Source organism: Engystomops pustulosus, chromosome 10 (assembly GCF_040894005.1).
Source record: "Engystomops pustulosus chromosome 10, aEngPut4.maternal, whole genome shotgun sequence".
Taxonomy (NCBI): domain Eukaryota; kingdom Metazoa; phylum Chordata; class Amphibia; order Anura; family Leptodactylidae; genus Engystomops; species Engystomops pustulosus.
In genome coordinates this window covers 52,798,609-52,942,787 of record NC_092420.1, presented here as the reverse complement: position 1 = coordinate 52,942,787, position 144,179 = coordinate 52,798,609, and the positions used below count along the sequence as shown (strand labels likewise).

The window sequence follows — 144,179 nt, the reverse complement described above, 5'->3', positions numbered from 1 at the left end:
ACCACAGTACTTGTGGTTTCACTTTAGAGATTAATAAGCACTGTATGTTCTGCTCTATGGCGCTTCTCTATGCCTCCTGTTATTGTTACTCACAGAAAATAATTGTTTTCCCATTATTTCAGCTCCCTGTGCAGTCAGAAACATTCAGGTGCAGCACCAATGTGGCAGTGACTATGGAGCTGTGACCTGGGAGGCCGCCCCTGGAGGAATCACATACACAGCTATACTTAGCACTGAAGATGGAGTGAGAAATGTATGCAACACATCCGATAGCAGCTGCATAGTTTATGACTTAAAATGTGGTCAAAAATATTCAGTGGCCGTGGAGACATTTGGCCTAAGTTGTAGAAGCAAAGTAAACGCCACAGAGTATGTAACCACAGGTAATTTCAGTTTATCGTTTTGAAAATTCCACTGACTGGACCATGTTCTGTAGTGTTGAAGCAAGACACCAGTTGGCCCCAATTGTTAACCTTGTACTGTAGCCCCCTATACCAAAACTCTCGCTGCCAACCAAATCACTCACATTATACTTGCGAAAATATATAACGGATATATGTTACACAGACATATACACAGCACCATACTATATATCTACCTCTCCTCATTCATAAAAAAATTATTAAAAATGTCCTGCAGCCTCTCCTCATTCAGGAAACGTCCGACAGCCTCCCCTCACAAATGAAATCTCCAATGCAGCAGCTTTTTCTCATAATTAACATGTTCAGCAGCCGCTTTCCCTAGCAAATGAAATGTTCAGCAGCCTCCAATCACAAATAAAATGTCCAGCAGCCTCTCCTAACTAATGAAATGTCTTGAAGCCTCCCCTCACAAATAAAATGTTTAGCAGCCTCCCCTCACAAATTAAATGTTCAGCAGCCTCTGCTCACAAATTAAATGTTCAGCAGTAGCCTCCCTTTAATAATAAAATGTCAAGCAACAGCCTTCCCTGACAAAGTGTCTGCCAGCCTCCCCTCATTATGGTCTCCGGGTAATAAAGAAAAAGAAAAAATAATCTCATTACTTAGCTCCTGTGCTCCGGCCATCCACGCGGCTTCCTCTTCATTCTCGGGCCTGTGCACTCTTTCTGTGCGCACTGTATGACGTGACACCATGCAGACGCAATAGCAAACAACTAATGATAACGTAGACCCCAGACAGAATATAATTAACATGTTCAGCAGCCGCTTTCCCTAGCAAATGAAATGTTCAGCAGCCTCCAATCACAAATAAAATGTCCAGCAGCCTCTCCTAACTAATGAAATGTCCAGAAGCCTCCCTTCACAAATAAAATGTCCAGCAGCCTCCCCTCACAAATAAAATGTTCAGCAGCCTCTACTCACAAATAAAATGTTCAGCAGTAGCCTCCCCCTTAATAATGAAATGTCAAGCAGAAGCCTTCCCTCACAAAGTGTCTGGCAGCCTACCCTCATTATGGTCTCCAGGTAATAATGAAAAATTAAAAATAATCTTATTACTTACCTCCTGTGCTCCGGTGATCGAGAGCGGTGAGGGGGGTGGGGTGGACAAGCACTTTACCAGACCTACTATATATTGCCAAAAGTTGTTCTGCTGTCTACTGTATGTTCACCCCCAAAAATACAATCTGGAGGTGCAAAACTACATAATTACACTGGTTGCAGACAAACACCGGGCATGTTTACATGACAAGATGCCACTGTTAGTGGTCTATTCTACTATTCTTCTAGTGGAATAACACACCACCATGAGTAATCATATACTAAATGCAGAGCATTACCTTTTCAGAAGAATGTCATTAATGGTAACTTGGACAAAGGCTTTAGCAGTAATGCTGAAGTTTACCTTTGTAATATGGTAACATATGAGAAATTATAGTTACATAAATCATAGTTGCCTTATGTACATTCATTACTATCTATATAGAAGATGTATGTTTTATAAATGAATATGAATGTGTGACATAAAACACCAATACAGAATTATTTTGGATCATGTGCCTAAAAATTCACATGCGGTAATTTCTTACTTTTCCCTTTCTTTAATAGCACCCTGCAAGCCACAGAATGTCACTGCAGACATTGACTGTCAAAGCAATCGTGCGGCTTTATCCTGGAACAAGACCCTTGGGGCTGACAATTATTTAGCAGCTATTATAGGTCCAGTTGTAAATGGTCCTACCTGTGGAACAACATCCACAACCTGTAACATTGATCATTTGGATTGTGGAATCACATATGGCTTTATTGTTACAGCATTCAATGCACAATGTGAAGGTGAAAGCAGCAGTGTCACACAACTAGTTACAGGTAAAAACAACGCAAGTGATCGAGTCTTTCTCTAGTAGATTGTTTTTAGTTATTGCTTAGGTTGCAGGGGGATCTTGGGTTGCATAGTCTGTTAGTAGAGATGAGTGGACTTGATGGTTTGGGTTTGGCCATCCAACCTATATATATTCATAGAATGGCGGCAAATAAATGCTCCTGGCTATGATTGGCCAAGGGGAGTTCCTTGGCTAGGAGCTGGATTGGTTATTGGCTGCTAATCCGGCAATACGTCCAGGTCGGACCGCCAAAAGCAGACATCAAGTCCGCTCATCTATATCTGTTAGAAAAAAAATAGATGAAATCCTTTTTGCACTAAGAATTTTAGTGCTCCAATCTTTTGGATTCCATTGCATTTGGTAGGAATCAATCGGCATGTTATGTTTTGTTCACTGATTAATTTTTGATGGTTTATACTATTTTTATAATGGCCATGTCTGTCTTTTGAAGCTCCATGTGCTCCTGACCATGTTGTGACAGAAATATTTTGTGATTCTGGATCGTTGGTTCTGTCTTGGAATCAGACGTCTGATATTGAAAAATTCACCTCTAACTTAATGGGATCTGATGGTGTCAATAGAACCCTTGAATCCACAGAAGCAAATTGTACCTTCCCTAACCTGCCATGTGGACAAGAATACGCTGCATCTGTGTATGCCACAAACAAATACTGTGATGGTCCGATGAGTAAAAATGTCAGAATCCATACTGGTAAGGCAATATTAAACTTATAAAATAAAGATACAAACAATTCAATACAAATATAGCTAAATACATAATGATGGATGTCATTGAGAGGGAGTTCAAATAAAAATCTGTCACCTTAGGCTCCCATTTAATGGTGATATGACTCCTTTGGTAGGTTGTCATCACAACACTACTATTTGCAGCATACTTAATATTTTGGACCACAACAGCTTAAAAAAAAGGCTTCCTATATTCATTTAGTAGTTTATTGGTCAATGCGTATATAACTGCATAATGTATTATTAGTTTCTACTGTGAAGCCTGGGCGAGCACCCCGCAGCAGTATTGCTTTGATTGCCGGTTCCAATGTGTGGCTGTGACTGTCGGACTTGGACTTTGTTCTGTACCTGTGTCCAGGTGGTGCCAGTCACCTTACCTCCTCTGGTGTCTACTGGATAATGTATTATTAAGCCAAAGGCCAAATGACATTTTCTTTCACTTACATTCTGTCAATTTTAATCTACAGCTCCTTGTGCCCCTGAGAATGTATTTTCTTCCCTGAGCTGCATGGATAACTCAGTTCTTGTTACTTGGGGAGATTCACCCGGAGCTTTTAATTATACCTTATCGATGATCAACTCATATGGAGACCGACACAACTACACCAGTGTGAACACGACACGTAAGGTACAAGATTTGGTATGTGGAGAAAGCTATACGATAGCAGTCACTGCAGAGAATGAGATTTGCAGCAGTAAGGAAAGCACAGTCATTGACCTTCTTACAGGTGAGAGTACATCTTTTTTTCCATAAAGTATAGTGTTTATTGCTATGAACAAAACATTATTATACATATACAATACAATGCAGTACAGTGCTTAACAGAAGCTTTGTATTAAACTAAATTGTTAAGCAGTTTCATCTCCAACCAGAACCTTTTTAAGTACAGAAAACCTTTTCTCTTCCTCATGACTTACAGCGGTCTAAGGAAGTGAGATTGTAGGTACTAGATTGTACAGGTGCTAAAGAACCTGACTTGAAGGAGTATGGGGAACAAAAGGGGCACTCATTTTATTTTATCTGGTTACTAAGCTATTGTCCTTTAAGGACTATGATTAAGGTTAAATTCACACAATTGTTAAGGTAGCCGGGCGGTAGCCGGGCGGGCTTAACGGAGGTGCGCTAGAGAGGACTAGGGGTGACCCCTTCCCTCTCCATAGGAAATACTGCTGTATGGCCGTTCTTACTGCCAAAGATAGAGCATGCTCTATCTTGTGTGCAGGTATGATATGGAAGGAGAAACGGCGCCATAGCCGTCTACGGGGGACGTATATCTGGCCGCAAATTTGCGGCCGTATGTACGTGTCCCCGGAGTTCATGTGTAGGCCCCTAAGGCACCCTTCACACGCCCATGTGAATAAACAGAATCTGTGAGCCACAAGCTGGGTTGAGAGGGTAGTGATGACAGGCGTGCCCACTGCACTGTGTGAGTGTATATTGCATGTCTATGGTTGTCATGAGCTAGCTGACATTTTTGCGGCTAGCTCATGCCCACCATATGTGAGGAAAACCTTACAAAAGTTTCCCTCTGTGTAGATGTGACACCCAACGTCTCCACAGATGAGGCCTATAGCAGCTGATATACAGATAGAATAGAGATGTCTTCTTCCCGATCTGTTCTCTGATCAGCTACTGAAAACAGCTGAGCTATGGAGGTGCAGTGTTTATTCCAATGGATATGTTGCATGAAATATAACACATGCAGCCACAAATGTCTTAATTAAACATGTATTTCTTCACTTTTTCAGTCCCATGTTCTCCAGTGAATTTACAAGCTCACATTTCTTCGGACTTGGTTGTCCTGGCTTGGGAAGAAGCACATGGTGCTGTGAATTATACCACAGAGGTCACAGGCACTGATGGAGAAATATACACTTGTTATACATCCAATACTTCATGTGAAATGAAAGACCTCCTATGTGGTGTTCAGTACACTATGTCAGTCACCGCTATTGGACCACAGTGCAGCAAAGTCAGTGCTAGCTATGAATTTCAAACAGGTGAAGATACATTAATATATTGTTACTATTTAGTATATGTAGAACAAATTACCTAGAATATAGCAAATATCAATTATGTAAACTTCCAAGGCCACTTATAAATTATCAGGTTCACATATTTGTAGCCATTGTCTCTGGGATTTGTATTGGCCGATGTTTGTTCACAATATATTTGGTGACATTTATAATGTGGGCAAAGCTTTTGTTGTACTAAATTTATTTTGTTCCTTATTTCCTCAAAATCATTTTTTCATAGAATTCGTTATGTCACATCAAAACAATTGGTCACACAAGGTGCATTTTCCCACACAATTCACAATACTCATTAACACAAGATTCACAATCAGCATTTTTTCACACAAACTTAATTTTATTAAACGCTAAATTCACAAATGTAAATGTAATGTAATCTGAAAAGATTTTAGGTCCCAGTTCCGTAAAAAATAAAAACTTTCTTTATTAAAACATATTAAAATACATCGACATGACTGTCATTTTGTGAATCACACAAAGCAGATTGTTCACAAAAAATGCAAATCACAAAATGTTTTTTTACACAAAATTCACAAAAGGCACTCTGATAAACAAAATCCACATAATTACATAATGCATATTGTAAAAAAATTTTACATTTGATCAAAGAACTCACATTATACATTTTTGTCACTTAAATAACATAAGATAAATTCACTTTCATACACAGATTTCAAAAAATGAATTTTTTCACATAAAATGTACAAAATGCTTTTTCATGCACAAAATTCACAAAATGCATTCTTCACACAAAAGGAACATTATTCAAAAAAACGCACTTGCTCACACAATTCACAAACTCTAATATCTAAAAAAGGCATTTTGTCACTCAAATGAAGACACAAAATTAACAAAACTCACAAAATGCTTTTTTGTTACATTTTACACTGTTGCATGAAAATCAAAAAGAGCATTTTGTTACTCAAGATTCACATAGTGCCCAAATTAATAAAAACTGATGCAATGTACTTAGTTTTAGTTTGCACTTTCTTTGTGCAAGCTGGGACACATTAGTTATGTTTAATCCAAGTTTATAAAAGGAATTAAAAGAATCCAACATACAAACATAGAATTCTCAAATGTGAATGGTGGTCGAGCAGGACCCCGGCATTATGCATAGAATGAAAATTGGCGTAATATTTTAATACGTGCTCAAAAAATGCTTGTAGAACATGACCTTAGTAAGACTGCTCAAATGATTGGTCGGGGAACAGACAAACCAAAAACAGACAAAAGCTACGTACAGGAGAGACATGAGGGGGTCAGGATGTAGTATTAGTTGTACTGTTTTCACAATGTTACAAATATTTTTATGTTACAAGTATTATGTAATTTTTATGTATTTCATTTCTTTTTTCCTTAAGCTCCATGTCCTCCTCAGAATGTATTATCAGAGCTGAACTGTGATAGTAATTTAGTAAGGATTTCATGGAACATAAGTTCAGGAGCCAACAGTTACCAAGTTAAAACTGTTGGGTCAAATGGTGAAATATCTTTCTGTAACTCTACAAATACACATTGCTACTTCACTAACCTGACATGTGGAACAACATACATCGTTGCCGTAATAGCAAGCAATGAAGCCAGCATTAGCAAGCAAAGTTTACCTGTTGAATTTATAACTGGTGAGTCCTCAGTAGTTTAATACTAACAAATTAGTCCTTGCTGTGTATTGGGATCACATAAATGTTGTTAAGCTGTTCTTTAATAAAACAGAGGGGAAATCAAAGTACTCAAATATGAGTGTTCACTTTCTTATGTATTGAGGTTTATTATGAAATATATCCTTTGAAGCAGTGGTCCCCAACCACCAGGCCACAGCCCAAGGCCAGTCTGTAGAATATCCAGTCCATGGCCACAGCCAAAAAAAAATAATCCTGAAACTCACCCCCCAAAAGCAGCAGCAGATCTCTTCTCTCTAGTGGCTGTACACTGGGCTGAAGCGGGTAGATGTGATAATGTCACATCATCTCCATCACAGAAAGGAGTGAAGACTGCTGCTCTTTTGCAGGAGCAGAGAAACTTAAGTACAGGCGGTCCCCTACTTAAGAACACCTGACTTACATACAACCCCTAGTTACAAACAGACCTCTGGATTTTGGTAATTTACTGTACTTTAGTCCTAGGCTACAATAAACAGCTTTAACAGTTATCACTGGTGTCTGTAATTAAGATTTATTGTTAATCCTGGTTCTTATGACAATCCAACATTTTTAAAATCCAATTGTCACAGAGACCAAAAAAATTTTGACTGGGGTTACAATAGTAAAGTATACGGTTCCGACTTACATACAAACTCAACTTAAGAACAAACCTACAAAACCTATCTTGTATGTAACCCGGGGACTGCCTGTATATGTGTATATTTAATTATATTTAAAGGGAGCTTATGAAGGGGACTACAGTAAAGAAAGATACTATAAATAAGGGACATTATAAGATGGGGCTGCAGTAGAGGGGACATTATGAGACGGGGGCTACGGGAAAGGGTGCGTTTTAAGATGAGGACGACGGGAAAGGGGCCATTATAAGACAGGGGCATCAGGAAAATTGTCATTATAGAGATTGTAGTGAGGTACAGGGTAATTGCCAGCATGCCCATTTCTTTTTCCATGGGGGGTGGGGGGTATCTAACATGGTCCGTGGCAAAAAATATTGTTGCAGCCGGTCGCTTGTTACAAAAACGTTGGGGAACACTGCTTTAATGCGATTTTTCCACTCATGAGTCTCACGAGAACATAACATTCGAGTGCATACTTTGTGCTGGAGATCCCTGTCCTAAAAGTGCCATGAAAATGGATCATTCAGCAACTATTTCTCTTGATTACAAGGCAGTCCATTCTTTAGCAATCGTTAGCAATCAAATACATTTTTACACAGATATTTTGGGATAGTCAAGCATTGATTTCAGTGATTCATTATATAATATATCGGCTTTTTTAGCTACTCACTGTAGTCCACAGACTCTGCTATAATTACCATTGTCTATGGACAGTGGTGTATAAAATAACTATTACATTTGAAGCTTCCTAGATTACTGTGTCATTTTGTACTTGAATGAGGTAGGACTGGTTTTAAGAGGTGGAGAACTTGGCAATCACGCATGACCATTATTTGCTAGGGTTCAGGGAGGTATAACCACCTACATTTAAAATAAACCTCAAACCACATAACATTATTTTGCATTATACAGCTGTAATTTTTGAGTACTAATAGACACTACTAAAATATTCTGTGTGTGCCAGGAATTGTGACTTTATCATGGCATGTATGCCCGAAAACTGGCCAAGCATCATAGATTATCTATATTATATCTATTATATATATTATATCTGTTATAAATTTTTGAATATTTTTTTTCTATCACTCAGTTTATTGAAAGGTATTCATCAAAAATGCAACATACAGACCATATGACAAAATGTTAATGCAAAGTAACCCTTAGCGCTCACAGGAAAAGTGCAAACATATTATTGTATGGTACAAGGCAAAACTGGAGGTTTTCAAGTATTTTTTAAAACAGAAATGGCTGACAGCTCATCTTAAAGGTAGTAATATTTAGAATATTTGGGCGATACATCTTTTATATTGTTATGTTGTTTTCTTTTTTCAGCTCCCTGTGTCCCAGTACAGGAAGCACCCCGACTCAGTTGCTACAATAATTCTGCTATCCTGTCATGGAATCATAGTTCTGGTGCCATTCATTACATTGCCAATGTCACTGGTCCAGGAGAAGACATATATTCCTGTCAGACAGAAGATACTGAATGTATAATCGGTGCATTGAAATGTGGTCAGACCTATAGTGTGACAGTCACTGCAATCAACAACCAATGTAGTGGTCTTCCATCTGCTCCAATTTCCCTTTTGACTGGTAATGCATAATAGCATCTATTTCAATGGTGACTTCTGGCATGAATAATACATTCAATAGCTAATGGATATCCCTTATTACAGCTCCATGCCAACCTCAGAGTGTGGTCTCCAACATCGATTGTTTCAATTCTTCAACTCTTGTCACCTGGGATGAAGCCCCTGGAGCTCTGAGATATGTATCCAGATTGATATCACTTGGCACACAGTATTTTGAGTGTAATACTACTGATACCAAATGTGAAATCACTGGATTAGAATGTGGTAAAAACTACGATGTGACGGTGACAGCAATCAGCAGAGAATGTCAGAGTGACCCCAGCTCGCCGGTTGAACTCTACACAGGTGATGAGCCCTATCCAATTAAAGGGGTATTGTTGACTGGTAGACAGTATAGAAGATATGGTACTTGTTTGAATGCTGCAGTCTCTTCTAATGGTGGGGGTCAGACACCCACTAATATGATATTATAGTTGATTAATATCAAATCTGTAGGTGTCTGACACCTGGTATCTCACCCCGTCAGCTGTTGGATGCAGTGTTCAGATAAATACTGTTGCTTATTTAAAGTCTACCAAGTACAGTGCCATAAATTGTATTGTGACGTTTAGGTAATGCAGCTCAGTCCTTTTCACCTGAAAGGGACTGAACCTACAAGGCGCCACATGAAGCAGAAGCATCACTTACTGTAGTGCTGTGACTGATTCACAAAGATGATGGGACAACGGTGCAAGGTGTAATTATTTATGTATGCTCACCAGCAATAATAACTATAAAACTTGCATTTCAACTTCAAATCTGTTGATTTTATTAAATATTACAATTTAAATATGATAATATATGATGATGATAATAATAATAATAGGAAACCTGCTAATCATAATGATATTAATAACCGTCTTCTCTTTAGCACCTTGTACACCAACTGACCTACAAGCTGAGGTAGACTGTGAGTCGCATTGGACAACTGTGTCCTGGGCTACTGTAGTAGGAGCTGAAAATTATACTGCAATTGTCACTGGGCCTCAGATGGACGAGCATTACTGCAACACACTTGACTCTTCTTGCAACTTCACACACCTATCATGTGGTCTTGGATATGAGGCAACCATTCTTGCAACTGGAAAGATATGCAATAGCACAAGAAGTTCTGCCATTGCATTTCAAACAGGTTTGTGGAGTGTTTTATGGTTATTATGTAATAATTGTACTGCTATTAATTGTTATTATATTTTATTGTTAATGGTGCGGTCACACGCAATGCTAGCACACAGGGGTGATGCATATGTGTTTCCAGAAAAATGTGTGTTTTCATGGATCTGGCCGAGACCCATCCCCGTGTTCTAGCGTTGCGTTGTAAAGCCATGTAGGTAGTATTAATAATATTTTCATTTGGACATTTACTTAAAATATTTTTTATTGTCTAGTTAATCACTGTAAAGAAATTGTATTTAGTAGTAAATGAATCTAAGAGACTTACCTCTCCCTAAACAGTTGAATAAATGTAAGGAGTAAACATCTTCTAACACACATGTTTATATGGAAGGGTGGTTATACAGCCTCCCTTATCTGTATGTAATTGTACTGTAGCTGTCCCCAGTCTACAGACTAAAGATGAACCTGCTAACACTCAGTCAGGGTGTTAATGAAGAGGAACTGTTTCTCTGCCTTTTCGAAAAATAACATATACATTTCTTATAAAGTAATAAAGTTTTAATTAAAAAATAGGTTACAACACACAAAAATGGCCTACCCCTTAAAAAAAAGTGAAAACACACACATTTTGACCTCCATACCCATACCAAACCAGGCTACATTGACATTTTTTAACTATCCATCACACAAAAATTATATGAATCAATAAACTCATGTGTGTATAAATAAAATCTATGCATCTTTTCGCTAAAAATAACAGCCACATCGACAAAAAAATTCCTCCAAAAAAGTATTTCATTATTCAAAGGAAGGTCATTTCCTATTAAAAAAAATGCATTGTACGTGTATTGACCCAGAGAAAAAAGTTATTACATTCTTTAAGTTCGATGATGTATTCAGAAATTTTTTATTTGAAAAAACAACATCAAATTTGTGTTTTTATTTCAATTATACTGCACAGAAAGAGTAAGAAACACCAGTGGGGCATATGAAACCCAAAATAGTGCTATTATAAACTACATTTCTCCCCCCAAAAAACGAGACCCCCTACAGCTACAGTGCCAGAAAAATACGAAAGTTTTAACTTGTAGTAGGATTTCACAAAAAAAAACTGTAAAATGACCTGTACGTGAACATGAAAAATGTGGGGATAAGGGGTTGAATATTTTGGGCTCCAAAGCAAAATCTGCAATGAAACCTCTGCCTGTAACGTGGCCACTTAAAGGGCATATACCAACAGGATGAAGGACTGTATGCAAATGAGTCAGTTTGTTACACTTTAGGCTGTTTAACACAACAGTATTCTTGTCAGTATTTCCATGAAAATGTGTTAAAGTAGAAACAAATTTTAAATGCAGAAGATAAACAAATCTTTGCATTACTTTGCCACATAAATCTTTGCATTGCTTTGCCACATTTTGAGCTGTTAGCCAAGTGGGTGTTACCAATTGCAGTAAGAGTGTGTCCCTGTCTGCACTGATTAGACATTATGGGGCACATTTACTTACCCATCCGGAGGAGTTCACAGAAAGTCCATTGTCTGCCGATAATGTGCTGTGCTGCGATTCACTAAGATCGTGCGCCCGATATCCTGCATGTGTTGCTTCCCCACTCAGGTCTGACAGAGTTCACTTTCTTCTTCCTGGCGCATGTAAGTGCATTGTCTTGCGACACAATTTGAAAGTTAAATCCTGCGCTCAGTCCAAATCAGGATGGAAGCCAGCGCAGCTGCGCCAAAAAACGATTGCGTGCAACACAATCCCAGTGCAAACCCTGTTAAATACCTATCAAAGCTACGCAAATCCAAAAAAACGATAAACAGTCCGACGAAAGTGCGATATACAACCTTTAGTAAATAAGCCCCTATGAGACGCACCCAGAACTGGTAACTTTCGCTAAAATTTTGGTTATTTTTATACAAGGAATAGATTAATGAAGAAATGACAACTCAATGACAGATAAAAAAATGATCTAGAATGTAATAAAGATTACATATATTTTCTAGAACAGGTATGTAAGGACAAATGATAGAGGAAAATGTCTTAATGTAAGCTTGTGATTCATTATTAATTATTTAAATATGCAGCTTTTGGTTAACATGTCAGTTTCTTTTCTTCTGCAGTGCCCTGTCCTGCAAGTAATACAGATGTACAGTATGAATGTGGTGCGACGCATGCGCTGGTGTCCTGGGACGCAGCTCTTGGTGGAATAAATTATACAGCGTCTATCAGCGCAGGGAATGGGGAGATGGTAAACTGCAGCGCAGCAGAAACTAATTGTATTGTTAGCGATTTACATTGTGGACAAGTCTATGCTGTGACTGTGGATTCCATTGGGACAAAATGTAAAAGCAGAACCACATCTTCCAAACTTACTCACACAGGTCAGTTTTGTATCTGTTTTTCTTATTATTCTTTGGCAAATTCTAAAGAACTAAAGAACATTTACACATAGCAGATTCCTTGTACAACCATTAGAATAGGGCAAGGACATAACAAGATGTTTGGGCCCCTGAGGAAAATTTTGTCAGGGGCCCCCTAAACTGTATGCTGTGGTGTGCACATATATAGGCCACCGCAATGTACAGCTACACCTTGATTAAATGTAATTTAATGCCATAACCAGACTCCCTTAGTGACCCCCACATAGCACAATGCCCCCCTTCCCCAAGCAAATGGTTTTGTATATATTAATTTGATAATAATATACTTTCTGTATCAATTTCTCATTAATATTTTAGATATATGCATGCTGTAATTCATAATTTACTCCCAGTGGATAGAAATCAGCCCATAGTATTGTGACAGTTATCAGTGCAGTGTGATATAACAAGCCAGTGTAACACTAGGTGACCATGGAAAGATATGTATTCAAGCAAAAAGTTACAGCTTGCAGAGATCTTGAAAAATAGAAGCAGAAAGTATATCGGAAAACATTTGAACATACAAATAATAAGCATTCATTAGATGAAATTAGACAACCCTTTAATGCTCACACTTTTTTTAATTATTATTTTATTATCGTATTCCATTGTAAGAATTCATTAGGGGGGCCTTCTTACATATCCTTATAACTGGGGGCAGCTACATATTCCACTGTATTAGCAACAATTGCATCCATTCAATAGGTTGGATTATGATGAAATACCATTCATATTCGTTGTGTAGACTCCTACTATATATTAATTCACAAAACAATTAGAGTCATACGCTACACCATTCTATAAAAACTATTCCAAAATGTATTTACACTTCTTAAAACCATCCAGTTTACAAACATAAATAAAATTTTAGCACAATTCCAGACTATTGCACGGTTTGTACAACACAAAATAAACAATAGGGCATAGTTCATACAAAGTATGACTGGCCATATATGGAACCTTCAGGAAACTCCACTATGTCAAACATGTCTCTAAGCTCTATCAAAATGTGTCAATCAAATTTGTCAAGTATCCCATATAGATCACCACAACAGTCATAGTAATGCTCATAATTCTTATCCATGGTTTATGTGTTACCGGCTCCCCAACACACGTTTCCCGTATGGATAACTTCCTCAGGGGGTGTCCAAACCGTGCAATAGTCGTGCTATCATTTTATACTTTATACTTGTAAACTGGATGTTTTAAGAAGTGTTAATAAAATTTGGAATATTTTTTATAGAACAGTGTAGTATATGACTAATTGTTTTGTGAATTAATATTCCACTGTATGCGTAAAGGAAATCTACCATCCAAACCAAGAATGACAAACCGTGGACAGTAAGTCATTACTATTGTATCTTCTTATATTTGTTATCCATGGCCTCCTTCCTTCTACAATCAACTTATTATAAAATTAAATTACTAAAATGATACTATTGAGCCTGAAGGGCTCCTGCAGATTCACAGGATGTAACACTGTGCAAGAGCTACTCCCCTTTTCCACTGTGTGCTGAGACTTACACTACTGAAGGGATATTACATCAAGCAGAGGGAGGGAAGAAGTGCTGCGGCAGCAGGTTGAAGTTGAGACAGTGTTAAAGCCTGTGAAGATATAGGGGTGCTATGGGAAGTCTTACTTACATAATGACAGAAAGAAAGGGAACATATAAAATATAACTTTTACGAGTTAAGTTACGAAAACTTCATATGTTACAAAAACAGTATTTAAATGCACATAAATGTTATGGCTCAATAAAGAACACCACAATTCCAGAACACAATGAACAGTGTTCAAATAGAAATAAGCCCTTTTATTAGGTGCACCTATTAAAACCTCTAGTTAAAACTATACCCATGGGGATACAGACATTTAGGTCCGTTTTTATGATGCCCTGTTTTAGCTGTGTTTAGCGCTGGGATATTTTGTGCACAACCTTAATGTCCCAAAAGTGCACCATAAGATGAAAAAATGAGCATCAGAAATGACACTCACACATTCATGCAGGAGTTGGTAGACTTGCTTTTTGTTGATGCTGGAAAACTAGACATGAAACTAGTGATGGGAAACTAGACGTGCAGGGAAAGTGCTCGGGTTGAAGAGCTGCGCCCAAATTGATTGAGAAAGAAATAGTTGTGAGTGTCAGAAAATTGAGGTTTTTATGTCGCAAACACTTTGTAAATCTGTCATAACAGGCAGAACAGAAGAAACCCTGGGATTGCCTGACAAAAAGCAAACCCCAAACCATTAATAAATCAGTTTTTGGTTCCTCGGGGGTATTGGTAGGGTTTTGTTTGGGAATAAAACACACCAAAAGTCCACATGCACAAAAGTCCACATGCACAAAAGTCCACATGCAGGAACCCCTTTAAGACAGGTGGCCCTGGGCAAACGCCCAGTTTGCCACCCTCTATCGCCAGCCCTGTCAATGGTACATAAAATGGCATACCAACTCAGTGCTGGACAAGAGCCTATGCATTTTATTGTAATATCGGACAAGGGAAAACTGATTGCAATGAATATAAAAAATGTTCTTCTTAATGTCTCCAGCCCCCTGTGTGCCTCAGAATGTCTCGGTCGCTATTGACTGCCTTATGAACAGCGCTGCTATATCATGGGACAGCACTGCAGGAGCTATTAATTATACTGCATTGGTGAAATCATCAGAAGGTGAACTACATACCTGTCATACCACATCTACTAGCTGTGATATCACTGGTCTAAGCTGTGGCGTCACATATACAGCCCGCGTAACTGCATATAACAACCTGTGTCAGGGTGAAAGCAGCACTGAAGTGGAGCTGATCACAGGTATTTTCTGGAACTATTCTGTTACTTTATAGAACAATGTCATTGTGAGCATTGAAAGTACAATACATTAATAAACACATTGGGGGTAATTTATCTTTACTTTTCTGTCTTTTTTTGGCACATTGCAATTTTGGCAACTTTTTGGGGACTTTTGAAATGTGCACTGAAGTCCACCGAACATTTTTTTATCAAATCAGTAAGACACATTTATTTTCCATTCCAGATGTGCTAAATGTCGCAAATGACATTTATCTTTTCAAATTGTCCAAAATTTGCATCATTTTTTGGCGCAAAAAAAAAACTACAGATGAAACCATACTTAAGGAAAACTTAGAAAAGGGAAAGAAGTTGTAACAAATATAGTAATAGAAGAAATCAGATCATGACTAAGGCTGTCTAGGCAGAAACGCATAGATCTTTTCACGTGTAACTTGGGATATCATGTTGTGTATGCCCTATTCAGCTTTTTACTTTGTTTAAATAAAGGAAAATCAATTTTTAACTCCACCGGAACCTGTGCTGGACTAAAGTTTTATCCTTCCTAAGTTGTAACAAATGTTGCAAAAAGAGATCTAAAAAAAAAAACATTTTACATGTGAGAATGATAAATTATCAAAGAAGTAGACGGAAAAAAGCGAGGCAAAAACTAGCCAAAACAAACAGCGATAAGATAAATGACCCCCAATGATTATTTTTAAAAAATGTTCTTATATTTCATAAAGCTGAATAGTTTTAATAACATATTTACCAATGTGAATGTTTCTTAAGTTTTTTTCTGCACCAAGTGGTTCCACTGTCACTTCTAGACTGCATGTACAGTGCTTGTCAATCCATTTAATATTAACTATGTCTGTTACAGCCCCCTGTGCACCAGAACATGTCCATACAGAGACGGACTGTGGAACAAATGCTTTATCCATTTCCTGGGTGCAGAATAATGGCACTGACAACTTCACTTCCATTCTGACAACACAAACTGGAAACCTGACCTGCATATCAGACCAGACAAACTGCACATTCTACAACCTGCCGTGCGGAAGTGAATTCATGGTGAGCGTGTTAGCTTCCAACAGCCGCTGTACTGGACCCAAGAGCACATATGTAAAGGCCCAGACTGGTAAATATACAATCTATGTTACATATATACATTACATTATATTTTGCCATGTTATAAAAAAAAGAATAACAATAATATTAATTACAATAGTAAAAAGTAATATTATTTTAATTAAATTCAATGGTACTATAAACATGAACAGCATTTAATTTCACAATATGAGAATACTGATAGAAACTGCATGACTGACTAGTAAAGAGGGAGAGAGAACCCTGCTAGAAGAATCTTATAATCTGTAGTTGAGAGTTTATAGCAATGTAGTAGTTGACAGTATATGGTATTTGAGAGTGTATAAGGTATGGTATTGGAATCAGGCTTTATTGTTGGTTGTAGGTTTTTCTAAAGGGCTCATGCACCAAAAAACAAATGGGTGGCTGCACTAAATGCAATACATTTTAATGGATCAACTCACACTTCCAGCAAGAAGTAGACTGTGTCCTAGTAAGATTTTTTTAAGACTGTATGTCCAACAGAAATCAAAGGGCCATGAAAAAAAACGAGTGTCGTCCGTGAAAAATGGATTGTTGCTAGAATACACTATTTATTGCAAAACACTACAAGCAGCTACATGAACAAAAGGGGCTCATGCTAGGAAAGTTCCATAGCTAGACAAGAGAAATTGGATCCAATAGATTCAAAAGAAATTCACAATGGAATTCAGGGTTTGGACATCCCCTGAAAATAAGCCTTAACCCATTTTTTGGAGCAAAAAATAATGTCAGACCCGGTCTTATTTTTGGAGGAACAGGTAGCTTTTGAATGTTGTGATTATTGGACTATTGAACTATTGTAACTAGGATTGCATCCTATATGAAAAGCTTAGAGGAAATCAAAGAAGATTAGTTGTGGGAGAATAGAATTGCCACTTTAAAAGACAAATCCTTGCAGTGCCGGATACAATCCCTATTTCCCTTTATAACAGAAAGAAATGATGGTGGTGGTGATTCATCAAGCACTTTATTAGCACACTATAATGTGCATTTTGTGTGTTTTCTATTGGATGTGACCAAAGGAAGATTGGTACATCACAACCAGTGCCTAGGAAGCATAAACCACATTATTTCATGACCCACCCAGAACTGTTGATACTAGGCATAAAAATCGATGGATTTAGAGGGTTCACACCAAATTCTGACCTTGTCTTCTGCTTCTCAAAACATGTTTCTGTGGAACCTAGAACTTTAGCCTTTATAGAGAGATGGCACAGGCAATAATAATAAGTTATATGGTGGTTTATTCACAATACCCTTAGTTTTTCAGAGAGAAAATTTCTTTAAATTTATACTCAAATTCATGTCATCCATGGGCCAGAAATAGTAGAGCAGAAGAGCAGGAATATACCAAATGAGGGCAGAGATCCCTTAGATTTACTATAACCTATGTTACATGGTTGATGTATACTTAAATTTTATTGCATATAATACTACAGTGCGCATCCATTTTTATAAGGAACAAAATTAAAATGGCATGATCCCTTTAAGTGGTGCTTACTCAATTGTGCTTACCTCTCTGTCGGACCTCATGGATACTTTAGGTTACTCAAAGCAAAGTCCATTCCCATTCAAAGGGACCTACAATCATCTGATAAATGTTATATTGGTTTGGGTACTTGGTGCTACGTGGTGTTGCAAATACATTAAAAGTATTGGGTTATTGCATCTACCTGGGTCCCAAAGGAAAAATTTGGGGATGGCAATAGTGAGGAAAAACCAGGCTATGTAATGACATGCTACCAGATTAATATAGCTTGATAAAGATTAAAGTTGATTATTTATTGTGGAATACACGTTCTCTCTTCTTCAGGTCCAATAAATTTGCACAGAAATCCAGAAGAAGCAAAAATTGGTGGACTGGTAAATGGGTTTAGTCTGTGGCATGTTCTAACCTGTGCCTCTCGTCCTTGTGATGGGAACGCTGTGGATATGATGAACATATCAATGGCATTCCTATCTTCAGGACAAGCCACAGACTACTCCTATGTACCAGGTCAACCATTTTTTTCCTCCTTCTGGATTTCTGTGCAAATTTATTGGGCCTGGAGAAGAGAGCGGTTTGCTCTCTATATGCATAGTTCACAATAAAGAAACAACTTTATGAACCTGGTAGTGTCTCATTACATAGCCTGGTTTTTCCTTTTTTTCACTCACATCTGATAAATATGGTATACAGTATACAATTTGTCAGTAGAACATCTCCTGAAGTAAACAATAAATTTATAATGAACCCTCCAATATAAATAGTGTAACCTAGATTATTATGTTGTTGATAAGGGCTAAGTCCAGGCATAAATCTGATCATCATATACTATTACTGGCAGCTTTTTAATAAAAATCATGTGTAACAGGTAAACAAGGCATCACATAAACATCTAAAAGTGGAAGCCCCACCTTTGGGACCCTAGCAATTCAGAGATTGATGTTCCTTGACCCCACATTTGACTGGTGAATTGACCTCTTACTTTGTAGGTGGAAATTGAAGGAAAGACTTTTTGTTCTTCAATATTTAATTTATATAACAATATATATTTGTTTATCATGAAATCCGCAGCACCTTGTATTCCGATCAGTGTAAATACAGACCTGGACTGCATTAGTAGCTCTGCCCTCATTTCATGGAGCAATTCTCAAGGAGCATTAAGTTATATATCATCACTGATCGGATCATCGGGAGAAAGGTTCAACTGCAGCAGTCAGACCACGTCATGTTGGATAAGGAACGTCCCCTGTGGTGGAAAATATACTGTGGCTATGATGGCTCAGAACAACATCTGTAACAATGTAGAACACAATGTCTCTGTGCTGGAATCATGTAAGATACTGCCCATTATATTACTTGGAAATATCTGTGTGGTTCCAATGTAATACTGAAATATGGCATCATTCATTTAATATGTAGTCACAAAAGTATTTTAATTTCTTTTTAGGTCCTTGCGCCCCACAAAATATATCTATATTTTCGCCCTGTAACTCTAATGAGGTGACGTTGCAGTGGTTGGCATCACCAGGGGCTGTGCTGTATAAGGCTGGTGTCCTGTCATCCACTGGTACACATTATATGTGCAACACAACAAACACCACCTGTAACATTGGAGGACTTCAGTGCGGAGAGACGTATAATGTTACTGTCACAGTATTTAATGAACATCTGGATAATGTCAGCCTAGAGGAACAGACATTTAAGACAGGTAAGACAAAAATATTAGATGTGCCCAAACCAATAGAGGGCAATATATGACAAACCCTGACCTATATGTGATTCCTATAATCTGCACTGTATTCAAAGGGAACCTATCACCAGGATAGGAATTTTTCTGCAATGACAGGTTCCCAGAACTCATTACATAATAATTCCAAAGCTGCTTTTATCTAATTTGAGTAATATAGTTTCTATACAATCACTTAGCTGACCTGGCTCCCTGTCAGAATTTAGATCTGAGTCCCGGGGGCAAGGTGGGCAAGGTGCATTTCAAAACTGAACAGCCCTCTGCTCCGGGATGCCTCCTCCCTTCTTCCACAATTCCGACCCTCCCTCTTCCTCCTACAGGCTCTTCTGTCCCTTTGTCAGCTCACCGAAGCTCTCCTTCTCTGCGCACTGAAAAGTGAAGAAGTGCTGCCCTGTCTCTACACTAGTTATTAGACAGTGATGAGGTATACTCCAAAGTTTGTATACTGCTACCTCTTCACTGCCTAGCACAATAGTGATGTTTTGACATGTCTGACATGTATTGACATGAGTAAGGGGGTGGTTCCCCCAAAACATCATGTGATGTGCTCCTCATCACACTGCACCTGCCATGTCTAGTGGAGCTACTCTGCCTGTTTGTGGAGCTACTCTGCTGTCTACTGCTGTGTATGTAAATATAGAATTATCCTTTAAATGCAAGTTTATTATTGAAGTTTCCAGACTGTGATGTAGTGATTCCTGTTGAATACACTTTGTAAAATACTTGGTGTCGTTCTATTTTCTTAGCCCCATGTATTCCTGGTGACCTAAGGGGAGAGCTTCTTTGTGGAAAAAGTACAGCAACTTTACTATGGAATCCGGCACCGGGAGCAGCAACATATTCTGTACTTGTGACCGGGAATAATGGCTGGAGTGCAACATGCATCTCGAGTAACACAACTTGTGATGTCAGTGATCTTCAGTGTGGACAGGTGTATACTGTGACAATCATAGCATCAAATTCACATTGCAACAGCATACCAAGTGTCTTGGATATTTACACAGGTAAAGTAGAGATTTACAGTTTTTAGTATCACTCCCACCTCTTACCAGCATTCACACAAGTATGAAAACGGACGTGTATACCTCTAGCACATGGCCCCATTCAGTTCAAGCCATGAGCAAACCATATTAAAATATAAACATGTCCGATATTCTTATTTATTTCCATTCCGTATACCCAAATAGAAGTCTATGGAAACTTATAAAATACAGCTTGCATATGTGCTGCATACGGTTCGTGTAATACAGCCTAATAGAATATCTATAGAAGGTGCATTGACAAATATTGTTCAATAATGTGCTAAGGGCTGCAGCATCTGCTTGATCAACACAATGATATTGTCACGGCCGTACCCTTCCATCTGGTGCTTTGTCCCTCTGCCCGTACTCACCATTCCAGGCTCCTAAAGCTGCCTAGGTCCCGTCCAGGCCGCATGCCGGCTTCCCCGAGTAGACCGTGCGCTCCCGCTGCTAGGCTCGTCCTGCCTTAAAGGGCCAGCGTCCGCCTGGTGCTGGCTAATACGGCTCAGCCCTTATAATCTGGCACCTCCTTTCACCCCCCGCCGGATCTTCTCCTAGGATCTCCTATGGTTTACATACCAGGCTTCCCTGAGCCGTTCCTGAGAGAAAGCTATCCAGCATTCCCATAAGCTCCTGTGTTCCTGCCTTCAGCGTTCCCATACACTCCTGTGGTCCTCTCTCCATCGTGCCCATATGCTCCTGTGTCTCCAGTGTTCCTCCTGTGTTCCTGTCTCCAGCGTTCCCATACGCTCCTGTGTTCCTGTCTCCAGCGTTCCCATACATTCCTGTGTTCCTGTCTCCAGCGTTCCCATACGCTCCTGTGTTCCTGTCTCCAGCGTTCCCATACATTCCTGTGGTCCTGTCTCCAGTGTTCCCATATGCTCCTGTGTCTCCAGTGTTCCTCCGTGTTCCTGTCTCCAGCGTTCCCATATGCTCCTATGTCTTCAGTCTCCGTGCCTCCTGCTGTACCTTCCAGGATCCCAGTCCAGCGGTTTCTGCAGCGTTCCTACCCTCTTCTGGTGTCTCCAGCATCCCTACGCTACTGTGTCCTGCTTCCTACCTTGACTGCCACCACTGGACTAGTCGGACCTGCGGAACGACCTGGTGGCACCCTGCCACATTAAGTCCATCCTGCTTTGTGGCGGGATCTGGTGACGACCAGGTTCCACTTAGGTCCCGGGTTGCGGCTAGTACCATCAACATCTCCCCCGGTGGTCCAGAGGGTCCACAGACTCTTCCCAAAGAGACTTTTTCCCTTACACACTTGTCCCTACAAGTGCATTCTGTGACAGATATAATTGACCACTATACAGTATGTCAAATAAAACATGTCCATATTTCAGTAAATGTATAGGGTGGGAACGTGTATCATAAATTTGAATCTTAATGCATGTTTTAAATCCTGCCAGTTGCTTCCTGTAGTTGTCTTAGACTCAAGTGAAGGAATTATTGACTTTCAGATGGAGAACTGCAGTTTTTTTCCCTTGCTGCATCTTTTTCTTTTTTTGGGCATCTAGTTTTCCGACCTGTTTTTTGGCGCACAATTAGAGGTACAAAAAGCAGGTCTACAGATTTCTATTTCACCATCATGATTGTGGGGACAGTTATGAACCTTTTTTTCACTATTTCTTAGACCCTCTAGGGTACATTAACCTTAGATAGTCAGATCGTTCCTAGCATATACTGCAATACCACATACAGAAGCCATTCAGCCTTACATCGGTGCCGGGAAGAGGAGCAGTTGATGAGCGCTGCTGACTCCCGCCCCTTCCATAGGAATGCACGGCACTGTATTCCGTCGAAAGATAGGACATGTCCTACCTTACTACGGGCTACAGAAAGGTACGGTGCCGCACATGTGCTGCACCGTACCGCTCCTGTACAGTACTGTGAGGCCCGTATGCTGTATGGTGGATATATATACACTGTATATACATCGACCGTATATATGTCCCCCATACGTTCGTGTGAATGTTACCTAACTCTTAGACAGGATTAGTAAATCAGTCCCATAACCTCTTCTACTATTACTTACCTATCTATGATATGAATATATACTAGGTAACTCCAGAAATCTTAGACTTATCTGCTTATAATTATGCCTTCACTATTTTGATACAGCTACTTTTAGTAGAGTATATAATGAAACTATACCTACTTTTTAGTATTACTATTATAATGTATACTTTTTCTTTTTTTAGCTCCCTGTGTTCCACAAAACGTTAGATCAACCGTTATATGTAGATCTAACACAACAAAAGTGTCATGGGATCTGACACCAGGAGCTTTGAACTATACTGCAACAGCAAGAGGAGGTGATGGAAAAGAACATTCTTGCTCCACTTCAGGCACAACATGTGACATTGAGGACCTAGACTGTGGACAAAATTACCAAGTTATTGTTACTTCATATGGGAAACTATGTAAAACTGAGAGTGAAGCTGCCGAATTCCATACAGGTATGTCTACTTCTATGGCGCCATTACATTTATATAATAAGAGTAAGGGCGCATTCACACGAACTTATTGGGGACCGATATGCGGTTGCACCATTTGCAGCCGCATATCAGTCCCCATTGACGCCTACGGCCCCCGGTCACTGTGCGGTGCGCACAAGTTGTATGACCACACCACAAGCCAGCCGCTGGCTTCTCTATGGAGAGCAGAGGTGTGAGCAGCACTCACTCCTCCTCCTCTCCAGCTCACGGCTTTATGTTCACCCAGGCTACGGCCCTAGCAAACATACGTTGTGTGAGGTACCCTAAGGCCCCTTTCCCACGAATGTATGATTTCTCCAGTCCTGTATTTCTGTACCGTTTGAATTCGTATATATATAAGATGTTTTTCATCTATATGAACGTATATCACTGTATTTGTACCATATCGGTATAAAATACAGAGGGCTGGTAAATGATGAGCAATGCTTCTTGTCTCCATGGATACTGCACATATATACAGCAGCATTCGGTGCACAATCTTATGCAGCACATATGCAACATGTATTTTAAATTTAGATTTCTATGGGGCGTACAGAATGAAAATCTTGGAGAAAAAGGAACATGTGCTATATTTTTTTATGTCTCAGTACAGTAAGGTGGACAATGTGGGCATATTCTTTAAACTTAATTAAAACATTGTTTTTAATGAATAAATTGAATCAATCATTATACAATTGTTGTGGGAAAGCCAGACAAAATAAAGAAAGGTATTTTATCTTTTCTGCCTTCCAATGTTGGCAATATTGCCTATATTTACATTTCAGCCCTTTTTTTGGACCAGAAATGACATGATCGTCCATTGTCTGGTAACATAATCATCCTATGTCTAATTAGGTGCCCCAATACGTGGGGCAATTTGGAATTTAAAATGGACATGTGGAAATGTGGCAATCTTTAAAATTTTCTGTGCTGCCCTAGCTTCCTACAGAAGTGGTGTCAAAATTCACTTTAATGCAATGTTGGCCAGCAATTTGCATATGAACTTGGAACCCTGCACAGTAGCAAGTACAGCGTGACGTACACAGCTTCACCTGGGGCAAATGTGTTGTGTTGAATGTTATAATAGTTTAAGAGAGTTTAAGTCTGGGTCCTACTGGCCCCATGATATCTGATTCAGCCATCCCATTGGCTTTAAAGTATTTATAGTAATAGTAGATTGTACTTTTTTTTTTTTAAGCCACAGCTGGTTGTGGATTCTTAAACTACAGAAAACTAGTGTGATGTAATCTTGTGAAACAGCCTACTTATCGTGTGCAATATATCTGTACCATCTCTAGGTCCGTGTGTGCCTCAGCAACTCCACAACAAGCCTGCATGTGCTTCAGACCTCATTACACTATTGTGGAACGCTGCTTCGGGAGCCGATTATTATACTGGATCATTAATCGACCAAAATGGGACGATACTGACATGTAATACTACAGATCTGACATGTGACATTGGTGGCATCGATTGTGGAAAGACCTATACAGTGACGGCTGCGGCATTCAATGACCAGTGTCACAGTGACAACAGTTCTGCTCTTACAATTTCTACAGGTAACATAATCATTCTTTATTGAAGGTGTAAACACACCACAGCTGATGGCAAAACAATACACTAAAGACAGAGTACCAAAGTAGTACATAAATAGAAGAAACCAAAGAGAATACATCTGGTAGTACCTAATCCTACAGTCACTCTAACACACAATCAAATATAGTAAACCTGCTACTAAATGAACCACAACTACTCACAAAGAAGATTAACCGATTAAGTAAATGGAAGGTTGATTAGACCCCAATACGAGCAAAATGGAACAGAAGATGGGTAAACCTAAAAATATTAATAAACAAATGCACAATAGAGGACAATTAGCCACTGTAAAAATATTAACAATACACAGCGGGATGCAGCAACAACACTGTTCGATGCAACTGACAGCAACCACTTTTATTTTCAATAATAAAACAGCAGCAAAAACAAAGTACAGGCAGCCCCAGGTTTACGTACAAGATAAGGTGTGTAGTTGAATTTGTATGCAAGTCGGAACTGTCCATTTTATAATTGTAAATCCAACCACATTTTTTTTGGTCTCTGTGACAACTGGATTTTAAAAATGTTAGGTTGTCATAAGAATCAGGATTAACAATAAATCTTAGTTACAGACACATTTAATAAGCTTATAGCTGTTTATTGTAGCCTGGGACTAAAGTACAGTAAATTACCAACGTCCAGAGGTCCGTTTGTAACTAGGGGACGTCTGTAAGTTCGGTCTTCTTCAGTAGGGGGCCATCTGGTCACTAACTTTACATTGGGCTCTCCTGACTATAAATAGACTACAATCAAAAATCAAGTAAATGTACCATATACGAATTAACCATAAACTGATCAAACAAGACTCAACTAATCCAATACTGAAAAGATAGCGCAAAGAACGCTATGGATGCCCTCTTGGGTGTGCATACAAAATTTAAACAAACAGAAAAAGAGGATACGACATGCCAAATATGATAGTAAAAAGTGACTTTTATTAAATGCAAAATTCATTAAAATATCGTGTAAAATAGCATCTCAGAAGAGACGTAAAATATGAGGCACAACCAAGTATACTGTCCATACACAATAATATATTAACAGAAAGTGTAAACAACCAGTGTAAACAATGATGAACTGCAATGCAACATGTATACCCTTGACAACATATAGCCTATATAGGCCTGTAATTAAACTCCATAATACAGCATCGTACCTTGGTAAATGGTTACAAAGTTAAACATTGCATGACATGTAATGATTGGACATACTACCTGGCGTGCCTCTAGCCCCCAACGCGCGTTTCAACCCGCCTGGTCTTTCTCAAGGGGACAGGATGACGCTGGGGGACAGGAGGGTACTGGAGGAGGCAGTAGGACAGGGACCACAGGAGGAAGCTGGAGGACAGGAAGCTACAGGAGGAGGCTGGAGGACAGGAGCAACAGGAGGAGGATGAAGGACAGGAGCAACAGGAGGAGGATGGAGGACAGGAGGAGGCCACAGTATGAGGATGATAGAGAACAGGGGCCACACCATGTAACTTTGGGGAGATAAATAAAAGTGCAAAACTAAATGTAAAGGGAGGATAAAATTAAAGAAGGGTTTTATATGTTGCAGAGTTGCATTAGGAAACACGCAGGAGCTCAGGTAACACAGGAACGCAGGAGACACAGGAACGCAGGAGACACAGGAACGCAGGAGACACAGGAACGCAGGCTAATCGCAGTAAAGCTTTCTCTCAGGCTGTGAGGCACAAAGATCCTGCAGGGCTTGCAGGAAGAGGCAGGCTTATATAGATTTGGGCAATATGGCCAGTGCCAATTAATGGCACGCTGGCCCTTTAAATCTTGAGAAGGAGCCGCGCGCGTCCCCGACTGCTAGGGCGTGCGCGCGGCTCCTTCTCAAGATTTAAAGGGCCAGCGCGCCATTAATTGGCACTGGCCATATTGCCCAAATCTATATAAGCCTGCCGCGGAGGGGAGCGAGCCGGGAGCCGGGCCAGGTGAGACGCGCTGGCGGGGGCTGGGCAGCACGGGTGAGCCCGCGACCCGCGATATGGGTCACGGGGCCACCCGTGACGGTACGGAAAAGAAACAGGTATATTACACAATTTTTTATCCTTGTTTGTACTGTTTCATGGTTGAATAATATTGAAACAATAAACTTTTTAGAAGGGCTTATAACAATGGACAAGATGTTACTGAAATATAGGATCTGGTCGTTGGTATCTAAGCTTGTATTCAGTGACAACTTTTTATTTCATTTTAGCTCCATGTATTCCTCCTGATGCTGTGGAATCTGTGACCTGTGAGACTCATACTGTATCTCTATCATGGAATGAGACCCCTGGAGCAACTGCTTACATAGTCACAGTTAGCACAGGGCAGAATGAGACTTCCATTGCAACCCCAAATACCTACTATGCATTTGATGACCTATTATGTGGCATGGAGTATGACATCATCTTGAGCAGTAGTTCAGCCAGTTGCATCAGCAACGGGAATTATTCTGTACATATTAAGACAAGTAAGTACTAACTGATATGAGAAGTCTTCACATTTAAAATCAACAGTGTTAAGTTTTTTTTAAAATTATTTTACTTCTCGTTTCTCTAGTTCCTTGCCCTCCTCAGATTTTAGAAGCCTATGCATCATGTGATAATAATACAGGGTTCATTCAATGGGAGATGAGCCGCAATGCCAGGTCATATACTGCTGTAGTGGAAGGCGTCACCACCTTCTCTTGTAACACAACTAACACTTTCTGTGAAACTCCTGCACTAGAATGTGGACAGAACTACACCGTAACTGTTTGGGCTGAAGATGGAACTTGCACTGGACAGAATAGCACTAAAAGAACATTCAAAACAGGTAAGTAATGTAAAATGGAGTTTACATGTCCTGTTTGAAAGTGTGAACACAAACTTTGGCAAGAAATCTATGTAAGCTGTACTCTGGGCCACAACTAAAGAGTTATTCTGATCCTATGATACAGAAATCTATCCTCTGAGACTTGGGAACACACAAAAGATATAGGGGCTTATTTACTAAGGGTCGCAGATCGCACTTTCGTTGGACTGTTCACGGTTTTCGGAATTTGGGTGGCTTTGACAGTTATTCAACAGGGGTTTGAGATGGGATTGTGGCACACGTGATTGTGCGGCGCTGGCTTTCTTGCGACAGAAATCGGGTCGTGCTGTTGGACGATCCGACTGATTCGGACTGAGCGCGGGATTTAACTTTAAAATTGTGTTACAAGACAATGCACTTACATGCACCAGGAAGAAGAAGGTGAACTCTGTCGGACCTGAGCAGGAAATCGACACATGCAGGATATCGGGCGCATGATCTTAGTGAATCGCGGCGCAGTGCATTATATACGGACAATACACTTTCAGTGAACTTTGCAGACTGGGTAAGTAAATATGCCCCATAGTGTTTAACCCCTTACCGACGTGCGCCTTAATAGTGCGGCGCCCATCGGGTCCCGGTGCTTTGAGAGGGCTCAAGGGCTGAGCCCACTCCATAGCCGGTATGTCTATGCTGCATATTGCAGTAAAGACTTACCGGTAACGTCCGCGATCAAAAAGATGTCATCGGGGAGCAGTGATTTGTCGCCATGACAGCCTCGGGTCTTCCGAAGACCCGAGGCTGTCTCGTTTTAGCCAACTCATTACAATGTGCTAATTATACGAGGATTGATCAGACAACTTAGAGTTAAAGTACCCTAGGGAGTCTGAAAAATAGTCAACAATAAAAATAAGTTTAAAAGAAATGATAATAAAAAAACATAAAAATTCAAATTACCCCCCTTTCCCTAGAACAGATATAAATATAAATGTTAGGATCAGTGGATCCTCTGGACCACCGCGGGAGATGTAACTAGCCAACACCCGGAACTGGAGCCCAGCGGCACCTGGTATTCACCAGAGCCCGCCGCAAAGCGGGTTGGACTTGCTGCGGCAGGATACCACTAGGTCGTTCCCAGGTGTGACTAGCCCACGGTGGCAGCCGAGGTCGAGGTACCTTAGCGGATGACAATCTCGTAGACAGGTCCAGGCACAGGGTCAGGGCAGGCGGCAGAGATGCAACGTCAGGTCCAAGTCCGGGGTCAGCAACGGGAGGTCCAGGCAGGTGGGAACGGGAACACAGGCACACGGAACACAGCAACACGGAGGAACTCAGGTAACACAGGACTCAGGAGCGGGAACACACAGGAATACACAGGAATACACAGGAATATGCAGGAATGCACGGGAACGCAGGAATACTCGCTTGGAAGCTTTCTCTAAGGCTATGAGGCACAAAGATCCGGCAAGGAACACAGGAAGAGGCAAATTCTTAAAGGTGAGGTGTTCAGCCAGTGCACCAATTAGCGGATAGCCGGGAGAGATAAGAGACGCCGGGCAGCAGCGGGGGCACATGTAGGAGCACGGATGCGCCCGCGATCCGTGACAGGGATCGCGGGAGCACCCGTGACAGTACCCTCCCCTCCTTCGGCCTCCCTCTCTTCTTGGGCCTGAGAAAACCTTGGAGCAGGCTCTTGTCCAGGATGTTATCCTCTGGCTCCCAGGATCTCTGCTCAGGACCAAATCCTTTCCAGTCTACCAGAAACAACCGTCTACCTCTCACAGTCTTAGTATCCAGAATCTCTTTCACCTCGAAGACATCGGTGGAATCAGCTTGTGGTATCGGAGGAGGACTAATTTGTCGGTTGAAGCGGTTGAAGATGACTGGCTTAAGGAGAGAAACGTGGAAAGAATTAGGAATGCGCATGCTGGGAGGCAGACGCAACTTGTAAGCCACCGGGTTGATGCGGCCGAGAATTTCAAATGGACCCAAGAACCGAGGTCCCAATTTATAGCTCGGGATCTTCAGCCGAACATACTTGGCGGACAGCCAAACCTTGTCACCAGGAGCTAAAACAGGAAATGGTCGGCGTCTTTTGTCTGCTTGACGCTTGGTCTGGGCTGTAGCTCGGAGCAATGAGGTGTGGACTTGCTCCCAGATGGCTTTCAGATCACGTACCGGGTCCTCCACAGCAGGAACATCTGCAGAGGTAGGTAACGGAAGAGGAGGCCGAGGATGCAGTCCATAGTTAATAAAAAAGGGAGCAGAACCGGCAGAAGTGGAGTCCAGGGAATTGTAAGAGAACTCCGCCCATGGTAGAAGAGATGCCCAGTCGTCCTGACGGGCAGAGACGAAATGGCGGAGATAGCAACCTAAAGTCTGATTCACCCTCTCCACTTGGCCGTTGGTCTGTGGGTGATAGGCAGAAGAGAAGTCCAAGTTCACCTGCAACTGGTTGCACAAAGATCTCCAGAATTTGGACACAAACTGAACTCCTCGATCCGAGACGATGTGCTGAGGGAGACCATGAAGCCGGAAAATATGCTGGAAGAAGAGGCTGGCGAGACGTGGAGCAGAAGGCAAACCTGGTAGAGGGACAAAGTGAGACATCTTCGAAAAGCGGTCAGTCACCACCCAGATAACGGTGTTGCCAGAAGATGGCGGTAGATCCGTAACAAAGTCCATAGCCACATGAGACCATGGGCTGGTAGGCACGGGTAACGGCAACAGAAGACCAGCAGGTTTAAGTCGTGAAGGCTTGTTGCGGGCACAAGAGGCACAGGAACCCACAAAATCCCGAACGTCCTTGACCAAATCAGGCCACCAGTAGAATCGGGAAATTAAGGCCACAGTGCGTTGCACCCCAGGGTGCCCAGCCACACGAGAAGAATGTCCCCAGGTCAGAATCCTCTTTCGGAGACCAGGTCGCACATAAGTCTTGCTGGGAGGCAGCTGCCGGAGGTCCACCGGTGCGGCAAGCACAAGTCTCTCTGGAGGAACAATATGCCTCGGAGCAGAGTCCTCCCCCATAACATCAGAAGCACGGGACAAGGCGTCAGCCTTGATGTTTTTCTCTGCAGGGCGAAAATGGATTCGGAAGTCAAAGCGAGAGAAGAAGAGGGACCACCGGGCTTGACGTGGATTCAAACGCTGAGCCGTCTGAAGGTACTGAAGGTTTTTGTGGTCCGTGAAAATGCTGACTGGAAATCGGGCTCCCTCCAGCAGATGACGCCACTCTTCCAAAGCCAGCTTGATGGCTAGAAGCTCCCGATCTCCAATGGAATAATTTCTCTCTGCGGAGGAGAAGGTTTTGGAGAAGAAACCACAAGTGAGTGTTCGTCCCCTGGGACCCTTCTGGGTAAGGACTGCCCCAGCACCCACGGAGGAGGCATCAACCTCTACCAGGAACGGCTTTTCAGTATCCGGTCGGGTAAGGACTGAAGCGGAGGAAAAAGCAGTTTTTAATTTCGTGAAGGCTTCTTCTGCTGCTGGTGGCCAGACACGGGGATTAGCACCCTTTTTCGTAAGCGCCACCATCGGCGCGACCAAAGATGAGAAGTGTGGGATAAATTGCCTATAATAGTTAGCAAAGCCCAGAAATCTTTGTATAGCTCGCAGTCCCACTGGGCGTGGCCACTGAAGAACTGCAGATAACTTGGCAGGATCCATCTGCAAACCCCTATCAGAAATTATGTAGCCGAGGAATGGAAGGCTCCTTTGATGAAAGTGGCACTTCTCCAGCTTGGCATAGAGGTGGTTTGTCCTGAGGCGGCTGAGAACCTCCCGTACATGAGACTGGTGGGACTCCAGATTGGCAGAATACACAAGGATGTCGTCCAGGTACACCACGACACAACTGTACAATAAGTCCCGGAAAATATCATTTACAAACTCCTGGAAAACGGCTGGCGCATTACAAAGTCCGAAGGGCATAACTAAATATTCAAAATGCCCATCACGGGTGTTAAAGGCGGTCTTCCACTCATCACCCTTCCTGATGCGGATGAGGTTGTAGGCCCCACGTAGATCCAATTTGGAAAAAATTCTTGCACCCCGCAGACGATCAAATAGCTCCGTGATAAGCGGCAGAGGATAGCGGTTCTTAACGGTGACCTTGTTAAGACCGCGATAGTCTATACAGGGGCGGAGAGAGCCATCCTTTTTTGTGACAAAAAAGAAACCAGCGCCAGCTGGCGAGGAGGATTTGCGGATGAAACCTCTTTGCAGATTTTCCTTAACATATTCCGACATAGCGGCTGTCTCAGGAACCGAGAGCGGATACACCCGACCCCGTGGTGGAGAAGATCCAGGCAGCAGATCAATGGGGCAATCATAGGGACGATGTGGAGGAAGGATCTCGGCTTGTTTTTTAGAAAATACGTCTGCAAAGTCCCGGTACGGAGCTGGAAGTCCCTCCAGAGGCTTGGGAGACAAGGTAGCAGTCCTGACAGGAAACGGATGTGGAACCGTCATGCAGCGTGAGGGGCAATCCGGACCCCAACGGAGAATCTCCCCAGAAGACCAGTCCAGAACAGGGGCATGATGCTGCAACCAGGGGAGACCCAGCAGGAGAGTGGAAGTGCACTGTGGCAGCACAAAAAAGGAGAGTCTCTCTTTATGCAATGCACCAACTTGAAGGAGCAGGGGTTCAGTGCGAAACCAGATAGGCACGGAGAGAATCTGGCCACTGACTGAGGCAATGGACAAGGGCTTCTCAAGACGAACCACCGGGAAGTGATGCAGGGCGACCAGTGCAGCATCTACAAAGTTCGCTGTGGAGCCCGAATCCAGGAAAGCAGAAACCTGGACCGGAGTACCGGTGCCAATGCTGAGGAGTACAGGGAGAATCAAGCGTGGAGAAGCTTTATTCACACCTAGGGACGCTTCTCCGGAGAAGCCTAGGTGCTGGCGTTTCCCGGGCGTTGGGGACGTACAGGGCAAGTCCCGACGAAGTGCTGTGGGCTGGCACAATACATGCACAAGTTCTCCTGACGTCGTCTGGAACGCTCTTGTAGAGTGAGCCGGGTTCGGTCAACCTGCATGGGTTCCTCAACAGAAGATTCAGGCGAGACCTGGAGCGGCCTTTGGAAGACTGGCGCCAGGCGAGGAATGCGTCTAACATGGCCTAGGGGATACTCGGAGTGTAGTTCCTCAGCTCGCTCCTTAAACCGAACATCAATTCGAGTGGCCAAGGTGATGAGGTCACTCAGAGTAGATGGAAGATCCCGAGCTGCCAGTGCGTCCTTGACCTGCGCAGAGAGCCCTTTCTTAAATGTAGCGATGAGGGCTGCATCGTTCCAAGCAAGTTCAGAAGCCAGGGTGCGGAATTGAACTGCGTACTCTCCTACCGATGAGTTGCCCTGACGCAAGTTCAACAATGCAGACTCCGCAGAGGAGGCTCGTGCTGGTTCCTCGAAGACTGACCAAAGCGGAGTAGCCCAGGCCAGGGCTTTCCCGGAAAGAAGGCTGAGGACAAATGCCACCTTGGACCGCTCTGTGGCAAATTGCGACGGCATGAGTTCTATGTGCAAGGAGCACTGGGTTATGAAGCCCCTGCACATCTTGGGATCTCCATCATACTTGCCGGGCAAAGAGAGGCGTAGCCTGGGTTCAGCAGCAGGAAGATAAGCCGGGGTAGCAGGGGTCGCAGCGGCCGCTTCAGGAGACTGTTGCTGGTGTTGGGTAGCAAGTAGTTGTTGTAGCATGGCGGTGACTTGCTCTAGCTGATTCCGCTGTGCTGCAATCTGCCGGGACTGGTGGATCACGATGGTGGCGAGATCAGGCTGACTGGGAGAAGGAGCCTCGGCGGGATCCATGGCCGGATCTTACTGTTAGGATCAGTGGATCCTCTGGACCACCGCGGGAGATGTAACTAGCCAACACCCGGAACCGGAGCCCAGCGGCACCTGGTATTCACCAGAGCCCGCCGCAAAGCGGGTTGGACTTGCTGCGGCAGGATACCACTAGGTCGTTCCCAGGTGTGACTAGCCCACGGTGGCAGCCGAGGTCGAGGTACCTTAGCGGATGACAATCTCGTAGACAGGTCCAGGCACAGGGTCAGGGCAGGCGGCAGAGATGCAACGTCAGGTCCAAGTCCGGGGTCAGCAACGGGAGGTCCAGGCAGGTGGGAACGGGAACACAGGCACACGGAACACAGCAACACGGAGGAACTCAGGTAACACAGGACTCAGGAGCGGGAACACACAGGAATACACAGGAATACACAGGAATACACAGGAACGCAGGAATGCACGGGAACGCAGGAATACTCGCTTGGAAGCTTTCTCTAAGGCTATGAGGCACAAAGATCCGGCAAGGAACACAGGAAGAGGCAGATTCTTAAAGGTGAGGTGTTCAGCCAGTGCACCAATTAGCGGTGCGCTGGCCCTTTAAATTTTCGGCCGGAGCCCTAGGAGGCGGGGACGCGCGCGCTCGGCAGTCCGAGGAAGTGCAGGAGCCGGGAGAGGTAAGAGACGCCGGGCAGCAGCGGGGGCACATGTAGGAGCACGGATGCGCCCGCGATCCGTGACAGGGATCGCGGGAGCACCCGTGACAATAAATAAACAGTAAAAATCATAAACACATTAGGTATTGCCGCATCAGATAATGCCCGATCTAAATATAATAAAGTTTTTTCACTGCGTTTAACACCGTAATGGAAAATAGCGCCCGAAGTCGAAAATGGCATTTTTTTGCCATTTTAAAAATATAAAAAATTCAATAAAAAGTGATTAAAAGGTCATACAGTCCTAAAAATAGAAGCATTGAAAACATCATCAAAAGTCGCACAAAATGACACCACCCACAGCTCTGTAAATGAAGTATGAAAAAGTTATTATTGCAGGAAGATGGCAAAATCACAAAAAAAAAAAGTCTCTGTGATCATACCGACCCAAAGAATAACATAGACATGTCATTTGGGGTGCACAGTGAAAGCCGTAAAATCCAAGCCCACAAGAAAACGATGCAAATGTGTTTTTTCACTATTTTCACTACATTTGGATTTTTTTTCCGCTTCCCAGTACACGGCACTGAATATTCAATACCATCACTATGAAGTGAGATTTTTTACGCAGAAAACAAAATGAAATGGAAATGAAAAAACAAAAAGTGGCCAGGTCGTTAAGGGGTTAATACAACTACCACTCATTGCATGCAGATCTCTAAACTAGTATTGAGTTAAATGGTAGCTAATTGTCAGTAAAATGAATTTAATTTGGCCTGCAGCACCCCTGTTTGTAGGGGGAAATCCCATCTCACCCAAGTAAGGCCATTATGGGGATGGTCTTCTGTGGACCACATGGTCAAGCATTATGGAAACTAAGTAGGAGTTAAAGAAACAGTACAACAAAGGGAGCAACACAGGTGCTTTTGGATCCATCATAAGATGTCTTAAAGCATTAAGAGAGAGTGAAGAGGTTTAGGGCCTGGTGGTCTAGGGCAATCAGTCAATTCATTTTAGGATCCTTGCTAGGTTAGGGATATTGATGAAATAAATCTCAATACCTTTTGCCCTGTAGTTTACTGCTCCAGTTTTAAAGGGAATCTGCCACCACTTTTTTAATTAAAAAAGGTACTGACAGGTTCCCATAGAACTCTTATAGCAAAAGGACATCCTTCTTTTAGCAAAAAAATTTTCTTCTTACAAGCTGATAAAATGAACTTTGTTTTTCTACTTGGTAAGTCTACACCTCTTTGAGCTACATCATCCAACCCATCACCACATTTTCACATATACAGCTAGTGACAAGTTCCTATGGAGCCCTATTAACTAACTGACATCCTTCTTTTACCAAACATTTTTTACCGTTACATTCACAAACCCACCTTATGTCATATTCCCTGGAATCAGAGAAAACATATCCTGCTCCACCAGCCACTCCCATCTACTCCTTCCCATGTCCCATGCCTCTTCTTAGCATGTCATGCGACCAGAGTGACATCATCACAGGTCATTTACCCTCCTAAGATTAGCAAACTGTACACCATACATATATCTGATAACATAAAATGACAGCAGCCTCCACGGACCACTACCTCTCCTCATGCAGTGATTTCATGTGATCAGTTGCATACATGATGTAGATGATGCAGATGTAACAGGACCTTAGATAATATCATCCTGGTCACATGACTTTACGTGCCCAATGATGTAACAGAGTTATTGAACAGCACTACAGTTCTCCATTTATTGCGTTTAGTGTTTCAGTGGAACAATAAAGAGGTAATTAAGAGGGTAGCTAATAAAGACTGCAGGGGAATAGACTATAAGGTAGGGTAGTCCAAATTGTGCTTCTAATCTGCCATGTGGCTCAAAAGAAATACAGTATGATAGAAGGTTTAGATAGAAAATTTAGACAGAACTGGAGAACTGGTAATGTACAATGTAATGTTTTTTACTGGTGTGAACATTCTGATACATTAAGTAATTTCCTGTTATTTCCTGTTCAGCAAGAAAGTAAAATAATTTTCCGCTTTTAATTTGTTTCAGTTTAAATTGCTGTTATTAAGTGAGGGATCGCTATGAAAACTTTACTGTACCATAACTGATGTAATGAGCCTGATTTTAAATCCAAAGGGGCCCTGAATTAGTTTTATTCAAATATTTTAATCTTTTACATAACATTTAAGCGTTTTATCCCGATTTTTTTTATTCTAGTACCATGTGTTCCTCAGAATATAAACAACTCAGTAATATGTCAGGATAATGTACTGAGTGTGTTTTGGGACATCAGTCATGGAGCCACTGCATATTCTACTACAGCTGTAGGAAGACTGGGTGATGTTATCACTGCAGACATATCTGAAAACAAATGTGTTTTGTCCCCACTTCAGTGCGGGGAGGTCTACAATGTGACTGTGCTGGCCTCACATGATGAATGTAAAAGTGCACAGAGTGCTACAATAGAAGTCACATCTGGTAAGTGTATGGTCAAAAAGATGATGTTTCATAAAACCTATCCTATTTATCCATCGTGCCAGAAATCTAATATCCATGCCATTTTCTATAATATAAATTCCACCAAGAGCATGACCCTTCTATAGGGATCTAAATTTGCTACTTGTTGTAATAACGATTTAATATCGCTTTCCATCAGAATGCATTAAAGGGAACCTGTCATGAGTTTTTTTTTACCAATAAAACTAATGACAGATTCCTATAGAAGTCTCCATACTGTGCACCATGCTCCACTCAGCAATTGTCCCCTTCAGCTCCCTTACCTCCCCCCAGAGGAGTTCTTTTCAGCCGAATCATGCAAAATCTCCTGTTGGTTGACTCTGCTAAAGAGAATTCCTAAGAGAGGAGGAATGAGGGAGCTAAGGGAGAACCTTTTATTATGTTTAACGGTGAATGATTGATGACAGGTTCCCTTTAACCATTATGCAAACTTCATGCAAAGTACTTGTAATTTCCTTGTTTATACTCTGCTTGCTGGTTTTCAAGGTGAGTTTTCACCTGTTCAGTAATATAAAAGTCACTGTTACTACAAATTTAGTAGGGATTTCACAGTTATCATTCTTAATGACGAATCAAGTTAGTTAGGTGATGTCCTTGCCTTAATTTATTCTATACACCAATGCCTCTATCTTGAACCTATCACTGCACTGGTTGCCTATTCCCTTCAAAATATTATTAAAACGTATCACTCATAAGCCCCTCCACCACTCTTTACATTTTCTCTCTATTTTCTCTGGATGTATTAGTTCTCTGGAATGTATAGAATTAAGGTTCTTTTTAGTTAACTGATATTGATGACCTAATTGTAGGATAGAATTTTAATAACAGATCCAATACCCTGGAGCCCAGTGATTAGCTCATTCAAATCTCTCTGGTGCTGGAATCAACACAGAGAGCGGACCTGGAGAACAGCTTCATTCTCTGGCTGGTAGACAGGTTGGGGAACTGCAGCTCAGTTCATAAAATTGTAAGCTCTTAAAAGTAGGCCTATTATTCCAAGCACTTTAATGTTTTATTATACTGTAATATCTGATTTTTATCTGTATATGAACCCAAAAGTAACCTAACTTTTTACCTAACTTTTACCTTACAGCTCCATGTAGTCCGGCGCACCTTAAAGCAATACCAGACTGTAGTATAAACGGAGCATCAGTCCACTGGGAAGCAAGTGCTGGGGCAGAGTCATATACTGCAGTATTTCAGGGACCTGATGGAAGTGAATTTTCCTGTGTCTCATCAAGCACCTCCTGCTCAGTGTCTGCATTGCAGTGTGGACAGCTGTACAATGTCACAGTCACAGCATTTGATGGCAAATGCCACAGCATCTCCACAAATGCCATAACTGTCAGAACAGGTACTTACTTTACTTTATTTTAATTTACTTTACTAACTGATTTATCAGGGTTGAAATGTGAAATACCTAGGGGTATGTCCTGCTACTGTATACTGACAATTCTGGTAAACTAGAGTGATCCAAAGTGATGTTACCTTGCGGGAACCCCAATTTTATTTTGTATAATAACCTTGAAAGAATGACCTAAACAAAACATACACATAATCTACAGGACCTGAACCCATTCAAAAGCCACCTCTCTGCTTGAACGGAGCCACTAGAGATATCCCATGGTGAGGTGTAATAATGCTATGTATGTACTTATTGTGATTTATTGGTAGCCGTTTCTTTTTTTTTTGCTGTGCCTTTGTGCAGAATATTTATTATATGTCGGCACTACAATTCTGACACACCTTTTTTGTCGCTCAGTTTGGGTACAGCTCACTGCTATAATTGAGTGCCAAAAAAATAGTGCCAAAAATAATGAATGCCTCCTGCTGTATTTAGCCTTCTCTGGTTATACTTTACATTAAAAGTATTGTGTCAAATCTTTGTGGGCTTGTTACTAAGGCTAATTTCACATTTCCTTTCAAACCTCCATTCCTTACCTAGGTTTTAAAAAGTATCGGATCATACTTTATGGTTAGCTTGGCAGGTATCTGTTATCCAAAAAAGTACTGCAGCCACCATCATTTTTTCCATCCATGCATGCATGAATAACAGATACTTGCCTAAGCGGAGCATAATGGATGACATAAAATTTACATTGATGTCAATGGGCTTTTTAATTGGTATGTTAAACCTCTGTTCCTTACTTTCTTTTAACATACTGTAGGTAAGGAACAGAGGTTTGAATGGTAGTGTGAACTAAGCCTTAGCTGCTTCTTTTGATCTATAATATGACTTACATGGGGATTTACAAATGTATCTATTATCCAGTGTCAGTAGACACTGCAAACTAATATTTATCGCTATGGTTAGTTAATGCACAGTTTAACTCATTACAGGCAGTCCTAGGGTTACATACAAGATAGGTTCTTCAGGTTTGTACTTAGGCTGAATTTGTATGTAAGTCGGAACAGCTATATTTTATAATTGTAACTCTAGACAAATGTCCTTAAGTCTCCTGACTTAATTTTTCTCTGTTATCTTGTTGTGGCTGAGTGTAAATGTGGATACACAATTTTAAAAACGTATCTCAAAGGACCCTTTAAAGATAATTACTTTTATTGCTTCTAATTTGTGTTTATTTGATTGCAGAGCCCTGTGTTCCCACTGACATTGAAACCAAGGTAGACTGTTCTTTAACAGACCTCGTAAATGTTACCTGGTCTCCTAGCAGAGGGGCAGAATCCTATTTGGTGATTGCCAATGGCAATAATGGACATACTCTGTCATGTAACACGACTACAAATATGTGTGCTATCGAAGGAGTTCACTGTGGATATTCTTATACAGTGTCTGTTACAGCCTGGGATGCGTATTGCAGCAGTGACAATAGCACTGAAGTTACTTTTGAAACAGGTATCATGTAACATCTAATTTATTGCAATCTTTGTAATAGACATATTTAACCTTAAAAGGGATCTATCACTAAGGTTGGGGCCACTAAACCAGACGCATGTGCTTTTACTGTTCCTCTTACTGCCCCAAAACTAGTATGCTCAATTTAGTGAAAAACGTGTTCATCTGCATAGGTCCAATGAAATGAATGTGCCATCTGTAAAGAAAAAGGATAGTACATGGACGAAAACAATGTCAGTGTGTACTATTTCAATGCATTTTTATTGGTATTTTGTGATTTTTTTTTCGTGTGATTTTAGATATCTAATACTTTAGTGGGGGAAACATACAACATAGGGGCACATTTACTAAGAGTGGTGCACACTGCCCTAATTGCAGTTTTCCTGTGTTGACCAACTTTTTAGTGGTTCACCTTTAACATAGGGCGTGCAACAGACTTTGCATCTTGCTCACGGTCCGACTAAGCCCCGGAACGCACCCTAATTTGTGTCGCATGGAGGCCAGTGCAGCTGCGCCACAAAACAGTCGCGTCCAAGACCTTTGTGGTGCAGATACTTCTTAAATACATGTGCAAGCAGTTTAGTAAATGCCCTTAGTAAATGTGCCCCATAATGCTTAGTTGCACAAAATGTACCATATGGTGCAGTGTTTGTGATATGTTAAAAAGAATTTTGAAGATATTTTCTTACTTCACTGAATTGGGCGAGAGAGAATGCAATTGGGTTAGAACTCTACTTCATATATTCTCAGAATACCTGATGCATTTAGACAAATGAATGCCCGCATGGCTATGGCTGAGCGGGCATATGTCCACCGCGATGGAGAGGAGGAGGGGGTGACCCCTTACCCTCTCTATTGAAATGCATGGTGTAAGGGCCATACTACGGGGAAAGATAGGACATGTGCATGCTGCCAATGCGTCACAAGCTTGCGGCCGTACATCCGTCCCCCATGGGGTCGTGTGAATGTAGCCTTACTGTTCTCTCCTGTTCTCCCTGTTCAACTATTAACTCTATTTAACTAATTATTTTGGTTTGTGCGCAGTTCCTTGCATTCCTGATGTGGTGGAGGTCAACATTGACTGTTTGAGATCTAAAGCCCTAGTGACCTGGAATGAAAACAACATTCACCCAACCTATCATACAGCAGTCGCCATCGATCCCTCTGGCAATGAGCTTTCCTGTGCTGACTTTACCACATCTTGTCAAATCTCTGGCTTGGAGTGTGGATTGGAGTACAGTTTTCAAGTGTATTCTTCTAACCGGCAATGCAAATCATTAAGAACTGTAGCACACAAATCTATGACAGGTCAGTACTCATAAGATATATTTAACAAAAAAATTACAATTAGAAAATAATATACAACAAAAAAATGAAAAACCTGTTCATACTAAGTCAAAACATCACCCTGTTTGCCCATTCTTATATATAAAATATATTACAATGACCGTAACACAATAGGGAACCTATTTTTACGTGATCCTTTGTAATATGAAATAAAGCTAAAAAAAGCTAAAAGTCAAGAAAACATAGAGAATAATTTTCTGGCAAAAATAGGTCTAATTTTAGTTTCTTTATTAGTTTGGCGTTGCATGGTCTTATAATAAATGCATCAAATTAATTTGTTATATTCTTTTGATTACAGCTCCATGTCCACTCCGAGATATAATTACAAATGTTCAATGTGAAAACAACAATGCTTTAGTATCATGGACAGAGAGCAAAGGAGCCTTCTACTACCTGGCCACACTATCTGGAAATGAAACAATCTCAACTTGCAATTCAACTACCACTAACTGCTCATTCCTAAATTTGCAATGTGGACAAATCTACAATATATCAGTAATGGCTGTAAATGACAAGTGTAACAGTGTACTTTCCCCTCTGAGCTCATTTGAAACAGGTTAATATAGATATATTATTTGTATTAAAGGAAACCTACCACTTCTGAAGGTAGGTATGAGATACAAACACCGGGCACCAGCTCAGGGTGAGCTGGTGCCGGTGCTTAGTCTCGTTAGTGTTAAAACCGCGGTATCGCGGTTTTAACACTTTTGAAACTTTCTAGCAGAAACTGCTTCGGCGCTTCGTGTACACGATCGTGCGCGCGCCTACATTGGAAACGCCGCAGGCGTTGCGCGCGCACGGTCGCGCGCAGCGCCGAAGCAGTTTCTGTTAGAAAGTTTCAAAAGTGTTAAAACCGCGATACCGCGGTTTTAACACTAACGAGACTAAGCACCGGCACCAGCTCACCCTGAGCTGGTGCCCGGTGTTTGTATCTCATACCTACCTTCAGAAGTGGTAGGTTTCCTTTAATGGACGTCTGTTAACAGGTTTTAGTAACGTTGTGTGAGGGCAGCACAATATATTGATAACAGTCCTTGATCAACATTTATCAAACACCACAATTCATCCCCACCCCTCCAGCCTCATGGTGTAAATTCTATGGTAGCTCCTGCCTGGTGGGGTGGTAGTTTGGTGGGGTAAAAGACAACAACAGTGCCCCTTTTAATGCATCCCTTCGAAGAACTGTTACCAGCCCAATTGTTCTTGAAGCCTTTTTCCTGCACTACTGCTGTTATTACAACTAATAAAGAGTAAATATTTCTTTATTAACCTTTTTATTGCTTACTGTGATATTAAAATATCACAGTAAGCAATATTTTTGGTCTTCTCCCAAGAACACAACACTAAAGGACGGAAGGGAAAGTCGGCTTTCTCCACCTTGATTACACTCCACATGTTGTATATTTGTCTTCCTACTGATGTCTCTTCCTTATTGTTTTAGTCCTGTCCACCTATTCTGTCTAGTAACAAGTAAATTGTGGCAATGACTACAGCAAACTTACATTGCTGCAGATCTTTGCATCTGGCTACACACATAGGGGTTGTTTCTGATATATTTCATTATAATTTTGGTTCTAAAATATATGTTTTAAGTTGCTTGATTAGGTGAAGTGCACATTTTACTTAGACTTTGAGTATATCTGCCCCTCCTTTTTACCTGAAAAGTAGTTCTCCCGCAGTCAGACACTTTTACTATGCTACTCACAGCCCGGCGAGCATGTCCCCACCTCGTAGGGGCGCGTGTGCCGGCGCTCAAAGATTTTAAGGGCCAGCGCACTGCTAATTGGTGCTGGCCATTTTCAGGAATTGAATAAAAGCCGGCCTCTCCCAGCATTCCCCGCCGAATCTTTGTTCTATATGCCTAAGAGAAAGCTTGTTTTGTTGCCTAGTGCCTGTCTGCTGATTTCCCGTTGTGACCCCGGTTCCGTTCCTGACTCTGTGCTGCCTGTCCTGATCTCCTGCTTTGTTCCTGACGTTGATCCTGTGCTGCCTGTCTTGACCTCCTGCCTGTCCTCGACCACAATTCTGCCTCATTACTTTGTACCACGCCTTGGCCACAACCGCACGCAAAGTTGCGCCTGTAGAGCGACCTGGTGGTACCCTGCCGCAGCTAGTCCATCCCGCTTTGCGGAGGGCTCTGGTGAAAACCAGGTGCCACTTAGACTCTGCTCGTGGTGATACAGAGGATCCACTACCTCAGATCCTCACACAGGATCTACATCAGCTATTAGCTGTCGTATAATCTTCAGTTTAGGGGCAGGAGATAAGGCTAATTCTTTAAGAAACATTCACCTCAAAGGGGTTGTCCAGAATTTTTAAAAAAGATGGCAGAGAGAGTTTTGAAAGCAATAAACATCTTATACTTTGCCCCTGTCACCCATGGCACCGCACGTCACTGCCAGGTCCCTGTTTACGGAGTCCAGCAGTGCTGGAAGAAGTAAGTATAAGAAGTTTATTGTTTTCATAACCCCCAAGCCATATATAGCTTTTTTAAAAATCCGGGACAACCCTTTAATGAATTAGAGGGAGGGGAGATCTAGACCTGCATAGGAAGTGTCAGAGCAATGAATCCACCTCTGCCCCCAGGACCTTTACATTTGCACAATGATTGATGATTTGGTGATAGACACACAATGGTCTTCTGGCGTAGCACGGTTAAGACCTGGCCCTGCTGTACCTGACAACTTGCAGATGGTCTACAGCCTGCAACTGCAGACACTAATGGTGAGTCTGGTAAGCAGCTAGGCAGTTTTTGTTCATTTGGCACCACTACCATCCCTCTAATAGCAATGGCTGAACTTTCTTAGTATCAGTCATCCAGGACTGTGGCTGTGCTGGTCATAGTACAGGATGTCTAACAATCCAGCCTTACAGATGACCCCAAGCTTTAAATGCTGCACAGGTTTACTCGTCTTACCATTGTTACACTATTATTAGGATGATATATTGAATACATGTTGTATTGTTTGCAAATATTGAATTAATTTTAACATACTGATAATATTTGTAGATAAATGGATAATAAAAATATGCAATTTTTTTTCCTGCAGCTCCATGTCAGCCACAAGGTTTGACCATTGATCTTAACTGTAGCAGTCAAACAGTATCGATGTTCTGGGAGGAGAGCAACGGAGCTCGAGATTATAACATATTGATTGAGAGCAGCAATGGCGCAATATTGTCTTATACTACAAATAGTACAGTCTTTAGCTCAGATGTACTAGCTTGCGGTCAGACTTATGGCTTTTCTGTTGTAGCCATTGGTGGAACATGTAACAGCTCGAAGAGTCTTACAGTGTATGAAAACTCAGGTACTAAATTTTCTACTACACAGTTTTTGTTTTTTTTTTACAAATCACTACTTCACTTTAGTTTAAGAATCTATTAATGGTAGTTGGTGACCTAGGATTGCCCTCTGATTACTAGAAATGAATAAATAGCTGACGTATATTACGATGGGCCACATTTATCACTTGTTTTTTCTGTTGTTTTTGCGCCTTTTCGTTTAGGCGCACCGTTTTTGCGCCATTTTTGCGATTAAACGTCAAATTAGCCGCGCAGCAAAAATAACCACCTTTCCCTCATCTATCGTTCAATTCCAGATGTTTTGCTGCGCCTAATGATATTCATCACGTGCGACTTTTGCATTTAGGCGCAAAAACGGGCGCAAAAACACTCCAGCCCGAAGGTGGCGTTATCTGAGAAGTAGCACTGAGCCCCTTTGCAGAAGAGCTCATTTCTAGCAGCAGAGCTCAGCCAGACACTGAAACAGATAATACAGACACTAGAACACATAATAGATACAATTAGATACATTACAGACAGGAGCTGCAGACTATTTACAGTTCATCACCTTCTATTTACAAAATATTCTGCAAAACGCTGAGCTCACAGCAAGAGAGAAGAGAAGTTTGCACAAGTTTGCAGAAGTGTGCAGAATGTTGCAGATACGACATACAAGTGTCCCCCATGTAATTCTGCACAGTGTCTGAGGGGGATACTGTGCAGAATTACAGGGGTGCAGCAGGAGACCAGCACTGGGGGATCCCCTCCAGGAGAAGCCCCTGCTGAGGAGGTCACTGGGTGCTGGGTGTCACACACCTGGGTGCTGCTGTGAGTGTTATCTTCATTCTGGGCTGTGGGAGAAGCAGAGAGGAGCTTGTAGCAGGATGACATGTAAGTGCCCGAATCTAACATTGCGCCTAAACTGCGCCTAAACTGCGCCTAAACTGTGTTAAAGTAAAGTGATTAATAAGAGTCAGGAAATATACTTATCACAGATGGTTGTAGCTTGTGATAAATCTGGCAAAACAGTGCGCCCGAATTTAGGCGCAACTACTACACTTAGGCGCACAAAAGTGATGAATGTGGCCCATAGTGTGTTAAGTATTTTTGATTATTTTTTTGCATGCCAATTTACTTTATAAAACAAATGCATTCTGGCCACCATTTTGAATAATACCGCAAAGTCTACAAACAGCATCACCACACAATTATGCAAAATATTAAAAAAAAGGTTTTACTAAATTGCTTTTAGTAATATAATCAAAGGACTGTAATAAAAGTACTGGATCTATTCATATTGCTGATAGAGGCAATGAACATTCTATAGGCTATTGGAACCTGTCTTCAGGTAAAAGTTACATCCCAATGACAGGTTCCCTTCAAGATCACAAAGGATGATTAAAACCCAAAGTTTAACCTATAAAGTGAGGTAAACTCTATATGGTGGCCATTAAAGTAAAGACGATTACCACTGTCAAAGCACCTCGGTCTATGCGTAAGTGGCCCTGGTTTATCAGGCTTGATTTTGATGGCAGTTTGTAAAATCTGATCCATAGATGGGTATACTGTATATACGTTTATATATAGTTTAGATATATGAGGTTTTCATAGACCAGAAATGGAGTACAGTATATATATATATATATATATATATATATATATATACTTTAGCAACATATATATATATATATATATATATATATATATATATATAGAGAGAGAGAGAGAGAGATAGAGAGAGATAGAGAGAGAGAGAGAGAGAGAGAGAGATATAGATATAGCCCTAGCATGCACCTAAAGTTCTGTGGACATTAAATCTCTTTTCTGACCATTAACTCCTCTTTGTAGCAGCTTTTAAACACAGACACTAATACAGATGTGGTCTGCACTATTGGCATATTTCAGAAATCTGTAGATAAATATGATCTTTGTATTTTTAGAATATTTTAATAGCATGTCTACATGAGTTGTACAAAGCATTGGGCCTCCGTTCACACCGGCGTTCACAGGTTTTGTTCCTCCTTCCATTTCTAAAGCCAGTGTCATTGTTTTCGATATTATAACATACTGTAAAGAAAGGCAACCTTCTGTACACTGAATTCAATTGGGGAACAAAGACTTTCCACTCATCTTCAGATTTTAGTTTCAGAGGTAATAACACCAATACATACATTTACATGTTGGAGTGCCTGCTGTGGTTCCATAGTGCATACAGCTATAATACTGTATTATAATAACTGATTTATTGATTTTTCCAGCTCCATGTGCTCCAAGTGATGTCACTTACACAAGAAACTGCCCAACTTCGATGGCTTCTATTACATGGTCACCAAGTGATGGAGCTACAATGTATCATGTAACTGCTGCTGAAACTGGGGGATCAGAGATATATTGTAATAGCACAAATACCAGCTGTTGGCTACTGGGCTTAAAATGTGGATTGTCATATAATGTAAAAGTAGAAGCTGTAGGACAGATGTGCACTAGTAATACCAGCTCCTTAATGGTTTTAAACACAGGTAAGCCTTTCTATTGGGTTGTTATTTGTGGTAAAGATTTTTCCTTAATAACACATGATCACCTAAAGTTAGAATTTAGACACACTAGAAAGTATTGATTAATAAGATTTTTTTATCTAGGACTTCAAACAGTCCTTACTTCATGTTGTACAGTGACTTTCGAATTAACCGTTAATGCCTGTCCTGGTACCAGGAACTTGAACATAAAACCAAGACACGTCAGTCTCTTAGTGTATGTAAAGATCTTCTCCCTCGTTTAATATCTCAAATGCATAATATCACAGACAGAAGAGTCATCAAAGAGGCGTGAATAGTATACTGCAAAGCTATTGGTCATCAGCACATTCTGGGAAAAAATTAATTAATTGTGCTCAGTTCTCAGGGACCTTGTACACAGATATTGTTTATACTAATTTCCTGAGAAGAAGGAGATAAGCGGACTCCAGAATCATAATATAATCTAGCATCAAGGGCAGACTGGCTTCTCATTAAATGTCAAAGGGAATTAGTTGGCAGGCGAGCAAACAGGTTACATAAAATTAAGTTTGAATCATGACATTAACTTGACAGTGGTCAGGGAACATGGCCGCTGTATCTAAGATGGCGGACAGTCCCTTATTCTGGGATTTCTTAAGTCAAGATGGCGTCCGAAAGCAGTGCGATCTCCTTAACACAACTTACACCAGATTTATTATGTGTATACAGGTGTATGTGTATATTCATGCTGTTTTTAATTAAAAACCTGCATATCCACTGCAGACATTAGAACATCACGTGCCACATTTATCAAGCTGTCTAAGCTACTATGATAAATCTCACGTGCAAAAGCTGTCTGAACCACTGAATTAATTAATCCAAATTATGACTTATTTTTGTTGCAAAGTGATCAATAAATATGAACCACTCTATTTTTTATACTTGTGCTGAGTTCATTGTAACCTCAATACCACCAGTTACTTTTTGCCATACTATCTTACTATTCAAGCCTATGTGTGCTGTCCCAGCCCTTCTTCTGCCGCTTGCTGTGACATCAGAGAGACCACATAGCTGACAGATTGATAAATTAGCTTATATTTATATGATAGTTTAAAAGTTTGCAATGTTGTATGTTTGTTGCAGCCCCTTGCCTACCAAAGAATACTGCGGTACATGTAAACTGCGAAAGCAACTCTGCCATGTTATCATGGGAGGGAAGCCAGGGTGCACAGGACTATGTGGCCGTGGTGAAACATGATGAGAACTTTGTGTACTCCTGTCATACTGAAGGTACCAGCTGCATTGTCCCAGATCTTATTTGCGGAGCATCTTATAACTTTTCCGTGTTGGCTAAGGATATGGAATGCAACAGTTCATATACTACACCCATTGGCTTTGGGGCAGGTAAGTGCTAATTATATTTTGGCTTATAGCAGAGGTTGGAGATGAGCGGCTGGCAGTGCCATACATGTGTGACCTCAAGGTGATGCCACAGCCATTACCTTTATTATATCTCTCAGTCCTTCAGATACATAAAATACATTTAGAGGAATGTATACATGCCACCTATTACACCTTTCTAAAATTTAGTTTTGAAGATAACATTTATTTGTGTGCTGACCTGACAAAACACTGACTAATACAGTAAATATACAGTTATTTGTTACACTTTTGCCTATTTTTGTGCCACAAGAATATACTCGGCTCTTTATTGGCTACGACCTCTGTAAATGGCATTAGTAGTCAGGTCTAGAATCCTACGGGAAGTGGCATGATGAGCTCCACCCATTAAAAATAGAAATATTCTGAATTATCCTATGTATTAAAAGACAATGCTTTAAAAGACAATATTAAACTACAGGTGACCCTCCACCCTATAGTATAAAAAGTTGGCTATACATAGCCAATTTAGACAATGTATATTATGGGACCTGTTTGTGTGTTTCAAAATGGCTGCATACAAATCACTAGCCCCTGAATACACTCTTCATCTTATTGGGCTAAAGGATTGTTGAAGATGTCATGACCATGCTGGAGGAGGCTGCTCATATTTTCATTACATAATTATAGAATAAACAAGGCCCCAAAATGGCCAAAAGGAGGCAACCAGCAGGGACGTACTTGCACTCGGCACTTGAGAAGCTTTGTCTAGGGCTGACACTGTGCAGAAAGAAGTAATAAGTCAATTAGTCTATAAGTTGGGGTACCAGGGTTTGCAGAATTTTAAAATTTCCATTTTTCATTTCTTTTTAATGAATATTTTATAACAGTCCCTTGTTCTCCAAGTGAAGTGGAAACAACAATTTACCGTGGTACTGTGAAGCCTCAGGAAGTAGAGATAACCTGGAATGGGAGTCACTGCGGTTCAGATTACATGGCCACAATCCAAGGACAAATTGGAAGGGATCCAGAATCTGCATTTGTCTTCAATTCCTACTGGACATCATACATGGATTTTTACATCCCTGTGCCATGTAGCTCAATTTACAACATTACAGTAACTGCTCGGAACACAGCAGGACCAAGCCAACCAAGCAACCCCATAATGGGCTACACAGGTCAGTATGGAAAGATACAAAGCTTACATGTCATTGTTTTTGAAAGATCATGTATTGAAAGATCATGTTTATCTTAAGAGGAAATGTATGTCATAGTATATTGACTTATAAAAATAGCTACATAAGGCTGCAGAGTGCACAGGCACACATGAACCCTGGAATCTGAGGGGTTACAGAAGCTTCTTATTCACATATGAAGCCACCACTATAACACACGGACATTTGGGGGAAGGGGAAGCATGTCACAGATTGCAACACCAGTTTCAAGATAAGGTGCATGAGATGGCCAAAAGAGGATGTTTTTTTATACTTTTTACTTTATGATGTCTCAAAAGGCCAAAAAATTGTTGCATTAAAAAATATTAGTAATAAATACAGCAAACACAGGCTGCAGCCTCAAATATCTGTGTCAGTGAATGGCCCATTATTTGTAATGTTCTTGTGCTTTTCTGTAGCTCCTTGCAATCCCCAAGTGAAACCACTTGAAGTTATGGAAGGAAAAATGTTAATTTCGTGGGTAGAGGCACCATATGCAGATGAGTACCGAGTGGTGACGATGGATAACGGAAACACGATTTGCACGACACCAGGACTTTCCTGTCAGGTGCCTTTCACTTCTAGTGCATTTCAGGTCATTGCTGTTAATTCAGCAGGAGAAAGCAGCCCAGGGTATCTTTCAGGTAACATGTCCAAAACTTTATTAATTCTACCATAAAATGTAAGATTTTATTTCTGAACACATAAGATGCATTAGAGCAGTATTATATTTGTATAATGTACATTTTTTATTGTAACAATGTACTATATCTGTGAGCACTTGCCAACAACGTTTATTGGTTTTTAAAAGATCCTTTTTAAGTGCTGGCAAAGTGCAAATATGTATAGTCTGCAAATCTCTCTGTAGCCTCAGTAGCTCGACTATATCTTAACCTATTCCTACTTCTGACTTTTGCATTGCATTACAATGTTCTGAGCCCCAGGTTTGTTTTGGTTTGGATGCATTTAAAAAATCAACAACACATGGCCTGTCTGTGCTGCTCACTCACTCCTCAGCTCTCATCCCCCTCTCCACTGGTCCTGTACAGCTCCTCCCTTGTCTATGTCAACTCCCCAGGCTGTGAGCTCTGTCCTGGTGTGAGTGAAAGAGAAGGAGGGAGGAGTTGTACAGGAACACAAAGGTGGGAACTGAGAGCTGAGGAGTGAGTGAGCAGCATAGGCAAGTCAACAAACCTGGGACTTAGAACAGAATTCTGTCAGGGTGCAAGGTAAGTTAAAACACACAAATATATTGTAATGCACAGGAATGTCAGAAAGGCATCTTTACAATCCTGCTGAATGGGCTTCTGCAACCTGTCTTTAATGAAAATGAGGTCCCTGGTAACAGGTTCCCTTTAAGGTTAATAATCTCCTAATAAGGAGATCAATGTGTTGTGCAGAGGCTTGCGAGTTACCCTGCCTCATGAGCCTGGAAATAACTTGTGACATGGCCCTAAAATGAATTTTTTCTGATATAAATTTAATAATTATAATCAGATGTTAAAACATTTTTCATTTTTTAAAATTTATTTTAAATTATTAATTGATTTTGTAAAAGTAATTTACGGATCCTATATATAAGACTGGCGCTACACTGCATAGTGGCATAATGCATGTCCACACAGCATAATGCTTCAATCAACTTTTCTTCAAAATGTATCAAATCCATACATAAATAGTTTACTAGTTTGTGGATTCCACGGTGATACACAGCATTTATTCACATTGTACTGCATGTGTTACTGGCTCACTGAGACTACACACACAGTCTACATTTACTATGACACCTAACCCTCTTAGTAAAATAGGATTTCTACAAAGAAATGAATAATACCAATGCAGGTGCACAAACCATTAGTATCACACAGCTCTGATTACTCTCTGTGATAATTACGGTTTGTGCACTTACAGTACATCTCCAACACATTACCATGGACAGATTTCTATCCACTTGAAGTAAACATTGAAGCTTTCTATACAAGGAAAGCAAGCAGAGATCTAGAAACCCGTGCAGAATTGATACAGAAAGTATATTGGAAAATTGTATAATTCTTCATTACACAAACAATATCACTTATTTGCTAAAAGTGTTCAACCCCTTGAACAGGCAGCCAGGAAGCAATGCTCTACAACAGTGATGGCGAACCTATGGCACGGGTGCCAGAAGTGGCACTCAGAGCCATTTCTGTGGGCACTCAGACCATTGCTCCAGGACAGAGTTCACCAAATATGACCAAATCCACCAAATCTTCCTGCAGTCCCAGGCAACTTAAGAGATGCTGCTCTCAATACTATTTTAAAGCCACACTTCATTGTCTGTTTGGAAATGCGGGAAAAGTGAGAAGGTGTGGACAGGGCGGCATTATTTTTGGAGGTCCTCCTGCTGGACCCTCTGTTTTTCCTGTACAGAGAGACCCTGGAGAGAAGCTTTAATGAGAGTCTGAATTTACCCTCCTTCTTTCAACTGTATTGGTAATATCAGGGGGCCGATACGATGTAGAAGAACAGGTAGCAATAAGCACTGTGGAGAGTTAATATAGAGGGTGGCTTAGGTGTGTGGTCCGTTGCTGTTCCCTACTGGTGTCTGCATTTCTTTTGTTAGTTCTGGACAAAAGTATTCATGCAATTGTGCACACTCACTTTTGGGCCTTAGACCCATTCAGCTATTCGGATTTACCTTTTAATGTAATCCGGCCAGCTATAATGATGAGATGTTACTGAAAATGTAGGAAAATGTAGGTTTCTAATTTAGTTTTATTATAAAAATCCATAGCTCATATCTTTATCAAATCAAAGTTAATAATGTGTCACCAGGAATGAAGGAGGGGGAATGAGGGAGTCGAGGGAGTCTCACAGTAACTTGCTGAAAAGAAAACATTCTTGAGGGAGAAAGAATGGAGGGAGCTGGGAGACGTAAGCTAAGTAACACAGTGGGGGTCATCGTTTTTCCCTGAATTGCCCCGGGATTTTGGCGCACGCGATCTGATTGTGCGCATTGGCGCCGGCATGCATGAGACGGAAATCGGGGAGGGGGCCTGGCCGTCGGAGAACCCGACGGATTCGGAAAAAACACGGCATTAAAAAAAAAATGTGTCACTTGACACGCGCTTACCTGCACCCAAGATAGGACGGTGAACTTCAGAGCAGCAGCGCCACCTGGTGGACATCGGGCGCACTACCTTAGTGAATCGCTGGAAGACCCGAGTCCTCGGAGGAGAACGCGCCGCTGGATTGCAACAGGACCGGTAAGTAAATCTTCCCTAGTGACTCAATGAAAAGAATCCCTGAGAGAGGATGGAATGAGAAAGACATTTGAGAAGAAATAACACATTTTTATGGATTTTTATAATAAAAACTAAATGGGAAACAGTAAGCAGACTTTTGTTGGAATCTGTCATTAGGTGTAATGGTGAAAACCTGATGACAGGTTCCTGTTAATGATGCCTTGATGTATTTTTTTAAAACTGATGGACTATCCTTAGAACAGGGTTTTTTTATCAGATTTGTGGGTGTCCAAAATCTATGTTCTATAAATTTAGCATTAAGCAAGAAATTGTCAAAAAATACTAATAGCTGTTTTTGTTTGTGTAACAGGTTATAACGGAGTGAGCAGTTCTTAAATCGCAGAAAAATGGCTTCCACTGAAATTTTTTTCTTTACTGCAACTATAAAGGAAATCATTAACCTTTTGTTAATTTACAACTACTTTTGTAAAAGAAAGTTTAAATGTTTAATCCGTAAATGTATAAACAATGAATAAATCTTTTCATTCTTGGCATGGGGTGTACTCTCTTCATGTTAAATATTGAAATAATAAAGTAGATTGGCCAAATAATGACAAGATTTTAGACTAGAAATCTTTTTTTAAACTCAAAAGTTTTATGGCATTCAATAAAACAGGAAATGTGTCTTTTATTGCATCCAAATTAAACCTGTTTGATTTACTAAAAACTATGGTAGCAGAACAGCCATATATATCCATATATAGTGATTGGTGTAGTTAGGGTTCTGAATACTCTTCTAAACCAGCAAATCCATACTTTGTCATGTGCATTTTTTCCATCTAGTGCCCAAATGTTTATCCATATTCAGAAGTGCTTTGTACACTTTTCCTTACTGATTCTAGTAACTTTAATCTATCACCTTACAAGTCCATAACACTGGTGGTCTCAGTTTTTTTTTGAAAACCTAAAAGGGACTTCCAAGTTTTATATAAGAAAGTGACACATGTACTTACTACTGGCTGTCACTCCAGATGATCTGGAGATCTCCTGCTTAGGATGATAGTGTTGACTTGCCATCCAGCATGTGAGTAAAACAGTCAATTCTGGGGTCTTAGAACAACATCATTGAGGGTAGACTATAATGTAGGTGCAAATCAGCCAACTCTAAATATAATCATAAGCAGCGCAGGCAGAGATACCTGTACCTGTGCTCTCTCACACACAGGCATTCTGATTATGTTATTGGGCCCACATGTGTCCTTCACTAAGAGATTGGGCAGAAAAGGAAGTGGCAGCCTTGGCCAAATAATAATTTGTATTAATTTTTTTACCCAGCCTTAGACCTGGAGCTGGGAATGTTGAGCTATACTCGTATAAGTAGGTGCTACACTGCTACATATGGAATATTAAGATGGTGCTGGAACTTCATATCAATGAATAGGATATTGGTGCTGTATAAAAGATTGTGGTGCATATAAATCAGAGGGAAAGTGTATATAATAATTATGGTGGAGGGTTGTGTATCCATTTCATTTAGCAGGACTGTTTATATATATGAAATAAGTGGTGGGTTAGTCTAAAATAATTTATTCAAGTAGTATATATTATAATATAATATATTGAATATAATATAAAGGGCATACAGCTTGGTCAGTTTAGAAGAGTATATACTATTTATGAACACAGTGTGGAACATAGTTGTTATCCAGGGTACACTATCTGTGGGGCACACTATGAAAGAAGTGCTGTAAGGATCTGAAGACAATCTGCAGCTCCTGCCACTGACTGAAACATTAAGTGATTTCGATATATCTTTAAAACAAAGGGGATAAAACACATGATTATGGGCAGGTGCCTGTGTTTGTGGTTTGAGCATTCTTTATCAAAGTGTGAGTGGACTTTACATGCCAATGATGTATAGGACACAAATAATAGACTGCAGATCCATTGTGTGTGTTATGCACACATTTTTGTGCCTGAGGGCCAATAATGAGAGGAAACTTAGTCACAGAAAATGAGGACTAAATATTTTTAAGAAAGGTTTTCTTTGCACTTGCTTTAATGTCACAAGAGACTGATTTGCCTACTAATATCTCCAATACTAATGAGGGCAGTAGCTGGGGTAATAACATTGTAATGGAATCCTTTGGCTGCTTTTGGTGTCAAGAAGTAAAGCGATGAGAGTGGTAAGAGAATGCAATTGACAGGCTGCAGAGGTCCCTCCTTAGTAACAGCGCCATCTTTGTCAAAAACTATAGTCCAGCCTGTATAGTGTACATCCATGGAGGTTGACTAGATGCTTGACTGCTGACCAGTGAGTATTAACATTTTCTGCTTTCTCTCTCTGGCTATGGTATTCTATTGGCATTATTTTCTAACAAAGATCTTTCCTTATCAAGCTGAACGTGAAAGTAAGAGTACTCCTGCTACCGGTGAATATTCACATGTGAAAAGTTGCTGGCTGCGTTTATTTCAAGAAAGAAACGCTGTGCAAGCCCCGCCAGATACATCAAAAGACCGTGACCGGGTGCCGGAACCTCCCTGGAGGCTATGATATGGCCAAAAATTGTGCGCAAATGGGACATGAATCAGAAATCCCGACAAGGCTCATCAGGGGACAGATGGATTTGTCAAAGACACCCTACCAAAATAAGGATACAATATATGCCACATTAGCCTATTTGAGGTGGGGACAGATACTAAACTGTGCTCAGGTAAAAAAAAAAAAGCAATACTCTTACCTTATCCTAATGAGGCATCAAGGGGTCAATTGCGAGCCAGTCGGCATGAAGATGGCTGGGGAAGTGTGTATCAAAACTCCCTGTACCTGCAAGCAGGTTAAATGCGCACCTTGATAGTGGGGTCCCCCCCAAATGTGTCACCCACAAGCGCAGACTCATTGGAGTAGTTGGTCCAAGTTCGGGTGTGGTTGGCCGGACGGGCGCATGCGGAGGACACAGCAGTGTGTGAGTTGAGAATGCGCACCACCACTGGCCAAACCGATGCGAGTGTGTATGCTTCCTCATACATGCGCATTACTATTAGCAAGCCTGCCGCGGCATGGGCGAGAGTCCAAAACCAGGCGGACACAGGTGGCAATGGGGAGGGATCAGATCACGGGAAATGATACATTAAATTGCGATGTGCAATTATTAGCAATGACGCAGATGCCAGGGAAGCATATACAGCGACATAATGTGACCCATGGTATGCCTAATAGCATACCTTGTGTCATAATAACTATAAAGGGGAGGGAATAAGAGGACCTATAGGTCTTAATAGACATGTCAGTTGGCACAGTGCACATAGTGGACAGAGGGACAATCACTCAAATTATGATGTAAATATAGGAAACATATAGAAAAAAGAAGAAGAGGAAGTGATGTAACAATGAATACCCAAAGAGAAGGGTGGAGTTAGAGAAAGCAAGCAAAGCTTAACTGTTCATTGAGACGTATTGGAGCCTCAGTTTTTAGTCAAAATATCCAAAATGTTTCTTTGGTCTCAGAGGTGGCCCCAGTCTCCTCCTCTGTCTGGTGGTTTTAAGAGGTCAATTTCAATAAAGGATAGACCTGTAGTGTTGCTGTTGTGTTCCTCATGTACTTGAAAGAGGCTTGTCACATTTACGTCTGATGTCCCCTAAGTGTTCACCTATTCTGCCACGGGACTAGATCACCCCCAGGGACTTACAATTAATAAAGTGATTGATATTGTACGTGAGTCGTTTAGTGTTACTGGTGAAGTTCCTACAACTTCTTACTACCTTGCAGGCGATACATACACTGCAATGGTAACAACATTTAATGTCGTGACTAAGCCAAGTCTGAACTACCTTAGGTCTTATGAAATGGCTGTGCACTACTCGGTTCCTAATGTTATGACCTCTCCTAAAGGTAATGGTGGGAGTTTCAGTGATAACAGATGTCATTGTGATTTGGGTTGTGACCTTAGTAAGTTGGTTCAATCCACAGCCAGTGCCTGTTTGTACGCGGACCTAAGGATGAAGTCAGGGTATCCCTGAGCCTGGAATCGCTGACGGGGCTCTTTAGTTCGTCTAATGAATTTTCTCAGTGATGAACAGTTTCTTTGTACTCTCAGGTATTGTCCAAATAGTACCTCGTTTGAGGGATGGGGGATGATTAGATTCACGTCTTTAGAGCAAATTGGTTGAGGTGGGTTTTCTAAAGATTGTTGTATCTAATTCTCACTTGGTGTTTTTCTGTATCATAATGTCCAAGAAGGGGATACGGATGTTTGGATTTCATAGGTAAAAGTAATTTATACACTGTTTGAAATGTTCGGTGGTACCTTACCAGGTTAAGAATATAAATCGTCAATATAGCGAGCCCAGAGGCTCGCCATACCGATGTTGCTTGGGCCACCTTCTTCTTCACCAAAGATGCAGCAATGTTCCTACCAGTCCAGGAACAAATTACTGTTTGCGGGTGTGCAAAAACTATCCATCACAGTGCCCCTGAGCTGGTGGTACAGTCTGTCGTCAAATGTGAAGCAGTTGTTTGTAAGTTAAAACCCGAGCAGAACAAGGATAAACTTGTTGTACACTTTACACTTGTTCCCATGAGTGTTGAGATAGAATTCAACTGCTTTGAGGCCCAAATTGTATGGGATAGAGGAGTAGAGGGCCTCAAGGTCAATGCTCGCAAAGTGACCCGACTACTGAGACAATTGGTTATTGCATTATTGCATATTGCAGCAAAGACCCATCGCTATCATCCGCGGTCAGTGCTTGCACAGATCCCGGTGTCAATCTTTTCTCTGCCGCCGGCAAAGTCGCCAGCGGCACTTAAAACATGGCGCCGCATGATCGTCGCACCCCTGAACATCATCGTGGGGTGGTGATCGGTTGCCATGACAGACTTGGGTCTTTGTCATACCCGAGGCTGAATGGTTTATGCAGATTCATTAGTGGCTCATTGTAATGAATCACATGCAAAAACGTCATATACTGCAATATAGTTGTATTGCAGTATATGATAGGAACGATTGGACCATCTAGGGTTAATGTACCCTAGAGGGTCTAAGAAATAGTGAAATGTAAAAAATTTATAAAATATAAAAAAATTCAAATCACCCCCCCTTTCCCTAGAACTGATATAAAACATAATAAACAGTAAAAATCACAAACACATTAGGTATCGCTCTGTCCCAAAATGCCCGATCTATCAAATTATAAACGGTTATAACTTGCAGTGACCTCCATAACTGGAAATGGCACCTAAATGTCCAAAACATGACTTTTACACCTTTTACACATGACATAAAAAATGTAATAAAAAGTGATCGAAATGTCGCACAGTCCTCAAAATGGTAGCAATGAAATTGTTGGCTCATTTCGCAAAAAAATTAGCCCTCACACAGCTCTGTACACCAAAGTATGAAAAAGTTATTAGCGTCAGAAGATGGCAAATGTTTTTTTTCATTTTTTTTGTGCACATTCGTTTAATTTTTGAAAATGTATTAAAACGCATTAAAACCTGTATAAATTTGGTATCACCGCGATCATACAGATCCAAATAATAAAGTAGAGGTGTTATTTGGAGCACAGAGTGAAAGTTGTAAAAACTGAGCCCACAAGAACGTTACGCACATGCAGTTTTTTTCAATTTTTCCACATTTGGAATTTTTCCCAGTACACGGCCTGGAATAATAAATAATATCACGGGAAAGTAAAATTTGTTGGCACAAAATAAGCCTCACACAGGTCTGTATGAAAAAGTTATGGATTTTTAACGGTGGAGAGCGAGAAATGAGCAAAAAAATCCTGCGTCCTTAAGGGGTTAAGTGGATTTGTGCACTTTTGTAGTTTACAGAGCCCATAAATCGTGTCTAGTCTAGGATATTTGGGTTGGAGAAAATCATATTCCTTTAGTAATAAGCTCCGTGAATTCCGCTGCAGAGTAGGTGAACACTAAGGGGACATCGAACATAATCCTAAAACACCCTCACATCGATTTGGCCGGTGGTGGTGCGCATGCACAAGTCGCACACTGTTGTGCGTTAGTTTGAGTCTCTCGGCCGGCATGTCCTCCGCATGTGCACGCCCCGCCAACTACACAATTTGGACCAACTACTCCAATGAGTCAGAGCTCGTGGTTGACACGTTGGGGGGCGGACCCCACTATCACGGCGCACATTTAGCACGCTCACAGCCACCAGTAATCTCAACCCACTGGTTGTTTCAGGTGGCTACTGGATACACACTTCCCTAGCCACCTTCATGCCGCCTTGCACATTTTACCCCTTGATGCCTCATTAGGATAAGGTAAGAGCATTTTTGCTTTTTACCTGAGCACAATTTAGTAACTGTCCCCACCTCGAATAAGCTAATGTGGCATATATTGTATCCTTATTTTGGTAGGGTATCTTTGACAAATCCATCTATCCCCTGATGAGCCCAATAGGAGGAAACAAGCCTTGTCGGCATTATGTCCCCTTTGTGACGCTTTCACTATTGACACAATATGACTAAACCTCTTAGCGGGCTGCAGCCACCGGCCGGGGTTGCTCCGTATTATTGCTGACTTATTCAAAGTGCACTACTTGTAGAAACTCATCTATATACCAATTTCTTGGATGCAGAAACCTCTTTGGACAATTCAGGTGAATAACAGGAATTCGGACTGGACACAATTACCATCTGGAAGTTTTCATGCTCCATCACAGTTAGCACGTTAGCTAGCATTTATATTACTAGGACAGCGCAGGTGTATTCTATATTTTTAATCACCATGACTAAACCTGACTATACCTGCTGAATAGGTCTTCAAAAGGGCCAGATATTGCCGGGTCAGGTTCCGGTTGGGGCTGTGGTTAATTAGGACCATAGCTCCGAAGCTAGGAAATTAGAGCGTGATGCTTTTTAAGGGATTTTTGACCTTTAGCACCAACAAGACCTTAGCCTCCACTGACAAAATCTATCGCTCACCTATTTCTTTTCCATCTATGCACTACATACAGATGTTTAGGTACTTCACCTACAGTACATCTGACAGTTATGTATATTGGCATATCCCCTAGGGCAGTGATGGCGAACTTATAGCACGGGTGCCAGAGGTGGCACTCAGAGTCATTTTTGTGGGCACTCAAACCATCACCCCAGGACAGAGTTCACCAAATAGGACCAAATCCACCAAATCTTCCTGCAGTCCCAGGCACCTTAAGAGACGCTTTAAATATAAAGATATTTTAAAGCAACACTTCATTAGCTGTTTGGAACTGCGGGAAAAGTGAGATGATGTGGACAGGGCTGCATTATCTTTGGAGGTCATCCTGCTGGACTCTTCATTATTCCTCTACAGAGAGACCCTGGACCCTACAATGATATTATTTCAACTGTATCGGTTGCCTCAGGGGGCTAATATGATTAAAAGATGTGGAAGATCAGGTAGCAATAAGTTACTGCATAAAATGCCATGTTGGCACTTTATGGTAAATAAGTGGATTTTGGTTGTGGTTTGGGCACTCTGTCTCCAAAAGGTTCACCATCACTGCCCTAGGGGCAACATAGATGATCCATCTGTGATTCTTGATACATATAAACAACTTACAAGGTGAGCCCTCTAGATAGGTTATCATGTGTTCACTTTTCCATCTTTTAGACTGGTTACCTGTGCAGAAGAATCAAATATACATGCATCAGCAGTACTTCACAACTTCTTGTATTTAGAAGTAAAAGTTATATTTTAAAATTACTATCTGTACTTCTTTTCTCAATATTCCTAAGTGGGGTCTGGCTCAGCAGAGGATTGAGTGACCTCTATGTTGTTTCTTGTGATTCTAAAGAATATTTACCCTAAAGATTCTGCTCTGTAAAATGTGAATATGAGCAAGGAAACTATTTTACCAGAGATTAGTCAAGCAGGAGTTTCACATTAGATGCCCTGTCTTTGGTTCTGAAATACCAAGATCATATTAGGCTTGTGTTTTTCTTTTTTATTTTAACTGGTTCACGGCGGCGGTCGGGTCCCGCTGCATGGAGAGGGCTCACGGGCTCAATGTGCTATCATGTATAAGGAGTCTTATGAATGAGGAGGAAAATCCCTAATCCCTAATCCCATACTGTAGTATGGCAGTATATGATAGGATCAATCAGACAACCTAGGGTTAAAGTACCCTAGGGAGTCTGAAAAATAGTAAAAAGAAAAATAAAAAAAAAGTTAAAAAAATAATGATAAAAACCCCCTAAAAATGCAAATCACCTGCCTTTCCCTAGCACTGACATAAATATAAACAGTAAAAATTATAAACACATTAGGTATCGACGTGTCCGAAAATGCCCGATCAAAATATATTAACGGATTTTCAAAGCATTTAACCCTGTAACGGAAAATAGCGCCCAAAGTCGAAAATGCCACTTTTTTGCCATTTTAAAAAAAAAAATATATATATATAAAATAAAAATCTAAAAAAAAGTGATCAAAAGGTCGTACAGTGCTAAAAATGATATAATTGAAAATATTATCAAAATGGTCGCAAAAAATGACACCACCCACAGCTCCGCACAACAAAATATAAAAAAAGTTATTAGCGCCAGAAGATGGCAAAAAAAAAAAAAAATTGTACAGGAGGTTTTAATTTTTGTAAATGTATAAAAACATAAAACCTATACAAATTTGGTATCCCCGTAATCGTACCAACCCAAAGAATAAAGTAGACCTGTCATTTAGGGCGCTCAGTAAAAGCCGTAAAATCCAAGCCCACAAGAAAATGGCGCAAATGTGGTTTTTCACCATTTCCACTGCATTTGAAATTTTTTTCCCACTGCCCAGTACATGGCATGAAATATTCAATACCATCACTATGAAGTGCAATTTGTTACGCAGAAAACAAGCCATCACAGAGCTCTTTACGTGTAAAAATAATAAAAGTTATAGATTTTTGAAGGTGGGGAGTGAAAAATGGAAATGAAAAACAGGAAAGGGCCCGGTCCTTAACTGGTTAAAATAGGTAAGGGAGTGAGTGAGTGAGGGGAAAGGGCATTTCATACCTTATCTGCTGCAGATGGTGGTTTAATGGGGTCAATTCTGGTGACAGATCATCAAGGAAATCCTTTAACAGTCTTGACCATATAAAGCTGCAAAGCATGTGTCTCTGGAGTGCAGTGTAACACTACTTTGTGTTGTGTCGCAACTTGCCACACACTGGTGCGAAATCTCAATTTATATAATCGTCTCTGCAGGTGTTGCAGACTGTCATGCAGAAAATCCACATTGAATACGAACGGTTTTTGTGTTTTTTTAAAAATGCAGATTTGTGTTATTTATTAATCTTTCCTGTGCAGATTTCCATACTTTTTCTGCATACGTTTTTTTTCTTCCGCCTTCCTCGTTTCAGCTGATCGGACATTTTTTCAAGCAAAAATCTGCATCATGAAGAATTGATTGATTTTCACATGACTGTAGACTTCAACGTAGAAATGAAAACGCCACAATCTTTATTTTATACCACAGATTGAACAACAATTTTTGTGCAGAAAAATGCACCGTACATTACTGCTTCCAAATTACACACAGCTTGTTGCTACTGTATTACACTGTAGATTTTCTGCAACAAAATCTGAGCGTAATCCGCAATGTGTGCAGATAGGCTCTGAGTAACCAACTACCAACTTCTTAAGATACTTTCACTATAGTGCTGGGACTTCACTAGTCTCCACCGGAACATGTACACTCTGGTATTTTAGGAAATGAGGAATGGATGTCCACATGTGTCCATAACTATTGGGGTACCTATTGTTATAGTCTATTGGTTTGCTCTCCTCCTCGCTCTTAGAACATCCCTTATGTACAGAAATACAACTTCAAAACTTAACATTTGTCATTTATGTTTACTATATGAATATAAACTGGACCAAACTGCATTAGTAGCTATGACATTTATAGATAGGAAACGACAGAGGCTCCTACTCACAGGAATTTACAATGTTACCACTATGAAATGTCTTTGTTTGTATATACATCCCATGATCTGTAAAGTGCCGTAGAATATCACGGCACTAAAAGATTATTAGATATGATTGCTATAGACATTCTGAGGTTAAATATGGGTGCTGCTCATCAAATGCCCTTGACTTAGATTTTATAAAGGTGGCTACACTTGCTAATTAAGAGCAGAAAGTATCATTTAGAAATGTGTAGTAAGGCCACATTCACACGGCTGTGTGCTCGCCTGGACTGCATCCTGAGCACAGGACTGGGAAAGGAGGGCGAGTGCTCCTCACCCCACCATATGAAGAAGAGCGGCCACACCGCAAACCTGGCAATATATAGGATATATTTTGCAGTACAGAAACTTGGCCACAATGCAATGTCACGGTGCACTCACGGTATGGTGACCAAGACATAGAAGTCTATAGGGACTCCCAACAGCTATCTGAAGGAGCAAGATCTTAGTGGAGAAATTGTTCCTTCCCATCAATTATGGAAGGGTTACAAGGCTTTTACACACAGTTAGAATGTCATCATCCTAAAGTGAGAAAGGATATTCACAAATAGAATCTTATGTCACTTGAAGGACAGGGTTTTGACCCAAATGTCAGCATTCACCAGTCTAAGAGTTATACTCTCAAACTCTACAGGCCTCAGTTAGGATGTTAAATGTTCAAGTTCAGGACATATGATAAAACAAAGTGTGTTTGGGAGCATTGCCTGCAGAAAGACTCTCTCATAGCAAAAAAATAAATACAAAATTACAAATATAGTAGAACTGAAGTACTGGGCAAGCTGTGTGCTAGCTAATGATGCTGTGGTATCCTTTATGTGCGGCTGTAGTTACCCAATTTTAATACTTTCTTAACCCCTTAAGGACGCAGCCATTTTGCAGGTTAAGGCTCAGCCCGATTTTTTGGATTCTGACCTGCGTCGCTTTATATGGTTATAACTTTTGAACACTGTTACTTATCAAAACGATTCTGAGATTGTTTTTTCCCCACATGTTGTACTTCATTTTAGTGGTAAATTTTGGCTGATAAGTTTTGCGTTTATTTACAAAAAAAAAAGAAAATATGATAAATTTTTTGAAAAATTTGCCATTTTCGAAATTCAAAATCATTGCGTTTCCAGGCAGATAGATTTACCACCTAAATAAGTTGCTGAATAACATTTCCCATTTGTCTACTTTACATTTTCATAATTTTTGATATGTCTGGATAATTTATTTTGACGTCACGCGGCTTACAAAAAGAATATCGCTTTTCCGGATTTTCAGAATTGACTATTTTGGGGATAAATACAGTTTGGAATGAAATTTTACATATTTAGCATCAAAACCCCCGTATATAACCAACCCATTTTCAAATATGCACCCCTCAAGCTATCAGAAACAGCTTTTACGAAGATTGTTAACCCCTTGAGATCTTCATAGTAATTGAATCAAAATGGAGGTGAAATTTAGAATGGTCAAATTGTTCCCTTATACGTTCATTTAGCACTAAAATTTACACATTTCCAAAATATAAAAAGAGAAAACTCACCATACAATTTGTTCTGCAATTTCTCCTGAGTACAAAGACCCCCCACATGTGGCCGTTACTTGTTTTATGGGCGCACAGCGAGACGCAGAAGGGAAGGAGCGCCCTGCAGCTGCCAGGATTTTAGTTTCCTCATTGGCCCTTTTGAAGGCTATAAAATTTTCGCTTTTGCGTTATTGGGGCCATGTGATGCCATTTTTTTTGCGCGATGAGATGCTTTTTCCATTGTTACCATTTTGGGGTTGGTATCACCTATTGTTGAAAATTTAGGAACTTTTTTTGAGGGCAGGAGTAGAAAAGCATCAATTCTGTACTGGATTTTTTACTCTTTTTTTTTGGTGTTCACAGTATAGACTAATAATCATATTATCTTCATTCTATGGGTCGATACGATTACGGGGATACCAGACTTGAATATATTTTCTTACGTTTTACTAAATTTGTCAAACAAAACCCTAATGTGGGGAAAAATCTATCATTTATGTATTGCCGTCTTCCAAGTGGCATAACATTGTTACTTTTTTGGCTACGGAGCTGGTTGATGGCTTGTTTTTTGCGGGACATGTTGTACTTTGCACCAGTATCATGTCGGAGTACACATGGTTTTTTTGATCGCATTTTATAGCATTTTTTGTGGGATTGAATAGCTAAAAATCATAATTTTTGGAAGGTTTATAGCAGTTTTTTTTTACGGCGTTTATCGTGGGGGTTTAATAATGATTTACTTTTATTCTACGGGTTGTTACGGACGCGGTGATACTATATATGTGGGGTTTGTGTTATGATTTAGACTTTTTTTTTTTAGTTATATGTCTCTTTATATGTTTTGGGGGTTTTGGGCATTTTTAGTGATTTATTACTTTATTTTTTTATTGAATAACATTTTTTTTTTTTACTTTTTCACTTTTATACCATGGGACATGAACAAGAAATCCTCTGATTGTGTATTGCAGAGTATTATCAGTGTCAGCCTATGCACTTGCATAGGCTGGCACTGTGCCAGTAAGATGACGTCACAGACGCCATCTTACTGGCAATTCTTGCAGGTAACTCTGGGGTCCAGATCGGACCCCAGAGTTACTATAGCAACGATCGGCGCACCCCGAAAACGGTTCGGGGGGGCCGATCGTGGGGGAAAGACCCCCCAGAGGCATGTTAGATGCCGCGGTCGCGCTGACCGCGGCATTTAACGGGTTAAGCACCCGCGATCGGAGACAACTCCGATCGCGGGTGTTACACTGGGGTGCCGGCTATCAGTCACAGCCGGCACCCCGTCTTTCCCGATGCCTGTTCGGCTCAGATCTTGAGCCAAACCGGCATCAGCTCAGCGTCCAATATATCGGACGCTGAGCGCTAAGTCACTGAGCTCAGCGTCCGATATATCGGACGCTGAGCGGGAAGAGGTTAAACAGCCAGATGTAATCATTAAAGTCAAAAACAATCTACTATGTTTTATTATAAAAATCAGTTCATAGACCTGTGTGCATTTCTTTAAGATATTAACAACTGTCTACCTCTAATAGTATGAATACTTTTTTTTGTATGACAATCATGGGTTAAATGGCAGAAAGCAGGTTATTTCTCAACACCATCAGCAGAGTGAAACAGTGACATCCTGTTTTAAGTGCAAAGTCATAATCTAGAAAGACCCACTGCCTCTGTTCTGCCATGAGAGTTAGGCCCCTTCTACACTATTGAGTGTGATGCGGATCTCCTGGCCGGAACGCTGCTAACTGGAACTGACATGCTGAGTTCAGTTCCGGTTTGCAGCGGTCTGGCTGGGAGATCTGGGAAGCAAGCGTTGCGAGTGTGATGTGATGAACGCGCATCACACTCGCGAGTGTAGAAGGGGGCCTTAGAGTCAGGAACTAACAACATATCAAAATGGTAGAAAACTTCTAATGTATAATAAAATAAAGTCCGCCAAGCAATAAAGAGGATAAGCAATCACATAATAGATCAAAATGTATTTTTTAAAAACTGTTTACAATTAGACAATGACACAAAATTAAATGGTATATTTGCATTCATATCATCTTAGAAAAAAACCCACAAAAAGATAGCCATTCTATCGAAATGTCAGCTAAGCCATGCACGCAGGAGGTAAACCACAACCTCACGAGCATTAGGATGAGAAAAGTGACAAGTTTAATGCCACTTATAAACTGGACCAGCAGGTTTATTGTGCAAGAAAAAAAATTTAAACATAGGGAATTGCCAAGAACAGTCTGTACGTTTAAGGAACACTGAACTGATAAAAACGCAACGGTAGCTGCATGGGAGCAGAGGTTGAGCATATGTAGGGAAGGAAGGAGAACTTTCCAAAATACAGGCGGATCCCAAAAGGCACTTCCCTACATAGAACAAGTGACAAGTAATATTGCAACTCGTTTAGAGAGGGGGAGAAAAAAAAAAAAAAACCAGGCAAGAATGAACCAAGTTAAAAAAACAAAAATACGAGTGCAATAGAACCAGAGGGGGGGAGGGGGGTAAATAAGAAAAAAAAAAAAAAAAGAAAAGAAAAGGATTCAATGTGATCCATTCATTAAAATTTCACAGAGAATCATCTTTGACTCTTTGCTTTTCTTCATTATCAGAGCTGTGGCGATCATGGTCCTTGCTGTCGTGTTCGCGCTTATGGCCTCTGTCTTTGCTCCGACTTCTCTTCCGTGGCCTCTCCCTACTTGAACTACGCTCTCTCTTTCGTGACTTTTCAGAACTGTCTGTCCTCCCACGGCTGCTGCTTCTACTACGTTTGTTTGATTTCTCCTTTTGCCTGTTTGACTTTTCTCTGCTTCGGCTTCTATCACGAGCATTTCTGCTGGGGCTCCTGCTCCTCCTTGATTTTCGTTCTTTGCTCCTACTTCTGCTGTGTCTTCTTTCTTTACGCAATTCTCGATCTTCTCTGTGTCGTCTCTCCTCTCTGTCCTTCCTCTCCTCACTCCTCTTGCGTTCTTTGGAGCGCTCTCTGGGCCTGTCGCTATCCTTTTCCCTGCCGTTGCCTTTTTTGTCATAGTCCCGCTTTCTGCTCCTCTCATTTTCTTTCTCTCTGTCTTTGTCTCTGCGGTCTGTCTTGCGCTCTTTACTCGGACTTCTGGTCCTGTGCCTCTCTCGACTTTTGCTTCCTCTACGCTCATTGCTTCTCGATCTCCGTTTGTCTTTGGATTCGCGTTCTATCCGTTGACGTTCTCGTTCTCTCTCTAGCTCCCTATCAAAACTTGATGTCCCATGATGTTCCCTATGATGGCTTCTGCTCCTGGATCTCCTAGGAGATCTTCGAGGACTTGCGGACCTTTTAGGAGACCTATAAAAATGCATATAAAAAAGAAAAAGTTAGATTATACTTAAAAAATGTATTATTAAAATACAATATGCTTTGATGGATGGTATTAAAAGGCAGCCTTCCAATCATATGCATGAGATCCTTTGTAATAAAAAAAATAATAAAACTGTCAAAAATGGGTTTCCCTAGGTAACTCTCTGAAAACTTTTTTCTTATTACACCAACTGGTCTCAACAATATAGGGCATATTTTACATGAGGCCAGCTTATCACTGGTGGGGAGCAGAGGCACTTACAGCCTTGCTCAGCCACTCAGTGCCCCATTGCTTTTATTATGTCTTATCCTATACTTTGGCAACTTCCCTTTAGTAACATGATATTGGAAACTGCTTCAAAGGATATATAATTACGGAGAGTTCAGCCAGAAGCCATGCCGCAATGATTCATTACATAAAGCAGTTGTGTTAGCCCTTAGCAGTCACCTGGAACGTCTCCTCTCAACATGGCGCTCAACTTCCTCCGTCTCCTCTGCAGTTTCTTTCTTGACCTTTCTTGGTTTGCTTTTGATCTGCTGGTCTATATGTTTTTGCACCGGAACGGGGATCCTTGGAAACAGGGTGGAGAACCACTCCAGCTTAGTAAGGAATGAACGTAACATCTCTCCTATCGTCATTATACAACCACCACCAGCTTTAACATCCAGATCCTGCAATAGAAACAAAACAGACAGAAGAAAAGTCTTGTAAAACGGCTTTTGAAAAATAACGTGTCACAAGCTTTTAAACTTGAGTTCTCTACAAACATCCATAATGTGTTAGTTATCTGAAAAGCACACAGAAGTGTACTACTTGAAAACTAAGCTTTTTGTAGGAGTCTGGTAACATTCCTCCATTATATACAAGAACATGGGCTTTCTACAAGAGAAATAGCTCCACCCAGGCTTTACACAAGCCTTTATAGAGTGTATACATGAATAAAACTAGATTAAGACACATTAATTGTGAATTTCATCATGCATTCTGAGGTGCAGGAAAGTGTTTAGGAGGGTAGACTATGTTAGGCTTTGCCACATAAAATGATCTCCCTCGCTTATTGTATTGGAGCCCTGTGCACATGTAAAGGCGAATCTTAAGGTAAAACTTCTTGCACTCACACACATGCATGTGTTCAGTTTAATTTCGCCCCATACAATTGGTGCAGCACAAAGATCTAGAGGAAAAAAGAGCAGGTTAGCGGAAGTAAATGAGATTTGCCATGTTGTAAACCACAAAGGGGCACGGAAAGCTCTCACTATCGTCCTATCAGAAAGAGAAGAGATCTTCCCAGGCCACTAAATTGAGCCAACTTTGAAAGATCAATCTAAAAAAAATCTGTAAACATACGTCTGCAAAACATTTTAGTGACTATTCTTTTTAAACCAGCACAAGGCCTGATTTTCCCACACTTCTGTGACTGGTCCACAGAAATAGGACATCAAAAGCATATTGGTGGGGTCTGACATCTAGAATTCACATCAGATTTATGTGGCAGCCACAGCTACCGCAGGGTGGACCAAGCACAGCAGCCATTGACATCATTAGGAGTGGATAGAGGAACCAGCTTCTAGCTCCAATGTGTCCTCTAGCACTTCAGCAGCCTTATACTGTGGGGTGTCAGACGCTATCCAATCTACTACTGATGACCAAAAGGTAATCAAAGTGTGGAAAAAATATGCATTTAATGCAGTCAAATCTTAAGTCTTAATGGGCTCCACACTTGAAGGAAATCTGTAAGGAGATTTGACCATGCTAAACTACATAATGTTCTGGAGAGCGGTGTGATCATTACTAATTATATGTTATAGCAGCAGGACAGTGAGAAATGCATTTGTATTTCCGGATTGTGCACTCTCCAGGTGTTCTAGAGAATGAGCTCATGCTGTGCGAGATTGGTCCACAGCTGTTCATCCTCTGCTCTATATGACTGCTGTAGTATTCAACCAGAAGCTTGTAACCTGCTTTTGAGCTCAGAGATTGCACCCACATAAAAAAATCCTGATATTTTCTATAGAAAGGGAAATAGACAAATATTCTAGTGTAGTGGTTCTTAACCTTGTTTGAGGTACCGAACCCACCAGAAGGAGGAAAAGAAAATACCGGACAATTCAGTTTAACATATTCAGGAAAAACTACTGTTCAAGTCCTAGAACAAGACTGTAGTTTTGCAGACATGTAACAGCAGCGGTCCACAAAAAAAATTATAAAAAAAAAATTAACTTCTAAGCACACATGAGAATCGGCTACTTTGGGTTTGCTTTCTGACGTACTTAGAGCAGTAGGGCGAGGTAGACTGTAGAGCAGTTAATACAGGGACCTAAAAGCAGAGTTGTCCAGCTACAATCTTGGAATATAAATGCATTTGGCACAGTCCTGCTGCTACCACAAGAAAGGTATGGTTACACAGATCTCCAGATCCATTACAGCTTTGTATGGTCAAAACAGCCAAAAGACTTAAGCAGGTCAGACATTGGAAGAGGCATGTGCATGGCCATGTCACCGTTGGGAATTTCTAGTGTCCTTTGGTGGCACAGGGTCAGGGACCCAATCATGTATTTATTCAATTACCAACATTTAGAATCACAAAACCATTTTATGCAAGGAAGAAACTACTTCAAAAACCTTTGTCATTCACAACAGCACTGTGACTTTTTAACAGTGATGCAGTGGTTGAGCCATCATGCAGACAAAACTCAAAGGAAATCTGCAATGGCGGCCCCAACAAATTAGCACCACCATGTAGGCACTATGAATGCAGAGACCTTGCTTAAAACATAGTCCAAGAGCAAAGATTCACACAGGACTGATGATACCATAGTGGATCACAGGAAAGAAAATTATTTAAGAGATTTGTACAAATTCCTTGTTTTGGCTATAAAATGTGCATGACTCACTGACCTATCGGTTACCAGGACAATGGAAGCAGATTACAGCCAGGGAATAAAATATGACATCAAATGCTCAAGGTTACGGGAAACAAAATACTGTCAATACCTAAATGGCAAATACAGACAGTAACAATATCCTTTTTCAGCAATGCATGCACAACTCAAAGCTGTACAAATGAAAAGTGAATTACCCTTGCTGACATACCTCTTCGTCATCAAGGAAGTCTTCATACCAGTCCCACAGATCAGTAGGGGGTTGTGTGTACCTAGGATATGATATAACATTAACACATATTATACATAATTTTGGTATTATACACAAAGAATCAGTGTGGGAGAGGGAATGGACGGCACTCACCAGTCTTCAATAAAATCTTCTTACTCTTTATTCGGAGCCTGTAAGAAGCGCCTCCACCTCCCCCCTCCCCTGCACGCATCATTGAGAGTATGCTATTGTGAATAAAGAGTAAGAAGATTTTATTGAAGACTGGTGAGGGCCGTCCATTCCTTCTCCCACCATTATTGTTGTTCAACTGTCTGCCTAGGACCAGAGCACCGCCTATTCGATATATGTGTATTTGTCACCACAAGCAGGACAGTTTACAGGACACTATACTTTGAACATATGTTTGCTGAACAGTTCCCCAGAGAAGACACTAGGTGGTGCTGTTGTTCTTGTTGGATATTTTTATAATATCAAAATCTCTCACATTTCTGGAGCCAATCCATACTATTAAACTCTTGTGGCTCAGACAGGGAGCAATATTTAACCCCTTGAAATAAACCAAAGTAATAGAATGTCAGTGTGCAGAAATGGGTGCACGGAGATGACTGACAGGCTGAGCCTTCTCCAGAGAACAGGCACTGGCAGCATACTTCACCTACACTCATTGTTAGTCTTTTCCATGCTGCCCGCAAAGCCCTAAGCCAAATAATGAAGGGACCCACAGTAAAAGCTGTAAAAACCGAACCCACAAGACAAATGGTGGAAAAGTGTTTTTTTCTCACAGCATTTGGTATCCCCCCAGGATACGGCATGGAAAATTAAATACCATCACTAGAAAGTAGAATTTATTATGCAGAAAAAAAACCCTTATAAAGCTCCATACATGGAAAGGGCCTTATAATCAGTTTTATCAGCACATATGCTAGTTAGGCTGTTCACTGTGACAGGGGCGGTAACCTGGATCTGTCAAATCAACTGTAGAGTCTTGAAGATAAATACATTGGGGACACAACAGTGGGGACTGGAGAAAATTATAACTATGTCAGAATCGGTGAAGTAAACCTGAAGACTGTAATAAAAAAGGCAGTGGAAATGCTAAAAAGCATTCTATTTGTCATGCAACACTGATATTCTGAGAAGCAGTTTAATGGATGAGATGGATGGTAAAAATGTTGTATTAACAAAAAAAAAAAAAAAAACACTTACCTTATGTACATGAAACCAAGTGCTCTAATGTAAGGGGAGTCTGTGTGTGTGATAAGACCCATGACTTGCTTTCTTGTCAACTTCAGGGTGAATAATTTATAAAGGAGACAGAAGGCTGTAGATACAATGCCACCTGTGCCAACACCACGAACCTATCAAGACAATACAAGTTTCTTTAAAATTGAGGGTAGAAAAAAAAATAAAATTATAAAAAGGTTGGACAAAAGGTGAGAAGGTAAGCGGTTGTAATGTCTGCAAGGTTTGCACAAGCTTCTTAAAGGCAGGTTTACCTGACCACAGGCGTGTGAATCAGCTCCATGTCATATCTAACAGACCCAAGAGCCTCTCTTCACTCAAAATAGAATTTCACCCAACAAGGCATACACCTATAAAACTTTATAGCCGATCTGCCTCAATGGAAGACACCAAAATTGAGAAGGCACGTACTTGTACTTACCCCCCCGCACATCCCGGTTTGCCCAGCTGTTTTTCGGCTTCCTTTTTCCCATGGTTCAACATGGTTTACCTAAATTTAAAAAAAAAAAAAAAGGAAATTTGAATTTCTTATTTTGCAAACACATCTTGTGGTATACAGGTAAAGTAACTTTAAAGGAGATGCGCTCTTCATTCTTTTGCAAATTAACAAATGTTATGTAAATTGCATTTACTTTATAAACAGTCAAGTTTCAGTGTCTGTTACACTGTCATAGCTCATAACAGATACAGCTTTGCATGCCAAGTATGTGGGTGACCTGTACAGCCTGAGCTAATCCTGCCGTCATCTTCATAATGGCCAATTCTAACAAGACAGGCAGACCACTGTTTACCCATGGATTGAGAGAGGAAGGGGGAAACAATTCTATATAACATAACCATCAAAGTTACTTAGGATTAAAAAGGCATCTAGACCCTTCTTGAAGCCCTTTGCTGTCCCTGCTATGACCAGCGCCAAAGGCAGGCTATTCCACAGATTGACAGTTCTCATAGTAAAAAAGCCCTGTCGCCTCCGGTGATTAAACCTTTTTTTTCTCGTCTTTTGATTTAACTATGGACCATTAATATATTTATATAATTTAATCATGTCCCCTCTTAGATGTCTATTTCACCGACTAAATAAATCTAGTTCTTTTAATTTTTCCTCTTAACTGAGAACCTCCATACCCCTTATTTTTGTGGCTCTTTGCTGTACCTTCTCCAGTTCCAGAGCAATATTAAAAATAAAAGTATTAAGATTATTTTTCCAAGTATAAAACAACGAGGACCTTCTTTTCTATTGATCCCTAAAACCTTAGTATACCCCATGGAGATTATAAATATCCTAGTGAGTAAATCCACTGCTTGAGACTTCCCTTCTGGGGCAGAAGAATAAGAGTCTCTTCTCTTTGCATTATATAGTGATACACTATGTGGAATAACTGTCCCTATGGATGCAGCAAGTAACTGTTCAGCAGTCAGGAGAAGACCAGCACTAGCCAGGACTGTGCAGCGTCTCTGACAGAGATATGGAAGTGATCTTGCAAACAAAAACTAAAACATTTGTGACCTAAAGCAATAACAGAAGGAATCTCCTAGTACAGTGATGGCTAACCTATGGCACTGGTGCCAGAGGTGGCACTCGGAGCCCTTTCTGTGGGCACTCAGGCCATCACCAGAGATGACTCCAGGTATCTTCCTGCAGTCCCAGACAGCCCAGGACTTGCTGTGCACAGAGGTATTTTAAAGTGACAGCGCTACCTGGGACTTTGTTCTGCTTTATTGGTGTCCTCAGGGGCTGGTATCAATGAAAACTGTGACAGAGAAGGGAGTATAAATCACAAATTAAATTTCTGTGTTGGCACTTTGCGATAAATACGCGGGTCTTTGTTGTAGTTTGGGCACTCGGTCTCTAAAAGGTTTGCCATCACTGTCCTAGTATAATCCATTAAAAATATGACCTGACGAGAAATTAGAGGCAAACAGATGGGTCACATAGTGAATGTTATTTTGAAGTCTATATCACATGGGTGTAATTTGCAGTTAGTCAGCGATTGACACAGATGTACTACTTATTCCACCCACGTCAAGCAGATGACAATGTGTTCTTGAGAACCAGAAAAACAAGCCTTACAATGCAGGAAAATCACCAAAATCAGAGATACACAAGGTCTTGCTTTAACATACAACTAAATATCTGTGTAAATAGGTTGTAATAAATACTATAACATTCCCAAAGCAAATCTATACAGGATATCCTATCAGAAACACTTAACCAGAGGTCAATAGCAACTAAAGAGATGAAGGAATTACTTGGGATGAACAAATTTGGGATCTAGCAAGAGGGATGTTAAAAAAAAGGACCTTATATTCAACTTTATGCTGCTGGCACCAAGCTTGTTGTCCGGTATGATGGAATAATCATCTTTGCAGAGGCTGTTGTGGACTTACAGTATGTCACGAATAAGTGACAAGATGCCAGTTCTTACATTAAAAGATGACTTTTGACTGCCTATCGTGGAGGACATGGATTTATATTTCAGTACTGAAGCTTCTCCAAGTTACTGTTTTGTGGTATGAGCTCCTTGCGTGAACTGCTTACAGCTTCTTCCCCTATGCTCCAAGTAAAAATCTGTAGAAAGCTTCTGGGGCACTGCCCTCCAGGGATGCTACCAAGTACTGTATGCATAGGAAACTAATACATTTATCACTGTAAAGCTCTTTATAATTTCTCTATATAACAGTGTGTGTACACAGAACGTTGTCAATCATCCTGTGCGGGTTTGGTAATCAAGACTTTCAGCCTGGCATAGGGGTCCTGCGCGATTAACTTTCTCAGAATACCTCTTTCAATTTACATAATCCTATATCATAGAACACTGCATCCTTACTTCTATCAAAATGTTGCTCTCAAGAACTACCTGACACTTTAACCAGTTTTCAATGCAGGACTGGAATTCTCACACCGGGGACGATTTATAAATGTGTCACTCATAACACCATTGCAGAGTTAGGCCTATTCTCCACGACCGACTATTATGTGTCCAACTCGCATTAAATGCTTGATCGAATGTATGGCCCGAATGTTCACCAAGCAAAACCCAGCATGTCACTCTGACCAGGGTGCTACGGCCTTGTAGAGACTCTCAGGCCTGTCACAGCAGCCTTCCTATTAACCCCCGCAACAAGGATGAATAGGAAAAATGGCAATAGGTCTATACACCGCAGTACTATATTATATGAGTGAGGGTACTCATCTAAGCAGTAAATAAACAAAAAAAAAAAAAAAAAAATGTACGTTTTCAAAAGTTCTAAACAAATCCAATCACACATAAACAACATGGGTCCAAATAATAAAAACTAATAATACTGATTTTGTGAAGTGAGCATTGTAGTAGTAAACTTTGCAACTGACAGTTAGCTCATTCACACACACACAAAAAAGAAAAATTATGTCATAGCAGCAGCAAATCACAGTTCTGATTAGTGATTGGATAGAACTAGCCCTTTTACTGATAGGAACAGATTGAGAAGGCATTTCTCTATTTCGAAACTTGGCAGCTAGCACTTTTAGATATGAAGATGGGAAACCTTTTATGTACTTTTAAGCACTTTTCTTATGAAGCAGAAATATCATTCAACTATGTTTAAAAGTGCTCCCATGTAAGCGTGAGCTGAAAAAGGTGTAGCTTATAAAAGAAATTCCATCTTCACCACAATTACTGGTTATATCCGTCTGACAGATCAAACCCCCCTTTAGAACTTCACTTTTTGCAGCTCTAACACAAAAACTGGGCTAATTTTATATATACAAATGATGTTTCCATTGTACAAGTCTGTAAGGTTTGGGGAAATTGCATGACAGGGTCCCTACAACCTGATTATAAAGTATTGAATTGATAGCAACACATAGCACCAAGATACATAGAGTTTTGCTGGTAATATGAAGTTGGTATGAACTCATGAATCTGCTAAACAAAGGCTAGGGCAGTGGTTCAGAGGCCAACACATTTGCTCAGTAGTTGTTCCAGAAACAAATCAAACTGAGGCTTAAAAAAAGCGCAATTCTAGAAGTTGCCAAAATAATTTTTTTTGTTCACATTCCGGTGTGTTAAAAGAAATCTATCATCATAAGGGGTACTTATAGAGCCAGGCACCATGTCTGTGGTAATCTTATATTTGTAACCCCTGGCCTTTTCCCTTCTAAAATTAACTAAGTTTTGCTAAAGAGTCAGAAGGGCTCTGAGGGGCGTTACCAAAGTCCCTTGTGCTGTAATGCCACAGGCTGTAACACTGATGGAGCAAGATATTTCTCCAGCCGCTCAATCCCAACCTAACAGACTGTGTGCCCTGATGACTATACAGAATTGCTCAATAACTTAGCGCCAAGTATATTATTAGTGATCTTTTAGAAAAGAAAACCCCTGACCCATTCTACATATAATCCCCAGCCTTGTGTTTATTCTGCATGGAAGAGTCCTGCGATTTCAGCAGCTCAGGCATAAGAGATGCAGCTTAAAATAGTTTTGCGTCTCTTCTGGGCGGCCACCAGCAATACACACACAGCCCCGAGAATGAATGAAGAAGTATTTTCAGGTATATGCAGAGAGCCAAGATCACTTCCATAGAAATTTGGTCACACACAACATCCACCTGTACAGGGCAAGAGATGCTCATGTTCTGTAAAGACACACACGGATACAGTCACTGAGCAGCTCTTCCCCGAGTATTAGAGAGTAGTAACCCTCTGTATCCATATGTGATCTTACACTCTCCCCAGTCACACAGAACACGGGCCCTTCCCCTCGGAGCGCAGACACATGGTGAGATGCGGTAGTCACCGCATGGCGCCCCCTGCCGCCATCACTGTACCTTCTCCTCACCTTAAAGTAGATTTCGTCCACCACCTCATGGTAGGTCTTAAGCTCATACAGCTGCACCTTGAAATATGGAGAGGACAAGATGTTGGTCAGAATCATAGGGTTCAGGTTCATAGTCTTTTCATTGCCCCATAGCGGCAGCACATTCCCAGGCTTCCCAGAAGGCGCAGATTTGTTCCCCCCACCACCTGTCTGAGTGGCTTGCGGGGTCCCCCCCAGGGCCGCCGCGTTGTTATTCGCCATTTGTAACCGGAGAAAATATGGCGGCTGCCTCACCGGACAGCAGGAAGTGACGTAACGCTGTGGAAAAGGAGGAAGAAAGGCGGCCAAACAGCCCGGTCCTGAAAACCAATCAACGCGCGCGAGTATCTGGGCGAATCGCAAAACTCGTCTTTGGCGTCCAATCAATGATCTCGTGTCTTGTAGCCACGGAAAGAACCAATCAGAGCGAACGGCATTGACCCGCGAGGTTGGTTTTCTTTTCTTTTGCAGTTTCGAATCTTTATTTAAACTGTGGCCGTACAATCACTGTACAGTGTGAGTCGGCGGGAAACAGTGGCTCCATGCTGTATGTGTAGGAGATGGACTTCAGTTTTTTTCATTAACATGAAACTTATATCCATGATAGAAATTCCGCGCCTAGTGTTAAGGAGCGCCCTTGTTTTGTTGTAAATCACGTCACTGTCACTGTGGTGTTAGCAGCCTAGAACACTGCAGCTGTTACCGCGCGTGTAGGTCTTACGTATCCATAAGTTACCTCTCACAGATCCAGGATACGGAGTTAGATGGCTTTTTCGTTTTTGTATTTCCAAAAATCTATATTTTTCCATGTACAGAGCTGTGGGAGCTTGTTTTCTTCATGACAAATTATATCCCTAGTGACAGGATTTGATATTTCATTCCACGTACTGGGAAGCGGGAAAAGACGGCACACAGCAGGGCTCAGGAGGAAAGGAGCAAAATTTAGCTTTAAAAGCTCCGTTTTCTCTAGATTGAAGTGTCCCTGAGGTACCAATACAATAGAACCCCCCCCCCCCCAAATGACCCCATTTTGGAAAGGGTGCCCCTCAAAGAATGTAGCTATGGTTGTATGAGCATTTTAAACCCTAGGATGCTGGCTCAAATGTAATAAAAAGTGAATGGAGCAAAGTAAAAATTCCATTGGTTTCTCAAATGTGCCATTGAAGTGACAAATGAAATCAGCTCTCAGCTCCTGCCACTGGGGACAAACACCCTGAAAATCTGCGGCTTATTCTGGGTGTAGCAATATTCCATATGTGGCAATAATCTGCTGGATGTAGACACGGCAGGGCTCAAAAGGGAATAGCTTTCATTTGGAGCACAGACATTATATATATATATATATATATATATATATATATATATATATATATATATATATATATATTTATTTTTTTTTTCTCTTTGGCATCATAAGGCATTTGTACACTCACCAGCCACTTTATTAGGTGCACCATGCTAGTAACGGGTTGGACCCCCTTTTGCCTTCAGAACTGCCTCAATTCTTCGTGGCATAGATTCAACAAGGTGCTGGAAGCATTCCTCAGAGATTTTGGTCCATATTGACATGATGGCATCACACAGTTGCCGCAGATTTGTCGGCTGCACATCCATGATGCGAATCTCCCGTTCCACCACATCCCAAAGATGCTCTATTGGATTGAGATCTGGTGACTGTGGAGGCCATTTGAGTACAGTGAACTCATTGTCATGTTCAAGAAACCAGTCTGAGATGATTCCAGCTTTATGACATGGCGCATTATCGTGCTGAAAGTAGCCATCAGATGTTGGGTACATTGTGGTCATAAAGGGATGGACATGGTCAGCAACAATACTCAGGTAGGCTGTGGTGTTGCAACGATGCTCAATTGGTACCAAGGGGCCCAAAGAGTGCCAAGAAAATATTCCCCACACCATGACACCACCACCACCAGCCTGAACCGTTGATACAAGGCAGGATGGATCCATGCTTTCATGTTGTTGACGCCAAATTCTGACCCTACCATCCGAATGTCGCAGCAGAAATCGAGACTCATCAGACCAGGCAACGTTTTTCCAATCTTCTACTGTCCAATGTCGATGAGCTTGTGCAAATTGTAGCCTCAGTTTCCTGTTCTTAGCTGAAAGGAGTGGCACCCGGTGTGGTCTTCTGCTGCTGTAGCCCATCTGCCTCAAAGTTCACCGTACTGTGCGTTCAGAAATGCTCTTCTGCCTACCTTGGTTGTAACGGGTGGCGATTTCAGTCACTGTTGCCTTTCTATCAGCTTGAACCAGTCTGCCCATTCTCCTCTGACCTCTGGCATTTCCGCCCACAGATCTGCCGCTCACTGGATGTTTTTTCTTTTTCGGACCATTCTCTGTAAACCCTAGAGATGGTTGTGTGTGAAAATCCCAGTAGATCAGCAATTTCTGAAATACTCAGACCAGCCCTTCTGGCACCAACAACCATGCCACGTTCAAAGGCACTCAAATCACCTTTCTTCCCCATACTGATGCTCGGTTTGAACTGCAGGAGATTGTCTTGACCATGTCTACATGCCTAAATGCACTGAGTTGCCGTCATGTGATTGGCTGATTAGAAATTAAGTGTTAACGAGCAGTTGGACAGGTGTACCTAATAAAGTGGCCGGTGAGTGTAAATGCCAATAGGGACAAGCACAGTAAAACCCCCTAAGAACTAATTCATTTTGGAAACTATAACCCTCCATGAATTCAAAAAAATCTATGTGACGGTATTTAATTTTCCATGCCATGCACTGGGAAGCAGGAAAAAAATTCCAAATGCAGGGAAATTGGTGAAAAAAGAATTTGCACCGTTTCCTTGTGGTGTTGGATTTTACGGATCAAATAACATGTCTACTTTATTCTTTGGGTCGGTATGATCATGTGGGTACCCAATTTGTATAGGTTTTATACTTTTTTTTTCATACATTTACAAGAATTAAAGTCATTTGGCTTGATGATGCGCTAGAACAGCGCGAAACGGCCCGTCGCCTGGCCCCGTTCTGCCTCTGTACACACCACCAATAAAAGTTCTTCTGCACGCAACCGGTGAGTGCCGCTCCGCTTTCTTCTTACTATTTATTTGGGTTGCTGTTTTGCTCCTAGCTGAGCACCACCGAATAGACCGTGCTATTAGGCTTATTGTACCAGCCAGGACTTATACCCGTGGATACCGGACTGGGAGCGCAGGTTCGTTTGGTGCCGGGACACTGTACTCTCTCTATATTTATTTCAGAATTAAAACTTACTTAACCAAAGAAAAAAATTATGTTTCCATCTTCTGGCAATAATAACTTTTTTGTACTTCGGTGTTCGGAGCTGTGGGTGGTGTAATTTTTTGCAACTTTTGATGTTGGTTTCAATGCAGCAATTTTTTTAGACTGTACGACCTTTTGATCACTTTTTAATTGTATTTTTAATATTTTTCAAAAATTGAAAAATTTTCCGTTAATGGGTTAAACGCAGTACGAAACATTATTATATTTTGATAGATTGGGCATTTTTGGACACGGCCATATTTAATGTGTTTATGGTTTTTATTGTTTATATCAGTTCTAGGGAAAATGGGGGCGATTTTAATTTTTTTGTTTTTTTCATATACTTTTAGTTTTTTTACGATTTTTCAGACCCCCCTAGGGTAATTTAACCTTAGGTTGTCTGATTGATCCTACCATATACTGCCATACTACAGAATGGCAGTATATAGGGATTTTCCTCCTCATTCATTACAATGTGCTAATCACACATTGTAATTAATGGGTTAAAACGATATGCAGCAAAGACTTACCGAAGTTAAAAAAAATGCTAACGCTCCAGTCCGTGCCCCCATGTCCACAAACATGGGCACGGAAGACAAGCTAAATTCAGTAAATTTAATTCCTTAAAGTGTGACTGTCATTTCACAAAACTTTTGATATTTTGTAGGGCAGGTAATTTTAAGCCCTTATGCAATTGTATTAGTTACCCAAATCTTGTCAGTGATCTCTCAGATAGCTTTTGCTAGACACATTCCGTTTTCATTGAGGAGCTGACTAAAGAGCTAGAGATTCCCCATTCCCTTCCCTGCAATCAGCTGTTCACCTCATGGCTCAGTGCTCCAGCACTCTGTCATGTGCAGACAGGAACAATAATGTAGTAACAAAATAACTACTTATCTCTCCCTCAGCTTTCCCTACACTTGTATATAAACAAATAATCCACACAGACAGAAACTGCAAACTTATCACATCCTTCTCCCCCAGTTCCTCACACTCCATAGCAGGAAACGGCAGGAGAGACTCTCCAAGTCTTCAAGCTGTCCCATCATGTGCTGTGCTAAAGTTTTACTTAGGTAGATAGATAGTATATACATACATACATAGATAGATAGACATCTTGCTGATGGTAGTTTTTTTGAGAAGTTTAATCCGTGGTTGCTATTGGCCAAAAAAGACACTAAATGAGGACCAAATACCTTGAGGAATAATATTGGTCCCAATAGACACCTATGGCGTCCGATCACGGTACGGTGAGCACATGCTGTTTCACTTGGAAAAATATAGTACTGTGTCCTATATTTTCTTGTATTAGGCCCGTGACAAACGTGGCGTTTTTGTTCATGGCATTATATTTGCATATTGGCTTTTTCAGTGGGTTTCAGGTCAATGTGACGTTTTTTTTGTCTGCATTTTTGAGGTGCGCTTTTCAAAGCGGTTGCGATTTTGAAAACGTATGCGTTTGGGGTCTGTGTTGTGAAACACGTGTAATTACATGCACAAACATATCATATGTTTGAAATCGCAGCAGAAGCAAAACAAAAACACCACTTCTGTATGGAAAGGGGTGAGCAGCTCTCACCCCTCTATCCTTTGTGCCCCTGTATGCTCACCCAGGCTATGGGTGTGTGCAAGGAGCCTCAAAGTGATTGGCCTCTTACTGTAGAAAAATGTTTACCATGGTTGGTACAACGCCGTTCTATGGTCACCCATATTGTACTTTCCCCTTTTGCCTAGAGGAGCTACAGGTCACTTTTCCAGCCAGTAGCTATTTCGGGACTTCCTGTGATGTTCCGTGGACCTCCAGCAGGGGGGCAGTGTGCTGATTACTGAGTAAAAACAAGGGTGTTGCATTCAGTATTTATATCCTGCTGGTGAGGACATGGGTTTTCAATTTTTGGCCCAGTTTTTACCACGTAAATAATGTTACGTCGAATTTCTCATGTGTTGTTTATTATCTGAAGTTGTATTTGCCTAATTTTGGAACCTTTGCCACTTTGCGCCAGTTTCCTGTAAGACTTTGCACATTCTTTCTAGTGTAAACTGCTTGCACATTTAAGAAGTGTCTGCACTACAAATGTGTCACAAATGACCGTTTTTTGGCGCAGCTGCACTAGACACCATGTGACACAAATTAGGTGGCTCCGGTGCTCAGTCGGACCATGTGCCAGATTTAACATAAAAGTCCAACAGAAGTGTGTCACACTTCCCATGTTAAAGATAGACCAGAAAAAAAGTGATGCAGTGATAAGCAGGCAAACCACAAGTTGCACTAATCTTAGTAAATGTGCCCCATTCTCTGGACACATACAATCATATGCACAGGTTAAAGGGGTTTGCCCATGAAAGAAAATTCTCAAGTTTCAATCCGCTAGTGATGTCTACACAATAAATATAATTTTTAACCCTTTACTTTACAATTTTATTCAGTTTTATTTCTTTTTAGCTCCTATCACTCAGTGATTGTCAGTGTAGGTGGGTGTGGGAGTGTGGGCTGGGACTCTCTATGCAGACATATTATGATCCCTTTAGTGCTATGAGACAGTGTGCCGATAATGTGGTTAGATTATTAGGGTACAAGGTTTATACACACATCATTTACCTTCTGAACAACGTGCTAGTACGTGACACGTAGAGAGATGAGACAGATCAGAGATGAGATCCATGAGATGCATATTACACACAAGTACATTCTTAGCTCTGCTACATCTTCTCTGCCACAACACACTATCATATCTGATGTGCCTTCCTCCCCTAGAACTTATCTGCCTGTAGCTTGCAGCTCACCTCGTGATGTGATGTGTTGTTTGCCGGCAGGAAGTCAGTGTGTGTGTGTGTGAGCTTGTCTTGGAATGCAAGAGCGGGAGATAAGAGGTAGAGTGGAGCTCAGTGCAGCGTCGGACACAAGAACAAGATGTCTGCTGACCCCGAAGTCACATGGACCTGTCTAGGGCCAACTGAAATTGTGTACACCAGGACTGACAGAGACAGGTTGGAATTATATCTGTGAAATGCTGGATTTCCCCTAGTGTCTCCCATGACGGCCCTACTTGCAGGATGGCCCTTGACCCTGCAGGAAAAGGAAGCCGAGAGGTTAAATAGCCCCCCCCCCCGCATCCACATACCAGTGGCTTCCTATCCCAGGGAGTATAGAGTTTTCCCCCTCTCTCCTCTAAGTGGGACTGTATGGGGGAGCTACTAAGGGACGCGTTCCTTACCCCAGGGGCCTGGGGGGTCGATCGATGTTGCGGCAGCCTTCCTAGTCCCCACCGGACCTCCGTCCGGCTCTGTCTGCGGCTCTGGGAAGCCAGAGACACCCGACACTGCCATCTTGCTGCTCCCGATCGCGTCTAATATAGAAAGGAAAAGGCCACAGCATCTAATGTAATGAAAAAGGCGATGAACCTTCACTCACACAGGCATGAAAAAACTGCAATGTTTAGATTTGCCATGAATCTTTGTCAAGAAAGAGAGAAGAAAAGGAAGAAGAGGAGGGTTTCTTCTTAGCTCCAGCAACGCAACACAACCATTTAGGAAACAATGATGCCAGAGGAGGGGGGGGGGGCACTCCTTGGATTCTACCAACATTGGTCCCAGATATCGAAAAACGTCTGGGTCCAGAATCTGTTTGAAAATTACAAGTTAGAACTAACAGCTCTTCCTTCCAGAAAATTTATAGTCACCAAGCAACCAAATCGGACGCTCTCTCTCCAACTATGGCAAGAAGTCTTGAAACTTCGGGACATGGGAGTATTAACACCAGTACCTGGGAATACAGTATTGTATGGACATTATTGCCCTCTTTTTCTGAAAAAAAAAATCCAATGGCTCTTTTTGTCTCATTTTCAATGTAAAAAGTCTAAACAAATTTGTCCTGTACTGGAAGTTGAAAATGGAGAAGATCAGTTCACCCACCAACCTAATTCCTCAGCATGCGTTCTTATGTACTATAGACCTAAAGGACACATATTATCATGTGCCATTTTACCCACCGTCCCAGCAATTTCTCAGGTTCGCGGTTCCTTTTCCAGAGGGAGAAATTGTCTGTTTCCAATACAGGGCCTTACCGTTCGGAGTCTCATCAGCCCTAAGGACGTTCTCCAAAATTATAATAGAAGTTGTGGCCCATTTAAAAACGAGGAAAGTCCAAATCATTACATATTTGGATGATCTGTTAATAATTGGAAGGACGGAAGAGGAATTGATTGCACACAGTAACTTAACCATTTCAACGCTTTCAACAGCTGGGATGGATTATCAACTGGGAGAAGTCCAGACTGACTCCCAGCAGGGAGACTATTTTTCTAGGGACACTATTAAAGGGAACCTGTCACCAGGAGACCCATTTTCAGCACTCCCCCAGTCCCCACAGAGCATAGTACATACACTGCCAAAGTGTTTTTGTATTAAAAATTGGTTTTACAGAAAAAAAGATATGTTATATTGTACCTTTCATTAGCATCTGCTGTGTGACTAGGCAGTTGCCTTTTGGGAGGAGCTGGAAAGGAGCAGTCCCCCCCCCCACCCTTGGGGAACAGCTTCTCCATGTGACCTTTTCAAATATATGAAAACACCCATCACTGGGCTTAGCGAAGCCCCCTGCTCCTCTACAGCCAATCTCGAGTAAGGGGAGTTATTTATATATTTGAAAAGGTCACATGTTTCCCAAGGGTGGGGGGAATCTTCTCCTTTCCAGCTCCTCCCAAAAGGCAACTGCCTAGTCACACAGCAGATGCTAATGAAAGGTACAATATAACATATCTTTTTTTCTGTAAAACCAATTTTTAATACAAAAACACTTTGGCAGTGTATATACTATGCTCTGTGGGGACTGGGGGAGTGCTAAAAATGGGTCTCCAGGTGACAGGTTCCCTTTAAATTCAAGTCTTCGGATGTCCTTTCTTGCCGCAGAAAAGAGAAAGCTTATGATACAAAAAATACCAATCCTTTCTGGAACAGTACAGTGAGGGAGGCAAAGGTTCTGGGTCATCTGACTGCCGTATAAGCTCGGTACATTGGAGCCAAAGTCAAACGAGAACCTTTCCGAACTGGATTTGTCCTGGATCAAAAATCCTCTTCATCTGCATCGGAAGATCCATCTGCCATCATCCATCGAGTCATCGCTAGTATGGTGGACAGAAGAACATCTAAAGAAGGGGATTCATTGGTTTCCCTGGCCTCTAAAAATCATACAGACATATGCAAGTTTGTCAGGGTGGGGATCACCTGGAGGAAAATTAATAATAATAATTCTTTTATTTATATAGCGCACACAGATTACACAGCGCTGCACAAAGCATGTCAAATCGGTCCCTGTCCCCAATGGGGCTCACAATCTAAACAACCCAACAGTATGTTTTGGATTGTGGGAGGAAACCGGAGTACCCGGAGGAAACCCACGCAAACACGGAAAGAACATACAAACTCTTTGCAGATGTTGACCTGGGTGGGATTCGAACCCAGGACTCCAGTGCTTCAAGGCAGAAGTGCTACTCACTCAGCCACCGTGCCGCCCTTGTCTTCAAGGCCTATGGCCCTTGACAATTCAGAGACGTTCTTCAAATTATCGAGAATTGAGAGCAGTTTGGGAAACCTTGAAAGGGAGCTCCCTATATCTGAAGAACTCCCATGTCAAAATTTATTCGGACAATGTGACCACGGTAACCTATCTCTGTTATCAGCGAGGCACCAGGATTCAGGATCTGCTACATCGATTGAAAAGAATCTTCTCCTACATTTGAAAGGGGAACAAAATGTAGTAGCAGACTTTCTGAGCCGGAATATTATAGAACAACACACATGGTCTCTGAACAATGAGGTGTACGGTCAGATAATACAGAGATGGGGAAAACCAACATTAGATTTGTTTGCCACCAAAGAAAAATCCAAAACAGACTGTTTTTCTCACTACACAAGGCAGATTCGGTCTCCCAAATGGATGCATTCAGTCACAAGTGGAAAGCTCCTCTAATGTATGCTTTACCCCCAACTCCTGTAATTCCAAAGGTGATACAGAAAATCCTATCAGCCAGAGCGAAGGTGATTGCAATAATCCCATTTTGGCCAAAAAAGAACTGGTTCTCTGCCCTGAAGGATCTAGCAGTAGCAGAACCAATACTTCTTTCACCCCGGAAGGATATTCTTTATCAAGGGCCGGTGTATCATCCAAACCCTTCAGCCCTCAACCTTTCCGTCTAGATCCTGAACGGAGACTGTTGAAATCTAGAGGCTTGTTAAAGGCGAGTCATAAACCAGTAACCTTTGCTATATATTCAAAAATATGGAAGAGATTTGTATCTCTTTGTGGGACAGAGACTCCTAATCAATTATCTCCCAATATTTCTCAGGTCCTGGAATTCCTACAAGCGGGGTTTGAAAAAGGGCTAAAAACTAGTACACTTAAAGTGCAGATCTCAGCTTTAGGGGCGTTCTTTGATGTATCCTTTGCTGAACACAGATGGATAAAGAGGTTCGTAAAAGCTACTTCCAGGTTAAGACCTAAATTTAAACTAAAAATCCCAACTTGGGATCTTTCATTAGTCTTAAATTATCTAGCAGGTCCTCCCTTCGAACCACTTGAGTCGGCTAACATAAAAGATCTTACTTTAAAAGTAACAATTTTGATAGCTATCACATCAGCTAGGAGATTGGGGGAAATGCAGAACCTCTCGATTAGATAATCCTATTTAAAGAAAGACAGAATAACTCTAACACTAGACAAAACTTTTGTTCCCAAGGTCTCCTCTGATTTTCACCGAAATCAAGAGATCATTCTGCCTTCCTTCTGCCAAGAACCAAAAACTCAAAAAGAAGTTGCATGGCACTCATTAGATGTCAGAAGAGCTTTATTACGATATTTAGAGCAAACTGGACCTTGGTGGAAAGATTGTAACATCCTCCTTCCATACGGTGGAAAGAAAAAAGGCAGAAAAGCATCCAAAGCCTCAATTGCGAAATGGATCCAGATGATCATCAAGGCAGTGTATGCATCACAACATCTACTTGCTCCTGAATCAATAAAAGCACACTCAACTTGGGCCATAGTGACCTCCTGGGCAGAAAAAAAGAGGAGCTTTAATCTAACAGATTTATAGGGCTGCAACCTGGTCCAGCCATATGACTTTTGCTACACATTATAGATTAGATATCCAAAATACTAATTAACTGGTATTTAGTAGGAAGATCTTACAGGTTTTTGTCCCCTCTTAAAAACAGATTATTTATTATGTCTCCAAGTGGGGCTGTCATGGGGGACACTAGGGGAAAACTTGAATTATTCTCACCGTTAATTCCTTTTCCATTAGTCCACCATGACGGCCCACGTATATTCCCATCCTATGTTTTTCTATGTATAATGTCATATGTTTTTACCTGTGATGTATGTGATCTAAACATACAAGAAATGGGTTGTATCCACTGCCAGGTGTTGTTATTTGAAGCCACTGGTATGTGGATGCGAAGGGGTAAAGGGGGGCTATTTAACCTCTACGCTTCCTATCCCTGCAGAGTCAAGGGTCATCCTCCAAATGGGGCCATCATGGTGGAATTAATGGAAAAGGAATTAACAGTGAGAATAATTCAAGTTTTTTGTTAATAACAGTGAATTAGAGAAAGTGTTATTTTGATATCCTGAGTACATATAAGAAACTTGTCTTTGCCGGAATACCCCTTTAAAGACTGTGTAAAGTATAAACATTATTTAAGTTTGTATATGTGATTTCTTTGATAACTGGAGTAGGTTAAGTCAAGAGCCATATAGAGCGGAATAAGCGTAATGCAGTGAATATAGGCCATTGTTAACTGTTTTGTACATAATATCCACAGTGGACATTGTTCAGCAATTCCGTATTATGTGCTCTCAACTCTAAGCATTATTCTTAGCATATTCATATATATTCTCCATTTAACTTTGTTTTGAATTGCTATCACATTTAAGGCATCTATGAGACATCATCTTCAAGACACATGGAGCCAATACGCTTTAGACCACCACTGTATGAACAGCGATATGAATTTGTCAAATCTTACATCAATACTTACAGGCCCAAAAAGGTCAGTATTTTAGTCCTTGAATAAAGCAGAAGGCTTAAATGGACACTTTCACTGGAGCTGTGTTTAAGATCAGCTGATATATAACCAGCAGTGTAGGTGCGCACAGGGAAGGGAGGAATGCAGCCAGCCAGAAGGTGCGGTCACACGTTGCGTTTAACAATGCATTGCAACAGCTGAAGAGTGATTTGCCTAATTAAACAGCTGTTAACATGTGTGTATACAAAATGCAACCGTTAACGCATATGTTAACACAAGCGTAACATTTGCATTTTGTAAACACAAGTGTTAACAGCTGTTTAATTAGGCAAATCATCTCTTCAGCTGTTGCAATGCGTTTTTAAATGCATCTGTTAAACGCGACGTGTGTCTGCACCCTGAGGTGAAAAACTCACTGTGATCAAACTACAAGAAAAATCATAAAATGCAAACACACGCAGGGGTAATACCGTACATGAAGTGCTGCTCTACACAATTCTGTTGTCAGAACATTACAAAGATTTGTGGAACGATTTTGTAACATTTTACATTTTTACACCTGATGCACCAAAGGGGAATTTTTAAAGTCAGTGTTACTGGGGTCTGTTGTTGTCAATTTTACAAAACATTTGAAATTCATGTAATGTGTATTAAATTTGGTATCCTCAGTCCATGGTAACCACATCTGTTTCATATGCCCACAAAAATGGCCCTTGTGTCATCACTTTGTCATCTGTGTTTGTGGTCCCAGTGACCTGGCTGGTGTTGCATTTACCCCACAGGTTGCAGATTTGGGATGCAGTGAATGCTCTCTTCTGCACAGGCTGAAGTTCTTAGACTTCATTGAGGAGCTTGTTGGTGTTGACATAGATGAAGATGTGCTGAAACTTAAAGGGTAAGTAACTAAACTTTATAAAAATATAAATCAAAATATAATATGAGTTTTCTCTGGGATCAACTGATCTTTCACATCTTTGATGTTTTAGCTTTTTGGTGGATAGACCTTTCTACATAAAAGTTGAACACTCAATATATTGGCTGAAATACACGTCTGCAAATCCAGATTTTACTGACCAACAACAGTGGTGAGGATGGAATCCGAGCATTGCACAGCTCCATTAAATGGCAGTACCAATACAGTAACCATATTCCGTGCTGTTCAACAGGGAGTCATACACCACGCGGTGCTCAAAGTCCCTTCCTCAGCACTGTGACCCGTCCATGAATCTGGATTTATTGTCCAACCATAGCGGTATACCATGGTTCGACAATAAGGAGAAAACCTACTGTCTGACCCTAGTCAATAGCCTCTCACACAGCCAAATCAGTTCCCTACGCTGTACTGGTCGACCAGGTCGAAACAGTGTTGTCTACAGTTGGGAGTCTGTTCCTTATGGAGTAGATATACTGGTTTGGCTTAATCCCACATCATGTTTTTAGACTTCTTGTAGGTCATACTTGGTGTTAAGGGGGCTCCTTTCAATGTAGCAAAAGGAAGCATTGTTTTCCATTTAACACCTTGGAAAACATATTTGCATTCTTCCCAGAATTCCCTAGTGGAGCATCTATGGCTTTAAGTCTCCACACGCCTTTAAGGTGGCCTTAATTTATAAACTCTCCTTAAGGAGAACACCTATTGTGTGACTTCATGTGGTCAGATACTTGCATGGGGTACAGTTTGCTAATATTAAGATGCTAAAGGCATGGGGAGGATTAGATGGGCGGGGGGGGGGGGACAGGACATGCCCGCCCTCTGATGCCAGGTAATATGAAAGGTGATTTATGTGGATGTAAGCGAAACAATTTACAAAACAATAGCTAAAAGAAACGTGTCAGTCAGTTAATAGAGCTCTATAGGAACCTGTCACTGGCTGTATATGTGCAAATGTGGTGACAGGTTCCCTTTAAGGCACAGATTTAACTATAACATTAACATTAAAAAATGTTCACAACTAGCCGCCCCAATACATGATATATTGGAAAATGTATATTGTTACACTTACGGGCTAAACATAATGGCACATGACAATATTATTTACATTTATAGTAATGCATTCCACATGTATTGTAGGAAATGTCATCTGTTATGCCTTTTATTATCAGGTATATTTTAACCCCTCTGCCGATCCACTACCTGGAGCCACTGGAAAGGGCATTAACAGTAACTTTATATCAGGGATCTGTTTCTGAAAAGGATCCTGCCCTGCTTGGATTTGACCTAATAACGTGCATAGAGCTGTAAGTATGTAGGAGATTATATGTTATGTGTTATAATATAAGCAAGGGTTAGGGTACTCTGCATATAAGGTAGAGCAGTGGTATATTAGGGATCGGTGTAACCTGAATGCAAACAACACTCTATTATGGAGCCTTTTGGGCTCATTAGCTTAATTCTAAAAGCTGATCGTGAGGACAGCACGAAAAGGACCTTTTATATCCCATGATGTGTGCTATGGCACTTCAGCTACTGCTCTTTATTTAATACATTTGACTTGTAGACACATCCATCTGTACTGTACTGATGCATCGGCATGACGGTCTGATGCATTGATATGTTGATCTGATGCATCGATATGACAATCAGATCCAACCTTCTGGATATGTACATACTGGTATATAGGGCTGCATCGTTCTCCCTTATACCATGATTTTCACCCTGTTATTCTTTTAGTCGCAAACCAGTGACATGACACCTACCGGAGCAATGACATCCAGACACGCCCCGAATAATGAAGGGATCACCCCCTCCTAAACGCTGGTGTCCTGGGCGGCTTGTTATTGCCACCGCCCCCTGCCGTTGCGCCCTATCATTCTCGCAACGGCGGTCCTACAGCGTCATGAATCAGAAAGGCGTGGTTTGGTTAGACAGTTACCACCTACCGGTTTGTGCCAACCAATCATGTAGAAGTGGGTGGGTCTATGACGTCATAAGCACCACCCATGGACTCTATGGGATGGGACTAAAAATTCTCTTCTCCAATGGCGCGACGCGCCCGGCCCACAAGGCGGAGCCTTCTGGATTTATATTCCATCAGGACGCCAGCGTTCCTTTTCTTTTGTTTTTTGTGTGTCCTGAATGAATTGAGGATACAAATCTTCATTCTATTTACCTCATCCTCTAGGTGTCTCCTGACGAGCCCCACCATCAGGGGCGAAACGTGTAGAGGTGGAGAGATGAGAGGCTAGGACATTAGTCTTTGTAGCACACTAGGACTTGTTATATGCAGGGAATTACCCCCTAAGCTGCCTTAACGTATCCATACTAGAATACGGGGCAACGGGAACATCTCCTCACATTATAGATGTACCTGCCTCCAGGCCACTGAGTTAACCAACACCTACCAATGATATTTGTAGGTTATACTCTTTGAGCTGGAACAGTCCGTTTTTATTTTAGATTTGCGACAGTGTGTCACGTCTTCACCAATCCTGTACACACTTTTGCATACATTGGAGAGTCTTATTTTAATGTATATCTATTAAAAGTTACATTTTATATATATTTTTTTCCCCAACGATACCTGTGATTCCCTCTCTTATATTTGTATCTTTGGGTGACATCAAACCCAGCTCCTCAGTGATTCTATTTCTAATTTTCTTTAGCACAATCCAATTATTAGTTACATGGCAGGGTTCCTGTCAAATGATATAAATACTGAGCAGTGGCTGAATGAAGCCAAGAATGTGTTTTCTGAAACAGAGTTACCATTAAACACAACACCGACCTCCATCAAAGGTGCATTTAAACATCTTACGACCGTGTACAAAGAATACACGAGGTCTTGGTGGGAGATTCAGGGACTCACAAATTACTTAAACAACAAAATTGTCCCCAGAGGTCTCCGCAACCCAATTTTGCCAGCTAAACGGTTTAGGAATCCCTCTCTAGTCACTAGGTGGGAAAAAGAAGTCACAGAGAGCTCTTTTAGACTCATTGGATTCTTGTTGGAAGAGGAGAAAGTGGCTCTGGAGAAATATGCATCACGGCTAAAAGAGGCTATCTCCAATGCCAGATCTTTCTCCTCTGACAGTGAATTTGAGAAAAGAGAAAGGAGCCTACAATCGGATATTGAGAAATACACTAATTTCATAAAGAACCGAAAACATTTCCAATATCTAAGAGATCTAGCGGACTTTAAAGAAAATAGAGCATACGACTCTGTGACCCTTGCCCAAGCAATCTCCGAATCGGAGAATTCAGCATCGGAATACGAACTGTCCGATACTGAAAGATCAAATACCAAACAAAAAAGTGACAATAGAAATAAACAAAGAGGGATCCCTAGAGGAGGAGCACGTAACAGAGGTGGTAGGGGGAGAGCAAGAGGTAGAGGGAGAGGATCATCAGGGGCTCAGGGCAGTGAACAGCCTTTTTTATCCCAGGTCCCCCCCATCACCCAATACCTCTTGCGAGAACGCAAGGACCAACCACCACCCTAGAGTTACATACCTCACATCCCACCGACCAAATCACGGACCGACTAAAAACCCAGGAGGAAGCATCTATGACGACCACCAATATGGGAGACAAATTACAGATCATCAACCTCTCTAAACGTTTACTTTCCATGTATGAACTTCAAGTGCTGGCCAAAGGGCTTTCCTTTGTGCCCACATGTAGGTTTGATCAGTTTACATGGGTGAAAGATCTAGCACTTTTTACCCGTAAATTAAGATGGGCAAAATTCATGGCCATAAATGATCGTAAAACCTGTAGAACTCTAGGCATAGAAGAATCCGATCTAACAAACCTCAGAATGCTGGAGGGGCTCTGGGATGAGGGTCAGAGGGCTCCAGGAGAGGGTCCATTCACAGACCTAAGAAACAAGAGCAGAGCTAACCCCCCAGTATTTGACACCAGTACGATTGACATCTTTGAGGAGTTGGTCATAAAGGAACTTTGCGCCATATCGGGGCCAGATAGGTTAAGATCTAACCTCAATAGGAACCAGATACATGCCCTTTTGTCTTTGGAAAATGATCACTCCATTATTATAAAAGCATCAGACAAAGGGGGGAATGTGGTCTTGATGGAGAGGAATGACTATAAGCTCATGTGCCAATCTATTCTCTGGGATAAGGAATGTTATAGGGTGCTGCAACAGGACCCGTCCCAGACGTTTGCAGTACAACTACGCAGGATTTTGTCCACGGCCATGGAAACAGGCCTGATTGATCAACAAGAGTTTGACTTTCTTTTGCCTAAATATCCAACCATCGCAACCTTCTACTGTTTACCGAAGGTGCATAAGGGCTACCCCCCTCTCAAGGGACGCCCGATTGTCTCAGGCATCAATAGTCTAACTCTAGGCATTTCTACCTATGTGGACAAGATTTTACGTCCGTTTGTACTAGCTCTTCCATCGTATGTGAGAGACACGATGGACGTCCTGAGGAGACTAGATGACATCACGGTCCCTCAGGGTACTTTTTTGGCCAGCTTAGATGTAGAAGCCCTGTATAGCTCCATCCCCCATGATAAGGGTCGCACGGGAGTGAAATACTTCCTTTCCACCAGAGGCTCACACTTGGCCAATCACAACCAGTTCATCATGGACCTCCTTACCTTTATACTCGAACATAACTACTTTCTGTTCGACGGACGCTTCTTCCACCAGCTCAGGGGCACTGCGATGGGGAGCCCGATGGCCCCCACATACGCCAACTTGTTCCTGGGCTGGTGGGAGGAGCGTTTCGTCTTCGCAGAGGAGATGGGAGTTTGGACATCAAAGATTGGTCTATGGATTAGATTCATAGACGATGTCCTACTTCTATGGATGGACACGAAAGAATCCTTCTCTGCTTTTGTTAATACCCTCAATGATAATAATCTGGGTATTAGACTAACCTCGGAAATCCAGTCTGAGACGATCTCATTTCTTGATCTCCTTATAACAATCAAAGGAGAAGGCTGTTTGGAAACCTCAGTGTTCCGTAAACCAACCGTCTCTAATAACCTTCTAATGTGGCAGAGCTATCACCCACCAACACTGAAAAGGGGAATACCCAAAGGACAGTTCCTGCGCATCAGGAGAAACTGTTCTTCTCAAACTGATTTTGACCTGAAGGCAGTAGACTTGAAGAAACGATTTCTAAAGAGGGGGTACCCTGAAAATGTATTGGATGAGGCAAAAAGTCACGCTAGGGGCTTGGATAGAACCTCCTTACTGGTCCCTAGGCAAAAAGAGGAGGGTGACAATAAGATCAGACTTATAGGAACATTTGATGACAAAGCCCCAGAGGTAAAAAATATACTGAAGAAATTCTGGGGGATCCTCTGTCATGATAAAGATCTAAAAAACAGGATCGATATCCATCCGGCAATTACCTACAGAAGGGGCAAGAACCTGGGCGACCGGCTAGTTCATAGCCATTTGGCACCGATCGCTTCAGATAATACCTGGCTCCACAAAAATAGGATCACGGGGACCTATAAATGTGGAGATTGCAGAGCATGCAAATATATCAACCAAAGCAAATCCTTCTGCAGTGTAACTACGGGGGTTTCCTACCAGAACCGTGAATTTATCAACTGCCGTACCATGGGGGTTGTTTACGTGGCTACGTGTCCATGTCCTCTGAACTATGTGGGGAAGACCATCAAAGAATTCAGGGTAAGGATCCTGGACCACATAGGTAACATCAGAAGAGAAGAGGACAGACCCTTGGCCAACCAAGTTCACAAATACCACGGCGGCAATCTGGATGCCCTGAAATTTCAGGGCATTGAGAAAATCCGACCGTCTCCCAGAAGAGGTGACTGGAATAATAACATCCTAAGGAAAGAAGCCCAATGGATCTTCCGCATGAAATGTGTAAAACCGGAGGGTTTAAATGACAACATTTCCTTCACACCTTTCATCTAAACCAGTCCCCTCTTCTGAGATCTCTTGAGGACAGCACGAAAAGGACCTTTTATATCCCATGATGTGTGCTATGGCACTTCAGCTACTGCTCTTTATTTAATACATTTGACTTGTAGACACATCCATCTGTACTGTACTGATGCATCGGCATGACGGTCTGATGCATTGATATGTTGATCTGATGCATCGATATGACAATCAGATCCAACCTTCTGGATATGTACATACTGGTATATAGGGCTGCATCGTTCTCCCTTATACCATGATTTTCACCCTGTTATTCTTTTAGTCGCAAACCAGTGACATGACACCTACCGGAGCAATGACATCCAGACACGCCCCGAATAATGAAGGGATCACCCCCTCCTAAACGCTGGTGTCCTGGGCGGCTTGTTATTGCCACCGCCCCCTGCCGTTGCGCCCTATCATTCTCGCAACGGCGGTCCTACAGCGTCATGAATCAGAAAGGCGTGGTTTGGTTAGACAGTTACCACCTACCGGTTTGTGCCAACCAATCATGTAGAAGTGGGTGGGTCTATGACGTCATAAGCACCACCCATGGACTCTATGGGATGGGACTAAAAATTCTCTTCTCCAATGGCGCAACGCGCCCGGCCCACAAGGCGGAGCCTTCTGGATTTATATTCCAGCTGCCCCGCCGCGCCGGCGGCTACGACTATCACACGCTGGCGCCCACCATCAGGACGCCAGCGTTCCTTTTCTTTTGTTTTTTGTGTGTCCTGAATGAATTGAGGATACAAATCTTCATTCTATTTACCTCATCCTCAAGGTGTCTCCTGACGAGCCCCACCATCAGGGGCGAAATGTGTAGAGGTGGAGAGATGAGAGGCTAGGACATTAGTCTTTGTAGCACACTAGGACTTGTTATATGCAGGGAATTACCCCCTAAGCTGCCTTAACGTATCCATACTAGAATACGGGGCAACGGGAACATCTCCTCACATTATAGATGTACCTGCCTCCAGGCCACTGAGTTAACCAACACCTACCAATGATATTTGTAGGTTATACTCTTTGAGCTGGAACAGTCCGTTTTTATTTTAGATTTGCGACAGTGTGTCACGTCTTCACCAATCCTGTACACACTTTTGCATACATTGGAGAGTCTTATTTTAATGTATATCTATTAAAAGTTACATTTTATATATATTTTTTTTCCCCAACGATACCTGTGATTCCCTAAAAGCTGATCTTAGAAAGAAGGAGGCCATGGATAACCAACATAAGAAGATTACCACAGTCACAGTGCCTGCATCTATGAGTTAGTGTCCCTGGGGTATATCATACTTGATTCTAACAAAAGGGGGTCTGATAGTCCCTACCATATACTCCAATACAGCTGTATTGCAGTTTTGGGGGATTTTGCTGCTTATCTGTTACAGTGTCCCTGTGCTTTAATAGCGATCAGAGCCAGAATTGATAACTGTTGTTAACGCTGGGTATTTTCTGCATTATGCATGGAGAGGCTCAGCCTGTGAGTACTCTTCATACCCCCTAATGGCACGTCTTTAAGGGGTTGTACCAACTATTTAAGTGATCCCATATCCACAGCATAGGAAGTAACAATCTGATTGGCCCAAAGCAATCCAGAGAACGGGGGTCCTGTTGTCACAGATGAGTGGAATGGCAGACAAACATGCTGTTCCTTTCAGTCCCATTCACTGTCTATCTTTGTGGTGGATAGAGCTGACCTCTGTGCTCGGCAGTTTTCCAAAACTTCTATACAATACTATCTGGGCCTTGACATTTCATTTAATTTAGATTCCATATACAGTCGGTCCCCTACTTAAGACCACCTAACTTACAGACGACCCCTAGTTACAAACGGACCTCTGGATGTTGGTAATTTACTGTACTTGAGCCCTAGGTTACAATAAACAGCTATAACAGTTATCTAAGGTGTCTACAATTAAGCTTATCCTGATCCTAACCTCTCTTGTACGTAACCCGAGGACTGCCTGTATATACATTTTTTTAATTGGTTGTTTTTTAAAAAAAATATCAATATGAAGATAATGTAGCCATGTTGTGCCTTAGAAACGAGATTGTTGTACTTGGATATCACCACCTCTGCTGGAAGGATAGCACAAAAAGAACTGCTTAGGACATGATGGGATAATGAGCGCTGAATCCAGGTGGTTGGGGAGGCCTCTGTAGTGCATGTCTGGCCACTGCAGCTGTCTTATTTCCAACAACATGGCTACACTAATGGAAACATTACCACACATAATAAATGTTGTCCAGACCCATGGAGTCCAGAATTAAATAGGTCAAGGAAGATTTTTGTTTGAGAGGAAAAAAACTTATTTCCCACAGATTTCAAGTTTCTCTGGATGTTTGACTGACCTTAGAGACTGCAGTTTGTTTTTTAATCTGTAGGTGGCGCCAAACTGTGCACTTTATGTGTACATGTAGTTTCCAGCCTGGGCTCTTGCAGCTAATGGTGTAGTGGTTGAACACTTCCGTGTTAATAAAATGGCGCATATAATTTATTAATCATAGTTTCCTTATTTACCTGCTCTTCACTAAGGATCTTCTTCCTCAGCTGGTAATTTTTTAGAAGAACAATTTACAATTCTTGTTATTATCATTTGAAAAATGTAACTAGTTTTTGATTACTTATCTCTTTGAAGGATTGAACACTTGGAAGCGGATATTCTTGAAAAATTCCAAAATGTGCTGTTTGGTTTTATGGCTCCACGTGCTGTTGTCATCAGTACTCCAAATGTAGAGTTTAATGTCCTGCTTTCTGAAAAAACAGGTTTCAGACACCCAGACCACAAGTTTGAATGGGACCGAAAAGAATTTCAGAACTGGTGAGATGTCTTATTCATGTCAATCCCTGATAATTAAAAGGGCTGTCCCAATTTAAGAAGTTATTCCCAATCCACAGGATAGGGGACAACTTTCTAATCGGTGAGGGTCTGACAGCTGGGACCCTCACTGGTCATGTAGACTCCCCAGCGGTTCGGAGAGCACAGATCCTGTTCTTCCTAACGGGTGTAATGGCAGGCTGAGCATTTGCCCTGCCGCCCATTCAATTATTTAAGAGCTACCAAACATTGCACAGAACATGTAACAGGGTACATGCTCGGCCTGCTGTTACACCCCTTAGTAAGGAGGATCTCTGTTCTCCTAATTGCTTGGGAGTTCAGTTCTGTTAGCTGTTAGACCCCCAATCATTAGGAAGTTATACCGTATCCTGTAGAAAATTTATGCTTTAATTCTTGTTTTCTAGTCCAGAAGGACCTTTTAAACAAAAATAAATAAATAAAAATGAAACCACAGTTGAAACAATACGTTTACATTAACTGTATAAAACAGCAGTTTTCAACTATGGGGTCGAACAATCTATTCACAAGGGATGATCGGAAACAACCTATTTCCATATGTCTTAGAAACCAAGACACCAGTAAGGCCTGGCCCAAAGTTATTGGCAAGTCTGTACTGGCAAATATAGAATTAATGGTATCTGTAGGGGAGATTTATCAGAAGTGCCCATGGCAACCAATCGAGTTTAGCTTTCATTTCCCACAGCGGTTTATGAAATTAAAAAGGAGCTCTGATTGGTTTCCATGGGCATCTAGACAGGTATTTAGAAGGGGATTGTGTTGCACCCGATCGGATTTTGGCGCAATCGCATCGGCTTTCATGCAACAGAAATTGGGGTGAGCGCGGGATTTAACTTTAAAATTGTGTTGCAAGAAGAAGGTGAACTCTGGTGGACCTGAGCGGGGAAGCGACACATGCAGGATATCAGGTGCACGATCTTAGTGAATCGCGGCAGAGTGCATTATCGTCGGAACAATGCACTTCTGGTGAACTCCTCGGACAGGTAAGTAAATGTGCCCCATAATCTTTTGATTTGGTTGCCATCCAATAAAAAATGTCAGGGTCCTTACACCACTGCATCTCCAAAATGGAGCGGCACACGAAGCTCCTCAACAAAAATCGTATTGAAAAGCCATGCAGATTCTCAGTGTGGAATCCATGCATATTTAATTTTAGATTTTTAAAATCATAATTAACTTAAAAATATTGACATGGTTGGTAAATCACCTGTGCAACCAGTCACTGGCCGCCATGTTGAAATTACAGGTCATTGCTGTAGCAGTGTAAACAAAATAGCGAAGAATCAGTGGAGAAACATTAGTGGAAAGTTTGATATTTGTATATAGCACATTGCTTCTTCCTTCACACTTGTGGGCGTGAGACCATCAAACTACTTGTTTTGACTTTTTAGGCTTTTATAGGGCGCTGTATAATTTTCCTTTTTTTCCCCGAAAGTTTCAAAGTTAAGGATTGTTTTGTTTTTTTTTTTCCTTTGTTCCAAGTGTTCCAGTAGAGTGGAAAATTTCTACTGGAAAATATACTGGTACAGAATTTACAAATATTAACCCTTTAATGACTTGGCCTTTACATTTTGATAGATCGGGCATTTTCAGACGCAGCGATACCGAATGTGTTTATGATTTTTACTGTTTATTAATATTTATATCAGTTCTAGAGAAAGGGGGGTGATTTGAATTTTTAGGGTTTTTTATTATAATTTTTTTTTTAAACTTTTTTAATTTTTACTTTTACTGTTTTTTAACCTTTAACCCTAGGTTGTCTGATCAATCCTACCATATGCTGCCATACTGCAATATGGCAGTATATGGGGATTTTACTCCTCATTCCTTACAATGTGCTGATAGCACATTGCAATGAATGGGTTAAAACGAGACAGCTTCGGCCTTCGTGAAACCCGAAGCTGTCATGGCAACGGATCGCCACTCCCCGTGACGTCATCGGGGAGCGTCGATCCGCGGCAAGATGGCGGCTCAGCATTTTGAAGCTGCCGGCAGCAATCGACGTGAAGGCACCCACGATCGGTGCTAGCACCGATCGCGGGTGTTACTGGTAAGCCTTTGCTGCAATATGCAGCAAAGACCTACCGCCTATGGAGAGGGCTTGGCCCGCGAGCCCTCTCCATGCAAGGGGTTAAGGGACACTTCTCTTAAGGGTAGCCACATGTAACGTGGATTTTGTGAAAGACTTGCAGAATTACACTACATATTGAAGGAGTAAAATTTCACAATATTTTGATTGTTCATAGTATATAAGGCTGGAAGGAGACGCAAGTCCATCAAGTCCAACCTTTAAAGAGAACCCGTCATGCAAAATAACCCCCCTAAACTAAATATATTTTAATAAACTGCCATTAGAGAGCATTGCCTCTATCCCTTCATTGTCCCTCTACATGCCTGTAAACCTAAGCAATGAGGTCCTAAAGCTGTATGCAAATGACCTGTGAAATGTCCAATGAAGCATTAGCATATTCAAGCTGTCCACTCTATTCATGAGTGGGAGGCACAGCCACACCCACAGTGCTTGACTGACAGCCTGTATAATGGAGTGAGGCTGTATAATGATGTGCTTCCTGGTGCTGGTGGCCACACCCCCTGCAGCCTGTGTGTGTATGTGTTTAGGAGAGATACAGCAGCTCCAGGCAGCCATGTTACAGCAGAACATGTCAGATTCATGTGTAGCTGATGTCTGTGTCTCTCACCTGTATATTAGGAGGATGCAGCATGTCAGCAGATGCAGCACACACACTAGCCATGCTTTACTATACATTACACACAGACATGAGCAGGGGGAGGAGAGGGGAGGAGTAACAGGAGTGACATCACTGCCTCTGACCATGTGACCAGCCTCATTTACATAATAAAGAATAGATGATTTTACAAAGAATAATGTATGAAATAACTAGATAAAGGCTGGGATGGGATCCTTGTGAGCTGCTCCAACAGGTAGAGGTGACAGGAATAGTGATACAGACCTGATGACAGGTGTCCTTTAAGAATTGTTGGGAAATCAAAATCCACACATTGCTTGCTATTCTACACAAACCTCCAGTACCTTGTGTTCTAATTTCTCGTTACTTTTTTGTTGTGGAGGCCACAGCATATATCTGCCACATCTGAATTTCACATTAAGACCATATTTTTTCTGCTACGGTCCTTCTATAAACATATCCTGTTGCAATGACTGTAACCTCTCTTTCCCTGCTCCAGGGCTATGAATATATCCAGACAATACAATTACACAGCAGAATTTTCTGGGGTTGGAGAGGCAGAATCAGAAGATAAAGATGTTGGATACTGCTCCCAAATTGCAATATTTAGGAAGAACTATACTGAGTCTGTAGAATCCATGAATATTAAAAAGAATTACAGAAGTGTTTACAAGAGAGTATGTACAATTTTCCTTATATGTAATGTCTGTCATTGAACAAAGCACACAGCGAGATGGTTATTAACACCTACACCTTCTACACCTACAATCTAATGCTCTACATGCCACACAATAACCTCCAGAAATTCTGTTTTTGCCCCAGGGTTTTTTCTTCCTATGGTATGTAATTTATCATTCAATTTTACAATTTTCTTTTCTATAAGAATAGATTCTTCATGTGGTATATCCAAGTATTCAAGAGGAAAAATACCTTCGCAAAGTAGTACTGAATATTGCTTTATCCCATGCGAACCGTATGAAAAGCAACTTCTTACATAACCTCTTCCCTGAAGATGATGAGGAAGAAGCAACCAGTTCTGCAGACAATAAGAAGGAACCATTGTCATTGTGGCTTTCCAGTCTTCAGACTTCAGCAGAAATGAAGGAGAACATTGTCAAACCACTTTTTCTGGAAGGGGATGCTATTCATGTGCCACTGGAGAATCTCTTGGCCGTTCCAAAGTTGAAGGAACTTTGTGGTAGTCTTGATGTCCTCCAAAATATGATGACTAGAGAAATCCATCTAAGCAGTGATGGGAGTGCCATTGTATACCCTCTTCATGTAGAGGATGAGTTGGATTCAGATTTGAATGATACCTAGTTTTTGTATGTTTATTTGCAGACTGGATGTCTGTTTTTATGTGCTAGATTTTTCAGGTTTGTCAGTTTATTGTGTTCACTATGTCTTTCAGTCTGTGGATTCCCATATGTATTACTGTCTGCTATAGCTTTAGCTTCTTGATTTTATTTAGCCATGTATTGATTAATTAATTGATCAATTCTGTTGAATTTTGCTTGTTACTTGAGTATAAAGAATTAAATAATCAAGTCCATGTTTCTTCCTTATAGAGTTTACTGCTGACTGTGCACCCCTAAATTATTATTTTACACATTGAACAAAGTTTCTTTCAGCTTATGTATAGCCACCTCTCTCTCTTTTCTCTCATTCTCTCTCTCATATATATAGTACAGACCAAAAGTTTGGACACACTTCATTTAAAGAGTTTTCTGTATTCTCATGACTACAAAAATTATGAATAAACACGTGTGGAATTATATACTTAACAAAAAAGTGTGAAACAACTGAAAATATATCTTATATTCTAGGTTCTTCAAAGTAGCCACCTTTTTCTTTGATTAGTGCTTTGCTCACTCTAGGCATTCTCTTGATGAGCTTCAAGAGGTAGTCACCTGAAAAGGTTTTCACATCACAGGTGTGCCCTGTCAGGTTTAATAAGTGGGATTTGAGTGGCTCAGTGGTTAGAACTACAGCCTTGCAGCATTGGGGTCCTGGGTTCAAGTACCATCCAGGTTAACATCTGCAAAGAATTGCATGTTCTCTTCCTGTTTGTGTGGGTTTCCTCCAGGTCCTTTAGTTTCCTCCCACACTCCAAAACATTGTGAGCCCCATTGGGGACAGGGTCCTAATTGGCAAACTCTGTGTAGCACTATTTAAATAAAGGAATTATAGCTATTATTTCTTGCCTTATAAATGTGGTTGGGCCCATCAGTTGTGTTGTGCAGTCAGATGGATACACAGCTGATAGTCCTACTGAATAGACTGTTAGAATTTGTATTATGGTTGGAAAAAAAGCAGCAAAGTAAAGAAAAACGAGTGGCCATCATTACTTTAAGAAATGAAGGTCAGTCAGTCCAAAAAATTGGGAAAACTTTGAAAGTGTCCCCAAGTACAGTTGCAAAAACCATCAAGCACTAAAAAGAAACTGGCTCACATGAGGACTGCCACAGGAAAGGAAGACCAAGAGTCACCTCTGCTGCGGAGGAGAAATTCATCCGAGCCGCCAGCCTGAGAAATTGCAGGTTACAGCAGCTCAGATTAGAGGCAAGGTCACTGCCGCACAGAGTTCTAGCAGCAGACACATCCCTACAACAATCGTTGTAGTAGCCTTTGTGGTAAAATAGCTGCTAGGAAACCACTGCTAAGGACAGGCAACAAGCACAAGAGACTTGTTTGGGCTACAGAACATAAGGAATGGACATTAGACCAGTGGAAATCTCTGCTTTGGTCTGATGAGTCCCAATTTGAGATCTTTGGTTCCAACCACTGTGACCTTGTGTGGCGCAGAAAAGGTGAAAGGTGTTAGTTCATAACTCTGATGCCTTCAGTGTGAATCTACAATTTTTATTGTCATGAAAATACAGAAAACTCTTTGAATTAGTAGGTGCGTCCAAACTTTTGGTCTATACTGCATATAGTTTTTTGAGATATTTAGTTTCATTTATCTCAAGGTTGTGATTAAAGCGAACCACAAATGCAGTGCAGTCTGCAGGAAACATGAATGAATTTATGTAGCATTTATATGTGATGTGGCATAATAGTAAAAGATGGGAACTAGAGTGTTGGGGGATCTCAAAAATCTTGTCCCTTTGGACAAAATTCCTATTGGCCCTGCCCACCACAGTACGGTAATGGCCAATAAAGAAAGATCTGTGCAGAGCCACCTCTTCCCTTGTTTTCCATTTTTTAGTCGCTTTACTGTTTTATGATAATAAGGTCACAGAGCCTCTCATGATAAGGGATGTCCTATATCTGAGACCACACCCATGTTTTATATTTTTGATATTTTTGCAAATAAACTTTATAAAGGAGCCCAGTAGCTAATAAAGTATTGTAATAATTAGTGATTACATATTATGATATTGCTTTATACACTTTTATCTTTGCCACGGTATACATTTTGGATAGGTCAGCTGTCCAAATCTGCACTGACTCCTTAAGGCATAAGTCGTTGCATGCTCAGCGTTTTCATATCCTTGTTTACACAAGAAATCTACAAATTCTCCATGATAAAAATAATTGCTATCAGAGTTCCACTTCAGACGCACATTGTTTCTGGTCATCTCTTCCTTGGATAAAACACACGGTTCTGCAAAGAAAACAATTATATACATTTACCAAAGTCTCACCCTAATACAATATAAGTGTCAAATTGTAAAGCAACAGATTATTTTCTGATCTATAGGTAGAGAAAAAAAAGAGGATAGATAAATTATATATTGTAAGATATGTAAAACTTTTGCTTTAGTGTATGGTGAGTTTTGAGAAATCTGCTGCTGATTTTTCATACAGATCTGCAGGTTCTTACATTACCAGACATATATTTTATACACTCTGGACTTAGATATAAATTTATACTGTGGCTATTCAACATTTTGCCATTTGCAAGCAATAGAGTGAATTCTGCAGCAAATCCATAGTTAAAGCGTAACTAAACCTTTTAATTTTTTAGTAGAATCTTCCAGGACAATAAATTTTGTACTTTATTAACCAATGTTGTCTCCTTTGTGTTTAATTATAGGGTAAACTACACTTTCTGTCATTTTTATGCCATGCAGTAGCAGCTGTTGCTAGCGGATATCCTTATACCTTTAAGATAAACAGTGTACGGCTCTCCTTGATAGTGGGCGGAGTCAGGGGAGGGGCTATGCACTGTACATTGATCTCAGCAGCAAGCAGATCGTAAGGATGTCTTTTTCCTTCCCTGTGCTTCTGCTCCGGTTGAGCTAGAACACGGCTGTGTCAGAGCACATATCAGTAGATATTACCGCCATGATATTGGGCAGTAGTGGTATGAGGAGAAATATATTGTGGGGCATAGTGCATATCATTGCTCGTGCTGCACTTTTCCAGTTTGTCGGGGAGAAGGATTTATCATCTGCTGGTTGAAGCCGAGCATAAATAACATACAGTGCTGCACTGTGCTTTTAAGTTGGTGCATTTAGATGATTTTATCAAGGGTTTCTAACTGTTAACAAAGTTTGCTCTAAAATTTCTGCAGAAATTACGGAAAGTTTTAGTTCTGTTTTATTTGTGCTTATTTTACAAAACATGGGAGGAGTACTCCTTAATGTCCAATATGATATCACTGATGCTTCTAGCAAGGCAGATGGAGGACCATACACATACACCGGAATAAAGAACAGTTAGCCCTGACACCGAACCCACAAAAGACCCTCCCTGCTTGTTTCATGTACACTAGATGATACAGTACAACTAGACGACAGTCCCTTCCTACACCAAAGGACAAAATATGGACACAAGGATAAAGCAATGGAAACAGATAAGATAAGTCAACAGAGCTGGGTCACAACAGAAGGCAAAGTCAGGATACCAGAAATCAAAGATACAAATTGAAAGGATGGTGTGGAGCTGATTAGTAAGTAAATTTCAGGATAGTCGAACCCTGGAATGCTGGTGGATTAAAAAGCTGTGTTTTAAGCTATAAAGTTGTCATGGCACTATTTTTGTGAGAATTCTACAAAGTTTGTAAGTACTAACCTCACTAAACACAAAAATAATGAAAATCATTGCCTGGTTGAAAAAAAAATCACACCATAGAGAAAGAACTATATGCTATGCAGTAATAGATTCAATGTAATTGTACATAAAACACAGACTAAATCCCAGCCACTGTTCTGAATCTCAAGGCATCACATACAAGTGTTCAAAGCAAAATATTACCTATACACTTAGTGTTAGATTCCCACTACCCAATATATATATAAGATCAGAATAATATGGTACACATAGGTGGAGAATCCCACTAACCATTATATGAATTAATAGTATATTATGTTACCTATACACATAGGTGGAGAATCCCACTAACTGTTATATGAATGGTCAGTATAATATGTTACCTATACACATAGGTGGAGAATCCCACTAACCATTATATGAATGGTCAGTATAATATGTTACCTATACACATAGGTGGAGAATCCCACTAACCATTATATGAATGGTCAGTATAATATGTTACCTATACACATAGGTGGAGAATCCCACTAACCATTATATGAATGGTCAGTATAATATGTTACCTATACACATAGGTGGAGAATCCCACTAACCATTACATGAATGATCAGTATAATATGTTACCTATACTCGTAGATAGAGATTCCCACTACACGATATATGAGTGATCAGAATAATACATTACCTATACACATAGGTGGAGATTCCCACTACCCATTATATGAATGATCAGTATAATATGTTACCTATACACATAGGTGGATAATCCCACTAACCATTATATGAATGGTCAGTATAATATGTTACCTATACACATAGGTGGAGAATCCCACTAACCATTACATGAATGATCAGTATAATATGTTACCTATACTCGTAGATAGAGATTCCCACTACACGATATATGAGTGATCAGAATAATACATTACCTATACACATAGGTGGAGATTCCCACTACCCACTATATGAATGATCAGTATAAAATGTTACCTATACACTTAGGTGGAGGTTCCCATTGTCCGTTCAAGCAGTGGATGGTACTGTGTCCGTTCAAGAAGTGATGTTCTAAACAATGGTACACAACCTCAGAACCAGATTCATAAACCTTCTGTGAGGATTTTTCTATACTGTGTTCTACTTTAGGAGGTGGACCACAAGATCTCATAGACTCTAGACAGAGAGAAAAATGTAAGTCAAGTGATCATTATAATGTAAAAAGATAATAAAAATGTAATTTATTTCATACCTTTCTTTTTGCAGGTTGGAAACTGAATGTGACCATTTACGCAGAGTCCTTTCACTTCAGTGTACATCGGCAACTCAAACCCATCCATGCACTGAAATTCTACCATATCACCGTGTAAAAAGTTTGAGTGTAAGTCTGAACTCCACTGAAGCTCCAAGTTTCGTTCTTTCATGTCTTCCACTGTCAGGGTACATGGCTCTATGTAGAATAAAATACATATATAAAAACAATTAAAGGGGTTCCTTACATTGGCCTCCTTACATTGGCCTCCCATTTGCGATTGTGAGGGCACTCATTTTGTTACCTCCCCCTTTTTGAATGCACCATAAAGCTTTAGTAACTTCATCTTAACTGCATCTTCTTTCTTCACATTGCTTCATACATCTGGGCACAGTCTATAGAGGAATAGCCATACAGGAAATTGTATGGTGGTGTGGGAATAATGAAGAGGCCCAGTCCTCATCCAATCATTGTGGTCTCTTCATACTCTAATCATTATGGATGCTTAGAATCGGCCCTCCACCAAGCTGATTGATTGTATTCTATCCAACAATCTTTGGCTGAATTTAAAGCCACATTTTTATAATCCGTAAATTGTGATGCATAGAGTAGATTAACACATGCCATGATTACATTCAGTCAAGGTGCTTATTAAACATCATACATATGTAAGAATATAGCAAGGATTTTCCCAGTTGATATCCAATAGGTTGAAATCCTTAAAAATCATATGCAGCTAATATATAGCAAAAAAAGAGTCTGCCAATAGTTGATTATCTTTTAATTTTATGTAAGTTGACTTCTTTTGAAAAATATTTATATTTTAATATATCTATCTATCTTACTAAAATGAAACCTACCATCAGGAATACAGTAACTTAGGTAGTCCTGATGGTAGGTACCTTGATGTCTATTAAGCCCTACACGGCCTTTATCTAAACTTTTAACCACAACTAACTTTATCTATCGTTTATGCTAATGATCCTCTGATGCTACTGGGGCATGGAGTAGCACGCCTCTGTAGCCTCTGAAATCTTACCTCCAGCTGCAGCCCCACAGTGCTCTTCAGCTTGTCTCCATATAACTTGGCTCACTCCCGAAAAAAGCAAGAAGTTACCGCGCAGGCAACAGCCTGGCTGAATAGCCAAAAAGCACTGTGGGGCTGCTTCTGGAGGTAAGACTTCAGAGGCTTCAGGGTGCGTGGTGTAACCTTAACCCTCAACCATGCCCCAATAGCCTTAGTGGTTCATTAGCATAAATCACTTTTTTTTTTATTCAAAAGCTTTATTGAAAATACACAAAGGTAGCAGACAGAGATTATATCATCACTTTCAGGCGGTAGCATAATATAAACTTGAACATTTACAAAGGATGTATCAGCTAGTTTCAGATAAGCATTACAATTGTGCATTGTGCTAAGCATATACAACCAACTATTGTATCTATTTTTTCAAAGTTAATAAGAAAAAAGGGCACAAATGTAAACTGTAGGAATAAAGGGCAGAGAGAGGGAGGGGGTGAGGGGTGGTGGGGTGAAGGGAGGGGGATCTCAATCCTGCAGTGTGGTGTAAGTGGATGAGCGCATAAAGTCCATCCAGGGGCCCCAGGTCAGAATGTGACTTTCCCCTGAGCGGTGTGATTCCGCTGAAAGCTCTTCCATCCTTTTCACGAACAATGGGGGTCATTTATTAAGGGCCCGATTCGCGTTTTCCCGACGTGTTACCCGAATATTTCCGTTTTGCGCCGCTTGTACTTAAATTGCCCCGGGATTTTGGCGCACGCGATCGGATTGTGGCGCATCGGCGCTGGCATGCGCGCGACGGAAATCGGGGGGCGTGGCCGAACGAAAACCCGACGTATTCGGAAAAACCGCCGCATTTAAAAACCGAAAATGTGTCGCATAAGGACCGCTTACCTTCACCTGGTCCAGCTCGGTGCATTCCGGCGCGATGAGTTTACTTTCAGCGCAGCAGCGCCACCTGGTGGACGGCGGAAGAACTACCTTATTAAATCCCGGCCGGACCCGAATCCAGAGCGGAGAAGCCGCCGCTGGAACGCGAATGGACCGGGTAAGTAAATTTGCCCCAATATCTCTGCGAACCAGTCCGACATGGTTGGCACCTGGGTGGACTTCCAAAGTCTCGGAATCAGTGCGCGGGCCGCAATCAGTAGAAAACCTGTTAGAGACTGGCAATGGGAGGATAGATAACAGGAGATGTGCTGGGTCATTTCTCAGTGTGTGGCCAGTTAGATCGTTTACCAGGTCCACAGAGCAAATCCAGAAGGCCTGTAGAACCGGGCGTTCCCACCAAAGATGTAACATACTGCCTACATTCTGTCGGCATCTCCAGCACTCGGCCGGGCAAGAGGTATAAATGGAGTGAAGCTTAGCTGGCATCCAGTACCATCTGGACATGATTTTAAAATTAGTCTCCTGGGCCCTACCTGAGACAGAGACTTTATGACAAAGTTCATAAGCTTTTGACCACTCATCCAATGTAAAAGTTTTACCCAGTTCTTTTTCCCAAGCGTTTACGTAATGGGGGCTACTTCAACCCACTCATCTTGAAAAAGACCATAGATCATTGAGATCGGGTGGAGAGTAGCTGTAGATGATGTGCACATATGTTCAAAGGGAGCATAAATTACATTTTGATATGGTTAAACATTTAGGTAAAGGTATCTACTATCAGGACTACTTTAGTTAGTGTATACCTGATGGTAGGTTTCCTTTAAGCCTTTGGCTTGTTTAAATATTTTAGGTAGATGGTGTGCTCTCATCAGCACAATATGAAATCATTGGGAGCCACTGGAGTAGTTGAGGACTCATCTTCAGCCAATTAGAAGAAATATAACTCCTTAACAAGATGGTAGGTGACCCACACCTATTGCCATTTCCCCTGTAAGCATAGCTTTTGTCATGTTTTTTATTTATTTTATTAATTAGTAGCACTTTGAAAAAGTAATTTTGTGCCATTGTGCACTGCTCCCATAAGTGCCTCATTGTAGGTTCTTCAACCTAATTTCATTGCATTGAGTTGCTATATGGTCCCTCCCATGTACACAGATTTTTAGGCATACTGTCCAATCAGAAAACTATTACAGCCATCAGAGAGAGGGGAGAGGTATTAGAGCGCTCAGTACAAAGGGGGAGGTTCACTTCAGGATAATAATTTTGTAGTATTCTTTCATAAAACATGGATTTGAACATTTCTGGGAACAAAGTTATAATGTCTACCTTTAATACCTATTAAAGATACATTTCATACAGCTCTGTAATACTCCCAATTATAATATACCAATTTACAAAGCTCTTACTTACGTAAGCATCTAGGCAACTCCGACCAGGTTCCACGTTTACAGAAAACAGTTTTAGAGCCTTCCATTAGGTGGAAGCTGTGACATTTATATTCCACAGAGGAGCCATTTTCATAGCTGGTTAATGGAGGTTCAACAAGTTCACCTTTGCTGATCACTGGTGGGGTTTGGCAATACTCAATATTGGCTGAGCCGAAAATATAACCAAGAAAAATACATTAGTATATTTGCTATCACTCATTAGGATATTGTTCAAATGCCTAGAAAGAATTATCTCCAAATAAAGTCCAGTAAAGCTTCTTACGGATCCCCATTTCTTGCTGTTTTACACATATTTTCCAGGAGCGTTCCCCTGCTGGATTACTACCCCTCTTCATTGATCCCAGTTGCTACAATGGATTTTGTCATTATTTTATGATATGCTTGTACCAAGCTTTGAATAAGGTGAGTCTCCACAACTCCTGGTTTCCCTTTCCTTCTTTCTTAATTATCTATGCCTGAATCTGCGGTTTCTCTTCACTCTCTCTTGCACCTCTTGTCTTTGAGTCGCTATCATACTTCCTGCACAATAAAGCTTGACTATCCAGCGCTCACATTTACTCATTAGAAAACAGCATTACTTACAATGCTATAGACTTTTGAATCATTCTTAAAAACTGCAATGGAGAAGGGGAGGTCCACATGGGATGAAATTCACATTAATCAAAATATTATTTTTAGTGAATTATAGAACAAATTCCACATTTTATTTTATCTCACCTCTAGTTTTTTTTGGTTTCACAGCATGTAGATGGGACCTGTTGAAATCTAGTCCACTTTGCTTGAACTTTAACTTGGTCCCAATTTTATTCTTGCAAAATATGGACAGGAAATCTAAGGCCTAACCACCCTAACTGAATGTGTCCTAAGAAGATTGCATGATGAAGTCCCTTGGAAGGACTAAAAAAGTAAAATGAATATTATATTCTAAAGCTAATATATAAAGCTGAGTGTATGTGCTCTAAAGGATACAGCAATGTTGCTTTTACAATCACCAAATTTTGCACAGCCACTCCCTGTGACACAGGGAGTGTCATAGGCTGGATTTTGAGTTGAAATTTTTGACCAGCACTTTCCAAAATACACTTATTAGCCACCATTGTCTGCTGCCTGCTGTGGCAGTTAGAAGCTGAGCCATGATTGGTTGCTATTTTGGTTAAAGGCAATGAATACATGTGTGAGGTATTATGGAAAGAGGTGGAGAAAGACAGTCTGAGAGAGAGAGAGACAGTCATTCAGAGACAGTGATAGAGAGAGAGAAACAGTCAGTCAGTCAGAGAGAGAGACAGTCAGAAAGAGAGTCAGTCAGAGACAATCAGAGAGATATAAAGAGAGACAGTCAGTCAGTCATAGAGGGAGACAGAGAAAGATACATATAAAATATTTTGTGTTAACCCATTCTATTTTGTTATAGCTAACAGCAGTTTTTTTCTATTTCGGGCAACGCTGAGAGCTACAGCTATATAAAATTACTAAGATTAGTATTTTCCAGAAAAGAAAGCTTAAACATGATTCTAGAAATGTAGTTTTCTGCTCAATTTGCCTTTAAAAAATGAAACCAATCTTTTTTGTGCAGAACGATTATGTAGTGACATCAACTGTATGTTTACAGATATTTTGATTTTGTTGGTTTGTTAACCAGCCAATTATTAAGTGGAACATGCTGTGGACTAGATGCACTTTGACCATGCCTTAAAGTAAAACTACTCACCAATGCATTTGGGAGGTTGTGGCCATTTACCCTTTTTGCACGTTATTTCTTTTTGTCCTTGTATGTCAAATCCATCAGCACATTTGTACTGAATAACATCACCACTGTGATAAACTTCAAGATTTACAACCGTGTTCCCATTTTCTATTTGTGGGGGTTTATCACATTTTACTTTTTGCTTGAGTTCTGCCAAAGGCAAAAAGGAAAACCAAATGGTAATACAATGTGTCCTTCCAATTAATAAAATATACAGTGATAGCCACATCTTTCTATGGCTTACAATCATAAGCTTTTTACACGTTTTTAAACTGTAATTGACAATATCATCAATGGTTATAAATACAAGTTTAAGAAATTAGTCAAAATCTACAGGGTTGATCCTTTTCAAGATATTTGCAATTTCCAAAGTCATGAAGGACATCAACTTCCGGGCAAAATCAAAACCAAAAGCAACCTATTCCTGTCTCATTAGTTGTTTCTTTTTGAGGATTGACTACCTGTTCTCATTGGATTTGTGAACCTGGGATTTTCTTGAAAAATTACCAAACATTTGTTGACTGCTGCATCATTTTCCTACAAATGCTTTGTAGGACGCTTAGATACCAATTTTTACTCATTCTTAGATAGCATTGTGTGTGGGCCCACTCCATTGGATGGAAAGCAATTCTCAGAAAAATGATCTCAGAATGCTTTAATGTTAACATAACAAAGGACTCATGGTAACACTCTCATCAAATGTAAGACTTTTACTGTTTTAAGCTGGTCATATACTGTAGACCCAATGCAAACACAGATGTTATGGCTTATCCTCCCAAGAATAAGAGGATCAGGCAACTAAAGATCTATATATCCCTTGACATATGTCAAAGAGTCAGGAGCTTCTCAAAATGGTCAGTTTTAGATAATACACATCTAATATGCAAAGCCAGTTTTAGGTTACCTGAACACAGACATGTGCAACCCGTGGTTGGTCTGTGGTTGGCCAAACAGACCCATATTTCGGTCCAACCCCAAAGACACATTACACAGGATGGGAGTCCTTTCATCACACAGAAATTTGATGCGAGGCCAAACTGTAGGGTTGGTATTAAATAGGTTAATACAGTTCTTGCACTGAAGTTTGGGGGGCAGACAGGAAGTCCTTGCATCATATTTCTGTATGATGAAAAGACTCCTGTCCTGAGCAAGGTGCGTATTCCTTGGGATTGAACCATCATATGGGCCCATTTACATGGTCTACATGCGTAGTGCAGCTGGCCTTAGACTGACAAATATTTCTCGCTTGTGTCCTTTCTCTCTACCCGTAGAGAAACCTTTTCTTTTAACACATACAAATTTTTTTGTTGATTACATAGCACTCTTGTGGGGAAACAAGACCCACCGCATTTAGTACTTCAAACAATCTTTGGTTGTTGATGATTTGACCATTGCGATTTCACTTACCTACACAACTGGGTGGAGTAGTCCAGTGTCCATTCTCACATTGGATTTGCTCAGGACCAATTAACTTATAGTTATGATCACAATCATAATGCGCCATGTCTCCAGTACGATGAAGAGTGGGGTTACTGAGTAGGATGCTATTGGCAGGCCTAGGTGGTGGAGGACACTTATTCTTTCTTTCTGTAATAGACAATTTAATTAACCACTGCTTTTTTTACCATTTTTCTCTGCAACCAATTTAGCCTGACTGACATAACAACGTTTAAGTTTTCCAAACTTTCCTAACTTTCAAGTGTTGCTATCCAATTAATGTAGAACTCCTAGCTTTAGGCAAGCTTTACAATACAGGCAGTCTCCTTCTTCAGGACACCTGACTTACAGATGACCCCCTAGTTACAGACGGACTTAATGAAGTTTAATTGATAATGCTTCTTCTTATACAGCAAAAAATCTTGAAAATCCAATTATCACTGGGACAAAAAAGTCTGGTGCTACAACTATAAAATATACAGTTCCGACTTACAAAGTATCTTGGACGTAACCTAGGAACTGGCTGTACAGTATTTGGTCAGTACTTTCCATCAGAAAGAAAAGATCACAATTGGATCCTTAACCTAGAAGACTTACAAATCTTTTAATTCTACTTCTCCTTCCAAAACACTTATACTGTGCACCATACTACTGTGAGAAATCATCTCATCCTACGTTATCAATTATTTGTATGTCAGTATTTTTTTTTTTTAATAAATAAGAAAAATTACCTTCACAAATGGGTGGCTGAGGGTCCCACCCAAAAGAATAGCACTGGATTAATTCAGAGCCTTTAATGGAGTAGTTTTCTTTGCAGAAGAAGTGTACCACATCCCTTTCTGCATATGAGGGTTTTACTGGGTAGAATCCACCATTTTCCACTGCTTCCAGCCTCCCGCAGGCCATTTCTAAATAAAGAGACCAATCAGATACACTACAATATAGAATATAATGTGCTTATTATCTAATTAAAATCGTTCTGAAGTGGCCATGATGCAATATCAGAGCTCATTTCACAGTGTAAGCAGAGTTAAAATCTGGGTTACTACAGAGCATAAGGAGCTGTCTGCTTTCTGCTTCCTACATGGTACATCGGTAGATTCTGATCACAGATCTCCAAATGATGACCACCCCTAAAGATGGGACATTGTCAGGCTCAGACAATGTAGGGTTGTTTAGTTTTAGGACAAATATAGCTGAAAAAGTTTTCATGTGTCAGGATACATTTAGAGAGCCCTAGTGGTACAGAGAGGAACCCCAACAAGAGGCGCCATTTTGGAAAGTACACCCCTTGGAGAAGTTAGCAAGATGTGATATGTGTATTTGATTCAATTTGGCCCCAAAAAGGAAAAAGATGAAAAATTTCCCAAAAAAGTCATGTTTACCCATAATTTTCGTAAGCCACAAGGGATAAAAGACGAAACAACCGAAAACAATATGCGAAACTAATTCTCCCGAGTGTAGAATTGCCCCACATGTGAATATAAAATGTTGTATGGGTACGCATGAAGGGCTCATGGTGCCTTTGGAGAGCCCTAGTGGTACAAAACTGAAGAGAACCCCAACAAGTGACACCGTTTTGTAAAGTACACCCCTCTGAGAATTTAGCAAGCTATAATATGTGTATTTGCCCCACAGGTATATCATCCAATTAGGCCCTAAAAAGGAAAAAGGCAAACATTTTCCCATAAAGGTCACCCTAAATTTTGAACACACACCCCTTGGAGAATTTAGAAAGGTGTAATATGTGGTGCACAGTAATATAGGTGGTGTAGTAAGCATTTAGACATACAGGTGGTTTCCAAATATGATGTGCAATGGATGCCCAAGATGGAAATTGCAATTTCTGGAAATACAGAAGTTCGGTGCCCATTACATGATACCCAGTTTGTGCCACTGTGAAATGTCAGGTCGCTGCTTGGGAAGCCATGTTTCTGTCATGAGAGAACCCAACATGTAATTCTAAATGCTAGCCAGAAAATACAACAGGGCTCTGGAATGATAAAGCACCATGTGTATTTCAGCCAGAACCTGGAGAATTATAAAGGATGTGGTAACAAATCCAGAGGCTTGGAAAGAAATAGAAAACCTAAAAAAAGTTAAACCAACAACTTACCCTAGTTTGCAAACTACATCCCTCAAGGAAATATTCAAGGGCTATAGTGAGCAACTTAGCAGTTGTTAATATAATTCCTTTTACTGAAAGGAATTCACAGGGAAAGTTGGATGTAAATTGTGAGAGCGTTGCATATAAGCTGGTAGAATATACCAGGGGACCAACTCAAAATTTGTCATTTTTCACAGGTCTTGTGGTAGTATAAAGTGTCCTTCCTAATGCCCCTATTGGAACAAGCTATTTGTACAATGTACTGTACACGGACAGTATTTTGTACCATTTCTTCATTTCCCATAGGTTGCTGTATGGCTTCAGCACCCACCCATGCATTTATTGTAAGCCGGTATGCAGTGTGGCTTGTTGGCAGAAGTGCTTGTACCTTGTACAGGGGTGGGTGTGTAGGAGTCTTCATGAATAGTGGTCAGAACAAGGACATCCCTTTGGTCAACATCCATGTTCTGACTTCTGAGTGCCTTGATGCCCCTCCTTTTTAAGTAGATGCCTAATGAAATATTATCACTGCAAATGTCTCCCTAGGCAACACCCTCGTTGCACACCACCGATAGTAACATGTAGAACTTACCAAAGGGTAAGGAAAAGAAGGGAAAGGCAGGTACAGGAACACAGGGAACAACACAAGGGAGCTTTCTCTAAGGCAATGAGCTCAAAGATCCGGCAGGGAATCAGGGGAACAGCCGGCCTTTAAGGAAACCAGGGGGTTGCCAGTGCTAATCAGTGATGTGGTAACCCTTTAAATCTTAGAGTGCCGTTGCACGTGCCCTTCAGAGCGGGGGCGCGCGTGCGACCTAGTGGGGAGCAGAAAGGGATTGCAGGGAGATAAGAGTGGGCTGGGGACCGTGGTATGCTGCAGCAGAGAGGGGCACGGGTGTGCCCGCGATCCGAGACATAAATCGCGGGGGCACCCAATTGGCCCCCTCCTCTTCTTCTTGGTCCCTAGAAACTTCTTCCGGAGAGCAGGTTGTCCAGGAGAGATGATATGCCATGGAACTTCCCTTCTCCCACAACATTCGAAGGCGTCAGGACAGATGGAGGAGACACCATGCAACGTGGGTGGCAATCTGGACCCCAACGTAGGGTCCACCCATTAAATGCAAAAACTATTTGTTTCTTTTTACAATCACTCCAGCATATTCAGGGAGAGCTCTTTTTCATTTCTAAGGGACCATATGACAACAGTTATGGTGAATTATCTTCATGCAGGTAATTTTTTTTAAATAACATGCAATTAAAGACATTTCTGTATATGAATTTGATTAAATGTGAATGTCCAATTGGTAGCACCCCTTTAAATGAGGAAGAAAGTTAACAGAAAAATAAGGACACATATACATATTTCTTTAACAAAGTGTATTACAAAGATTATTATCCTCCGCACTATTGATCTTTTGACATTTTAGTTTAAAGGCAGTTAACAATACATTGTTATTTTTGAACATGAAAAGATAACCAAGCTGAAAGAAAAGAAAAATACTTCAAAGGAATTCTTCCTTGTCCTTGGCCTTATATTTTTGCCATTTCTTATATTACCAGTATTAAATTAGTGGGAGTTAAATCTCCAACTCATTCTTTAACCCCTAGGGGACACAGCCTATTTTGGCCTTAAGGACGCGGCCCCATTCTTCAAATCTGACCTGTGTCACTATAAGTGGTTATAGCTTTGGAACGCTATGAGATATCCAGGGGATTTTTAGATTGTTTTCTCGTGACACATTGTACTTCAAATTAGTTTAAAAATTTGGATGATATCTTTTGTGTTTAGTTATGAAAAAAAACAAAATTTGGAAAAAATTGGAAAAATTCTTTATTTTCAACGTTCTAAATTCTCTACTTTTGATGCAGATAGTCATAGCTCCCAAATAAATTCATAACTTACATTTCCCAAATGTCTGCTTTATGTTGGCATGGTTTTTTAAGATTCCACATATTTTACTAGAATGTTATAAGGCTCAGAATTTAGGTATCATTTTTCACATTTTTTGTAAAATCACCAAAACCCGCATTTAGATGGACCTGCTCAACTTCTAATTGACACTGAGAGGCCTAAATAATAGTGAGACTCGTAAATTACCCCATTGTGGAAACTACACACCTCAACGTATGAAAAACCACTTTTAAGAAGTTTGTTAACGCTTTACGTGTTTTATAGGGGTTAAAACAAAATGGAGGTGCAGTCTGCAAATTGTAATATTTTTTCACAATACACTCATTTTGGGTGGAAAATTAAACATTTACAATGGATTAAATGAATAAAGGCTCCACAAAGTTTGTTACCCAATTTCTCCCGAGTATACGGATACTCTATATGTGGTGGTAACCTGCTGTATGGGCGCACGGCCGGGCATAGAAGGGAAGGAGGCGCCATCCAGAGCAGATTTTCTATGTCACATTGTACAGGCTATAATTTTTTTCTTTTTTTAATGTGGACCTATAGGGGCTTATTTCTTTTGCCACATGAGATGCACTTTTCTGGTACGTAATTTATACGGAATCTATAGGCTAATTGGTGAGATTTTATTAACTCTTTGTTGGTGGAGGAAATGAAAATCATCACTTTTCAGGAAGATTTTTATGGGTTTTTTTTTTTGCCCGTTTACCATACCATAAAAATAGTATATGATTTTTATTCTATGGGTCGCCACGATTACAAAAAGACCTCATTTATATAGATTTTTTATTTTTTTCCCATTTTTACTGCATAAAAAGAAATTTGGCAAAAATGTTGTTAATTTTAGCATCACCGTCTTTCATATGCATAACTTTTTTATTTTTTGCCTCACAAATCTGTTTAAGGGCTTATTTTTTGCGAGAAGGATTGTTCTTTTTAGTGGTCTTATTTTAGAGTGCATAACATTTTTTAAATCCCTTTTTAGAGCATTTTTATAGGGTATTAATTGAAAATGATCTTTTTTCTGGAGCTTTTTTTTGTTTTGTTTTTTACGGGGTTCACTTTGCGGATCTAATAACGATTCGGTTTTATTATGCAGATTGTTACGGACGCAGGGATACCAAATATGTGGGGGTTTTGTGTATTTTATTCAATTGTACTGAATTAAAACCAATTTGGAGAAAATCTTGTTCATTTTAGCATCACCATCTTTTCATATGCATAACTTTTTTATTTTTCGGCTGACAAATCTGGTTAGGGGCTTATTTTTTGCGAGAAGAGTTGTTCTTTTTAGTGGGCTTATTTTGGAGTGCATAACATTTTTTAAATTACTTTTTAGAGCATTTTTTGATAGGGTATAATTAAAAATTATCTTTTTTCGGAACGTTTTTGCGTTTTTTTTTCTACGGCGTGTACCGTGCGGGTCCAGTAACGATTCTGTTTTATTATACAGATTGTTACGGACGCGGCAATACCAAATATGCGGGGTTTTTTGTGTTTTTGTGTTTTTTATACTTTATTAAGTGTTTTTATGGGAAAGTGACATTTTAGGGGCTTATATTTTTATGTATTTATTTTTTATTTATTATAATGTGTAGTGTTAAGTGTTTTTGCATATTTTTACTTATACATACTTGAACTTAAACCAGTGATGCTCTGATCACTGGTTTAAGTCCAATACACTGCTCTACAATACTATTTTATTGTAGAGCAGTGTAAACTGTCTGAGCAAGCTTGCGCATGCTCAGACAGTTTACAGCCAGACCCGGAAGGGGTCTGGCTGCCATGGAGACCGGGCAGCTCCGGGGCACATGCCAGTCCTCGGAGCTGCCCAGGGATGGATCGGATCCCCCGGTAAGCGGCACGGGGGATCCGATTCACAACGCAAACACCCTTACACGCCGCGGTCATGTTTGACCGCGGCGTGTAAGGGGTTAACACCCGCGATCGGAGCCGGCTCCGATCGCGGGTGTTAGCGCAGGCTGTCAGCTGTACTAGACAGCTGACAGCCGCTGCTTCTGGTACCGGCTCCGTTCGTGAGCCGGTGCCAGAAGCAGGACGTTATAGAACGTCCCCGTGCGCTAAGCATCTAGCCCCGGGGACGTACTATAACGTCCTGGTGCGCCTAGGGGTTAAATAGAAAAAGTAGGACAGCCTTCCACAACAGTTCCTCCTAGGGGATGGTGCTCGCAGCTGAGAGTTCTGGCTTTCAAAACTCCAAATAAAGCATAGTAGAAGGAGAGAGCCACAGCACCGAAGAATAAAATTTGAAGAAGTCTTTATTGGTACATCATCCAGGCATAAAAAGCAACGTTTTGATTCCAATTTGAATCTTTCTCAAGCAAGAAAAATTCTAATTGGAATCAAAATGTTGCTTTTTTATGCCTGGACTTCTTTGAATTTTACTCTTCGGTGCTGTGGCTCTCTCCTTTTACAACTTATTCTTTACGTATTTAAAGGGCCTTTGGCACTCTTTGTTACCAAGGACTGTGCTTTGTACTAAGCACTAAGCACATAATATCTGGGCATAAAAACCCTTACCAGAACCAGGTGAGTAACAAGCTGCAATATCATATTTATCAAAGGACAATCGAATGGTGATTAAAAAGTAGCTCTGCTGCAGTTACAAACTTCCATACATATAAAATTTGTTCCTTTACCTGCAGTAAGTGGCAGTACCAAACACCACAGTCAAAAGATTTTTTTGGGGAAAAGCTAATTTTCAACTTACTAATATATTATAGTAAACATATGGAATTTATGGAAATCAGTTAAACTTACTTGTGCAGCTGGGGGTAGAAGACCAGCCTCTTGGGAGACACTCAACCCAGTCTGCATTGGTCCCAGTAGCAGTGTAATAACCCTCATTACACTGGTATTGTACAGTCTCTATAACACGGAACGTCCTCCTCGTTGTAACATAATAACCATTGGTAAGAGGAGGTGTTTCACAGATATCTAGTACATAAATATATATGTTATTGGCTTGTTCTAGTCACATTTTTGTAAATTCTAAGATATGTAAAGACATCTCCATCAGTTGTAGTCTTTAATAGGTAAATCTTTTCCTATTGTACCATAGAATTGTGTAAATACTGTACTAGCTACCACAAAGTGTTGTTCCTTCTATACCGCATCTGTGAAGTGTTTGTCAGATACCTGTCCAGCATACAACACAACCACAACCAGATTTTGCACAAGCTGTCAAACTGGGTAAGCGGTGGTGAACTCACCCTGCGATTTCCCTGCAGGCTACAGCTGTGCCTAAAACAGATTTACTGGCCTGATAAGGGCTAACAGAGAGACCGTGAGAGACCCTGCAAGTTGATAGGGGGAACATACTTCATCTGGTAGCTGCTGGATGGTGGAGCAAATATGTAAGATGTAGCCCGAGACAGACCAGCATACACACAAGAACACAGAGGAACAAGCAACAGATAGAGACAAACAAGTTCAGTTGGAAAAAAATGGGTTGAAAACAAGATGGAGGCAAAGAACAGAATCTAATAACTAGAGAGAGGTTCAGTAAATGTAGAATAAGTCGGATACACAAAAAGTAATAACTAGCAGGAAATGAGAAAAGATATGAGGAAACTAGTAGAACCAGCAAGATGTAATGGAACTGGGCAGATATATAAAAGAGTTACTGGACTCTGCCCCGAGCAGCTGACTGGATTGACCATCCATCGCTCTGGGCCACAGAGAGTGGAGTGTGGTGCAATCAATCCTAACACAGCAGCAACTATAGTCACAGTTAACACACACAAAACTCAAAGGAAAATTAATGTCATCTATGCCACACTCTATGGACAGAGGAAAACTTTGGCACACTGGGGTCGCAATATGTTTATTCTGTAACTATGCCTTTCACCCTATATACTCTTCAGGGAGCATGTATAAATATATGGTATCTCCAAACAAAATATCAAAGTTAACAAGTTATTTATGCAGGATTTATTGTATGCAAGATTTATACAGGATCGGTCTGTTTCAGCCCTGTACGACTGATCCATTTTTTATTGTAAATGCATACCAAGAGCCCCTTTTTCCCATCAATATAACTGTATGTTAGCTTGTTTATTTTGTGGGATAGGTTACTGTGTTTAATACATCCATTTTGGGCAATGTATGACTAATGATTTCTTTTAGTAACTCTTTCTGTGAGTGAAAAGAAATAAAATAATAATGTGAAAAGTTAATTTTCTGGTCTGATAAGTCTACAATAAGATGAAAACAATACCACATACACTCACCGGCCACTTTATTAGGTACACCTGTCCAACTGCTCGTTAACACTTAATTTCTAATCAGCCAATCACATGGGGGCAACTCAGTGCATTTAGGCATGTAGACATGGTCAAGACAATCTCCTGCAGTTCAAACCGAGCATCAGTATGGGGAAGAAAGGTGATTTGAGTGCCTTTGAACGTGGCATGGTTGTTGGTGCCAGAAGGGCTGGTCTGAGTATTTTGGAAACTACTGATCTAATGGGATTTTCACGCACAACCATCTCTAGGGTTTACAGAGAATGGTCCGAAAAAGAAAAAACATCCAGTAAGCGGCAGTTCTGTAGGCGGAAATGCCTTGTTGATGCCAGAGGTCAGAGGAGAATGGGCAGACGGGTTCGAACTGATAGAAAGGCAACAGTGACTCAAATCGCCACCCGTTACAACCAAGGTAGGCAGAAGAGCATCTCTGAACGCACAGTACGTCGAACTTTGAGGCAGATGGGCTACAGCAGCAGAAGACCACACCGGGTGCCACTCCTTTCAGCTAAGAACAGGAAACAGGCTACAATTTGCACAAAAATCCGAAATCGAAATTGGACAGTAGAAGATTGGAAAAACGTTGCCTGGTCAGATGAGTCTCGATTTCTGCTGCAACATTCGGATGGTAGGGTCAGAATTTGGCGTCAACAACATGAAAGCATGGATCCATCCTGCCTTGTATCAACGGTTCAGGCTGGTGGTGGTGGTGTCATGGTGTGGGGAATATTTTCTTGGCACTCTTTGGGCCCCTTGGTACCAATTGAGCATCGTTGCAACGCCACAGCCTACCTGAGTATTGTTGCTGACCATGTCCATCCCTTTATGACAACAATGTACCCAACACCTGATGGCTACTTTCAGCAGGATAATGCGCCATGTCATAAAGCTGGAATGAGTTCACTGTACTCAGATGGCCTCCACAGTCACCAGATCTCAATCCAATAGAGTATCTTTGGGATGTGGTGAAACGGGAGATTTGCATCATGGATGTGCAGCCGACAAATCTGCGGCAACTGTGTGATGCCATCATGTCAATATGGACCAAAATCTCTAAGGAATGCTTCCAGCACCTTGTTGAATCTATGCCACGAAGAATTGAGGCAGTTCTGAAGGCAAAAGGGGATCCAACCCATTACTAGCATGGTGTACCTAATAAAGTGGCCGGTGAGTGTATATATATATATATACACATATATATATATATTTTATCATATATATTTTTGTGCATCTTGTAATATAGTTGTAATATTCTGTTGAAAGTAGTATTTGAGGGCTTTGCAGGAATATCTGACTTTCATTAGTGCAATTTTGGAGAAAATAAGCTGCTGTAATAGATTGATATAAATTTTTATTTGTTAACAGCAATTCTGACATGTTATTTTGCACAACGAATATGATAACTTATGTGATGGTTGTATAGCTTGATGTATGCGAGGATACCTAGACTTTTTTTTCATTTTTACAACGCTTATAACAAAGTGCTCAATAAATTTAGTTTTACTTATAACAGTGCCATAAGAAATACAACGTAGCCAACAAAAAACAACTCTCACAAGAATAGCAGTGGAAAGAATGACCTAACGGGTCAACATAAATTTATGAATGCATACCAGTTATTTGATGACATCCTGGGGGTGGCAGCCATTTTCCAGATGTGCAGTTTATTGTTTCAACTTTACCTCCATTTGTGGTTGTGAAGCCTGCATTGCAGCTGTATTGAATTGTGTCAAATGTTTTATGCAACTCCTTTGCATTATGCAAAATTCCATTTGGAATTGAAGGTTTGATGCATCTTTCTGGTAAACAAACAAGGACATTCGCATGTTTATGGTCCTATATGATCAGATTAAATATATTAGCTACATTAGTTATTTTCCACATTGCACATTTTGCACAACTAAATCCACTCCAGAGCAGATTTTGCACTTATTGGGGCTCATTTACTAGTAACAGTGCACACTGCACTATATGCAGTTTGCTTGTGTAGTGTTCAGAGGGCGCTAGATTCAGCATTTCTGGCGCATGTTCTTGGTGAATCTGGCACCCCCTGCACTGCTCTGACAGAGTGAACCACTTCTTTTTTGGTGCACCTTCATTATGGTGCGCGCAACACAATTCTGTCGGACTTTGCATGTTCAATCTGGCGCATGGTCCGACTGAGCACGGGAACGCCTCCTAATTTGTGTTGCTTGAAGACTAGTGCAGCTGTGCCACAAAAGGGTCACGTGTGACACAAATGTGGCGCAGAGACATCTTAAATACCTGTTAAAGCAGTTTGGACTTAAAAAAGCATGCAAAGTCCGACTGGCGCACGGCCCTTAGTAAATGTGCCCAATTCTCTTTACTCCCCTTCCCCCCATCTTGGTTGTCAAACCTTCTCCTCTCAATCTTTAAAATCTTCCTCTCCTTTTCTAAAAGTGCAAAATAAATATTCTGATAACTATATTCATTCAAATCTTAGGTTTCTTTCGCAGTAACTATTGTTTGTGTATATTTTACCTTTCTCAATATCCCCAGGGTGCGGTTCTGCCACTTCAATACATGAACTTTAGACGTCAACAAAGGCATATGCGCTATGGGCTGGTAAAAGACTAGTCATTGAGTAACTTAGTAAAAATAATATAGCCCTGGATCCTGTGGGATTCTAGTACCATGACACAAAGCAGCATTCTTGTTCTAGGCAGCATATTCTCAATTAAGTTCATGCCACATTTTTAGCATTCCAAAGAGAATTTAGTGTGAATTTTGTAACTGTCACAAAATGTATCTTTAAAGGGAAAAAAAAAGCATAAAGTCTACCCCTAGGTTGATTTTTATACAGTTTAGGACACAGGATGGAGGGATGGATTTGAAGGAAGGACTCTCAGTGTATTCGGTGCTTTACTGGATATACAGAAGTTTTTTGACAAAACTGCCTAATGGCAGTCAAAATAGACCCGTATCCGGACAGGTGAATAGGTAAAACATCACTTTTATTAGAGATATTAAAATAATTCCGCAATAATTCAAACTGATGTGGCATAAACCACTGGGTGCAAAAGAAGCAAAACTAGGGCTATCTCAAGAGGAAGCAGCAACTAGTTCTCCTGCAGCAAAGGGTTATGTGTATAACAGTTACCCAAAGGTACACACACTCAGGGGTGTAACTAGGAGAGGGAGGGCCTCATGGCAGACATCTGAATGAGCCCCCTCAGAAAATATACATATTTGTATACTCACAATCACTCACAGTATATATACACACAGTATATACACACATTCATAAAGTACCTTATATACAGCCATACAGCTTATACACATCACATATACACATTCATACAGCAAATACACGCATACATACAATGCCACATACACACCTCAATATACACACAATACTCCAGAAACCCCGGCCCCCTGACACTGCCCTTTAAGTTACACCCCTACACCCATTAACCATAAAATATGACAAAATAACTAGCCAAAACATAGGCTGTGACACGGCTGTGACACAAAGCTCTGTACATGGAAAAATGAAAAAGTTATGGATGTTGGAGAGCGAAAAATTAGGGAAACAAACCTGTGTTCTTAAGGGGTCCACAAAATGTGCATGTGTCCATGAAAAAAATGCATGTCTGAAAAAACCCAACTCCTGAATATCACAAAAATATGTATGAAAACATGTAAAACTGAACTATAGTATAGAGTATAAGTGTGGCCTGTTATCTGTTTTCCAGAAGTATTGTTTTTAAAAAAATCTTTACGTTAGGCGTTTATCATTGTGTCTTTTCTTGGAATATATGCCATCCTATTAAACTTACTGAGACATATGGGTGGGGGTTCCCATCCTTCTGATGTGCATGTGATTTCATCCTCTTGTCTTCCAGACGGAAATGAGTATCCAGCTGAACAAGATACAGTTAACTTCTTTTCCTCTTTCATTGGGAAATAAAACTTTTTGAATATGTAATAGTACTGAGCAATCTTTCCATTGTCAATATTAGGAAGATCACACACTGTTCCTGTAAAATAAAAGTAATAACTAGCACTCCAGAATCATCACAAGTTTTGAGTAGCCTGAATAAAATATTTACAAATTGCAATTAAGCAACTTTTCTTTTAGTTTTCTAGAATTCATAGTTCACACTGAGCTTGTCGAGTTGAAAGTTTAAAAATATGAAAGATGTTTTGTGTGAGATCTTTGAAGGGGAGAAGGCTGTGGACTGCAAGTTTAAAGGGAACCTGACACCAGATTTTCACTAATAAACCTAACAACAAGTTCCCATAGCATTATGCCAACTCATGCTGTTTTTAGCTAAAAACATTATAGTACCTATCCCTTAGAAAATGAAGTTTGTAAGCTTACCTGGCATACTGCCCCAAGGACGTGTGCTATCATGCAAGGCATTGGGGCAGATTTACTTACCCAGTCCTATCGTGATCCAGCGCGTTCTCTGTGGAGGATTCGTGTCTTCCAGCGCCCGATGTCCACTAGGTGTCGCTGCTGCGCTGAAGTCCACCGAGGTCCGCTGGAGTTCACCAAGCCAGGCCGGGTGCAGGTAAGCGTGTGTCAAGCGACACATTTTTAAAAAAAAAATATGGCAGTTTTTCCGAATCCGTTGGGTTTTCCGACGGCCACGCCCCCGATTTCCGTCGCATGCATGCTGGCGCTGATGCGCCACAATCCGATTGTGTGTGCCAAAAACCTGGGGCAATTCAGGGAAAAACAGTAATATTCGGAAAACACGTCAGAAAAACGTAATTCGGGCCCTTAGTAAATGACCCCCATTGTTTCTCTCAGCTCATGCCTGCTCTTCCCCCCTCCCTTCTGCAGTACAGTGCAAAGGATGACTCATCAGTCCATGGTAGGGGCAGGAGCGACCTGCTTGCTGACATGAGGTGATAGAAACACTGCATTCCATGAATAGCACACCTCCTGGGGACACCCTGCTCTTCAGGCAGGGTGCCATGTAGACTTACAAACTTCATTTACTGGGAATAGGAACTATGGATTTTATTTAGCTAAAAATAGTGTTAAAAACTTGTTATTAGGCTTATTAGTAAATCTGGTAACACGTTCCCTTTGAAGGAAATCTATCATCAAATTACACATGATAAGCACCCCAATCCTTGAACTGTCTATCTTTACCTGATTTTAGGGCGCTTCCATTTAAAAAATAATAATATGTTTAAATATGTAAATGAGCCAGTAGTGCTTCCCCTCAGAGCACTTCTTACATGACTCTTTCCTCTTTTGGAGAAAATAGAAAAAGAGAGATTGCGCTCCCATAGAGTAATTAGTGGAGTTGAATTGGGTGGACTAGCCCACAGGTGTCCTGGGCCCCAATAGGTGGGGGATTACATCAGATAGGCTAGATGGTGCGCCTATAGCGGTGATGGCTGCACACTGTCCTGTAACCTGGATAGTATTGTCCAGTAGGGCTTCATAAAATTCTGAAAAAAAAAATTGTACTCCGAGGCCCCACTTCCACATAGGCAGAATAATTTATTTATTAATATGAGGATGACGCGTTTTTAAGGGAGGAGCTCCCTCTTCATCAGTTGCAAGGAGGCTGGTAGCAGGATTTAGGCTTAAATGGGTTGTCCATTAATTGATAATAATTGATATGTTTTGTGTAAGGAAAAGTCATACAATTTTGCAATATACTTCCTGTGTCAATTCCTCATGGTTTACTAGATCTCTGCTTGTTGGCCTCCCCTAGAAAGCTTCTTTGTTTGCTTCCAGTGGATAGAAATCTGTCCATAGTCATGTGATGGACATGCAGGTGAACGGCTCGTTATATCACACATCTATGATTACTCTCATGAGATAATAACAGCTCCTGTACCTGAGTGTCCATCACATGACCATGGACAGATTTTTATCCACTGGAGGTAAACATAAAAGCTTTCTATAGCTGTACAGCAAGCAGAGATCTCAAAAACTATAAGGAATTGATACAGAAAGTATATTGGAAAGTTGTATATCTTTTCCTTACACAAACAATATTAATGATTTGCTGAAAGTGGACATCCCCTTTAAGAAAGTCAGAAACTAACATCTGGAGGCATGTACAAATAAATATTCTGATTGTGGTCCAAATCAACAGGCAGCAGGGGTATGCAGTGGGCTGCAGGCAACTAGAGATGAGCGAACATACTCGTAACTGCTCGTTGCTCGGACGAATACTTTGCCCGCTCGAGAAAATGGCAGCTCCCGCCGTTTTGCTTTTTGGCGGCCAGAAACAGAGCCAATCACAAGCCAGGAGACTCTGCACTCCACCCAGCATGACATGGTACCCTTACACGTAGATAGCAGTGGTTGGCTGGCCAGATTAGGTGACCCTGGGATAGACTAGCCGCTGCCCGCGCTGCTCGGATCATTCTCTGTCTGGATGCCGCTAGGGAGAGAGCTGCTGCTGGTCAGGGAAAGCGTTAGGGTGTTCTATTAGCTTACTGTTAGGCAGGAGTGATTCTACAACAACCCAACAGCCCTTCTTAGGGCTACAATAACGTTATACTTTTTTTTTTTATTTGCTTGTGGCTGGGCTTGCTGGCAGCTAGTACCATATTGTGAGGAATTTGCAGGGGGACTTGCTACCGTTGTGTTTAGCTCTTAGTGACACACATATCCACCTCAAACACCAAAGTGGGAAAATTTATTAGGGGTTTGATTTCAATTAGGCACAGTCTGCCAGTTTCTTTTTATTTTACGTTTATTTTTTTAATAACTCAGTGTCATCTCATCTTGCATAGTAGTGTGCTTTCATACTTGGCTAGAAAATAGCCATAGGAGAATCCAAACGGCTTACTTACGCCTACAGTAGCGTTATATATATTTGATTTCTGGTTGATCTGCTGGTGGCTGTACTTGCTGCAGTGCATCTACTAGCAAATTGTGAGCAATTTGGAGTGAGACTTGCGACCGCTGTGTTTTGCGCTTAGTGACGCACATATCCATCGCAAAGACCGAAGTGGGAAAATTTATTAGGGCCCGGGGTTGTATTTCAATTAGGCACAGTCTGCCATTTCCTTTTTTATTTTACGTTTATTTTTTTCATAACTCAGCGTCATCTCATCTGGCATAGTAGTGTGCTTTCATACTTGGCTAGAAAATAGCCATAGGAGAATCCAAACGGCTTACTTACGCCTACAGTAGCGTTATATATATTTGATTTCTGGTTGATCTGCTGGTGGCTGTACTTGCTGCAGTGCATCTACTAGCAAATTGTGAGCAATTTGGAGTGAGACTTGCAACCACTGTGTTTTGCGCTTAGTGACGCACATATCCATCGCAAAGACCGAAGTGGGAAAATTTATTAGGGCCCGGGGTTGTATTTCAATTAGGCACAGTCTGCCATTTCCTTTTTTATTTTACGTTTATTTTTTTCATAACTCAGCGTCATCTCATCTGGCATAGCAGTGTGCTTTCATACTTGTCTAGAAAATAGCCATAGGAGAATCCAAACGGCTTACTTACGCCTACAGTAGCGTTATATATATTTGATTTCTGGTTGATCTGCTGGTGGCTGTACTTGCTGCAGTGCATCTACTAGCAAATTGTGAGCAATTTGGAGTGAGACTTGCGACCGCTGTGTTTTGCGCTTAGTGACGCACATATCCATCGCAAAGACCGAAGTGGGAAAATTTATTAGGGCCCGGGGTTGTATTTCAATTAGGCACAGTCTGCCATTTCCTTTTTTATTTTACGTTTATTTTTTTCATAACTCAGCGTCATCTCATCTGGCATAGTAGTGTGCTTTCATACTTGGCTAGAAAATAGCCATAGGAGAATCCAAACGGCTTACTTACGCATACAGTAGCGTTATATATATTTGATTTCTGGTTGATCTGCTGGTGGCTGTACTTGCTGCAGTGCATCTACTAGCAAATTGTGAGCAATTTGGAGTGAGACTTGCGACCGCTGTGTTTTGCGCTTAGTGACGCACATATCCATCGCAAAGACCGAAGTGGGAAAATTTATTAGGGCCCGGGGTTGTATTTCAATTAGGCACAGTCTGCCATTTCCTTTTTTATTTTACGTTTATTTTTTTCATAACTCAGCGTCATCTCATCTGGCATAGTAGTGTGCTTTCATACTTGGCTAGAAAATAGCCATAGGAGAATCCAAACGGCTTACTTACGCCTACAGTAGCGTTATATATATTTGATTTCTGGTTGATCTGCTGGTGGCTGTACTTGCTGCAGTGCATCTACTAGCAAATTGTGAGCAATTTGGAGTGAGACTTGCAACCACTGTGTTTTGCGCTTAGTGACGCACATATCCATCGCAAAGACCGAAGTGGGAAAATTTATTAGGGCCCGGGGTTGTATTTCAATTAGGCACAGTCTGCCATTTCCTTTTTTATTTTACGTTTATTTTTTTCATAACTCAGCGTCATCTCATCTGGCATAGCAGTGTGCTTTCATACTTGGCTAGAAAATAGCCATAGCAATAGGATAGCATCGTTTGGTTTTAAAAACTAAAAAACACAAAGAAAAACAAAAAAAACAAAAAAAAAGTTTAAAAAAAAATTCAAGTTATAACTCTCATTTTCAAAATGTTTAACCCGAGGGTTAGGGGTAGAGGACGAGGGCGGGGACGTGGGCGTCCAACTACTGCAGGGGTCAGAGGCCGTGGTCCTGGGCGGGGTGAGACACCACCTGCTTATGAGGGAGCAGGGGAACGCCGCAGAGCTACACTCCCTAGGTTCATGTCTGAAGTTACTGGGACTCGTGGTAGAGCACTGTTGAGGCCAGAACAGTGCGAACAGGTGATGTCGTGGATTGCCGACAATGCTTCGAGCAATTTGTCCACCAGTCAGTCTTCCACGCAGTCCACCCATGTCACCGAAATCGGCACTCCTCCAGCTCCTGCACCTCAGCCTCCTCCCCCCCAGTCTGCCCCCTCCCAGGAAAATTTGGCATTTGAACCGGCATACTCTGAGGAACTGTTTTCTGGACCCTTCCCACAGTCACAAACCACTTGTCCGGTTGCTGCTGAGCAATTTTCCGATGCCCAGGTTTTCCACCAGTCGCAGTCTGTGGGTGATGATGACCTTCTTGACGTAGTGGAAGAAGTGTGTAAAGAGGTGTCCGACGATGAGGAGACACGGTTGTCAGACAGTGGGGAAGTTGTTGTCAGGGCAGGAAGTCCGAGGGGGCAGCAGACTGAGGGATCGGAGGATGATGAGGTGACAGACCCAAGCTGGGTTGATAGGCCGGGTGAACACAGTGCTTCTGAGACGGAGGAGAGTCCTCGACCAGAACAGGTTGGAAGAGGCAGTGGTGGGGCCAGACGGAGAGGCAGGGCCAGAGCTGGTGCATCAGCGCCAAATGTGTCAACTAGTGAAGCTCCCGTGGCGAGGGCTCCTGCGGCGAGGGCTAGATTTTCAGAAGTCTGGAGGTTCTTTAAGGAAACACCGGATGACCGACGGACTGTGGTGTGCAACATTTGCCAAACCAGGATCAGCAGGGGTTCCACCACTAATAGCTTAACTACCACCAGTATGCGCAGGCATATGAATGCTAAACACCCCACTCAGTGGCAACAAGCCCGTTCACCTCCGGCCGTGCACACCACTGCTCCTTCCCCTGTGTCAGCTGATAGTCAGCCCCCTGCTCCACGATCCTCCACAGCATCCACCAGCGTTCAGCTCTCCATACCCCAGACGCTGGAGCGGAAACGCAAATATAGTGCAACCCACCCGCACGCCCAAGCCCTTAATGTCCACATCTCCAGATTGCTCAGCCTGGAGATGCTGCCCTATAGGCTAGTAGAGACCGAGGCCTTTCGCAACCTCATGGCGGCGGCCGCCCCTCGGTATTTGGTCCCCAGCCGCCAATACTTTTCCCAATGTGCCGTCCCAGCCCTGCACCAGCACGTGTCAGACAACATCATCCGTGCCCTGACCAACGCTGTTTCTGACAAGGTCCACCTGACCACGGACACGTGGACGAGTGCTGCCGGGCAGGGCCACTATATATCGCTGACGGCACATTGGGTTAACTTGGTGGAGGCTGGGACCGAGTCTGACCCTGCGGCTGGTCATATACTGCCGACGCCGAGGATTGCGGGGCCTACCTCGGTCCAGGTGTTTCAGGCCTACTATGCCTCCTCCTCCTCCCACCCCTCCTCCACCTCCTCCTCCGAACTACCATCCGTGGGCATGGCGCCATCAGTCGGTAGCTCTAGGCACAGCAGCAGTGCCGTCGCTAAGCGACAGCAGGCGGTGCTGAAACTGCTGAGCCTAGGCGATAAAAGGCACACCGCCCAAGAGCTATTACAGGGCATTCCACATCAAACTTGTTAACTTTGTCGCCACCCTGCTGTGTAATCCACAAAATATACTGGCAAACTTTTATCATTTACCGATATTATTTCAGCGCTTCTTGCGCATCTGTTTACATTCCCCTCACCCGCCATATCCCAAACTTATAAGAACGCTACTACACTTGATCTTATACAAAAGGTTCTTAGAAGTGCTGTTTGGGGAGTAGCCTAGAGACAGGGGCTTGGATTGGCGAAAGCTCACCTGGCAGCGGAGCACCAGCCATATCCCAAACTTATAAGAACGCTACTACACTTGATCTTATACAAAAGGTTCTTAGAAGTGCTGTTTGGGGAGTAGCCTAGAGACAGGGGCTTGGATTGGCGAAAGCTCACTTGGCAGCGGAGCACCAGCTCCATGCGCATCATGCGCTTCTTGCGCATCTGTTTACATTCCCCTCACCCGCCATATCCCAAACTTATAAGAACGCTACTACACTTGATCTTATACAAAAGGTTCTTAGAAGTGCTGTTTGGGGAGTAGCCTAGAGACAGGGGCTTGGATTGGCGAAAGCTCACCTGGCAGCGGAGCACCAGCTCCATGCGCATCATGCGCTTCTTGCGCATCTGTTTACATTCCCCTCACCCGCCATATCCCAAACTTATAAGAACGCTACTACACTTGATCTTATACAAAAGGTTCTTAGAAGTGCTGTTTGGGGAGTAGCCTAGAGACAGGGGCTTGGATTGGCGAAAGCTCGCCTGGCAGCGGAGCGCCAGCTCCATGCCAAGATCCAACTAACATAGTTTTAACTGCAGCACCTTTAATCTACTACTAGTTCACTGCCTCCATACATGGTCCCCTTATCAAACGAGCTGTGTCAGGCAGAATTTTGGGTTGTTTTCATGGCTTCCATGTTAACTTTGTCGCCACCCTGCTGTGTAATCCACAAAATATACTGGCAAACTTTTATCATGTACCGATATTATTTGAGCGCTTCTTGCTCACCTCCTTTGGTTCCTCTCTGCCACCCATGGGTTTGAAGCCTGAGTCCATTTAGGGTATGTCGCCATGCCACTCTCTAGCCTGCCGCTGCCTCTGCATGCCGTCCCCTATAGTGTCAGGGTCAATTATTGGATGTTTTACATGCTATCTAGCTTCATTCTGTCACTCTGTCATGGCCATGCTGTTGCCCATAATTTTGGCATAATGGTGCGATTAAGCAGCCTCAGAGGCATCCATGCATGCTGCCCCTGCTGTTTCCTGTCCATTTCCGTGGTGTTTCCATCCTTTTCTGAGGTTCCCAGGTGTTTGGCCAAGCTTCCCTGTGCAGAGCCTTGGTCCCCTTGAAAAATGCTCGAGTCTCCCATTGACTTCAATGGGGCTCGTTATTCGAGACGAGCACTCGAGCATCGGGAAAATTTCGTCTCGAATAACGAGTACCCGAACATTTTAGTGCTCGCTCATCTCTACAGGCAACTTCTCCTGTGCACATTCAACAAGCAGTCTACTTCTTGGAGATCATGGGTTGTGAGCTGTAATTTCAACTTGTATCTTAGTTTCTTCTTATACAATAATAATACCAAATCTACATTTTAGATAGATACATTTGTAAAATAGGAACACTAAAATAATTCCTACAGAAATATTGTCAAATACCACATCTTCATTACACTACATAACGGGACTAGATAATTACCCCCCTCCTTAAACAAGAGAACTACTCCTAGTGATAATGTTACATACATCTGACATAATTTCATATATTAAAAAATATTGCATCAATTGTGTCTGTTAATCAAGAAGAAACCAAGTTATACAGTCCAGTCAGGCTAAATCCCATACATTATATACCAAGTATATCCACAGATAAGATATTCTTATAACAATAGTTCGGATCTCATATAGATCCTACCATCTTAAATTAAAAGTAACCAATAAATGCCTGTGGATATAAAGTATATAGACAAGTGTCTTACCCATATTAAGGTTATGTGACCACCACCGGACTCCACAACGTGTGTTTCGCCCACAAAATAATACCAAATCTACATTTTAGATTTTTAGTTCCTATTTCAACAATTCCTCCAGAAATATTGCTGAATATCTCCCAACCTTACCTTCTGCTGAGCACGATACACAGAACACTAAGCCTAACAGCAAGAAATTCTCTACCTTCATGTTTTTTCTGCTTTTCATGGATCTGTCCCAATATTTGTGAAACCTCCACATTTTTGTCAATGTCCCTAGGTCTGTTAATTAGTTACAGTTCTTGTAATGATTATACTTTTGCTTATGTAGCGTAAGTGAAGTGGAGAGAACCAAAAAAGAAAGAACAGAACAAACTAAATCAATATACATCCCAATAGGCAGATATTGTAATATAGATGCATATAATTGTGATACAATGGATTGTAATTGACAATAGTGACATACAATATGCATACATACCTCCCAACTGTCCGGGATTTCAGGCTCTATCCGTGACAGCAGGAGCTATGTCCCAGGACATCAACCATATCTATGCCCAGCGGACGCTGTCAGCTTTCTGTATGATCATCATGCCACTCCGGCCGCTATGGGGAGGACAATGGCAGAGGAGGAAGCAAGAGGGGAGAGGTAAGTAACAAATGTTTTTGTTTTAAATAGAGCAACAGGAGGAGAAGTGGGTCACAATGTGAGTAGGGTGGTAAGAGTACAGAAAGCTAGAGAATTCTAAGTAGTAGGAAATGAATAAGAGGGCTTACTAAGCAGGGTACCAAAAGTAATTGGGGTATTAAATAGAAGGGGTATTAAAAATAGGAGGCCGCAGGAAGGAGAATAAAATTAAATGGGGTTATTATTTGTTAATGAGTTACATTAGGGGGAAATATAGTTATGGGTCCATACGGAGGTAGTCATAATGTGGGAGCATTAAGGTGGATTTTATACTATGCAAGTGGTGAGATTAGGGGCGGAGCAATGGGCATGGCTTAAGCAGTAACTTTCTTTTGTGATGCATTGTGCGGTGTTCCTCTGTCCAGAAAGTTGGAAGGTATGTATGTCCAAAACAGTGATGCATAATATTTGGTTACATGTTATGTTTATAGATGGCCGAATTTGTTGAAATTCGGTTCAACCCAATTTGCAGAATCGTTATTGGACCTGCAAAATGAACCTCGTAAAAAACAACCTCAAAAACGCCACTAAAAAGAACAATCCTTCTTGCAAAAAATAAGTCCTTAACCAGATTTGTAAGACGAAAAATAAAAAAGTTCTGCATATGAAAATCGGTGATGCTAAAATTAACATTTTCGCCAAATTACTTTTTAGTCAGTAAAAATGGGGGAAAAAACTATATAAATGAGGTCTTTCCGTAATCGTGGAGACGCATAGAATAAAAATAATATACTATTTTTATGGTATGGTAAACGACCCAAAAAAAACACAAAAAAGGTTGCGAAAAATTGATGATTTTCATTTCCTCTACCAACAAAGAGTTAATAAAATCTCACCAATTAGCTGTAGATGCCCCAAAATTATTTACCAGAAAAGTGAATCTCATGTGGCAAAAAATAAGCACAATAAAAAAACTAAAAAAATTATAGCCTGTACAATGTGACATAGCAAATCTGATCTGCATGATCTGCATGGTGCCTCCTTCCCTTCTATGCCCGGCCTTGCACCCATACAGCAGGTTACCACCACATATAGGATATCAGTGTACTCGGGGGAAATTGGGTATCAAACTTTGGGGATCGTTTTTTCAGTTAATCCATTACAAATTAATTTTCCACCCAAAATGAGTGTATTGTCAAAAAATATTACATTTTGTAGACCATTTACATTTTGTAGACCACACCTCCATTTTTTAACCCCTATAAAACACATAAAGGGTTAACAATCTTCTTAAACGTGTTTTTTCATACGTTGATGGGTGTAGTTTCCATAATGGGGTAATTTACGAGTCTAGCTATTATTTAGGCCTCTCACAATCAATTAGAAGTTGAGCAGGTCCATCTTAATATTAGTTTTGGTGATTTTCCCCAAAATTTGAAAAATGGCACCCAAATTCTGGGCCTCATAACATTCTGGTAAAATATGTGGAATCTTAAAAAAACATGCCAACATAAAGCAGATATTTGGGAAATGTAAGTTATGAATTTATTTGGGTTCTATGACTATCTGCATCAAAAGTAGAGAATTTAGAACTTTGAAAATAAAGAATTTTTCCAAATTTTTTCCAAATTTAGTTTTTTTTCATAACTAAACACAAAAGATATCATCCAAATTTTTAAACTAATTTGAAGTACAATGTGTCGCGAGAAAACAATCTCAACATCCCCTGGATATCTTTGATCGTTCCAAAGCTATAACCACTTATAGTGACAGAGGGCAGATATGAAAAATGGGCCCGCATCCCGTAGGGGTTAAGTTGTCATGAAACAAAATATTAGTCCATGGTCACACAGGTGTACAGCTCGTTATATCATAGAGAGTAATCAGAGCTGTATGATACACGAGCCGCGTCACCTGTGTGACCATGGTCAGATTTCTGTCCACTTGAAGTAAACATGGAAGCTTCCTACTGAAGGACAGCAAGCAGACATCTAGAAAACAGTGAGTAATTGATACAGAAAGTATATTGGAAAATTTTACAGCTTTTTGTCATACAAACAATAACATTAATTTGCTGTAATGGCAATATGCATTTAAATAATGAGTTCAGCTCACTGATCGCTAAGTTTTTTAAGCCTACTCATTGGCTTTGTTGCCAGCCTTAAAGTCTTTCTGCTATGGTCAGCAAAAAGATGGCCACTTGAGTTCCTTAAATTAACTCAACCAACTTGCGCCAAAATTCCGGTGTCATACATGTTAACATGCCTTGATCAAGACTTTAGACCATTTTTTTTACTCTTTTAAAGGGAACCTACCACCACAAATCTACCGATAAAGGTAGATCGGGTGGTAGGTGGATCAATAGGACGTGAGGATAACCCTTTTAAGGATTTGACCAGTGCCGAGTTGGGCCAGCCTTCAGTTGCCAAAGAATTGTCTCTTTTGCTGGATGATAAACCTTACTTTATTTAAAACTGTTGAATCGTAAAGGTCGATCGGGTGGTAGGTGGATCAATAGGATGTGAGGATAGCCCTTTTAAGGGCTAATCCTCACATCCCCGCACTTTTTTGGTAACTTTTATTAAACTAGTATGCAAATTTTGTTATGTGGCTACTGGGGCGTGGAGTAGCCGCAACTGAGATTACACGAGGCGGCTATTCCACTCCCCGGTAGCCTCTTTTCTCCTCCTACTCATTATCTTTGTCCGTTGATCCTGCCGTCTGCGCATGCGCAGAACAGCAGGCCCGCGCCTGCGCGGTTACTGCTCTGAAGCCGGAGCTGCACAGACACGGGCCTGCTGTTCTTTGCATGTGCAGATGGCAGGATTGTCGGATAAGGGCGCGCAGCTACGAGGAGCGGCACGCCGAAGATAGTGAGTAGGAGGAGAAAAGAGGCTACCGGGTGGTGGGGTAGCCGCCTCGTGTAACCTCAGATGCGGCTACTCCACGCCCCAGTAGCTGCATAACAAAATGTGCATACTAGTTTAATAAAAGTTACCAAAAAAGTGCGGGGACATGAGGATTAGCCCTTAAAAGGGCTATCCTCACATCCTATTGATCCACCTACCACCCGATCGACCTTTACGATTCAACAGTCTTAAACAAAGTAAGGTTTATCATCCAGCAAAAGAGACAATTCTTTGGCAACTGAAGGCTGGCCCAACTCGGCACTGGTCAAATGTGATGGTATAATTTGGTATAATGATATATGGTGGTATAATTTTGTCACGGTGGTCTCATAGTATATAAGGCTGGAAAAAGACCATCAAGTCCACCCTTTAGTGCTGGTGGTGGTGATAGATAGATATTGTGTGGGTGGTATCCCCTTAGTTACATTATGGTGATGGATTTTACAGTTTAAGCGCCTTCAATAAAAGTTATTGGTTGCTGGTTAACAGCAGTTGTATTTTTGTAAATCCTCTACACAACAAAACAATTACTCTTACAACCACCCAAAGATTAGCTCATCATGAGATAATAACAGGCCAATGTGGATATAGTGGTTTTAACTCAACTATACTTACACACTGGAGTGTGCTCCCTGAAGCAGGTTCCGTGCCGTCGGCTGCTAATTATTCACTCTTTCTTTCAGTGCTTATACCCCCTCCTCCCTCCCTTCCCCTGCTAGAGAGTCGTGGCATCTGATAGAGCCAGAAAGGGCTTCTATACACAGGAGCCCCTGAGGTTCATTTTCACATTTTTAATAAGTCCTTTATTTATGAAAAATAAGCCATTAACTGTCAAATGAAGAACAGATTGTGCCTCAGGGGGCATTGTGTAAGTCACAGGGGTTTGGGTCAAAACCACTGAATCCATGTGGTTGATTTCCTTCTAGAACCCCTGTATTCAGTGCTAGAAATGCAGACACAAAAATATAATTTGTGTATACACAATCCAAAGTGAAGCTGATCATCTCCAAATCATTTGTATAATATTTACAGCTACGGGAAACTTTGTCTCCGTCTTCTTTGTCTTGCATCTTACAGTATGAGGTCATGTGGCCGTGACACCACCACGTCATAGTGATGTGCCCGGGCCAGAAAACGGAGCTGGGGGTCGGGTAGAAGAAGCCAGAAGGTGAATATGTTTTTTATTTTTTAAGTGGCTGGAGGGGTTTATGTAAATGAAAGAGTGGACATTTCATTAATAAGGGGCATCTGGGGTGGACATTTTACTATTAGGAGGCATCTGGAGTGGAAATTTCAGTAAAGGGGGCATGTGCTGTGGAAATTTCATTAAAGGGAGAATGTGCTTTGGACATTTCAGTAAAGGGGGGCCCTGCTATTGGACATTTCAGTAAAGGGGAACTCTGCTGCGGACATTTCAGTAAAGGGGAGCTCTGCTGAAGGTCGACATTTCAGTAAAGGGGGATCAGCTGCTGTGGACATTTCATTAATGAGGTATGGCTGCTGCTGGACACTTTATTAGAGTAGCGACTGCACTTCCTACCCTAGGGCTTGTTCTCCAGTCAATAACTTTTCTCAGTTTTTTTTTTTTTTGGGGGGGGGTAAAATTAGGTTACAGTGTGAGGGGTAGTTCAGCAGCAGAGCACAGAGGCCGGGACAGTCAGGGGCAGCAACCACATCTCCTACACTGTCTTGGAGATCTGGTCTGGACAGGAGTCGGGGTGGAGGGTTTCATGCCGTTAGGGAATGTGATTGGCTTTCCTAAACAGATGGGTTATAAAAGAATGATTGTAGTTCATCATTAAATAACTTTTTTGAACAGTACAAGATTAAGGATATAGAAGATATAAAGAATAAAGAGGATATAAAGTAGCACTTACGTCCTAACATTCGGGCACAGGTTTGTTTGGACGCTAGGGGGCCCTAGTCGTGTAAACATCCCTGGGCCCATGGGACACTTAATCCGCCATTGTATTAGACAATTGGAGATCCATTTATTATAGAATAGTATAATTTTTCCCTTCACCTACCTCATTCCTATTGTTCCATATGACTGTTTGTACGCTATAATGTTTTATTTTATTTGTATATGTCCCCTATGATTTATAAAGTGCTACAGAATATGATGGCACTATATAAATAAAGATTATTATTATTCTTATAAAAGCTGAGGAACAATTGTAAATTTGTGCGAAGCTGGCGTTGTCCCTTAACACAATAATACAAGGTGATAATAGAGCTGTCTATACTAAATTCATGCTAAATACTAATCTACTTTTTTCAGTTATCTCCATTATCTGTTTCAGAAAATATTTGTTTTTCTCTATAAAATAACAATCCTGGAGCATAAATTGCCATCTGGTGTGAACAATCCTTTTGTTGAAGGGTGCACCTGTACATAGTCCGACACTGCCAACACTGACCAGACAGCATCACCAGAGGTGGTCCGGTTGGGGGCCTTCAGATTGGGCAGGATGGCAGATCTTACTGATATTATTTAGTTCTTAAATTTTTTCATAGAACAATAGATAACTGGTGAAGTTCTAAGAAAAGATAATTCAGAATATTTATTCAATGGAAGGCATATTATTATTGACTAAAATAATAATCATTCACGTAGTGTGACCAGACACATCACAATTTTTATCCGCATTACATATTAAAGATCCTGGTGCACTGTCATTGATCACTATAAAATCTGATTCATCATCTACATCCATTGATGTATCTCGTGTATGATTAGTATTTGAGACAGTGTCCAAATTTATTTTCTGTTCAGAAGTTGTGGTATCACTGGATAGCAACTCCTGGTTACCAGGTAAGTCAGTCAATTCCTTAATATCAGGTGTAGCTGCCAGCTGTATTTTCTCATTGGGAAGAGTAGTAAGTTAAAAAATGATTTCAACATGTAAATAGTTCCAAACAATAAAGTAGATGCAAGTAAAATTTGTTACCCATAAAATAAGCCCTCACACATCTCTGTACACGGAAAAATGAAAAAGTTATGGATTTTTGAAGAGTGAAAAATGAATGAAAAAACCCTGTGTCCTTAAGGGATTAAAAAGTTGCAGGTGGCCAAATTAGTCTACATAATAGCACATTAAAAACACACAAAATTAGGTTAATGTGGAAAAACTGGGATAAAATTCATAAATTTTACTTGAAAGAAGGGAAATGCTAAACCTGATAATTACATTTTGCCTTTTATTTAATACGTTTGGAACTCTTGAGTACAAAGAGAAGATCCAGAAGGTTTCTCTATTCAATCACTTTCTTCTGTGGTCTCCTCCACAAACCGGTTTGCTAACCCTTTCTATCACTGTAACCAGTAAATCTGAACTAAATCACCAGCATTTTGAAAGTTTCTGAAAACCATTGTGTAATGAACACGTCCAGCAACAGTGCAACCACAACCAGACTTGGCGCTAGCTGTCAGACTGGGTAAGCAGCGGCAAACTAACCCTGCAACATCCCTGCACCAGATATACCGCCCTGACAGGGGCCAACCTGATATCAGGAACCTAACGGTCCCTGACTGACCCTACAAGGTACAGGGAAGACTTAGTCTAGCAGCTTCTGGATGGTGGAGTGGACAGGTAACAGGAATACTGAGAATACTAGTCTACAGAAAAGTGTCAAGCCAGAACCAAGCAAACCTGGGGCAGGGAAAGCGGGATAACACCGAGATATACATCACACTGATGGACAAACAACAGATACAGATAGACAAGCAGAGTCGGACAGAACAATGTCAAAGCCAAGTTGGCGGCAAAGATAAAGAATTGTATACCAATATAATGGTCAGTAAGCATAGCAGAGGACAAATACATAGAATAGCAAACAAAAAATAGCACTAGATAGCGAAGAAGACTGAATAACTAGCACCGTATGAAGGAACTGGGCAGAATATAAGGGGAGCAATGGTCACAGCTTTCAGCACTGACTGGTTCAGTCATCCGTCACTCAAGACACAGCTGCACACAAATCGAGCTCAAACACACACCAAGCTTTTCCAAGGAAAGATCTTGAGAAGGAGCTGTCAATCACAGGCAGCTCTGTGCGCTGTCTTCAAGTATAGAAGCCTGAAATCTGAACCTATTCAGAGCAATTCTGACACATTGGTGTATTTACCACTTGTTTTTTCTTGCCATCCGAGAGGTGGCGTCTTATCCAAACATTTAGTGCACAGGTAGTACAACCCATATATTGAATGTTACACTTAATACAGGTAATAAGGTACACAACGTATGTGCTGTTGCAATTAGTTCATTTTTTTAATATCATACGATTGTTGGGCATTAGCAGAAAGTTTTACATACACTGGAGCACATTTACTTACATCCCCGCTGGTGTTCACCGAAATAATAATGCACTGTGCCGCGATTCACTAAGATTGTGCCCCTGATATCCTGCATGTGTCGCTTCCCCGCTCAGGTCCGACACAATTCCCCATCTTTTTAGTGGTGCATGTAAGTGCTTGGGCTTGCGACACAATTTGAAAGTTCACTCCCATGCTTAGACCAAAAAGGGATTGTGTGCGACAAAATCCCAGCACAGACACTTTTTAAATACCTGTGCAAACTTTGTAAAAGCCTTGAAAAAGTAGCACAGTCGACGAAAGTGAGCAGCACGACCCTTGGTAAATGAGCCCCATTGTGTCCACATTTATAAAATATTTTTATGCTCAGCCAGTTATCTGTTTTGAAGAATTAGACCGAAAAAGACAAAAGCTGTTCTAGTGTAGGAGATGAAAAAAATATTGTCTGTCAATACTGTCGCCAAATCGCTGTCCCAATAAAGTAACAGTAAATATTTCTCAAGTAAGCGCTTAACATTATGCTGTTCACTGTAAGTATAACAAAATGTAGTTTGAGACTACACAAGTCGCTTTCTTGTGGGTAAGTCTTTTACTTTGTACATCTATCTGACTCAAATCTTGTCTAGGAATTTTGGAAACTATATCAGTTACCCATTGCAACATCCAACCAAGATATATTCTTTGACTTAATTTGGAACAAACATCTTTAGATTCACACAAATACTTATCTGGATCTGAACATTTGATTTTTGTGCATGTTAGTTCACTTATAGGCAAGTTCTTAATTATCTGACCAGGATGGCACGAAGTGGCCTCAGGAATAGAATTAGATGCTGTAGGTTTTACATATGGTACAATAGGTACAATAGAAACCTTATCTCCAGCCAAAAATTTCCCCTTTATGGAATGAATCGCTATGCACGATTATAGCAGATTGTAGAGAGAATTATATGATCGCACTTAGCGGGAGAATTGTAGAGGGAAAGACGCGCTCAGCAGAGTGCCTCAGGCTCTTTTACATATTTTAAATAGCTTTATTACTAAAAGATGCAAAAAAAAGTTTACTGCTGATGGGGAGGGGAGTTGTAAGCATCTACCATCAGGTAATCAAAGGCAAGGTATCCCCAGTGTAAGTCCCCTAGTGAGCCAGTTAGAAATTTTTAAATATAGTTGAAAAAAAAAAATAAAATAAAAAACACCATAAAAATAACACATTTCCCTATATACACTCACCGGCCACTTTATTAGGTACACCATGCTAGTAACGGGTTGGTCCCTCTTTTGCCTTCAGAACTGCCTCAATTCTTCGTGGCAAAGATTCAACAAGGTGCTGGAAGATTTTTGTCCATATTGACATGATGGCATCACACAGTTGCTGCAGATTTGTAGGCTGCACATCCATGATGTGAATCTCCTGTTCCACCACATCCCAAAGATGCTCTATTGGATTGAGATCTGGTGACTGTGGAGGCCATTTGAGTACAGTGACCTCATTGTCATGTTCAAGAAACCAGTCTGAGATGATTCCAGCTTTATGACATGGCGCATTATCCTGCTGAAAGTAGCCATCAGATGTTGGGTACATTGTGGTCATAAAGGGATGGACATGGTCAGCAACAATACTCAGGTAGGCTGTGGCGTTGCAATGATGCTCAATTGGTACCAAGGGGCCCAAAGAGTGCCAAGAAAATATTCCCCACACCATGACACCACCACCACCAGCCTGAACCGTTGATACAAGGCAGGATGGATCTATGCTTTCATGTTGTTGATGCCAAATTCTGACCCTACCATCCAAATGTCGCAGCAGAAATTGAGACTCATCAGACCAGGCAACGTTTTTCCAATCTTCTACTGTCGATGAGCTTGTGCAAATTGTAGCCTCAGTTTCCTGTTCTTAGCTGAAAGGAGTGGCACCCGGTGTGGTCTTCTGCTGCTGAAGCCCATCTGCCTCAAAGTTCGACGTACTGTGCGTTCAGAGATGCTCTTCTGCCTACCTTGGTTGTAACGGGTGGCGATTTGAGTCACTGTTGCCTTTCTATCAGCACGAACCAGTCTACCCATTCTCCTCTGACCTCTGGCATCAACAAGGCATTTCCGCCCACAGAACTGCCGCTCACTGGATGTTTTTTCTTTTTCGGACCATTCTCTGTAAACCCTAGAGATGGTTGTGTGTGAAAATCCCAGTAGATCAGCAGTTTCTGAAATACTCAGACCAGCCCTTCTGGCACCAACAAAAATGCCACGTTCAAAGGCACTCAAATCACCTTTCTTCCCCATACTGATGCTCGGCTTGAACTGCAGGAAATTGTCTTGACCATGTCTACATGCCTAAATGCACTGAGTTGCCGCCATGTGATTGGCTGATTAGAAATTAAGTGTTAACGAGCAGTTGGACAGGTGTACCTAATAAAGTGGTCGGTGAGTGTATAATTGTATTTTATGTTAGAATAAAATAACCCCCAGACCTACCAACAAAATTGGCATTGTCAATCAAAGCGACCTTTGCCAAGCAAATATTACATTACAATACCCATATTGTGAAGGGTATAAAAAATAAAAAAATAATTTAAAATTTCAATGTTAGTGCTTTCCACCTCCCGAAAATTTGTAATAAAAAGCGATCAAAAAGTCAGTTCCCTATAAAAGTACCAATCTGACTGTTACCTAAACAAGCCCTAAAGATCCTCTCTTGATTGGAGAATAAAAACATTATAGCTCTAAGAGTATGGCAATACATAGGTAAATGCGGTTTACTTTAAAAAGTGTTTTATTTGCTAAAGATTTTTAACCCCCATACTTTACAATTTTACTAAATTTTATTGCTGTTTTAGATCCTAGGACTCAGTGATGGTCATTGTAAAATGAGTGTAGGCGGGGACTCTCTAAGCCGACTATTCATGATTCCTCTGTGCTATGAGATGTTGTGTTCTGACAATGTGCTTAGATTATCAGGGTTCAGGGTTTAGCT

At 41.1% G+C, this 144,179-nt stretch overlaps 4 protein-coding genes across 10 annotated transcripts in view; 2 read left to right on the top strand and 2 right to left on the bottom strand.

The window, feature by feature from the left end:
- LOC140104167 (uncharacterized) overlaps window positions 1-52,878 on the top strand; it is a 77,407-nt gene extending 24,529 nt beyond the window's left edge. The window contains exons 19-48 of the mRNA XM_072127572.1: window positions 123-383; window positions 2,028-2,288; window positions 2,754-3,014; window positions 3,517-3,777; window positions 4,799-5,050; window positions 6,448-6,708; window positions 8,697-8,957; window positions 9,041-9,301; window positions 9,867-10,127; window positions 12,234-12,494; window positions 15,085-15,345; window positions 16,205-16,462; window positions 19,010-19,270; window positions 19,386-19,646; window positions 20,432-20,689; window positions 22,909-23,166; window positions 24,483-24,743; window positions 26,989-27,246; window positions 27,336-27,590; window positions 36,229-36,489; window positions 37,622-37,882; window positions 39,122-39,385; window positions 40,430-40,693; window positions 41,031-41,288; window positions 43,783-44,043; window positions 46,276-46,536; window positions 47,656-47,916; window positions 48,783-49,070; window positions 49,526-49,750; window positions 52,701-52,878. Of these exons, the coding sequence (XP_071983673.1) occupies window positions 123-383; window positions 2,028-2,288; window positions 2,754-3,014; window positions 3,517-3,777; window positions 4,799-5,050; window positions 6,448-6,708; window positions 8,697-8,957; window positions 9,041-9,301; window positions 9,867-10,127; window positions 12,234-12,494; window positions 15,085-15,345; window positions 16,205-16,462; window positions 19,010-19,270; window positions 19,386-19,646; window positions 20,432-20,689; window positions 22,909-23,166; window positions 24,483-24,743; window positions 26,989-27,246; window positions 27,336-27,590; window positions 36,229-36,489; window positions 37,622-37,882; window positions 39,122-39,385; window positions 40,430-40,693; window positions 41,031-41,288; window positions 43,783-44,043; window positions 46,276-46,536; window positions 47,656-47,916; window positions 48,783-49,070; window positions 49,526-49,750; window positions 52,701-52,726 (7,562 nt within the window). The 3' untranslated portion in view covers window positions 52,727-52,878. The remainder of the gene's footprint in view (window positions 1-122; window positions 384-2,027; window positions 2,289-2,753; window positions 3,015-3,516; window positions 3,778-4,798; window positions 5,051-6,447; window positions 6,709-8,696; window positions 8,958-9,040; window positions 9,302-9,866; window positions 10,128-12,233; window positions 12,495-15,084; window positions 15,346-16,204; window positions 16,463-19,009; window positions 19,271-19,385; window positions 19,647-20,431; window positions 20,690-22,908; window positions 23,167-24,482; window positions 24,744-26,988; window positions 27,247-27,335; window positions 27,591-36,228; window positions 36,490-37,621; window positions 37,883-39,121; window positions 39,386-40,429; window positions 40,694-41,030; window positions 41,289-43,782; window positions 44,044-46,275; window positions 46,537-47,655; window positions 47,917-48,782; window positions 49,071-49,525; window positions 49,751-52,700) is intronic.
- A 12,887-nt stretch (window positions 52,879-65,765) lies between these two features.
- PRPF38B (pre-mRNA processing factor 38B) lies at window positions 65,766-76,680 on the bottom strand. 2 transcript variants are annotated; one of them, XM_072129073.1, is made up of 7 exons: window positions 76,497-76,672; window positions 76,312-76,368; window positions 71,913-71,981; window positions 71,456-71,607; window positions 70,229-70,289; window positions 67,583-67,806; window positions 65,766-67,122 (listed from the first exon to the last, which is right to left on the bottom strand). In XM_072129073.1, exons 3-7 carry the CDS (start codon window positions 71,922-71,924, stop codon window positions 66,372-66,374), a joined length of 1,200 nt encoding a protein of 399 aa, XP_071985174.1. In that variant the 5' UTR covers window positions 71,925-71,981; window positions 76,312-76,368; window positions 76,497-76,672; the 3' UTR covers window positions 65,766-66,371. The 2 variants fall into 2 exon arrangements, with proteins under 2 accessions (XP_071985174.1, XP_071985173.1); XM_072129072.1 differs by having other exon boundaries at window positions 76,312-76,680.
- Window positions 76,598-101,522, top strand: HENMT1 (HEN methyltransferase 1). Of its 6 annotated transcripts, XM_072129077.1 has the most exons (8): window positions 76,790-76,876; window positions 79,269-79,380; window positions 87,523-87,638; window positions 88,397-88,509; window positions 89,718-89,852; window positions 97,135-97,317; window positions 100,561-100,738; window positions 100,950-101,522. In XM_072129077.1, the coding sequence occupies exons 3-8, from the start codon at window positions 87,552-87,554 to the stop codon at window positions 101,379-101,381; spliced, it is 1,128 nt and encodes a 375-aa protein (XP_071985178.1). In that variant the 5' UTR covers window positions 76,790-76,876; window positions 79,269-79,380; window positions 87,523-87,551; the 3' UTR covers window positions 101,382-101,522. The 6 variants fall into 6 exon arrangements, with proteins under 6 accessions (XP_071985177.1, XP_071985179.1, XP_071985178.1 ...); XM_072129076.1 differs by lacking the exons at window positions 76,790-76,876; window positions 79,269-79,380 and adding an exon at window positions 76,598-76,777 and having other exon boundaries at window positions 88,366-88,509; XM_072129078.1 differs by lacking the exons at window positions 76,790-76,876; window positions 79,269-79,380 and adding an exon at window positions 76,601-76,777.
- A 4-nt stretch (window positions 101,523-101,526) lies between these two features.
- Window positions 101,527-133,609, bottom strand: LOC140105138 (coagulation factor XIII B chain-like). The gene is made up of 11 exons (XM_072129068.1): window positions 133,507-133,609; window positions 124,937-125,137; window positions 122,750-122,935; window positions 119,653-119,829; window positions 113,581-113,757; window positions 112,820-112,999; window positions 111,377-111,562; window positions 109,631-109,813; window positions 106,309-106,506; window positions 106,053-106,232; window positions 101,527-103,668 (listed from the first exon to the last, which is right to left on the bottom strand). The coding sequence occupies exons 1-11, from the start codon at window positions 133,583-133,585 to the stop codon at window positions 103,457-103,459; spliced, it is 1,959 nt and encodes a 652-aa protein (XP_071985169.1). The 5' UTR covers window positions 133,586-133,609; the 3' UTR covers window positions 101,527-103,456.
- Between the last annotated feature and the right edge of the window lie 10,570 nt (window positions 133,610-144,179).

Bases quoted from the DNA above. Each gene is read 5' to 3' on its own strand.
- PRPF38B (XM_072129072.1), bottom strand. From the start codon at position 76,551: ATGGCGAATAACAACGCGGCGGCCCTGGGGGGGACCCCGCAAGCCACT. The intron at 67,807-70,228 runs GTATGTCAGCAA...TTTCTATTGCAG, and splicing joins ACTTCCTTGATGACGAAGAG to GATCTGGATGTTAAAGCTGG. The intron at 67,123-67,582 runs GTGACTGCTAAG...GCATTTTTATAG, and splicing joins GTTGAGAGGAGACGTTCCAG to GTCTCCTAAAAGGTCCGCAA.
- HENMT1 (XM_072129076.1), top strand. From the start codon at position 87,529: ATGAGACATCATCTTCAAGACACATGGAGCCAATACGCTTTAGACCAC. The intron at 97,318-100,560 runs GTGAGATGTCTT...TCCCTGCTCCAG, and splicing joins CGAAAAGAATTTCAGAACTG to GGCTATGAATATATCCAGAC. The intron at 100,739-100,949 runs GTATGTACAATT...CTATAAGAATAG, and splicing joins ACAGAAGTGTTTACAAGAGA to ATTCTTCATGTGGTATATCC.
- LOC140105138 (XM_072129068.1), bottom strand. From the start codon at position 133,585: ATGAAAAGCAGAAAAAACATGAAGGTAGAGAATTTCTTGCTGTTAGGC. The intron at 122,936-124,936 runs GTAAGTTTAATA...TTTGTTTACCAG, and splicing joins ACCCCCACCCATATGTCTCA to AAAGATGCATCAAACCTTCA. The intron at 111,563-112,819 runs GTAAGTGAAATC...TGCCTTTGGCAG, and splicing joins TACTCCACCCAGTTGTGTAG to AACTCAAGCAAAAAGTAAAA.